The sequence below is a fragment of the Phyllobates terribilis genome, unplaced genomic scaffold (assembly GCF_046119375.1).
Source record: "Phyllobates terribilis strain yellow unplaced genomic scaffold, ASM4611937v1 Scaffold_9__5_contigs__length_417890890, whole genome shotgun sequence".
Lineage (NCBI taxonomy): Eukaryota > Metazoa > Chordata > Amphibia > Anura > Dendrobatidae > Phyllobates > Phyllobates terribilis.
In genome coordinates this window covers 255,517,337-255,661,515 of record NW_027362769.1, presented here as the reverse complement: position 1 = coordinate 255,661,515, position 144,179 = coordinate 255,517,337, and positions in this window count along the sequence as shown.

Sequence of the window (144,179 nt, the reverse complement as noted above, 5' to 3'; positions counted from 1 at the left end):
GGGGTCTTTATGACAGAAAATGCCCAAAAGTGACACCATTCTAAAAACTGCACCCCTCATGGTGCTCAAAACCACATTCAAGAAGTTTATTAACCCTCAGGTGCTTCACAGGAATTTTTGGAATGTGGAAGAAAAAGTGGAAACCCTCCACAAGTGACACCATTTTGGAAATTAGACCCCCCAGGGAACTTATCTAGATGTGTGGTGAGCTCCTTGAACCCCCAGGTGCTTCAAAGAAGTTTATAACATTGAGCTGTAAAAATAAAATTTTCACATTTTTCCAACAAAAATGTTTTTTAGCCCCCAATTTTGCATTTTCACAAGGGTAACAGGAGAAATTGCACCATGCAATTTGTTGTGCAATTTCTCCTGAGTAAGCCGATACCCCATATGTGGGGGAAAACCATTGTTTGGGTGCACGGCAGGGTTCGGAAGGGAAGGAATGCCATTTGACTTTTTGAATGTAAAATTTGCTTGAATAATTAGCGGATGCCATGTTGCATTTGGGGAGTCCCTGATGTGCCGAAATAGTGGAAACTACCCCCCTTCCCCCAGTGATTCCATTTTGGAAACTACAGTAGTAGTGAACATTTTGAACCCAGAATTTGATAATATTAGGCCATCATATTGAATAAGTTGTCATTAGTCTTGAGTGCAAGTGCTTGCTATTTGAGTTTGTATTGGGTGCTCGAGTATGCACCAAGTATCGTGAGTGCTCAAGTGACATGCTCGAGTCCCTGCCCCGCATGTTTCATGGTTATTAGACACCAAAAAAAAAAACATTCGGGGATCGCTCGTGCATGGCAGGCAATCCCCGTGAGGTTTTCTTGGCTGTATAACAGCTGCAAAACATTTGGGGCGGAGACTTGAGCATGTCACTGGAGCACTCGATGCAAACTAAAGTAGCGAGTGCTTGCACTCAACATTAGTCGCCATATAGTTGTCATTTTTTTTCTTTACATCTGAAAAAAATCCCAACCCCAACTCTAACCTTAGCCCAACCCTAACTCTAGACCAACGCTTGCCCAAATCTAACCAAAGCCTAACCCTAACCTAACCCTAAACTTAGCCTAACCCTAGCACAACCCTAACCCTAGCCCAACCCTAACCCTAGCCCAAACCTAACACTACCCTAACCCAAGCCCAACCCTAAACCTAGCCCAACCCTAAACCTAGCACAAACCTAACCCTAGCACAACCCTAACTCAAACTCTAGCACAACCCTAATCCTAACACAACTCTAACCCTAGCACAACCCAAACCCTAAAGTTTATTTTTTACGCCATTGCTCGTGTGCTATAAGTGATTAGACGTCTTTATTTTTCGGGTCGGTGCAATTACAGTGATGTCAGATTCATATCGGGTTTTTATGATTGACAGCTGTCACACACTAAAAGATGCATTTTTTTGCAAAGACTAGTTTTTGAATCGCCATATTTTGAGAGCTATAATTTCTCCATATTTCGGCCGACAGAGTCATGTCATGGCTTGTATTTTGCGGGACAAGTTGACATTTTTATTGGTACCATTTTTGGCCACATGACATTTTTTGATCGCTTTCTATTCTGATTTTTAGACGGCAGAATAAACAAAAAACAACAATTCAGGAATTGTTTTTTTTTTTATGGCGTTCTGCGTGTAATAAAATTGATAAGGCAGCTTTATTCTTCGGGTCAGTATGTTTTCAGTGGTACCACATTTATATTTTTTTTATATTTTGGCGCTTTTACACAATAAAAACTATTTTATAAAAAAAAAGAATTGTTTTTGCATCACTTTATTCTGAGAGCTATAACTTTTTTATTTTTCGGTCGTTGGAGCTGTATGGCAGCTTGTTTTTTGTGAGACAAGATCACGTTTTCAGCGGTACCATTTTTATTTACATTCGTCTTTTTGATCGCGTTTTTTCCAATTTTTGTTTGGCGGTATGATGATAAAATATTGTTTAATGTTTCGTTTTTGTTTTGTTTTTTTACCGTGTTCACTATAGGGGTTAACTAGCAGGACAGTTGTATAGGTCAGGTCATTCCGGATGTGGCGATACCAAATTTGTGTACTTTTATTGGTTTATTTTTTTTTCAAAAGATTATTTTTTTTGGGTACAATATATTTTTCTTTTATTATTTTTTTAAAAAATACTTTTTACAATTTTTTTTTTCTTTTTTTTTTCACTTTCTGATAGTTTTGTAACTTTTACACTTTGTCCTACTGTGGGACTTTCACTTTTTGCATCCTGATCGCCTGTACAGCACAGGAATGCAGAACCATCCCTGTGCTATTCAGCCTGTCAGCGCTGCACAGGGAGAAGTTACTATGGTCGTGCACTGCGCATGACCAAAGCAACTTACTGCCTCCTGGTGACCCAGATGTTATCATGATGACATCGGGTCACCATGGACACATCCGGGACCGGACTCAGAAGCCGCGGGACGCTGGCAGAGAAGGTAAGTATAGCGCTTACCTCCTCTTGCCACCGGAATGCTGCGATCGATTTCGATCACATCATTTCGGGGGTTAATGTGCAGGGAGCGATGCGGGACCACTTCCTGCACATAGCACCGGGTGTCAGCTGTAACAATCAGCTGACACCCGGCAGCACTGCTTGTGTGCGGGCGAAATCGCCAGTTGTGTACTTATACGTATCAGGCCCATAAGGCCCAGGGCACAGATACGTATTAGTATGCCCTGGGCAAGAAAGGGTTTAAATGACGTATAATATTTTAAGGCTGAGAAAACTTTGCAGTGTTTGTGCTGCAGCAAATTTAGCACACCTCAGATGGATTTTTTCACTGCTTGCACTATATAGCAATGCTATTCCAAACAACCAAGTCTGGCTGTATGCTTTTAACTTGTGCAGTATAAATGGCGTATAATATCTCATTTCACAACAATTTGCAGGATTAAGAGCAGAAAAAATATTAGTAGTCCTGAGAAGAGCTACTGATATGAGTTCCAGCAGCAGAAAGGACGTGCCATGAACCCTACCTACCCTGTCCTACACTCTGCCTCCGGCGCAATCTCTCCCTAACTGCTAACAGCAGTATTAATATTGATTATAATGAGTCCTAATAAAGGCTGTTGTTGCAGATGAAAGAAATAAAATTGGTGTTAAATTGTTACCTATTTGCAGCTAAAACTCTGTACCTCATTCTGCAGCACCTATCTCTACTCTAGCTGTTTCCAGGGGAAACTGTGATATGATTAGGGTCCCGGGTCTTATTTAGACACGATGACGCTATGCGACCAGCCAATCACAGTAATGCCACTACCAACATGGCGATGGCATTACAATGACTGGCAGGCAATCCCCGCATATTTATTGGCTGTCTAAAAAGCGCCAAAGGGGACTTCAGTTTGTGCACGAGCATTAAAAAAATACTTGCCGAGTAACGAGCATCTTGAGCACCATGATGCTCGAGCGAGTAAGGAGCGGTTATGAGCGAGCTCGCACATCTCTAGTCCTCATGGCTTGACTATTTAAGGATTGCATAAAAAAATAGGATGAAAAAAATTGCTCTCACCATTGTCCTCCTTAAATTCATTCACCCCTGCAACACAATGTTTTGCCACTGTTTTTTTCTGATCTCACCCAAAGTCTCTTGAAGGTCTGGTTTGTCTCAGCGTGTATTTCTGAGAAGTTAGCAACCGATAGTTCCAGCACACACACCCCACATGTATTTAACCCTAGAACGCATGACCATAAAAATCTACATTTTCACATACCTGGGGCCTTTTAGGCTCGTGTGCAAATAGCATGGAATAACTCAAACAAAAATGACAAACAACTATATACCTGAGGAATACCTAGAGTTTCAAAATTCTAACTAAAGTAATCTTGCAGAAAATAGAAAACAATTAACAGGGCGGGCCTGCGAGGCCCCAGGTATGCGTTCTAGGGTTAAGGTTGATTGACTGGCCAGGAATTGACATAATTGAGAGTAACAAACACCATTTCCACTAAGGTATTACTGGGAACAGATATGGGAACAATGGAATTTGTAATAATTAAAAAAGTGCACCTATTTGGAAGCATATGAAACGGAGCGACAAAGCAGCAAATTTGTGAAGCTTAATGTGCCAGCAGCATCTATATAACTCCTGTACATGAAATTATGAATGCTCAGGAATTGAATGCTTTTTCATATGTTGGGGAAAACCAAACAAGAGACTAATACTATGCCTTCACAATTTTGAATCTCAGAAGGCTTGGAATTAGAGTTGAAGTCTCTATCCCTTCTTAGTCCATTATTTGGAACAATCTGTCAGAATTTTCAAGAGGCACTAGAATTTGATGCCATAATGAAAACAAGGGAGACTCTAGCATAAAAACCCTTTAACTGATTCTGTATTTGAGTGGGTTTTAGGCAGGGCTGTGGAGTCGGAGTCGGTGTCCATTTTGGTGGAGTCGGTATAAAACGGACCGACTCCTAAAATATATAATCAATTGGGTACAGTAGTTCAGTGCAGTTTGTGGGGAATATTTTTTCATAAGAATTTGGGAAAGTTATGAAATGTCCTATAAATATCTGTCCTATTACTGATCTAAGGGTCTAGACTTTTAGCTGAGATGAATCTGTGCTACAGTAAATTTATCACTTAAACTTGAGCCATGTATGAGGAAGTCAGAGTCGTGGAGTTGGAGTCAGTGTCATGGAAATTGAGCAGTTGGAGTTGGAGGTTTGGCTTACTGACTCCACAGCCCTGGTTCTAGGGTACAATGGCACCTTTGGGTTGGTTACTTCTAAAATAACCTATCAAAGGATTGAGCTTGAGAAATCAGTTTCCTATGGCACAAAAGTAAAAGGGATGATTGGTAAACTGAGCTGTAGAAAGGTGTTGACCCCTTATAGTCACAGTAACACTATTGTATAATTACCCCAAAATAGTATATATGGAAAATAGAACTTGTCCTACAAAATACAAGGCCTTACTTTGTTGCACTGATGCAAAAATATTAAAGTTATCTTAACCAAATAAATGTCCTTTACCAAAAGCCTAACTAAAGGGGGTGCAGACGTTGCATGTGCCCTGGTTTCTAGGTGCCAGTGGGAACACCAAAGAGCCACTCTGTCTTGGCCACTGTATTTAGATACAAAGTGAGGGCAATGAACTGAACATTTGCCCTAGTTGAAGGAAAGCCTAAATATGGTTGTGATTTGAAAGTAATACTGACAATATACTATAAGGATATGTGCACACGATTAGTAATTGCTGTGTGCAATCCGCAGCCAGATATTACAGCATAGTGGAAGGGATTTCAAGAAATCCCATGCTCACTATGCGTCTCTGTGCACCTGCGGCTCACCCGCGGACACGGACATGCAGCGTGTCTTTACAGACCGCAGCATGTCAATTTCTCTTGCAGAGTCGCTCGTCTCCACAAGAGAAATTATATCAGGCAATGTATAGGATGCAGTGAATCTGCATGGTTCAATAAACACGTGCGGATTCACATACGGGCAGCGCTTTGGACGCAGCACAAGCATGCTGCGTTCAAAGCGCTGCCAATACCGACCGTGTGCACATACCCTGATAGCTACTTAGCTTATCCAAGATATTATCAATAAGGCAAGGAAAGTCTGACAAGTTTATTGCTACTTTCTTTTAGGAAACAGTAAACTGTCCGAGTTTCAGGCTTAGACGATTTAATAAGATGTAGTAGGTCAAGGTCATTTTTCGGCAAATCAAGTTTTATTAATTTAATTTATTTGAAACTTGTACACACATGTATCAATGTGTTGTTGGGTATGTGTTGTTAATTATTTGAGTGTAATTAAAATTAGTATTGACTTTTTTAATTTACTTTTGCATAACATTTTTAAATGCATGATGGACCTGCTCTAAGGTGTAACAGCAGCATGAAATGCAACAAAACTGTTGTAAATGTTCCTAGTTTTGCAATGTTGCCATTTTTCTAAAATAATGTCGGATAGCAGATTTTTGACAAGAGGCTCAAGGAAAGATTACTTTTCTTCTACTTTTACTTTGCCTCTCCCTTGCCTCTTTAGAGCTGAATCTAATTCAAAATGTTTACTTTTCTCTATCCTAGATTAATTTGTCACTTGCTATCTGTGTAAACTAACAGAAGAGCTGGGTTAGTATGACTTTTCAGCACAATAAAAATTGGATGTCACTGTAAATGGTCAGGCCTACTTATATTTATTATTACTGATACTGTGAAAGGTGACATTGTCCCCAAGCTCATGGGATAGCTTTTCTTTAGATTGTTATCATCTGACTGGGCCACATTTACTTTTACCATACAAGGTTCATATTGACATAGCATCATTCCAGAGGTCAAAAAATAAGGAGCATAGAAATAAGTAAAACACCAGACCAGCAGAAAAAGTCATGTCTACAATACATATATAAAAAGGTAATATAGAGGATCAAAGAGATTCTTAAGTGTAAGTATCCCAGATAAACTGCAAAGAATTGAAGCTCTGCTATTTATAACAGTATGAGGATTTTTTTTTTACATAAATATCCATGAAAAGCATATTATTGATCATGTAATGGTGAATCAGAAACTTTAACAGTGGTCAAATTTGTGGTATTATATTTAACTTACAAAATATATATATATATATATATATATATAAATATATATATATGTATATATATATTAGGTATGATGTTGTGCATTTGAATGAAAGTGATAACAAGAGGTTCATCTATATTGGTTGTTACTTTCAAATCATCTCATAAATTGATGATTAAAGTGAACCTGTCATGTCCTAGCTGCTATCTACACTGCCCCCATAACGTTGTTTAATTAATAAGCAATCAATGCAAAATATCTGCACCATATTAATTGGTATAAAAAAATCAAGTCACTATGCAAAAAAAAAGCCTTAACTCAGCTCCATCAACAAAAAGATAAAAAGTAGCACCTTAGTACCAAAAATTGCAAAACTTGCACCAAATTACTGATAATTATATATATATAATACTGATTATTAATTCACCAAGTGGGGACTGGAGTGAAGTTGCGCCAAATGTTGCGACTTTTTACAAAATTGTAATTGATAACTCAGGTGAAAACATCTGGAATTGCTAGATTTCGCCCACAAAGCTGGAAAAAAGCGAGTGAGCACATATAAAATTGATTTAAAAAAGGCGTAAATAGAATGAGTTTGATGCAGACAAAAAACTATGCAAAGAACACAAAACTAGACAAAAAGAGATTCACAGATAAAGCTGAATCAGTGCCATTCTTTTTTGTTTCACACGTGGTTTTTAATTTCATGTTGCCATATGTGTTCCGTTGTAGTTTTACTGCGATGAATCCTAACCTAAAATATACACATTCTAATATAAACAAGATAAACCATTGTATGAAGAGATGTGTCCAAACTTTTGACTGGTAGTATATATACAGTGCTTTGAAAAAGTATTCATACCTCTGAACTTTTCCACACTTTTTCATGTTACACAAACAAATTTAAATGTTTTTTAATTGGGATTTTATGTGATATACTAACACTAAGTAGCAAGTATTTGTGAAGTATAAAGGAAATGATACATTGTTATCTAAATGTTTGAAAAATGTAAATTTGAATATTCTGATGTGCATTTATATTCAGCACCCCTGAGTCAATACTTTGTAGGACCACATTTTACTGCAATTACTTTTTGTTAAATGTCTCTACTAACTTTGCACATCTAGAGGCTAAAATGTTTGCCCATTCTTCTTTTCAAATTAGCTCTTGCTCACTGAGATTGGGCGGTGAGCATCTGTGAAAATAAATGTTCAAGTCTTTCAACCGATTCTTAATGAGATTTAAATTTGGACTATGACTGGGCCATTCACACACATGAATATGCTTTAATCTAATCCATTCCTTTGTAGCACTGGCAATATGTTTAGGGTAACTGTCCTGCTGAAAGGTGAACCAACACCCCAGTCTCAAGTTTTTTGCTGCCTCCAACAGGGTTTCCTCCAAGATTTCCCTGTATTTATCTCCATCCATCTTCCCATCAGCTCTGACCAGATTGCCTGTCCCAGCTGAATAAAAGCATCCCCACTGCAAGATGTTGCCACCACCAGGTTTGTCGGTGGGGATGGTGTTTTCAGTATGACATGCAGTTTTCCGATTCACAGGGCATTTTGCATTTAGCCCAAAAAGTTCTACTTTAGTCTCATCTGAACAAAGCATCTTCTTCCACGTGCTAGCTGTGTCTCCATCATGGATTTTTGCAAACTGAAAACGCAACTTCCTATGATTTTCTTTCAAAAATGTCTTTCTTCTTGCCACTCGTTAATAAAGGCATGATTTGTGGAGCACGCAACTAATATTAGTCTCGTGGACAGATTCTCCCACAGGAGCGGTGTATGTCTGCAGTTCTTTCAGAGTGACCATGGGCTTCTTGGCTGCTTCTCTAATTATGGACAGCCATGTCTTAGTAGGCTTGCATATCTGCCATATTCCTTCCATTTTTGGATGATGGATTGAACAGTGGTCCGTGAAATATCCAGAGCTTGGGATATTTTTTCATAACCAAACCCTGCTTTAGTGCACAGAGATAATAAACTAATAGGATACAGAACATTAGTTGTAAGCCATAAAAATACCCTAATAAAATATGTAAATCTTTATTAGCATGCATTAAAATATCCCATATAAAACATATATATATATATATATATATATATATATATATATATACAGTGAAGGGAATAATTATTTAATCCCTTGCTGTTTTTGTAACTTTGCCCACTGACAAAGACATGAACAGTCTATAATTTTATAATTTTAATGGTAGGTTCATTTTAACATTATGAGATAGAATAGCGAAAAAATAATCAAGAAAATCACATTGTATAAATTAAATAAATGTTTTTGAATTTTGCAGTGAGAAATAAGTATTTGATTCCTCTGGCAAACAACACTTAATACTTGGTGGCAAAACCTTTGTTGGTAAGCACAGCAGTCAGACATTTTTTGGAGTTGATGATGAGGGATGTGCACATGTCAGGAGGAATTTTGGTCCACTCCTCTTTGCAGATCATCTCTAAATCATTCAGATTTTGAGGCTTTCGCTTGGTAACTCGGAGCTTCAATTCCCTCCATAAGTTTCCTATAGGATTAATGTCTGGAGACTGGCTAGGCCACTCCATAACCTTAATGTGCTTCTTTTTGAGCCACTCCTTTGTTGCCTTGGCTGTATGTTTTGGGTCATTGTCTTGCTGGAAGACCCAGCCACGACCCATTTCTAATGTCCTGGCGGAGGGAAGGAGGTTGACACTCAGGATTTTACGGTACATTGCTCCATCCATTCTCCCATTGATGCAGTGAAGTAGTCCTGTGTCCTTAGCAGAGAAACACCCCCAAAACATAATGTTTCCACCTCCATGCTTGACAGTGGGGACGTTGTTCTTTGGGTCATAGGCAGCATTTCTCTTCCTCCAAACACGGCGAGTTGAGTTAATGCAAAAGAGATCAATTTTTGTCTCATCTGACCACAGCACCTTCTCCCAATAACTCACAGAATCATCCAGGTGTTCATTGACAACCTTCAGAAGGGCCTGCACATGTGCCTTCTTGAGGAGGAGGACCTTGCGGACACTGCAGGATTTTAAACCTTTAAGGCGTAATGTGTTACCAATGGTTTTCTTGGTGACTGTGGTCCCAGCTGCCTTGAAATAATTAACAAGTTCCTCCCGTGTAGTTTTAGGCTGATCTCTCACCTTCCGCATGATCAAGTATACCCCACAAGGTGATATTTTGCATTGTGACCCAGATCGATGTCGATTTGTATTTCTTCCATTTTCTTACTATTGCACTCAGCGTCTTACTTATGGTTTTGTAGCCCTTTCCAGCTTTGTGCCGGTCTATGATATTGTCCCTGACATTCTTAGAAAGCTCTTTGGTCTTGCCCATGTTGATGAGGTTAGAGTCTGACTGATTAATTGAGTCTGTGGACAAGAGTCTTTTATACAGGTGGCTATCTAAAACAGCTGTCTTTAATGCAGGTAATGAGTTGATTAGGAGTGTATAACTTGTCTGTAGGAGCCAGAACTCATAATGGTTTGTAGGGGATCAAATACTTATTTCTCACTGCAAAATGCAAATAGATGTATCTAATTTATACAAAGTGATTTTCTTGATTTTTTCTGGGATAGTCTATCTCTCAAGGTTAAAATTAACCTACTCTTAAAATGATAGACTGTTCATGTCTTTGTCAGGGGGCAAACTTACAAAAATAGCAAGTGATCAAATAATTATTTCTTTCACTGTATATATTGTGGTAGATCCACTCACTCGGCTGCACATGGAGGTAAACGCGGAACACTGTCTCTTTAAATTTTCACTTGGTTTATTTTGCGGCATAAACTAATGCAAAGTTCGTGAAAATAAACATAGCCAATCTGGCATAACGGCAAAACAAAGCAAGAAAATGCCCAGCAAAAGTCCTTGCATTGGCTGGCATCCTGACACACTGGATTAGCAAAACACAGGGTTCAGATAAGCACAACCAAACATGAGATTCTCACTCTGGAGCTGATCTCCAGGAACTGAACACCTCCTGAGTCTAAAGGCTGGCTCTTTATAGCCCCCAAACCATGCCCTGGAGAGCAGATAGGGTGGACGACTCCCTCCCAGCACTTAGTCATCCACCTGTGAAGCATGCCCTTGTAACTCCTGGCTATTAACCCTCTCTGCACTTAATGTGCAGGAGAAAACTTCCATGTTTTCACATCGCTGACGCTAAAAGTCTCAGTGACACATATCTCCCCTCCAGTATTCTGCCAGTGACTCTGTCACATTTCTCCCCCCCTGACCAAAGCCGGGGGTTTTGGCTCCTTCACTTACTAAACATGGAAGTCTGGACAGGGCATCAACATTACCATGTAATTTCCTGGGCCTGTGCTCCACATGAAAACTATAGTCCTGCAGCGCTAGAAACCACCTAGTAACTCGGGCATTCTTTCCCATCCTTTTCCTCATCCATCTAAGGGGTGTATGGTCTGACACTAACCTGAACTTTTGGCCTAAAAAGTAGGTGTCAACTGCCCACTTAATGGCCAGGCACTCTTTTTCTATGATGGTGTAATTTTTCTCACAGGCAGAGAGTTTTCTGCTCAAATACAGGAAGGGATGTTCCTCCCCATTCACTTGGGACAACATGGCTCCTAACCTGACCTCTGAGGCGTCCGTCTGGACTACGAACTCCTTGTTGAAGTCAGGAACAATTAAGACCGGCTGTTTACACAGGGAGAGTTTAAATTCCTGAAACACTCCCTCCGCTTCCTCAGACCATTTGGCCATCGTTGACTTCCTCCCTTTATGCAGGTCGGTCAGGGGTGCGGCTATCATGGCGAAATTCGGGATAAATCGCCGATAGTATCCCACAATTCCTAGAATCGCCCGAACCTGTTTTTTGGAGGCCGGTTGCGGCCACCTTTGAATTGCTTCTACTTTCTTCACTTGCGGCTTTATTTCGCCCCTTCCGACGATGTAGCCCAAGTATTTTGCCTCTTCTTTTCCCATAGCGCACTTTTTCGGGTTTATGGTAAAGCCGGTCTTCCTCAGCGCATACAGTACTGCCTGGACCTTCTGTAGGTGACTTCCCCAATCCGGGATGAAGATCATGATGTTGTCCAGGTAAGCGGCGGTGTACTTCTTGTGCGAGGCTAGGATCCGGTCCATGGCCCTCTGAAAAGTAGCTGGGTCACCCTGCAAACCGAATGGCATCCTGGTGTGCTGAAAGCTCCCATCGGGAGTAAAGAAAACCGTCTTCTCCTTGGCACCGTGAGACAGGAGGATTTTCCAATACCCCTTTGTTAGGTCAAAGCTAATGATGTACCTGGCAGGCCCTAGCCTTTCAATAAGTTCATCGATCCGCGGCATTGGATAGGCATCAAACTTAGACACTTCATTCAGTTTTCTGTAATTGTTAAAGAAGCGCCATTCTCCATCCGGCTTCGGTACAAGAACAATGGGGCTGGACGAGCCGCTCTTAGACTCCTCGATGACTCCCAGGCTCAACATTCTTCGCACCTCCTTGGAGATCACCTCACGGCGGGCTTCAGGGATTCGATATGGTCTCTGGTTTACCCGTACATGCGGTTCCGACAAGATCTCATTCTCCACGACCTGCGTACATCCGGGCAACTCTAAGAACAGGTATCTGTTTCTCTGCAGCAGTTCCCAGCACTGTTGTTTTTGGGCCAGAGATAGTGTCTCTGCCACTGTGACATCCTTGATCCTGGCGTCAGGTTTGGACCCCAGACACGTAGCTTCCACCGGTTCCTTGTCCCACCATGGCTTAAACAAGTTTATGTGGTAGATCTGGTACGACTTTCTACTTCCTGGCTGGTGAATTTTATAGTTGACTTCATTCAACTTCTCGACCACCTCGTACGACCCTTGCCACTTGGCCAGAAACTTACTTTTGACTGTGGGTACTAATACTGGTACCTGATCTCCTAGGTTGAATTGTCTTAGCCTTTCAGCCCAATTGTAGACCCTCACCTGGGCTTCTTGTGCCTGTAGGAGGCTCTCCTTCACATTTGGCATCACCCTCGTGGTCCGGTCCTGCATTTGGGCCACATGCTCTATGACGCTCCAGTGGGGCATAACCTCTTCTTCCCAAGTCTCCTTCGCTATGTCCAGAAGTCCCCCAGGGTGCCATCCGTATTGCAGCTAAAAAGGTGAGAATCCCGTAGAGCTCTGGGGAACTTACCTAATGGAGAACAGCAGGTATGGTAACAGGCAATCCCAGTCTCGCCGATCCTTCTCCACGACCTTCTTCAGCATAGATTTTAAGGTCTTTTTGAATCTATCCACCAGGCCATCCATCTGCGGATGGTATACAGACGTCCGGAGTTGTGTAATCTGGAGAGCCTTACACAACTCCCTCATCACCTTAGACATAAAAGGAGTTCCCAGGTCCATCAAGATCTCCTTTGGCAGGCTCATCCAGAAGAAAATATGTGCAAGCTCTCCGGTGATACTCCCGGCGGAGGAGTTTCTCTTAGGTGCCTCCTCCGGATACCGAGTTGCATGGTCCATCACTACCAGGATGCATTGGTGCCCCCTGGTGGACTTGACCTGGGGTCTGACAAGGTTCATGGCAGTCCGATCAAATGGGACCACTATAATAGGCAATGGCACTAGAGGGCTTCGGAAGTGGGACACAGGAGCAGCTATCTGACAGGTGGGGCAGGACCGGCATTAATTAACAATCTCTCTGTGACATCCGGGCCAGCAGAACCTCTGCAGGACCCGGACTTGGGTTTTCTCTACTCCCAGATGTCCACCCAAGTTATGAGAATGGGCCATCTCTAACACCCTATGCCTATAGTGACTCGGCACCACCAACTGCTTTACGACGTCCCCTCTCGGTTTAATGACCTGAAAAAGTAGTTCCTCATTTAGGGTGAAATATGGGAACCTGGTGACAGCCCCCCACTCTTGAGCAACCCCATTCATCACAGACACATTTTCAAAAGCATTTTTCAATATGGGGTCCTGCATCTGAGCAGTTCCAAAACTGTCTCATCCTTGTCACCGGCAAGGACACACAGGGGGAGTTCATCCATCTCAGACGGCATTGAGGATTCAACATGGTGTGACTAGCTCCTTCCTGAGTCACATGGTATGTCTGCTTAATGCCATAATTCCCAGAACAGGCTAAAGTCTCGCCCTATTATCACGGGGTGTAACAGGTCCTTCACTACCCCTACCTCATGGGACTCAGTGCCGCAGTCAGTTTTTATAGTCACTCTGGCAACAGGGTAGTCTTTGGCGTCCCCGTGAATACAGCGGACGCCCATGTTTTTCCCGGGAATCAACTGGTGGGGGAGTGTGGACCTTATCAGAGTCACCAAACTTGCCGAGTCCAAGAGTCCCGTTAACAGTATCCCATTGATTGTTATGGGACATGCCTGTGGCCCATCACTGGCCTGACCTTCCAAACTATAGGCTGGATGGGCATAATACATACAGCGCCTCCCCATGCTGCAGTCCATCTGTTCAGAGGCCAGCGGGCAGCTACATGGCCAGGGCCGTAACACCTCCAACAAATAATCTCTCCCACAGGGACCTTGGGCACCACCTCCCACGCCCCTTTGGACCTTGGACGCTCCACCCCTTTCTGAGATTTGGGCTCCTTCTGGGTACCCCAGTATGGGGATGCAATAACTCCCGGCTTCCTCAGGGCCTTTTCAGCCACCTGGTACCTTTCTATTAGGCCCACTAGGTCATCTGCATTTCTGGGGTCCCCCTGGGCAACCCATGTCTTCACCGATTTGGGGAGTGGATAAACCTGTCCATTACGACCTGCTCTACCATCTGGGCTGGGGTTGAGGACTCCGGCTGCAACCACTTCTGTACCAAGTGTAGCAGATCAAACATTTGAGAGTGAGGGGGTTTATCACCGCAATATGCCAAGCGGTGGACCCTTTGAGCTCGGACCGACAAAGTCACCCCTGAGCGTGCAAGTATCTCAGTTTTTACTTTGGAATATTCCTGGGCATCCTGTAAGGCCAGGCCATAGTAAGCCTTCTGGGGCTCACCAGTCAAATAGGGGGCCAACACTTCCACCCCCTGCTCCTGTGGGAACTTTTCCCACTCAGCTACTCTTTCAAACAAGGTTAAGAAGGCTTCCACATCATCGTCCGAAGTCATTTTTTGCATCTCTCGTCTTACCGCTTTCCGGACGTATGAGTTGTCATCACCTGGATTTAAGGGAGGAGCAGCCGGCCTCCGACTAACTGCCTCTGTGAGCAATTCAATCTGTTGCTGCTGCTGTCAGTACTAGTCTTGTTGCTGCTGCTGCTGTATGTACTGCAGGTGCTGCAGTTGGATCTGTTGCATCAGCAGCTTACTTATCTCCTGATGTGCCAGTTGTTGCTGCTGTTGTGCCAGTTGTTGGGCCTTCACAAGGTGCTTAACAGGTCCTTCATGCAGTCTGACTCCACCTCTTGGCTTACTGCCGCATTCACCCAGGACATGCAGGTCTCCTGTAGCAATTACACGTGTTTGATGGGAATGCTGCCCGCATTCTCCACCACCTATGGTAGATCCACTCACTTGGCTGCACATGGAGGTAAATGTGGAACACTGGCTCTCTAAATTTTCACTTCGTTTATTATGCGGCATAAACTAATGCAAAGTTCATGAAAATAAACATAGTCAATCTGGCATAATGGCAAAGCAAAGTAAGAAAATATCCAGCAAAAGTCCTTGCACCGTCCGGCGGCCGGCCACTCTGGATTAGCAAAACACACGGTTCAGATAAGCACAACCAAACATGAGCTCCTCACTCTGGGGCTGATCTCCAGGTACTGAATACCTCCTGAGTCCAAAGGCTGGCTCTTTATAGCCCCGAAACCACGCCCTGGAGAGCAGAGAGGGTGGACGACGCCCTTCCAGTACTTAGTCATCCACCTGAAAAGCATGGCCTTGTAACTCCTGGCTATTAACCCTCTCTGCACTTAATGTGTAGGAGAAAACTTCCATGTTTTCACATCGCTGACGCTAAAAGTCTCAGTGACATATATCTCCCCTCCAGTATTCTACCAGTGACTCTGTCACAATATATATACATATCTACAGTGTCAAGTAAAAGTTTGGGCACCCCTGGTCAAAACTACTGTTATTGTGAACAGTTAAGCAAGTTGAAGATGAAATTTTATCTAAAAGGCCCAAAGTTAAAGAGGACACATTTCCTTTGCATTTTAAGCAAAAAAAAAAAGTAATTTTTTACATGTTAAAAAGTACAAAAAGTAAAATGGGTCAATGTAAAAGTTTGGACACTCTTGGAGATTTGTGTGCTCAGATAACTTTGACCAAGGTTTCAGACCTTATTTGGCCTGTTAGGGTTATTGCTTGTTCACTATCATTGTTTGGAAAGGCCTGGTGATGCAAATTTCTCAGCATTATAAAAACCTAGCCTCTTCCAATCTTGTGCCAAAAAACGTCAGCCATGGGTTCTTCTAAGCAGCTGTCTAGAGCTCTGAAAATTAAAATGGTGGATGCCCACAAAGCAGGAGAAGGCTATAAGAAGATAGCAAAGAGTTTTCAAGTTGCCCTTTCCTCAGTTCGAAATGTAATTAAGATAAGATAGTTAACAGGAACAGTGGTGGTCAAGATAAAGTCTGGAAGACCAAGCAAAATTTCAGTGAGAGCTGCTCATAGGATTGCTAGTGAAGCAAATCACAACCCCTGCTTGACTGCAAAAGACCTTCAGGAAGATTTAGCAGACTCTGAAGTTATGATACATTGCTCTACTGTTTAGAGACACCTGCAAAAATATGTCCTTCATGAAAGAGTCATCAGAAAAAAGTCTCTCCTGCGTCCTCATCATAAAATTCTGCATCAGAAGTATGAAAAAGAGCATATAACCAAGCCTGATGCATTTTGGAAACAAGTCCTGTAGATTGAAAAGGTTAAATCAGAACTTTTTGACCGCAATGATCAAAGATACGTGTGGAGAAAAAGGGGCGCAGAATTTCATGGAGGGAACATCTCGCCAACCATTAAGCGTGGTGGTGGATCAATTATGCTTCAGGGTTGTGTAGCAGCCAATGGCATGCGAGAGCAGGCGACTCCCACGGGTCAGGTGGCTGAGGCTGACAGGTACAGTGGCAGGTAGCTTGACGGGTGATCCGGGTAGGCAAGCAGACGGGTACGGCTGGTAGCCAGACAGGTGATCCGGGTAGACAAGCAGGCGGACACAGCAGGTAACCTGACAGGTGATCCGGGTAGGCAAGCCGGCGGGCATGACAGATAGACAGGCTGGCAGGCACGGCAGATAGACAGACTGGCAGGCACAGCTGATAGACAGGCTAGTGGGCTCGGCTGATAGACAGGCTGGCGGGCACGGCTGATAGACAGGCAGGCGGGCACGGCTAACAGAAAGACTGTCGGGCACTGGAACCTGAGGGCTGAGGAGAGTTTTAACACACAAGCAACAACCTTGCACAGGCATCTCCATTTTGGAGGAGGTGCTTTAAATAGGAGAGGTCCTCCGGCTATTGGCCTGGAACTCTTAAGGACCATGCGCGCGGCCCCTTTAAGAGGGAGCGCGCACGCGCCCTAAGCACAGTGCCTGGGAAAGTGCATGCAACAGCAACAGGGTAGCTAGAGGACGCCGAACCAGACCGCGACGGTGAGGGGAGCGGCGTCTCTGTCCTTCAGGAGGAAGAGACGCCGGCGCTACAGAGGATGGCTTCTACAAATGGATAATAATCCTAAACACATGTCAAAATCGACAATAAACTACCTCAAAAGGCACAAAATGAAAGTTTTACAATGGCCCTCACAGTCCCGTGATGTGAACATCATTGAAAATATGTGGGTAGACCTCAAAATAGTAGTGCAAGTAAGACAACCCAAGAATCTCACAGAACTGGAAGAGTTTTCATTGGAAGCATGGATGAAAACCCTTCAAACAAGAATCAATAGACTCTTGGCTAGCTACAAAAAATGATTACAACTGCGATATTTTCAAAAGGGGGTGCTACTAGGTACTAACCATTATACAACAAGAGAACATCCGAATAACAAGTCAAACGGAAACTAGATTAAATCAGCATAAAAAACCTTTATTATGAAGTAGAAGGGTTAGGTGGCACTACATGCACCAGCATGACCGTACCAAGATGCCAAGTAAACAATCATTAGTAATACACATAAATACAAAAATTCATTTGTTCCTCAAATGGGACCAGCAGCAGCAAGGGGAAACACATAATGGAGTAAAACGAACATAGTTCCATGAAGATTACATATGTAGCAAAAACCTCATCAAATGCTTAAGTGATGACAGATTATAGCCTATACAATTCTCATATAGAACATAAAGAGACAGGAGTAAATACTCACTCAAAGGGTGCACACCTCAAATTATGGACGCATATGTGTAATATTAAATAATTACCATAGAAATGTACACCTCCTATAAGAGTCTAAGTGATAGTCCCTAAGCGTTAATAACTAACACATAATCACAATCTGTCATAAATCCAAGAAAAGAGTGGCAAATATTATTTACCAGCATTACCGGTCAAAATACGCGGGAGGCACCATGTGGTACAGCATGGTTGGCCTCCATGCCACGCTACATTGATGCAGTAATTGATGCAAAAGGAGCCCCGACCAAGTATTGAGTGCATTTACTGAACATACATTTCAGTAGGCCAACATTTCGGATTTTAAAAACATTTTTCAAGCTGTTGTTATAAAGTATTCTAATTTACTAAGATAATGACTTTCATGTTTTCCTTGGTTGTAAGCCATAATCATCAACATTAACAGAAATAAACACTTGAAATAGATCACTCTGTTTGTAATGACTCTATATAATATATGAGTTTCACCTTTTGTATTGAAGAACTGAAATGAATTAATGTTTTGATGATATTCTAATTTAGTGAGACACACTTGTATATGTAAGAGGCGTCTAAATAAGATATACCCCTATTAAAATTCTATTAAAGATTTATTGACTACCTGGTCACGGATGTTGGCAGCCTAGTAAAGATGTGGCGCCCTCCACACGGCTGGCTCACTTTAAATACTTTCCCTATTAAAGGGAATCTGTCATCCCCTGGCACTTATCTGACCTACGTCAGGCCTGTGGATTTCTTTCAGTCCCCGGGCCTGCAAGAATCAGAAACTTGTATGAATAAAAAGACATTTCACAGCAACAAGACCTCTAATATAAGGCATTCAGGTATGAATAGATTTACATTTCTATCACCTGCATGGCCATATTAGTGGTCAGATAAGGGCCACGGGTGACAGATTTCCTTTAACAACACTTACCAATAGTGATGGGCTAACGCAAATGATAAAGGTTGAGGTCTGTGCACGGACTCCGAACACGGACTTCTCACAGAAGTCCGTGTTACTGTTCGAGTTCGGCAGCCCGAACAAAGCTTATTTAAAGCTACAGCGCAGCCAATCAACAAGCTTTTCCGGTGTGAGCACTTCTGGCCCCATCACAACCATGCCAAGTATTGGCATGGCTGTAATTGGCTGGTGCAACATATACAAAATAATAATAATAATAATAATAAAAAAAATACGTGGGGTCCCATTTTCTTTTTGATAACAAGTGCAGGTAAATCAGACAGGTGAGGACTCTGCTTTATCTTGGCTGGTTATCAACAATAGAGGGGCCTCCATGCCATTTTTTTAAATTATTTAACTAAATAATTTTAAAAAATGGCATGGGGTTCCCCTCATTTTTGATGACGGTAAAGCAGACAGCCGGGGCTGGTATTCTCAGGCTGGGAAGGTCCATGGATATTTGACCCTCCCTTGCCTAAAAATAGCAGCCCACAGTCGCCCCAGAAAAGGTGCATCCATTAGATGCGCCAATTTTGGTGCTTTGTCCGGCTCTTTCTACTTGCCCTGTTGTGTTGGAAAGTGGGGTAATATTTTGAGGATGATGTCAGCTGTTCAATATCTACTGATATAAAGCCTAGTAGTTAGTAATGGGGCGGGATCTATCATTACTAACCTGACTATTGAACAGTTCAAAAAATATAGACACACAGGGAAAAAATACTTTATTTGAATAAAGAGTCCCTCCACTCTGTCATTTACCCATTTATTAAACCCAGGAAGTTCCGATGGTAATCAATAGTGAAATGTCCCATGAATTCCATCAAATCCTATGGAGTCTTGTTCTGAAAAAATTCTCAGAACGAGACTTCATAGTTCACTGTTTAACGGCAGGCACGGAAATTCTTACGCTTTTGCCTGCTGCTGACCGTGAGTAACCCTATTGAGCTTCTCTCTGAGAATGTTCTGAGAACAAGACTCCGACTGGGGTGGCTGCAGGCTGCTATTTTTAGGCTGGGAGGGCTAAATATTCATGGACCTTCTTAGCTTGAGAATGCCAGCCCACAGCTGTCTGCTTTACCTTGGCTTTATCAAAAATAGGGGGGCCCCCACGCCGTTTTTCATTTATTTATTTCTAATAAATGAAAAATACTAATAAATAAATTTAAAAAACGGCGTTGAGTCCTCTTTATTTTTAATAACCAGCCAAGGGAAAGCAGACAGCTGTGAGTTTTTTATGCTGGGAAAAGGCCAATATCCATGAACCTTCCCAGCCTATTAATATCAGCCCCTAACTGTCTGCTTTGCCTTTGCTGTATATTAAAAATGGGGGACCCTAAAAAAATGACATGGGGTCTCCTCTATTTTTTAATAACCAGCTGAGGCAAAGCAGACAGCTAGTGGCTGATATTAGTAGGTTTGGAAGGTCCAAGGATATTGGCTCCTTCCCGACCTAATAAGACCAGTCCTCAGCCACCCCAGAAATGGCACCTCCATTAGATGCACCAATTCTGGTGATTAGCCAAAGCTCCTCCTAATTGCCCTGGTGCAGTGGCAATCAGGTTAATGGGAATGTGGGGTTTAATGTCCGCTTACATCAAGTCCATGAGTTAGTAATGGAGAGGCGTCTATCAGACACCTCCATTACTAACCCAGTAAGTAAAAAGAGAAGAAAACACACCGAAAAAAAATCTTTATTTTTTTTAAAAAAAGCAAAACAACAATTTCCCTCTTTCCCCCATTTAATAAAAAAATAATAATCCACAGGGTCTACCGTAATCCATAATATTGAGTTCACACAACAAACCCAGTCTTCTTCATTTAGTGTATGGAGCTCCGTTCAGGGAGCAGCAGCCACTGCCGGGTCTCATGCTGTGCTCCACGAGACCCGGACGCTATGAACTGAAGTGACGTCAGTAAGGTTATCTCAGTTGAAATCTCAACACAAAGACCAACACCGATATTACTGCTATGCGGTGACCATATATTAGTAGATACAAGTCCTGCAAAACATTTAACAGATTAAAGCACAGTTATAGATAGTGTCTTACAGCTGACATTCTTTTTGATGAAATCATTGACGTTTCACATCTCTTCTATCTTGCCCAGACAAACATGACAACTTCTTCCATTCACAACTCATTTGCAACAGACAAATTTGACTTCTCATATTTCCAGCACTGTCCCCATCTATTCCCAACATGTACAAAATCCTTATCCTGCTGATACCCAATACTGAGCTGCTGCCATATGTCTTCATATTACTGCACCTGCCGTTTGGCACAATAGTGCTCCTCTTACTATCCCACATAGTAATGCCCACCACAGTGCCCCTTACATAGAAATAATGCCATCTTTATGCCCTCCAGATGGTTAAACAAACCTCTAGAATATAATAATGCCCTGTGCAAGTGCCCTAGAAAAAAGTGCCCACATTTTTCCCCCTAGAAAGTAATAATGACTCCTTAGTGTCCATTGACAGTCACAATACCCTGAGTGCCCCTATAACAATAAATGCCTAATAAAAGTTTAATAATGTCCAGAGTCATCCCTCAGGGAACTTATCTAGATGTGTGGTGATTGCCTTGAATCCCCAGGTGCTTCATAGAAGTTTATAACATGGAGCCGTGAAAATAAAATTTTCACATTTTTCCCACAAAAATATTCTTATGCCCCCAGTTTTGCATTTTCATAAAGGTAACAGGAGACATTGCACCATGCAACTTGTTGTGCAATCTCTCCTGAGTAAGCCAATATCCCATATATGGGGGAAAACCACTGCTTGGGCGCACGGCAGGGTTCGGAAGGGAAGCAGCGCCATTTGACTTTTGAATGTAAAATTTGCTTGAATAATTAGTGGACGCCATGTTGCGTTTGGAGAGCCCCTGATGTGCCTAAACAGTGGAAACCCCCCACAAGTGACACCATTTTGGAAACTAGACCCCTGTACAGCTCCCCTATATACAATATGATGGTCCCAAAGCTTCCTTATACACAATATGCTGGGCCCACAGTTCCCCTTTACACAGTATGATTACCCACAGCTCTTCTATACACAGTATAATGGGCTCGCAGCTCCCCTATACAGAGTATGATACCCCCCCAAACTGTATAATGCTCCCACAGTAGTCACCACACTGTATAATGACCCCTTAGTAGCCCCCACACTGTATAATGGCCCCCACATTTTATAATGTCTCCCTTAGCAGCCCCCACACAGTATAATGGCCCTTTAGTAGCTCCCACACTGTTTGATTACCCCCACACTGTACGATGGCCCCCCTGTAGCTCCCACACTGTATAATTGCACCCGCATTGTATCATGCCCCCACGCAGTACGATGGCACCACATTAGTTCCCACACTGTATTATGACCCTCACAGTAGCGCCCACTTGTTTCATTGTCCCCACAGTAGCCTCCATACTGTATCATAGCCCATTTAGTAGCCCCCACATTGTTTAATGGCTCCCTCAGTAGCCCCCATACAATATCATTGCTACCTTAGTAGCCCCCATACTGTATCATAGCCCTTTAGTAGTTCCCATTCTGTATCATGGCTGCCTTAGTAGTCCTCACACTATGATGACCCTCTTCATAGCTCCCACTATGTATATTGGCCCCTAGTGGTGTGCATAGAAATCATGAGGTCCCATGCCAGAAGTTCTAATTGGCCCCTCCTCCCAAAAAAATCAGATCAGATCAGAAGAACATATCTCACAACTTTACAGGTCTTGCAAAGTAATTTTCCTCCTATTGAAGCCCCTAGATTGCCCTTTCATTGCTCCCATTAAGTATGATGCCAACAATAGTGTCCCCCTAAAACAGAGTTCCACAGTGTCCTGCAAACACACAATATGATGACCCTAATGTACCCCCCTCCCTCTCAACCCTCCCCGACAAAGTATGGTAACTCCAACACAGTATGATGCCCCATATAGTATAACGGCCCCCATCCAGCATTAAAAGATTAATCAAATCGTTTTAAAAGCCTAGCATTTTTTCTCTAGCCACCCAGGTTCCCAGATGTTGACATTTTGGCAGCTTCCTTTGAATATAGGGCATTTTCAAAAAGCCACAATAAGATTTTACGGATCAATAGTCGTCATGTAAGACACCTCTATGTAAAGGTATGTAATGAAGTGCAAGAGGTTAGAAGCCTCAATGTATTTTATTCATTACTGTGATAATTTTCGATGTCTCCAGACAAGTGACCCTAGCCGAAACTAATTTCCCAATTTACATTAAAATTTTAGAGTTCTATACACCCCAAGACTAAAATAGCTATTGACTTATCCTTTATCTTATTCAAGGGGAAATTTAAATTTTGTTAATATCTTCCAAGCAATAGGACCAGGTACAGCATGAAAATATATAAAATCTCTGAAAGCAATAGCGCCTATGCCAAATGATTTAATGTATATGAAGGAAATGACAAAATGATTAGCCTTCAATAATGCCTCCATGGTTCAAACTAGTGGTCGCAATAGTGCCCAAAAGAAAAAAAAACTGTGACCTGTGGCACAAGTGGGTGAAGCTAACAAGGCTAATTTAAAATTAAAGTCTGGCAAAAGCAGGGCACTTTGTAATGGTGCATTAATGGTGGTTAAATGCAAGAACAAAAAGATGTCCTCCATTTAGCATTCATTTATGCAGATGACAGCTGCCTTGTACCCATACGTGGGACAAAAGCCAACATATTAAAGCCACTCTGCATACAGGAGTAAAATAAAAATATTGAAGACTTTGACCTTGTTGTCCAGATGTTGGAATCCTTCAAGTCTTTAAAAAAGCAGGGTCAGACACTAAAAGCTAATTTAGTCCATATAGTGCTATATCTACTATATAATTGTCTTATCCCGTCTGTCTGTCTATCTGTCTGTCTGTCTTTCTGTCTGTCTGTCCTGGAAATCCCACGTCGCTCTTTGGTCTGGCAGCGGCCAATCAGCGCCGCGGGATTTCTGAAAAAAGATGGCGGCCGTTAGCGGCTCATCTGCGGGACGGAGCTCAGCGGTGCCGCGAGGCGCTCATCTCCCGGCCGGTACCAGCAGAAGGACCTCGACCGCTGGACCCATCTGCGGGACGGAGATGCAGCCGGGAGATGACCGGCGCGAGGCGCTCATCTCCCGGCCGGTAGCAGCGGAAGGACCCCGACCGCCGGCGTCGCTGACCTCCATGCGGAAGGAAGGACCGGGGAGCGGTGCTGCGGGTCAGGATACTTCTGCTGCGAGCGCCCGCTCATGTCCTGGGTTCTCGCTGCGGAAGTACCCGCACAGGTAGCGGCGCTCCCCGGTCCTCACCAAGACGATTCGATGATTGGTCGCGGTCTTCGGACCCGACCAATCACTGATCTTGCCGCAAAAGTTAAACACTACTGTGCTGATTGGTCGCGGACGCTGCCCACGACCAATCACCGATTTGGGTGCCAAATTTAAATATCGGCCGCGACCAATCACCGATCTTGGCTCGATATTTAAACACCGCTGTGCTGATTTGTCGCCGATGCTGGGCGCGACCAATCACCGATTTTGGCGCCACATTTAAATAGCGTCCGCGACCAATCAGCACAGCGGTGATTGAATGTGGAGCCAAGATCCGTGATTGGTCGCGGCCGATATTTAAATGTAGCGCCCAAATCGGTGATTGGTCGCGTGCAGCGGCAGCGACCAATCAGCACAGTAGTGTTTAACCTTTGCGGCAAGATAAGTGATTGGTCGCGGGCCAAGACCACGACCAATCACCGATTTGTGCGGCACATTTAAATAGCGGCCGCGACCAATTGGATGTCAGCGCCACTCCCCGGTTCTCCCTTCACACCCTAGCCGCATGGATGTCAGCGCCGCTGCCTGTGCGGATACTTCCGCTGCGAGAACCCGGGACATGAGCGGGCGCTCGCAGCAGAAGTATCCCGACCCGCAGCACCACTCCCCGGTCCTCCCTTCACACCCTAGCTGCTGATGTCCCCACAGTATCCGCATGGTGTTACAAAGGTCCGGACATTAGTGTTAAAAATCGCTGATTGGTCGCCGACGCTATTTAAATGTGGCGCCAAAATCGGTGATTGGTCGCACCCAGCATCGGCGACCAATCAGCGATTTTTAACACAAATGTCCGGACCTTTGTAACACCATGCGGATACTGTGGGGACATCAGCGGCTAGGGTGTGAAGGGAGGACCGGGAAGCGGCGCTGACATTCATGCGGCTAGGGTGTGAAGGGAGGACTGGGGAGCGGCGCTGCGGGTCGGGATTCTTCTGCTGCGAGCGCCCGCTCATGTCCCGGGTTCTCGCAGCGGAAGTATCCGCACAGGCAGCGCCGCTGACATCCATGCGGCTAGGGTGTGAAGGGAGGACCGGGGAGCGGCGCTGCGGGTCGGGATACTTCTGCTGCGAGCGCCCGCTCATGTCCCGGGTTCTCGCAGCGGAAGTATCCGCACAGGCAGCGCCGCTGACATCCATGTGGCTAGGGTGTGAAGGGAGGACCGGGGAGCGGCGCTCACATCCAATTGGTCGCGGCCGCTATTTAAATGTGCCGCACAAATCGGTGATTGGTCGCGGTCTTGGCCCGCGACCAATCACTCATCTTGCCGCAATTACGTTTATCACTTTTTCACATTAGAGGTGAAAAATGTTTGGTTGCTGTCATACAGTTGTCATCTATCCTAGGAAACGTTTAAAATAAAAAAAAATACTGTTACTTACTTTGGAATGACTGAATTTATACCTAAATATTACAATTTTGAGTTGCTCCTTGGCTAAAAGTACTCCTCACAAATGCTAAGAGGAGTATTTATGCCCTAATGTGAAAAATTAGGTGAGACCTCGGCCTAATGTTCCGCACATAGATGTGCATCCACAAGATTTATGATCAAAATCATCTGCTCTAGAGTGAAGTGCACTAAGATAATCAACTATGCTGTCTATATTAGTATACCATATGTTTCCAGTGTGTAAATGACATTTGTGGTGTGTGTTCAGTGTATGGGGTGACATGTGCGATTGTCCTATGTGTGAGTGTCATGTCTGCAATGTGGATGATGCCAATGTGAGTAATATGTACAGTATGTAGTAAAGATAAGCTGCTCTTTTGAAATTCAAATTTGCTGGCTTTGCCAAATTTTCCATATAAATTTGATTTGCATCGAATAAATTTGTGCAGATCTCATTACTAAAAAGCTTGTAATTGTTCAGAAAATACACGTGAGGGAGAAGAGAGAAAGAGAGAATCCCATGGAAAATAAGAGCGTACATTCTATAAGAGAGAGAGAGGAATCCATTGACCGTAAGAGCTTGCAAGATACAGAAGAGAGAGAGGATCCTACTGAGTTTACACTCTACAGGAGAGAGAGAGGACCCCACTGACCATGAGAACTTCCATTCTACAAAAGAGAGAGAGATAGGATCCTGCTAACTTTAATACTTTACACAATACAGAAGAGAGAAACTTACGCAGTGACTCTGGAGATGGAAAATTACTCTGCTGTACAAACTGTGCTCCACTGGGAACCGCTGATCTGTGATGACCCAGAAACTGACCACCACTGTAAAAAGTATGATAATCTGTAAATTGTCATAGCTACAGGGCATTATGGGGAGGTTCACATGCAAAAAAAACATTAGGAAACTCTCTGATGCTTAAGCAGTATGAGAAATGGTACGTTTTTTTATTTTTTTATGAACCGTGAATCGAGTCTTAAAGTGTTAAAATTCCTTGAAACTTTAGAATTTCAACTTGAACTCAAAGCCCAGTGGACTGATCCACTAATCTCTAGTATTTAGTATTGTTTCTCATGTATCATTTAAAAGCATATATATTTATTGTTTACATCAAATGACTAATATTTGTAGAGTAATTATAGTACTTTATTGGTGAGCCCCAACTTCTTGAGCTCCCCACCTCACAAGTGGTCCTGCTACATCTATTAACATGTTATACTTGTTCTAAACATAATTTAGTAATAAACTGACCACCGTGAAAGGTGATGGAGACTTTGTTTTTTTTCATCAGCTGTTATCCATTAGATTTATTCTGTAAATATTATCCAATGATACTTATCCTCATTGTTCCCCAGAGCTGAGTGGGAACCCAGAGTAAAAAAGGATAAGTATAAGCCTGAGCTATTGCGCATTTAAATGGGCCAATAATTAATTAACCTTCTTTCCTAGGAATACACATTCCCTACTATTGGGCCCTTTAAATAGGCTGAACAATTATGAAATTGCTCGTTCATTGGAAGCAACAATTTTTTAGCCAGCTTAAAAATTATTGTTACCTGCACATCATTCTGAGAAAATAGGACATGTGGTGCCAAGAATAATAAAATTCTATGCAAATTGAATGATCAAAATGACCATGATGGCATAAGATAATAAGTAAACAATGGTGCAGCAGTCTCAGGGAGCGCCAAAGGAATACTGGACAATTTAATAGATGTCAACCGACTTTTATTCTTCCACCAATACCACTGCCAACACGCTTAATCTTGATTGTGTAGACGTACACAACCATCACAGGTGAGTGTACTGGCACTTTTTAAATTATTTAAATAGCCCTGTGAGTCTACACATGCGCCCTTTCTTTTCTTTTGGCATAAGATAATATTCACACATGGGCACAGATTCTTGGCAGTTCAGTGCCAGGTGGTAGCAAGAGTCGACAAGAAGTCGTCTGACTCAGACAACATAGAGTACCCCTTTTTTCACATATGTGATACCCTTATTGCTCCATGCTGGCTGAGGGACCCTTACAAACCATGATGCTTGGAGCAGAATTCTACCTCTAGCCATGATAAATGAGAAGTCTCAACTAGAAACAACAGTGGGTTACACTGTCCCGGGCATTATAATACACAATCAATACAATACAATGTATGTCCCAGTTAATCATGCAGTGATATACCCTGCAAATAAAGATTATTGCACAAAAAAACTTAAAATGTGTAATAACTAGACAGACTGCGCAGCCTTTTTCCTTTCCTTGCACAAGCACACAGTTCACATTAGAATGTAAATCCTTATACAGCTATTGTAATGTGCTTTGCATTTAAATGCACCTGCTAAGTCAATAAATAGGACATTATTTCACAGGGCAGCGTTTAGTTTTAAAAAGGTTCATACATGTAACGTATCAGAGTAAATGACTGGATCTATTGCTTCTTACTTTATCTTTTCTGTAAACATTTTCAAATCAGTCAAAGTGTAAAATATATCGAAATGAAACCAATCTAAATAATAGCATTCAAATATATCCAACTGGCTTCCAAGCTTCTACTCTGACAGCCTGCTAAATGGTATCCTGGAGTGGAGAACATTACATAATTAATTACCTAACAGTCAATGTCTGAAACACAGCTTGGAAAAAAAGAAAGTGCTGACAGAATGAAATTCACATTCTACTGCCTCTCCCAATTTACAGGAGAAAGGGAAATCATGAACAATTGATACACTCGGTTAGCTTCCATCATGGAGAGTGAGTTCACATGTAGCCTTAGGGGTATCTTATACAGTTTAACACTGAAAATAAAAGGTAATGTTCTTGGCAAAGAGCTTGAGGGATTAAATTTGTGAGGCTGGCAGCAGCCCTGAATTGTAGTCAATAAAATGGAGCAAATCGTAATTTTACTGTGCAAGTTGTGCCCAATGAGTCAGGCACTTGTGAAGTAAACCATGTAAATAGAAAATATTGCTTAACTCTCTTCATGAGGAACACTTGCTTGTTTGATTCCCTGTGGCATTCTGCTGCCTTGTTTAGCTAAATGAAAGTCTAATGTCATCTAGGATGCAGCAAATCATAAAACAGCAAGCTAATATAAAGAGAGGAGGAGTACATGTAAATGAGCACTACAGACGCAATAAATGGTTCTGAATAATAAAGTGTTTCCCTATTTCCTTCCAAATCACTGTTGTAAAAGGAATGATTGTAGGAGAATATCCTGTTATGTTTATTTATAACATTCAATTGTTATGTACACTGTATTCTCAAGTATCAGGTTGGGCCTTTAGCGTCTTTTTATAGGTCAAGAAGCTAAATTGCATCCTATTATAGTCTATCTAGAATGCATTGTGTCACACGGATCTAAATCAGAAGCATAACTTGAAGCTCATGGCCCATATTGCAAAATCGAAAACATCTGTAACATCTATCCCCATCTACAATGTGTCATTTATTATACTGATGTCTTCATATGTAGCTGAGGGAATTTTGAACCACTTAGGCACAAAGCTCAAGGTGTGAGTGATAACTAAAAGCCTCCATACACATTAGATAGCTGTCGACAGAACGATTGTTTGGCTGGCAGCCATTTCTACTGACTCTAAAATAAATAGCAGTGCTCAGTTTCCCTGTGTTCTCTATGAGAGAGCCCCTGCCAAACGCCTTATCTCCAACTCCTTACCTAGGTGACCAATCTGTCGGCTGAACAAAATGATTCTTCCCCCCCAGTCCTGACATCAAATTTCAAAGAAGAATTAGAAGGTCTCCTTACACTATGGATGTATACAGACAGCAGAGGGCCTCTGTGCAAGAAATGCACATGGTCTACTTGTTTTCAACAAGCACTTGTTTAGAAAGTGCTAGAAGTTGCTTGACGCTTTTTGAAGTAGAAGTGGAACCCCTTACCTTTTGGGTCCCTGTGCAACTGCACAGGTAGCACGAATGGTGTGTCTGCCCCTGCCATGCACATTAAAGGATTTTGGATGAGCTTGCTGATATTGGCAGCCTTGACTAACTTTAGTCTAATGAGAATAGGGACCTTTACACTTTCTATAATCATACTGGTAATCTAGATATTACAATATGCAGGATAATCCAAGCCAATGGTGGTTTATCTATTGCTTTCATAGCCTTATATTTTCAAAATGCTTCTATCATTGAATATGTTTTTAACTGTATAGTAACAATTCTATTTAAAAGGGGTTTCCACTGGCCAATAATTTTAATTAAGTCTCTTTAAAACAAATCCTTTATAGAAGTCTATGAAAAGTTAAAGCGCATCTGTCAGTAGGATTGTGCCCAGTATACTACATACTGTCAGGTGGGCGACATTATACTGATTAAAATGATACCTCGGCTGATGAAATCCGTCCTGTGGTTCTTGTGTAATCTTTATTCTCACTTTGAAGATAATGATATGCTCGTGTTCCGAGGCAGCCCCTGGGGGGCGCTCTATCTGGTGCTCTTCTTACATATTCATCTGTATGCTCTTATAACAGCTCACTGTGCCTTCACTGACCTGCCTCCTATTTTACCCAACCCCGCACTACTAGATGCATTATGTAAAATAGGAGGCAGATCAGTGAAGGAACAGTGAACTGTCATAAGAGCATACAATGAATATGTTACCCACACCTCACAGTGTATGTAGTTTACAGAGCACAATCCTGCTGACAGGTGCGCTTTAAGCATAACACATTAACAGTCACTGCACATACTTAGTCACGCTAGTAAACTTTTATGGCCTCCCATGACTTCAGTGGAAGTCATTGGTGGGAAATGCAGATGGCTAATTGAGAGGTTTGATTGCCTGGACACGCATATGATGCCAAAAGACTTTATTGAGAGGTTTCCTAGCCCATGGTCATTTGGAAACGCTTTTTTAGTTCAGTGTCTGTGGTATAGAGCTGCATCTTAGCTTCTAGTCAGAGTGTTGAGTGAAATCAACACTTATATTTTGCCTCAAAATCAATAATGAAATCTACAAATCACACATATGTATTTAGATGTAAATTTTCAAGACAGTCTCACAAGATATTTTTTACTGTGTGTGTGTATATTCGCTTAGAATTGCTCTTGGGATAGAAGATCCACATAGGAATCCAGTCTCATCAACATACTGCAAATTTCATCCATTTGGAATACATCATCACAAGTGACCACTCCAGCAAATCACTTCATAGATATAGCCCTGATTAGTGATGGGCAAATCCGTGGATGTTCGAGTCCGGCAGGTTCAGCCAAACAATTAATAAAAGTTTGGTTCGGGTACCCAAACGGTACCCGAACTCGAACCCAGACCCCTTTCAAATGAATGGGGGCCGTGAACATCCAGTGTTTTCCACGTGGTCATCTGTGTGACAGCGCGAGGAACACTGACTCTGACTGGCAGTAGGTTTGGCACCACCAGTCAGAGCGCTGCGGTTCCCATGCTGTCATACAGATGACAGCATGTGAGCCAGCAGCTGTGACCGGCTGTAAAAAGGTTACCGCCAGTCTCAGACATAGGCTGATGAGAGTACTGCTCTCATCACCGTAGACCTGGTCTCGCTGATAGCAGCGAGAGCATGCGAGGCTGATGAGAGTATTCAATAGCCGATGCCTGTGCAATAACTAAAAAAAAATTATGTGCGATCCCCTCTATTTTTGCTAACTAGTGCAAGTAAAGCTGACAGCTTCAGCTCCAGCTGTCACCTTTATATTGGCTAGTTACCAAAAATAGAGGCATCGCATGCCGTTTTTCTTTAATAATTTAAATTAAATAATTTAAATAATTAAAGAAATGAAAGAAAGAATGGAGTCCCCCCCCCGTCTTTGACAACCATCCAAGCTAAAGCAGACAGCTAAGGCCTGGTATTCTCATACTGGGAAGGGGTCATGGATATTGGCCCTCCCCAGCCTAAAAGTAGCAGCCACTGCTTTTTTGAAAATTCAAAAATGCTATAGGATTTTTCAGGAAGAAAATGGTAAAGTGGTAAAAAATGATGGTCAAACCTCATCTGGAACACTGTGTCCAGTTCTGGACCCTACATTTTAAAGACATCATAAAACTGGAGCAAGTTCAGAGAAGAGCTACCAGGATGGTCTCCAAACAATGTCCTACGAGGAACAGTTAGAGGATTTGGGAATGTTTAGCTTGGAAAAATAAGACTGAGAGGAGACTTATCAGTTGTCTACATATATCTGAAGGGATGTCAAAGTGTAGAGAGATCAGCTTTATTCTCATTTGCACAAAGAAAGACTAGAAGAAATAGGATGAAACTGAATGGGAGAAGATAAAGATTAGATATTAGACAAAACTTTTTGACAGTGAGTGTGATCAATGAGTGGAACAGGCTGCCATGAGAGGTGGGAATGGAAGTCTTCAAACAGAGGCTGGACAGACATCTGCCTGAGATGGTTTAGTGAATCCTGCATTGAGCAGGGGGTTGGACACGATGACCCTGGAGGTCCCTTCCAACTTGAATACTTTATGACTCTATAACTCTGTCTGTCTGCTATTTCATCCTTCTTCTTTGCTAGATTGCTAAAACTTAACATGGACAAAATCCAGAATTCATCACTTCTCCCCCATCTAACTCAACCCCCCCCAACAGACCTATTCAGTAAAGTAAATTGCTGCTCACACAATCCCTAGCACAGCAATCTCGCTGCCTTGGGGAAACCTCTTGGACTCTGCGCTCTTCTTCAAACCACATATCCAAGGCCTTTCCACTTTTTGTTGACTCCAATTCAAAAATATTTCCTGGATCTGTACATTCCTTAATAAAGAATCTGCAGAAACCTTAGTGCATGCCCTTATCATCTCCCGCCTCGACTACTGCAACCTCCTGCCCTGTGGCCTCCCTTCGAACACTCTCGCACCCCTCCAATCTATCCTAAACTCTGCTGCCTGAATAATCCACCTGCCCCCTCACTATTTCATGGCCTCTCCTTTCTGTCAATACCTTCACTGGCTCCCCATTGCCCAGAGACTCCTGTTCAAAACTCTAACCATGGCATACAAAGCAATCCACAACCTGTCTCCTCTATACATCTGTGACCTAGTCTCCCTGTACTTATCTGCATGCAACCTACGATCCTCACAAGATCTCCTTCTCTACTCCCCTCTTATGTCCTCTTCCCACAATCGCATACAAGATTTCTCCCATGCATCCCCCCTTCTCTGCAACTCTCTATCCCAACCTATCAGACACTCGCCTACCATGGAAACCTTCAAAAGGAACCTGAAGACCTACCACTTCCAACAAGCCTATAACCTGCAGTAATTCTCATTCCACCATACCGCTGCATGACCAGCTCTACTTTATCCTCACCCAACCCTTTTAGACTGTGAGCCCTCACGGGGGCCTCTCTCCTCTTGTACCAGTCTGTGACTTGTATTGTTTAATACTATTGTACTTGTTTTTTATCATGTATACCCCTTTTCACATGTAAAGCGCCATGGAATAAATGGTGTTATAATAATAAAATAATAATAATAATACAGGGACATTGTGAGTGCGACGTGTAATGGACTGTGTGGTGCAACACTGTGCCGTGATCCGAAGAGAGCCTGGAGGGGCGTGACTAGATGCTTCACTAAGTCCGACCTAGGATGCATGATGGCTGATGATACCGCGATCCGTGAAGAAACGAGGTAGGCGGAACCAGGTGCTACACCAGGACTGACCTCGGGTGGATGGTAGCTGGCCGCCAAGGAACAGGATGCAGGAACAGCCAAGAATGGTAGACTTGGCAAGTACTGGCTGGCATGGCAGGTATTGGGACCAGCAAGACTGGTGCAGACGAAACCAGTTGATATACTGACTCACACGGCAAGTGCCAAAGGGTCCAAGTGATATGCAGATTGGCACGGTAGGTGCAGGCAGGTCCGGCAGATATACTGAGGGGCACCACAGGTCTGGATGGGACCGGCAGATATACAGGCAGGCGGGCATGGCTGACAAACAAGCAGGCAGTTGCTGGTGGGCACGGATGATATACAGGCAGGCAGGTGAGCTGAAAAATATAACTGAAACACAGGCAGGCACAGCAGGCGTGGATATACATGACAGGCATTGCAAAAGGTAGAGTCAGTTCAAAGGCGGGCAACTAGATTATACAAGGGATGGAAGGCCTCTCATATGATGAGAGGTTAATAAAAGTTGGGCTTGTTTAGCTTAGAAAAAAATGCCTCAGAGGAGATCTCATTTACATGTAGAAATATATGTGTGGTCAGTACAAAGTACTGGCACATGACTTATTCCTTCGAAAGACCATACTAAGGACCAGGGGCACTCATTACTATATCATCTGCATTGGCAGATATTTTGATGCAGGGGGTATTATAATTACACTACTATTTTTAAGGGCACAGTACAAGGATTCGCAACAGATTGCAAAAGAATAGAGAAGTCTGCAGAGACAAGTTGTGGATGTGAAAAGTCATCATATCATATGGAACAGATTAAAGAGAAAGGGACGAGGACTACTACAATTTGAAAAGATTTCTTCTATAAGATTCCTTTATGTAAATGCTTATTTGTGATAATCACTGCATCTAATCTGTATTATGGTTCCTGTATGGTCATAGTCTGTTTATGGTAGGTAAAAACAACTCCCAGTTTCTTTTTACCATTGTTAAGTACTTTCTTTGAGTTGTAGGTTCATACAATACAAATATACAGTAGATGGTGGGGGCTGACCTGACATTGCAATTGATGACTGTGCTAAGCGTAATAATATATTGTTGTAATTATGATTAGTGTTGAGCGAGCACTAAAATGCTCGGATGCTCGAAGCTCGGGCCGAGCTCACCGTGATACTCGGGTGCTCGACTCGAGCAACGAGCCCAATGTTAGTCTATGGGAGACCTGAGCATTTTTGCTGCGGCACCCCCGGCAGTATGTAGAAAGCCTAAAAAGTGCCCAAAACGATCGTGACAGTGTTCAAATGATGTGGGGACAGCATGGGGATCGCCCCAGTAAGCATTTCTGACCCCCAGGTCACTGCTGTCAACAACGTGGTCAGTGGTATTAAACCACTTTTACGGGCTAACAATAAAACGTTCAAAAATGAAACTGAAATGATTTTCCTGTGAAATATGTTAAGGAGCTTCCTTTTCAGGGTAAAGACTTGTGTATAAGGTAAAATAAATAACCAAAAACAAAAATACTCCTCCACACCTTGGGCTATGTTCACAAGTAGCATTTTTTATGCGTTTTTGCACTTTTGTATTGCTTTCAACCGTGACAAATGCATTCACCGGGAATTGTCATTTTAACATTTTACAATCTTATCTGGCCATGTGCTGTGTGACACATGCATACAGTGCTGAAAAGACATGGGAACAGCATGGGGAAGACCCCTGGTAGCACCTCTGATACCCAGGTCAATGCCTAAAAGTGTGCCCATCAAAAGTGATCCTTGCCGCATCAGAAGATGCAGACTTCCAACTATCCCTGTGCAAGTCCTTGTCCCAGGGCAGTGTTCAATTGTACCTCCCCCATTCCTTGCAATGCAAGCGCAAGTATGCAGCCTGCCACCCACCCACCTCCAGGCTGCAATACCATACTGCTATCTTGCTTGCACTTAAAATTGGGCCTTTTAGGCATGTGGAGGCAGACGCCGGCCACCATGTTATGGCTGCCGGGTGTCCATACTCGCTCTCCAGCTGCCCCGTGGCCGGGTGCCCACACACGGTCCCCAGCCACCTAGGGGAGGCCGGGTGTCCATAAACGGTTCCCAGCCGCCCCTATTTCTCCTGTAAACTTCCCCCACACTTTTCTTAGCCTCGCCTGCTTTAGGGCAGCATTGGACTAGCCCACCAGAGAACGAGACTCCTCCGGTGGGCCCTGGCTTCTCCATCAGGGGAGTTGAGAGTGCCAAGGCGAGGAGCATGATGATGATGATAGAAGTTAGCATCTGCTTTGATTTCTTGGAATGCAAGCGCAAGTGTGCAACCTGCCACCCAACCACGCACCCACCCCCAGGCTGCAATACCATACTGGTAGCTTGCTTGCACTTGAAATTGGGCCTTTTAGGCATGTGAAGGCAGACGCCGGCCACCATGTCATGCTGCGTCGGCGGCCTGGTATCCATACTCAGTCCCCAGCCGCCCGGCGGCCGGGTCTCCACGCTCGGTCTACAGCCGCCAGGGGGAGGCCGGGTGTCCATACTCGGTCCACAGCCGCCACGTGGCTGGGTGCCCACACACGGTCCCCAGCCGCCTAGGGGCAGCTGGGTGTCCATAAACGGTCCCCAGCCACCCCTATTTGAAGGACGGCCACCATGTTATGGCTGCTGGGTGTCCATACTCGGTCCCCAGCTGCCCCACGGCCGGGTGCCCACACATGGTCCCCAGCCGCCTAGGGGCGGCCGGGTGTCCATAAACGGTCCCCAGCCACCCCTATTTGAAGGACAGCCTAACCACAAACACGTGGACAAGTGAATGTGGCCAGGGATGGCCCATCTGACTGATGCCTTCATACTGGGTTAATATTGTGGAAGCCAGGAGACAGTTGGACACTGGGATGCAACACGTCCTCCAGACATAGAGGATTGCGGGTCCTGAGTCAATCAGGCTTCAACATAAAGTTCAGAAGGCAGACAGCAGCAGTGGTTGGCCTCCTACACAACGAGTAAATTATTCATGATCATGAGGTCATCCATCTCCTTAGCTTTCTGTTCCTTGGAATGCAAGCGCAATTTATGTAGTAGCAGCTAGGCCTGAGGTGGTCAGCGTTTTGGCGCATATCCTACCTCCTCTGAGGATTGCTGGATGTTTTCCAGCTACTATCCCAGTTCTATGACTCCCGTTAAAACAAAGCTTCAGGTGATGAATGATGGATGAGGTGGTGGCAAAGGAGAAAGAGGAGGAGGAACAGGGACCATTCACATCAATATCAGGCCAGTCAACCCCACATGTCTTGTAGGATATGTTTCTGTACCAAAAGGAGCGGTTCAGCTACACAGTTATAGGGCATACAGTGAGTGCAATGCCTACCAAAAATTTCGAGGCACTCAAATGCCCCTTGGAAGAGACGTGGAGGTCAGAGTAGCTTAACAAGATGGAATTTATGCCCCTTGGAAGAGTGATGGAGGTCACAGTAGCTTAACAAGACGGTTTTAATGCCCCTTAGAAGAGTGGTGGAGGTCGCAGTAGCTTAACAAGATGGTTTTAATGCCCCTTGGAAGAGACGTGGAGGTCGCAGTAGTTTAGCAAGACGGTTTTAATGCCCCTTGGAAAAGTGGTAGAGGTCACAGTAGCTTAACAAGACGGTTTAAATGCCCCTTGGAAGAGACGTGAAGGAAGCAGTAGCTTAACAAGACGATTTTAATTCCCCTTGGAAGAATGGTGGAGGTCGCAGTGGAATAAAAAGACAATATCAATGCCCCTTGGAAAAGTGGTGGAGGTCGCAGTAGCTTAACAAGATGGTTTTAATGCCCCTTGGAAGAATGGTGGAGGTCGCAGTGGAATAAAAAGACAATATCAATGCCCCTTGGAAAAGTGGTGGAGGTGGCAGTAGCTTAACAAGACGGTTTAAATGCCCCTTGGAGAAGTGGTGGAGGTCGCAGTAGCTTAACAAGATGGTTTTAATGCCCCTTGGAAGAGACATGGAGGTCGCAGTAGCTTAACAAGACGGTTTTAATGCCCCTTGGAAAAGTGGTGGAGGTCGCAGTAGCTTAACAAGATGGTTTTAATGCCCCTTGGAACAGACGTGGAGGTCGCAGTAGCTTAACAAGACGGTTTTAATGCCCCTTGGAAAAGTGGTGGAGATCGCAGTAGCTTAACAAGATGGTTTTAATGCCCCTTGGAAGAGACATGGAGGTTGCAGTAGCTTAACAAGATGGTTTTAATGCCCCTTGGAAAAGTGGTGGATGTCACAGTAGCTTAACAAGACGGTTTAAATGCCCCTTGGAAGAGACGTGAAGGAAGCAGTAGCTTAACAAGACGATTTTAATTCCCCTTGGAAGAATGGTGGAGGTCGCAGTGGAATAAAAAGACAATATCAATGCCCCTTGGAAAAGTGGTGGAGGTCGCAGTAGCTTAACAAGACGATTTTAATGCCCCTTACAAGAGCCATGCAGTACAGTATATTAAAAACATTATTTCCATATTGGGGAGTGGGTCTACCATAGTCTTTGCCTATGTCTTCCAAGCAAAAGCTGCCAAAAATTAGGACGGAGGAACTTGCAATGCTGGCAACACGGACCACAGTTACCCTGGTGGTATAATGGTGGTGGAAGCTGAGGATAAGGACAAGAGCAAGAAACAGCCAAAATGAGGAAGTGTATACCCATGTGTGGGTGTGAAGCAGTGCATGGGAATACACCTTCCGAAATAACACAGTGGATTATACTTTATGTTACTCTGTTGTCATCTGGTGGTGATGAGAAGTCTGGCCCAATCCAGCCCTTGTTCATTTTGATAAGGGTCAGCTTGTCAGCACTGTCAGTTGACAGGCGAGTGCGCTTATCAGTTATAATTCCCCCAGCGGCACTAAAAACACGCTCCGATAACACTCTAGCAGCAGGGCTGGCCAGGACCTCCAAAACGTATAGAGCGATTTCATTCCAAGTGTCCAGCTTTGACACCCAATAATTAAAAGGCACAGAGGAATCACGGACGATGCTGGTACGGTCGGCAAGGTACTCCCTCACCATCTTTTGAAACTTTCCACTCCTTGTGAGAGTGCCCAGTGCCTCAGGGCCAGTAAGCTGGGCGGGTCTCAGAAAACTGTCCCAGAATGTTGAAAGTGTTCCCCTGCCTCTGCTGGATTGAAGTTGCGTCTCACTCGCCTGTACGCCTTGGTTGATCAACAAACTACCGCTAGCGTGTTCAGATGGGAATTTTTTTAACAGGTCTGCAGCAAGGGCCTTCTGGTACTGCCACATTTTTGTAGACTTCTACACCTCAGGAGTAAGAGAGTGAAAGTTCTCCTTGTAGTGGGGGTCTAAAAGTGTCACCAACCAGTAATGACTGTCACCCAACATTTTGACAATGCGATGGTCACGGTTAAGGCAGCGTAACATAAAGTCAGCCATGCGTGCCAGAGTGGAAATGGGCAAGACTTCCGTGTCCTCACCAAGATGACAACTGACCATGCTCTCCTCCTCCTCCCCCCTGTCCTCAGGCCACCCACGCTGAACCGACTGTATAACAGTTGTACAGGTACTACCGTCAACAGCGCATGATACCAGCTCCTGTTCTTCCTCCTCCTCCTCCTCTCTCTCATTGTCCCCCAATGCACATTGGGATGAGATGAGGCTGGGCTATGTGCAATCGCTCATTACGGCTTCTTTATCCATCTCATCATACTCTGGCTGCAATGCCTCCTCTTTAATTCTCTGCAGAGAGCATTGGAAAAGACAGACAAGTGGGATGCTGACGCTAATGATGGCATCATCGCCACTCACCATCTTGGTGGACTTCTCAAAGTTTGTCAGGATGGCACATATGTCAGACATCCAGGTCCACTCCTGAGGTCTTATGTGTGGAGTCTGACCTGAATATCGACGGCCTTGTTGCAGCTGGTACTCCACAACTTCTCTCTTCTGCTCACAAATCCTTTGCAACATGTGGACGGTAGAGTTCCAACGTGTGGGGACATCACACACCAGTCGGTGTGCCGGAAGCTGCAAACGCTGCTGCAACATAGCAAGGGCGGCAGAAGCTGTAGCCGACTTCTGAAAATGAGCTGACAGGCGGCGTACTTTGACGAGCAGATCTGGCAACTCGGGGTATGATTTAAGAAACCTCTGAACCACGAGGTTAAGCACATGAGCCAGGCATGGTAAGTGTGTGATCTCGCCTCGCCTCTGATCCGCCACCAGGTTACGGTCATTGTCACACACGACCATGCCGGGATGTAGGTTCAGCGGTCTCAGCCACAGATCTGCCTGCTCTTTCACAGCTGTCCACAACTCACAAGCAGTGTGAGGTTTATCACCTAAGCTTATGAGTTTAAGCACAGCCTGTTGCCGCTTGGCTGAGGCAGTACTGCAGTGCTTCCAGCTTGTAACTGATGTGGTGATATCTGAGATGGAGGCTGAACATGTGGATGAGGAGGATGATGCGCAGGAGCTGTACACTCAGGGGGCAACTCTGACTGACATAGGGCCCGCAATCCTCGGTGTGGGGAGGATGTGTTCCGTCCCAAGGTCCGACTGGGTCCCGGCTTCCACTATGTTTACCCAGTGTGCCGTCAGGGAGATGTACCGTCCCTGGCCACAAGCACTTGTCCACGTGTCTGTTGTCAGGTGGACTTTCCCAGTAACTGCGTTGTTGAGGGCAAGGCAGTTGTTTTGGGACACGTGCTTGTGTAGTGCGGGGATGGCACCCCGGGCAAAATAGTGTCGGCGGGGGACCGAGCACCGAGGGACGGCCACCGCCATAAGGTTGCTGAAGGATTCCGTCTCCACCAACTTAAAAGGCAGCATTTCCAATGCAAACAGTCGAGAAATGTGCAAATTTAGAACTGTGGCCTGTGGGGCGTTGGCTGCGAATTTGCGCTTTCTTTCAAAGCTCTGGGATATGGACAATTGAACGCTGCGGTGGGACGTGGACGTGGAAGTTGATGCTGTCTCTTGAGAAACTGCCTTAACAAGGGAAGACTGAGAGGAGGGGGCATCTTTGCATGCAGTATGGACAGGGGATTGCCTTGCACACACAACAGTGGGTTCTATTACATGCACAACAGCGGAAGAAGCAGTGGTGACACCCGCTGACACAGGTCTTGGACCCTGGGGTTCGCCCCACAAAGTTGGGTGTTTTGCTGCCATGTGCCTGATCATGCTGGTGGTGGCCAGGCTGGTAGTTTTGTCACCCCTGCTGATGCTGGCATGGCAGGTGGTACAAATGGCCTTTTTGGGGTTATCAGCAGAGTCTTTAAAAAAATTCCAGACTCTGGAAGACCTACAGGATGTACTGGCAACGTCCCTTGTGTTGGTGTTTCGGGGAACTGTTGCCCGCCTTCTGTGTGCGGCCACCACACTGCTTCTTCCTGCCTGTTGGAGTACTCTGACTCCCTCCCCCTGTATGCTGCTGGCCTCGCTCTGCGTGTCCTCCTGCCACATTGGGTCAGTTACTAGATCATCCACCACCTCCTCCTCTTCCACTTGCGCACCACGATCCTCCTCCTCACTTCGTGGTAATTGTGTCTCGTCATCGTCCACCTCTTGTGACAAATTGCCAGCGTCGACTTCCTGTGGCCGTGGCTGTTCAAATATTTGAGCATCGCTACATGGGATCTCCTCTTCCACCACTTCAAGCGGAGCAGGCGAGGGGCACAAATATGGAAATGGACCAGTGAACAGCTCTTCAGAGTGTCCGAGTGTGGGATCAGTTGCTGTCTGACGACACTCAGCATGGTGGGAGGAAGGAGCATCAGGGTGAGGAGGAGTATGCAGTCGAGACTCACGGCTACTAAAACTTGACCATGTGGAAGACAAACCGGAGGTGGTGGTGCCCAGGTAACTGGAAGTGTTATCTGCTATCCAATTAATAACCTGTTCACACTGATCAGTTCGCAATACTGGTGTTGTAGTGTGCTTCCCTAGTAATTCGGTCAAGAAGTGGGAGCGAGAAGATGTGGCTGTTGGTTGTGGCACATTTTCACCTTGGCCACGGCCTCATCCTCTACACGCACCATAACCAGAAAGTCCAGTTCCACGTCCCATTCCACGCGCCTTGCCCATTGTAAATGAAGTAAAATAGCTTACACTTGCACTATCAATGGAAAAAGGGTAATAAAAAGGAGATTAGAATCGCGTAAGAGGAAAACCACAGTTCTATTTCTCTAGCCTACACCAGACTCTTTTAAACAGATATATTTGTGTCTGAACAGTCAGGGAGACACTATTACAGTTTTTTTTAACGGAAAAAATGCCAAAAGCAGGATAATACATAGATTTGACCCGTGGAACTGCAAAACCACAGTTCTATTTCTCTGGCTTAACCAGACTCTTTTAAACAGATATATTTGTGTCTGATCAGTCAGGGAGATACTATTTCTGTTATTTTTTACGGAAAAAAAGCCAAAAGCAGGATAATACAGAGATTTGAACCGTGGAACTGCAAAACCACATTTCTATTTCTCTGGTCTACACCAGACTCTTTTAAACAGATATATTTGTGTCTGACCAGTCAGGGAGACACTATTACAGTTTTTTTTTATGGAAAAAATACCAAAAGCAGGATAATACAGATATTTGACCCGTGGAACTGCAAAACCACAGTTCTATTTCTCTGGCCTACACCAGACTATTTTAAACAGATATATTTCTGTCTGAACAGTCAGGGAGACACTATTACTGTTTTTTTTTTACTGAAAAAATGCCAAAAACAGGATAATACAGAGATTTGAACCGTGGAACTGCAAAACCACTGTTCTAGTTATCTGGCCTATACCAGATTCTTTTAAACAGATATATTGGTGTCTGAACAGTCAGGGGGACACTATTAAAGGTTTTCTTTATGGCAAAAAATGCCAAAAGCAGGATAATACAGAGATTTGACCCGTGGAACTGCAAAACCACAGTTCTATTTCTCTGGCCTACACCAGACTCTTTTAAACAGATATATTTGTGTCTGAACAGTCAGGGAGACACTATTACTGTTTTTTTTACGGAAAAAATGCCAAAAGCAGGATAATACAGAGATTTGACCCGTGGAACTACAAAACGACAGTTCTATTTCTCTGGCCTACACCACACTCTTTTAAACAGATATATTGGAGTCTGAACAGTCACAGACACACTCAATTTTTTTTTTTTGGTGGGGGTGAATACCAAAAGGTTAATAAGACGCGTATTTGTACAGTCTGACTGAGGAAAAAAAATAATTCAGGATTTAGATGAAAAAAAAAGGATTTTTCCTGGCCCCTGAGACCGGGGGATAAGTCTAGCAATTTGACCAACAGGAGCACACAGGACTGTAATGCAGCGTTTGCTGGTATAACCACTGCGTCTCCTATACAGCCTGCCTGCCTGATATCTGGGATGGATATTAGTCCTGAGAAGGACTGTTTGTTTGATTTGGCAGGCTTTAGAGACCCTACACTACCTATTTCGCACTATATATCTCTCCCTAACTCAGCATCACTCTCACTACACTGTCTGATCCGGAGCGACTGTGTTCAAGATGGCGGCGCCCGGTTTTAAATACTCGAGGTGACGCTGTGCGGCCAGCCAATCACTGTAATGCCGACAAACAACATGGTTGCGGCATTACAGTGACTGGCTGGCAATCCCTGCATGTTCATTGGCTCTGTAAAGAGCGCCAAAGATGCAGGGCGGAGACCCGAGCTCCCGCCCGAGTAACCCGGAAATGCTCGGTGCTCGCCGAACATCCCGAGTAGTGAGATGCTCGGGCGAGTACCGAGCAGTGTCGAGCATGCTCGCTCAACACTACTTATGATGGCTTTGGTGCTGTACAGTATTCATGTACTGATGGTGGTTCTGGTGTTCTATTGATGATGGTTTTTTTTCTGTATTCATATACTCATGGTGATGATAGGACTGTTGCTGTATTCCTGTACTGATAAAAGTTATGGTGATGTATTTATTTATTGATGGTTGTTCTGGTACTGTATTCAAGTACTGGTGATGATTCTGGAGCTATGTTCATGTACTCATGAAGGTTATGGTGATGTATTCATGTACTAATAGTGGTTCTGATGTTGTATCCATGTACTCATTAGATTTCTGGTGCTGTATTGTTGTGTTTATGGTAGTTCTGGTGATGTATTGAGGTACTGATGGTGGTTCAAGTGATGTATTCATACAATGGTGTTGGTTTTGGTGCTGTATTCATATACTGATGATGATTTTGGTGCTGCACTCATGTACTAACAATGGTTAGGACTAACAGGGTAAATAGCTTAGCTTTATATGACTCCAGACAAATGTGCACACGACCTCAAGCACCAGAGAGGAAGCAGTACTGCTCCTGCCAAAGCCTTCAAAAGGAGTAAATGAATATCGCGAGCACCTCCCTCTGATACACAGCAGATATTTATACAGCCAGACGAGGGAGTTAATTAGCCAGAGGAAGGTAGCTGCTGGGTCCTAGAGACAGCCTCTAAGAAGATGTCTGCAATGCCAAATGTAGAGATCTCCTGCAACCAACTACAGGGTGACTGTCAGTCACTTCTGACACACCCGTGACAGCTTCCCCCGTTCAGTATGGCCCCAGGACTTCCACCTACTGCTCTAGCTGGAGTTTCTCTCTAACGGCAACTCTTTCAAAAATGGTTAAAAAGGTCTCTATATCATCACCCGGGGTCATTTTCTGCAAAGATCTTCTCAGAGCCTTCCGGACAAAGAAATCATCAGCTGATATGGAATTGGAGCCGCTGCCGTGCCGCATACCACCTCTGTGAGTAAATCAATCTGTTGTTGCTGTTGTCGACTCTGTTGCTGGTACTGTTGGAGGTGCTGCTGGTGCTGTTGCTGCTGCTGCTGTTGCATAAGCAGCTTACTTTTCTCCTTTTATGCCAGCTGTTGCTGCTGCTGCTCCTGATGCAGTTGTTGCTGTTGGAGCTGCTGCTGCTCCCGGTGGTGCTGGCTTTGGAACAGGTGCTTGATCAGCTCCTCCATTTTTTATGACTGCTGTTCCATCCTCACAGCCACCTTCACTCAGGATATGCAGTCTGTCCACAGAAGTCACAGTTGCTTCTTGGGGATCTTGCCCACATTCTCCACCAATTGTGGTAGATCGGCCTAACAGGAAAAACAAAGCAAAATGTATCGCACAGTCCTTGTTGCTACGGGTGACCGCTTGCTTCAGAAACAAACAACCCAACGTTTATATTTCCTTCACATGACAAAACAGCTCCAGAGCTTTCACCTCCAGGCCCACTCCACACCAAATGCGATAAAAGACTGGGAATTTATCCTCTGACCTCCTCCCTTTCTACAGGTGTTTAATTTCCTAGCACTAAAGATGGTTTATTAACCCCTCATTCCTTCGTGTGCTGGAACCTTTTTCCAATGTTTAATTACTGGAGCTAACAATCTTAGTGCTACATATCTCTCCTCCAGTACTTTGCCAGTGACTTTTTCACAGTAGTTATAGGTTATCATATGGGTGCTGCTCCATATATACCCTGTATATTATTATAACTTGTGTTTTGTAGTTCAGATATTGGTTTTATATATGCAAGACATGTTTGGAAGATGGGGTACAACATTTTTATCTGTAGCTATGTTTTTTTCTATTTGTTAATATTCCCATATTGTCCACAAAGTTATAGTTAACATAGCTACAAAGAGCTTACTAGTAACAAGGAAAAGATTACAAATCATTACTGCACAGAAGTTTTTTTTTCTTTCTTTTTAATCTGGAAGTATGCTATTAAAGTTAAGGTGATGCAGTGAGTAATTGTAAGTAGCAAAGGGAGTTTTGTAGCTTTCTAGCTGGATCAAGATTAATCAGTCAACTACAGTGCCAAATGATAAAGTCGAAATTTTGTTAAAACAGTGTCAGAACTGAAGTACAGTAAAAAATTAATACAGTACAAGAGGGTAAACATAATAAAATAAGTCAAATTTGCCAAGTTAAGAATACAAGGATGGTCTACAATCTACATGAAATGTGTAGCAAAAGGTCACAAAACAGTGAAAGCATAAAAAATTAGAAGAAACAAGGGATACGCAAGCAGATATTGCATGAGAAGGCAGGTAAGTTCTCTACATTACAATTAAAAAACAAAAGTTACTTACAATTTAAGCACCTACTTAGTAAGCAGGAATGGTGTAAGCCAAAGCCTTGACCCATACTATCTTGATTACAGGATATTCGTATTTTATTAGTAATATAATCTTTTTCTTTTTTTTAAGTTTATGTTCACATTTCTTTTTGGACCATTCATACATGTATCCATCTATTCATTTATTATGCTTGCTTAAATAACACTAATATAATCCACGGTGCTTTGCATATATTGTCATCACTCAATGTCTCCATTGGGACTCAATATAAATTCACTATCAGTATGGATCTTGTCGTTGCTGCAAGGTAGTACTGATAAATACTAAAGAAGCACTCCTTCCATCAAAATTTCTATTCTCTTAATATATTGCAATCATTTTATTATATAGCACTTTGCACTTACAATTGCTCATTTTGCTTTTCTACCCGGTTAATTCTTTTGTTTTCCATTAGATCTATCATCACATGATTAAAAACTGATTAGCTGAATCCTTCTAAGCTATATATAGAAACAGGAGGTCAATTTTCCTTGCATAAATCATAAGTCACTGCAAAAGTGACTCCCTCCTGGCAATGGTGAGGAGGGAGAAGCTGGGTCAGGAGTTGAAGAGGGGATGATAAATACAGGGGCAAGAGACTTCCTGTTTCTACATAGAGCAGAGAAAAGAGAAGAATTAGCTGGGTGGAAAGGCAAAATGAGCAATTGTAAGTACACAGTTCTATATAATATGATGACTGTAATATAATAAGAGGATAAAAACTTTGATGGGAGTGCTTCTTTAAGCCAACATATTATCCATGCATCTCAGTGGACTTTGAAGAAATTGATATACTTTCTGCTTAAATTACCCCATTCATAAGTATTACATTTTCAGCTGCAGAAATTTTGCAAGATAATAAATAGTAAAAAAAACTCTTAGTCTATTGATATTTGGAAAATTATTATGTTTTCCCTACCATACAGTGCTTACATTATAAAGAAGGGGATTGACCTTTTAAATATATTTTACTAAAAAAACAATATTGGAAACATGGTTGAAATAAAATATTCTTTGCATAATTTAAAAATGAAGACAAATTTCTTGATTGCTTAAGCGATGTCATTATGAATAATGCCAAATAAGATTTGGATTAAAAGAGATATATTTATATATCGATAGTTCTAATAATCAAGATGAACATACACATATATATCTCTGTGTATTTGGATTTTTAAAGCCATAGATATAATCTTTATATACACTGCTCAAAAAAATAAACGGAACACTTAACCAACAGAATATAACTCCAAGTAGATCAAGCTTCTGAGAAATCAAACTGTCCACTTTGGAAGCAAAACTGATTGACAATCAATTTCACATGCTGTTGTGCAAATGGAATAGACAATAGATGGAAATTATTGGCAATTATCAAGACACACTCATTAAAGGAGTGGTTCTGCAGGTGGGGACCACAGACCACATCTCAGTGCCAATGCTTTCTGGCTGATGTTTTGGTCACTTTTGAATGTTGGTTGTGCTTTCACCATCGTGGTAGCATGAGACGGACTCTAAAACCCACAGAAGTTGCTCAGGTAGAGCAGCTCATCCAGGATGTCACATCAATGCGAGCTGTGGATAGAAGGTTTGCTGTGTCTGTCAGCATAGTGTCCAGAGGCAGGAGGCGCTACCAGGAGACAGGCCAGTAGACCAGGAGACGTAGAGGGGGCCAGAAGAGGGCAACAACCCAACAGCAGGACCGCTACCTCTGCCTTTGTGCAAGGTGGAACAGTAGGAGCACTGCCAGAGCCCTGCAAAATGACTTGCAGCAGGCATCAAATGTCCATGTGTCTGCACAAATGGTTATAAAGCGACTACATGAGGGTGTTATGAGGGCCCGACGTCCACAGATGGGGGTTGTGCTCACAGCCCAGCACCGTGCAGGACACTTGGCATTTGCCACAGAACACCAGGATTGGCAAAGTCGCCACTGGCGCCCTGTGCTCTTCACAGATGAAAGCAGGTTCACACTGAGCACATGTGACAGACGTGACAGAGTCTGGAGACGCCGTGGAGAGCGATCTGCTGCCTGCAACATCTTTCAGCATGACCGGTTTGGCAGTGGGTCAGTAATGGTGTGGGGTAGCATTTCTTTGGAGGGCCGCACAGCCCTCCATGTGCTCGCCAGAGGTATCCTGACTGCCATTAGTTATCGAGATGAGATCCTCAGACCCCTTGTGGGACCCTAAGCTGGTGCGGTTGGCCCTGGGTTCCTCCTAATGCAGGACAATGCCAGACCTCATGTGCCTGGAGTGTGTCAGCAGTACCTGAAAGTTGAAGGTTTTGAAACTATGGACTGGGCCGTCCATTCCCCAAACCTGAATCCGATTGAGCACATCTGGGACATCATGTCTCACTCCATCCACCAATGTCACGTTGCACCACAGACTGTCCAGGAGCTGGCGGATGCTTTAGTCCAGGTCTGGTAGGAGATCCCACAAGAGACCATCCACAACCTCATCAGGAGCATGCCAAGGCATTGTAGGGAGGTCATACAGGCACGTGGAGGCCACACACAATACTGAGCTTCATTTTGACTTGTTTTAAGGACATTATATCAAAGTTGGATCAGCCTGTAGTGTGTTTTTCCACTGTAATTTTGGGGGGTGACTCCATCTCCAGGCCTCCATTGGTTAATAAATTTGATTTTCAGTGATGATTTTTGTGTGATTTTGTTGTCAGCACATTCAACTTTGTACAGAACAAAGTATTCAATGAGAATATTTAATTCATTCAGATCTAGGATATGTTATTTGAGTGTTCTCTTTATGTTTTTGAGCAGTGTATATATACAGTACAGACCAAAAGTTTGGAAACACCTTCTCATTTAAAGATTTTTCTGTATTTTCATGACTATGAAAATTGTACAATCACACTGAAGGCATCAAAACTATGAATTAACACATGTGGAATTATATACTTAACAAAAAAAGTGTGAAACAACTGAAAATATGTCTTATATTCTAGGTTCTTCAAAGTTGCTACTTTTGCTTTGATGACTGCTTTGCACACTCTTGGCATTCTCTTGATGAGCTTAAAGAGGTAGTCACCGGAAATGGTCTTACAACAATCTTGAAGGAGTTCCCAGAGATGCTTAGCACTTGTTGGCCCTTTTGCCTTCACTCTGCGGTCCAGCTCACCCCAAACCATCTCGATTGGGTTCAGGTCTGGTGACTGTGGAGGCCAGGTCATCTGGCATAGCACCCCATAACTCTCCTTCCTGGTCAAATAGCCCTTACACAGCCTGGAGGTGTGCTTGGGGTCATTGTCCTGTTGAAAAATAAATGATGGTCCAACTAAATGCAAACAGGATGGAATAGCATGCCGCTGCAAGATGCTGTGGTAGCCATGCTGCTTCAGTATGCCTTCAATTTTGAATAAATCCCCAACAGTGTCACCAGAAAAGCACCCCCACACCATCACACCTCCTCCATGCTTCACGGTGGGAACCAAGCATGTAGAGTCCATCTGTTCACCTTTTCTGCATCGCACAAAGACACGGTGGTTGGAAGCAAAGATCTCAAATTTGGACTCATCAGACCAAAGCACAGATTTCCACTGGTCTAATGTCCATTCCTTGTGTTCTTTAGCCCAAACAAGTCTCTTCTGCTTGTTGCCTGTCCTTAGCAGTGGTTTCCTAGCAGCTATTTTACCATGAAGGCCTGCTGCACAAAGTCTCCTCATAACAGTTGTTGAAGAGATGTGTCTGCTGATAGATCTCTGTATGGCTTTGACCTGGTCTATAATCTGATCAGCTGTTAACCTGCGATTTCTGAGGCTGGTGACTCGGATAAACATATCCTCAGAAGTAGAGGAGACTCTTGGTCTTCCTTTCCTGGGGCGGTCCTCATGTGAGCCAGTTTTTTTGTAGAGCTTGATGGCTTTTGCAACTGCACTTGGGGACACTTTAAAAGTTTTCCCAATTTTTCAGACTGACTGACCTTCATTTCTTAAAGTAATGATGGCCACTCGTTTTTCTTTACTTTTCTGCTTTTTTCTTGCCATAATACAAATTCTAACAGTCTATTCAGTAGGACTATCAGCTGTGTATCCACCAGACTTTTGCACAACACAACTGATGGTCCCAACCCCATTTATAAGGCAAGAAATCCCACTTATTAAACCTGACAGGGCACACCTGTGAAGTGAAAACCATTTCCGGTGACTACCTCTTGAAGCTCATCAAGAGAATGCCAAGAGTGTGCAAAGCAGTCATCAAAGCAAAAGATGGCTACTTTGAAGAACCTAGAATATAAGACATATTTTCAGTTGTTTCACACTTTTTTGTTAAGTATATAATTCCACATGTGTTAATTCATAGTTTTGATGCCTTCAGTGTGAATGTACAATTTTCATAGTTATGAAAATACAGAAAAATTTTTAAATGAGAAGGTGTGTCCAAACTTTTGGTCTGTACTGTATTTATATATATATATATATATATATATATATACACATATGGAGGTTTTAATCTCTCTCGCTCCATCTCATTCTCTCTAGATGTATACCATTTGTGTACAGCTTTTAATCTCAATCTCATTTAGTGTTACTCATAATGACGCCCACTAAGGCAATCAAGAAATCTGTCTTCATTTTAAAATTATGCAGAGAACATTTTAATTGCTCCATGTTTCCGTATGTACACCACCTAATCAAGAACATATGTCAAGTGTGGTATTATTTTTATCATCAATAATATGGACTGACATTAAGAGACTCCCTGTTTATTTTGTTAAAATCAATGCATATTTACATACATAGAACCTGAACATCAATCACTATTGAAAAAAATCACTGCTAATATGCCACTACTTGGCTTTTTATATTCCAGTGGGATGTTAGATTGGATTGAAAAGCTGCATGTTAGTATTTTTATTAAAAGGTAAATATATTGTCAGAAGTTAACACTTCACTATATAATTAGAGGATTAATTGGAGGAATAATTAAATACATGTTAGTGTAACAATTATTGATTCAATTATGAATTAACTGTAAAAATTTGTTATTGATATGTTTATAGTTAAATAGGAATTTACATGAGAAGATGATTTTCTCTTTTGGGTATTTTACCTTGTCAAATTAAATCCCTACTCTTCATCACTCATGAGGAGGAAGCATCCTCTACTCCTGTTGAGAAACCCCATGCTATAATTTAAGTCCTTGAATTCCCTGCAGCAAGGCATTTCGGTCATGCATGAGGAGCAATAATAGGACATATCTTGATTTATTATAGAAGTCTTCTTGACTTTGGGCAAACATAAAGAAAATATTTTGTGAATTATTTCATAGTCAGTACTGATCCAAGTATGTACAAGTAACATTTTTTAGCTCAGTGGCCCCTTTTACAAATGTATGAGGGAAGAGAACGTTACTCAAGGACAACATTTAAGAGATTGTACACAAAGACATGGTACACAAGATGAAAAAAGACCAACCAGCATCCTGACATGTCTAATTTAATAAATACCTTATTTTGTGGACTATAATGCTCACCGGACGATAAAACGCACCCCAAATTTTGCGGTGTAAAATAGGAAACAATATGTTTTAAATAAAATAGTGATGCGTCTTATAATCCATTTTAACGGTAGTTTACAGGGGAAGTGGTGCCGGTGGAGCGGGGTCACAGGAGGCAGGGTTACTGCTTCAGGAAACCGGCGGCGGCAAAAGTGGGGCAGTACTGTGGGCCCCGGGCTGGGAGGAGGAGGCATCCAGGCGATGGAAGGCTGTGGGCCTTGGGCTCTCATAAGATGTTGGCACCTGTAAGCAGAGTCCCTTTCCCATTGATTCCCCTTCGGTGGGCTTTGGCTTATGAGAGGCAAGGGCCCGCAGTATCGTCCCACTCCTGTCACCACCACCCGCTTCTGGAAGCAGCGCCCGTGCCTCCTGTGACCCAACTCAACTGCAGTCGCCCCCTCACCCCCCCATCCCCGTGAGCTACCTTGGGTTATAAGACACACCTCCATTTTCCTCCCGAGTTTGGGGCAAAAAAGTGTGTCTCATAATCCGAAAAATACATTACTTGTATTGTGTTTTAGTAAATACTTGTAGTATCTTGTAATTCTCTTTGTCATAGGATGCGTCCATAAAAAAATCTGCCTTTGATAACCATGATTGGATAGTGCCAGAATGTGGACAGTGCCTATTTAGCTGTTCCCAACAGTTAAGCTACCCATAATTTTATTTACAATGCCTACAATTATTGTATCACTCCTGTATTATGTTTTTTGACACAAAGAATCACAATGAATAAAAAATAGTTCTGCAAACAGTAATACTACTAAAAGAAAGTTTAAACATTTTAAATTTATCATTTTATAAGGGCAAAAGTAGCCATGTTGACACAATGTCTTAATTATTAATGACATATATCAGCACTCTAAATAAAATTGTTCAAATTTTATCAGTCTTATGTAATTACAGATGGACATTCACATTATATAGTCATTAAATAATGACATTTACACTTTTTTTCATGATCCAACATTACATAGTGGTGCTTACCAAACTCCTTTAATTCTTGCCGTGCTTATTTTTGTGTGATTGGGTTCAGCAGGAGATAATTTTAATGTGTTTTTCAATTTTGTTATGGACTACTAAGGTCCAGGTATTGTTCTGACTGGTGAGACACAAGTAGAAAAGCTTGACAAACTCTATACAGGATAAAGTCTGAGATTACAGTAGCCTTAGAAAAGCATCTTCCCAGGTCACAGAATCCAGAAATACCACATATGACATTGGTGCATTTCTAAAGGCAGAAGTAAAGCTTTAGAGGTGATCAGTTCTTTTGAAATTTAAACTTCAGCATAGACAAAAGATGTGTTACAAATCGTGGTTCTGTGCTCACACCTGGGAAAGGAGCAGATCTGGTGCTACGCTCCTCCTGTCACAAGTAAAGCCATTGTCCTGACCCTGAGACGATGGGACACGGTCTTCCCCGGTAACCTGGCAACACAGGATGCTGTTTTGTCTGGCACTAAGAAATGGTGGGATTTTGTCCAGTCTGCCATTAAAGCTAGCAGTGAGTGGCTGTCTGGGGATGATTGGAAGGTAATCAACACCTGATCATTAGGCAGCCTCCCTTCTCAGTCCTTTGCTGTTTATTGTTGTTTATTGTTGTTCCCAATGTGCTTGGTGGTGAGTGGTGCTAGCATTAGGTTTTGCTATCTTTTCAGGGGTATTCTCATTTTCTCTTCTGATTTCACATCCTTAGGTCCTTGCAGAGGTACTCATCTGGTCCTCAACTAGGCACCAGCCATGTCACCAGACATCAGCTGTCTGGTGACAGTGGGCTTGGGAAGGGCTATGACAAAGTTCCCCTTCTATTTACTGGGAGCTGGGTGAAGAGTAATCCTGGCCCTCAAGGGCTCGCCTAGCTGGGCAACTTGTGCCAAGTGCATCTGTGGCTGCGCCTTTTCTGGTTTGGTGCCAGTCTTGCTGAGTCCCTCTGCGAAGCGCATAACAGGATGACAATTGTGGTTTATGTTTGGTAGTACTACTGCCCGAATTGCTGATGCCAGTAGTTGTGCTTATGCTACTGCTAGTGTCTCCCATATTCTTAGCTGTGGTATGGATTTTTCTTCTTTAAAGTGGTTTTCCCATGAGCAAAAGTTCAATTAATCAATAGATTTTGGAATAATAATAAGTTCCACAATTGGATGTGTTTAAATAAAATGTGTCTGTGCTAAGACAATCTTATAAATATGCCCCTGTTATGTACTGTCTAATGGCTGTGTCTGACCAGTCATTAACTATAAAACTTTCACACCACTAATCTAATCCAATTAAGGATTCACTCTCTAAACTCAGTTTGTTTGTTTGTTTATTTAAATGTCTATTTATTATGTCATACCTGTGCTTTTTTTCTGTGTGCATATATGTGTTTCTTCAGATATTTTGTTAAACCATGCCTGAGGAAGGGACCTAAGAAGTCCCAAAAGCTTGCTTTGTAACATCACTTATTTTACTTTTGTTAGCCATTAACAGGTATCATAACTACAAGATTATCTTGTTTTTCCCACAGACAGCAATCTTTTTTCAACTGGCTAACATGGTACTAAACCCTTTTTTCTTTTCACATACACAAAGACACACAGACAGACACACATCTAATCATATCATTTGGGCTATCTGTGTCATACAGGATGGGTATTTCAGAGAGAGACGCTATTTGTAACCACTTGTACTCTGACTAAAAGATTAGGATTCTGAATACAGGACTCCTTATATTAATTAAGAATTACCTAACAATTGTTAATGACATAAAAACTGAAGAGCCAATAAGAAGAACATTTTCAAAGGATCATCTACTTAAATTAAGTTAAATTTGAATTATGAAGCACCATCTTGCTGTTCCAAAATTCCTTTGACAACATTTCCTGTCTTTTGTTAGTATGGGGTCAGTAGAGTGCTCACTAGTGCAAAAATGTTTAGCTTAATGCCTTGTAAGTTCTGCCTGCCTAATAATTGTCTACACATTCAGAAGTTAAGGAGGTACCCTAATCCTAATTACATTTTATAGATATAATTATTTTTTAGTTTGTAAGCAAATCCTTGTTTCGTCTCCAAATCACACCTCACCACTTGTGCACTCAACCTCATCCCATCACACCTCCTCCCCAACCTCACCCCTACACTCATCCTATCCCTAACCCATCTCTTCAGCCTATCACTAACTTCTGGTACCTTCCCCTCTCTCTTCAAACATGCCACAATCATGCCCATCCTCAAAAAGCCATTTCTCGACCCATATGCCTTGTCCAGCTACCGCCCCATATCGCTGCTCCCATTTGCCTCCAAACTCCTTGAGCAATACATTCGCCCTGAACTTTCCTCTCACTTCTCATCTAACTCTCTCTTCGACAATGGGCAATCTGGTTTTCGCCCCCACCATTCCACCGAAACTGCCCTTACCAAAATTACTAATGACTTACTTACATACAAAGCTAACAGACAATTGTTTATACTCCTCCTTCATGACCTGTCCGCTGTCTTCGACACAGTTGATCACTGCCTCCTACTACAGATCCTCGCTTCCTTCCTCTTCCTTTGGCATCCAAAACCGTGCTCTATCCTGGATCTCCTCATACCTTTCCAACCACACATTTTGCGTCTCCCACTCCCACACTACCTCCTCATCCCGCCTTCTTTCTGTTGGAGTCCCTGAAGGCTCTGTCCTAGGACCCCTACTCTTTTCAATCTATACCCTTGACCTGGGATAGCTCATAAAGTCCCATGGCTTCCAGTACCATCAGTACCATCTGTATGCTGATGACACCCAGACGTCACATTTCTGCTGTCCAGAATCCCAGCATGTCTATCAGCCATATCCTCCTTCTTCTTCTCTCACTTCCTCAAGCTCAATGTAGACAAAACTGAACTCATCATCTTTCCCCCATCTTGCATACCTTCCCCACCTGATCTTTCTATCACAATAAATGACATCACGCTTTTCCCTGTACCGACAATCCAATGCCTCGGAGTAACCCTTGACTCTGCCCTGTCAATCAAACCTCACATCCAAGCTCTCGCAGTCTCCTGTCGCCTCCAGCTCAAAAATATCTTCAGAATCTGTCCTTTCCTCAACCCTCAATCTACTAAACTCCTTGTGCATGCCCTCATTATCTCTACTGCAACATCGTCCTCTGTGGCCTACCTGCTAACACTCTCGCATCTCTCAAGTCCATCCTTAACTCTGCTGCACAACTAGTTCATCTCTCGCCTCGCTACTCCTCTGCTACCCCCCTTTGCAAATCCCTTCACTGGCTCCCAATTGCCCAGCGTATCCAGTTCAAACTACTAACACTAACCTATAAAGCCATCCATAACCTTTTTCCTTCATACATCTCTGACTAATCTCCCAATATATTGACTTACGTAATTTCTGGTCCTCCCAAGACCTCCTTCTCTCCTTCACACTTATTCGTTCCTCACCCAATCGCCTCCAAGACTTCTCCCAAATATCCCTCATCCTCTGGAATTATGTGCCTCAACACATCCGATTAGCCTCCACATTTGGATACTTGAGACAGAACCTGAAAACCCATTTCTTCAAACAAGCTTACAGCCTGCCATGACCTTGCTGCCACCTCAACAACATCAGAGCTACTGCAACCCCCCCAACCTACTGTCTCCTTCCCCACCATCCTGTAGAATGTAAGGGCAGGGTCCTCTTCCCTCTGTACCAGTCTATCATTGTTAGTTCGATTACTGTAAGTGATGTCTATATTTGGTATGTAACCCCTTCTCATGTACAGCACCATGGAATCAATGGCGCTATATAATTAATAATAATAATAATAATAATAATAATAATAAAAACCCATCATGAATATCCGAAGAATGAAGCCTGCAGGGAGCTCTTGTGCTGCTATTATATGGATTTTACAAGGATTTTAACCCCTTCACACCAGGGCGATTTTCCATTTCTTCGTTTTGTTTTTTCCTCCCCTTTTTCCAAGAGCCATAACTTTTTTATTTTTCTGTCCACATAGCAGTATGAAGGCTTGTTTTTTTGTAAGACAAGTTATAGTTTTGAATGACACAATTCAATCTACCACATAGTGTACTGGAAAATGGGGAAAAAAATTATAAGTGCATTAAAATTTAAAACAAAGTGCAATTCGACAACAGTTTTTTGAGTTTTTATTTACCATGTTCTCTATATGGTAAAAATGACCTGGCAATATTATTGTCCTGGTCAGTTTTAATTTTTCAGGATATGGAGCTGTGTGAGTTCTTATTTTTTGTGCCCTGAGCTGACATTTTTACTGATACCATTTTTGGGGGGCAGACATGATGTTTTGATCTCCTCTTAGTGCATTTTATTGCAACGATGAGGCCACCAAAAAAACGTAATTCTGTCATTTTGATTTTATTTCTCGTTACACCGTTTACCAATTGGATGAATGTACTTTATATTTTGATAGATCAGACTTTTACAAATACAGCAAGACCAATGTGTAATTTTTTAAATTATTTTAATGTTATTAACAGTGTAGCTCCTGCTCTAGAGGCTGTAGAGGCTTGGGGCCCTCAAGGATGGCAATTGCCCATATTTATTTCTCTAACCCCGATCCTGACTGTGAGCTCTGACACTCTATCACTATCGTAAAATCACCCGAAAATGGCTTCTGCATTCCCAGCCTAGACTTTTATACATGCTATAGTAGTCTCTCTTGATTGGAGCATGGTCAGGCGTGAGGTCATGTAAGCCTTCTATGACTGATGCAGTTTTCTGCAATGTGTTAAATGTGTAAAAAAAGTGGGCATTTTTTAGTGATTCACATAAATCGAATCACAGATTGTTCGAATTCACCGGGACCAGCAAAATTCATAAATTTCAACTTGAAATCGATTCATATTGAATCGTTTTGATTTTCTCTAAAATAAGTCAACAATTTTTATATATAAAGTGTACCTAATATTAAATGAGTAACAAAATTAACATTTTTCAAGAGCATGCAACATAATTTTCTTTTAAATTACTTGCTTTAACAATTTAACTTTCAGCAGAGGGCCAGTTTGGTCATGGTTCAAGCTGTCTCCTAAGGTTGCCTATTAATAAGGAAGGCAGAGCTTTACATTCTACTTGCATTGTATTCTACAACAATGGCTTCACTATCAGAGGCAATAATCTAAGAGACAGCATGGACCCTGGACAGTTCATGCATAAAGGGAAATGTATCAATTTCCCTATATTTTTATGGAATAGGATTGATTCATGGCTGGTGTAGATTTCCTTTCCTGAAACATGGAAGGTCACTGATGTGCATAGCTTATTAAGAAGCTTGCAACTGTTAACAGATAAGATGTTTCTTTCTCAATAGGGTGTTTTTTAAGAGTAGCATATAACATGTTGTTCTTTAAATGATTCTCCCATGATATCCCATTGTTTTAATATTTATGCCAACTAATTCCTAAAGTGTTCATAATATTTCCATAGAAATATTATTTTACTTATTAATAAAAATAATAGATTTTAAGAAATTTGTGATATGAAGTATTATTCATCACAAGTCTAAACAATCGAAATGAAAAAAGATAAAAAGATATATATAGATACGACTATTTCCTGAATATAAATTCATACAAAATACGTAAATTACTTTTTTATTTTTATTACTACAAACATTTGTGCTACAGCAACAATGGTTTCACAGAAACAATACTTAAATGTGGACCATCTTAGACCGCTTTTACATGAACATATTTTTTATCCATTTAATATCCATATTTATATTGCTATATTGCATAGTCAATGTTAATTTATGGGCTTAAAATTTTTTTTTTATATTTGAAATACACCGTATGTGCTGCTTTTAATATTTTGCAGATGCAAATCCCAGCGAAGTTTACTAAGGGAATTGAAAAATGGAAGCTTCCATATGTCTTCTGTAATTTCTATACAATAAGAAAAAAAACCCACTGTACACGTTATAAAAATAATTTACTTTATTTGTATACAAATACAATACAAGCATTAATGAAATAGACACATACACAGATAAAAATGGAATGTGCACACATTGCAATGAGAAAGATTACCACCACATATGATGTAATAGTTGTGGCCCGGGTATAATATACATACAAGTCAACCAATAGGCAATACAATGTGTTTCTAGAGGTCTTAAAAACTTATCATATATGCACTGCAATCTTGCAAAGGCGCCAACATGAAAAAAAAGATGGTAGTACTATAAACCAGGTGGCAAAAAAATTAACTGGAAAAACCTGAAAGTAACTTCCCTGGAAATTTAGGAAAGCAAAATATACCTGACCACACAATGATGATTACACCCCCTGAGGAGGCAATGGCGAAACACATCCTGGTGTAGGCAAGTACCATTCTGTGGTCAGCCATCTCTTTTCATGTTGACTCTCCCTTGGAGTTAATTTCAGACTTCTCCACTTACTTTTCTTTCTTATCAGGTGTCCCTTGAATTTAGATACTATTACCTGTATTTTTTTCACATATTTTTACATGTTCAGAGTTTTTGCAAGTCTTTAGTGCAAATGTGATTGGTCCTTTAGACTTCAAGACATAGATTGTTCTGTTTATTGTCTGACTTGTATACTTATTTTTACCTACACCACATAAATTTTTACATCATAAGCAGTGATAAACTTGCCCATATGAGTGTGTTCACGTGTCAGTTTAATCACTGCTTGTATGATATATATATATATATGAAAAAATAAATTATTTGTATAATGTATAGAGATGTGCAGTCTGGTTCCAGACAGAAGAACACATGAAGCAGTTACAGTTAAGAGGAGTGTGTATGGCACCGGAGATCGTGGTATGCGTAGGCACTGAACGCATACCGCGGTCTACGGCGCCATACTTACATACTTACCTGACCCGGAGGAGCATTGCGGCGGTGCCTCTCTTCTCGCCGGAGACAGGGGCAGGAGTGAAGGCCTCGGAATCGGCGCATGCGCATATCTCTATCCAGCGCCATTTTACTGAAGACACATTTGCAGTGTGTCTTCAGCAAAATGGCGCCGGACAGCATGGTAAGGGCACGCGCGTACTCCGGCACCACACTCCTCCCCCGGCCTCTGGCAGAACAGGACACAGCAGTGCTGAAGCACAGGGAAGAAAGGTGAGTATAAGTGACTTTTTTTGTATGTTTGCAGCTTGAAATGGATGAGGGGTGCCATACATACCAGGATTGGGGAGGTAAAGGGGCCACACATGCCAGGATTAGGGAATGAGGGGGCCACACATACCAGGATTGGGGAATGAGGGGTACCATGCATACCAGGATTGAGGGGTGAGGGGTACCATGCATACCAGGATTGGGGGTGAGGGAACCATGCATACCAGGATTGGGGGTGAGGGGTGCCATGCATACCAGGATTGAGGGGTGAGGGGTACCATGCATACCAGGATTGAGGGTGAGGGGACCATGCATACCAGGATTGGGGATGATGGGTGCCATGCATACCAGGATTAGGGGGTGGGAGGACCACGCATACCAGGATTGGGGGTGAAATGTGCATACATACCAGGATTAAGGATGCGGGGTGCCATACATATCAGGATTGGGAGGTGAGGGGACCATGCATGCCAGGATTAGGAGATGAGGGGTAAGATGCATACCAGGACTGGGGAGTGAGGGGACGATGCATACCAGGATTGGGGGTGAGAGGACCATGCATACCAGGATTGGAGATGAGGGGCACCATGCATACCAGGATTGGGGGATGAGAGGACCATGCATACCAGGATTGGGAGGTGGGTAGACCATGCATATCAGGATTAAGGGATGAGGGGTAGAATGCATACCAGGATTGGGGGGTGAGGGGACCATGCATAACAGGATTGGAGATGAGGGGTGCCATACATACCAGGATTGGGGGGTGAGGGGTGCCATGTATACCAGGATTGGGGATGAGGAGGGCCATGCATACCAGCATTGGGGATGAGGGGTACCATGCATACCAGGATAGGGATGAGGGATACCATGCATACCAGGATAGGGATGCGTGGTACCATGCATACCAGGATGATGGAGTGCCATGCATACCAGGATGAGGGAGGTACCATGCATACCAGAATAGGAATGCGGGGTGCCATGCATACCAGGAGTGGGGTGTGAGGGGACCATGCATATCAGGATTGGGGGTGAGGGGTGCACTACATACCCGGATTTGGGGGTGAGTTGTGGCATGCATACTAGCATAGTGGATGAGGGGTGCCATGCATACCAGCATTGGGGATGAGGGGTACCATGCATACCAGCTTAGGGATGAGGGGTACCATTCATACCAGAATAAGAATGAGAGGTATACCAGGATAAGGGACGGGATGCCATGCACACCAGAATAAGGGATGGGGTGCCATGCATACCAGGATAAGGGATGGGGTGCCATGCATACCGGGATTGGGGGATGAGGAGTGCCATGCACACTAGAATAGGGATGAGAGGGCCATGCATACCATGATGAGGGATTGGGTGCCATGTATATCAGGATTGGGGGATGAGAAGGCCATACATACCAGAATAGGGATGAGGGGTGCCATGTATACCAGGATGAAAGGTACCATACATACCAGAATAGGGATGCGAAGTACCATGCATACCAGGATGAGGGATGGGGTGCCATGCATACCAGGATGAGGGGTTTCATACATACTAGGATTGGGGGATGTAGGGTGCCATACATACCAGGATGAGAGGTGGGGTGCCATACATACCAGATTTGGAATGAGGTGTGCCATGCATACGAGGATTGGGGATGAGTGGTGCCATGAATACCAGGATTGGGGATGAGGAGTGCCATGCATACCAGGATTGCGGATGAGGAGTGCCATGCATACCTGGATTGGGGATGAGGTGAGCCATGCATACCAGGATTGGGGATGAGGGGTGCCATGCACACCAGGATTGGGGATGAGGAGTACCATGCATACCAGGATTGGGGATAAGGAGTGCCATGCATACCAGGATTTGGGATGAGGAGTGCCATACATACCAGGATTGAGGATGAGGTGTGCCATGCATACCAGGATTGGGTATGAGGGGTGCCATGCATATCAGGATTGGGTATGAGGGGTGCCATGCATACCAGAATTGGGGATGATGGGTGCCATGCCTGCCAGGATTGGGGATGAGGGTTAGCTTGCATACTAGGATTAAGGGTGAGGGGTGCCATGCATAAAAGGATTGGGGATGAGGGGTGTCATGCATACCATTATTGAGGATGAGGGGTGTCATGCATACCAGGATTTGGGATGAGGGGTGTCATGCATACCAGGATTGGGGATGAGGGGTGCCATGCATACCAGAATTGGGGATGAGGGGTATCATGCATACCAGGATTGGGGATGAGGAGTGCCATGCATACCAGGATTGGGGATGAGGGGTGCCATGCATACCAGGATTGGGGATGAGGGGTGCCATGCATACCAGGAATGGGGTTGACGGGTGTCATGCATACCAATATTGGGGTTGAGGGGTGCCATTCATACCAGGAATGGGGATGAGGTATGCCATGCATACCAGGATTCGAGATGAGGGGTGCCATACATAGCAGGATTGGGGATGAGTGGTGCCATGCATACCAGGATTGCGGATGAGGGGTGACATGCATACCAGGATTGGGGATGAGGGGTGCCATGCATACAAAGATGGGGAATGAGGGCTGCCATGCATAACAAGAATGGGGATGAGGTGTGCCATGCATACCAGGATTGGGGATGAGGCGTGCTATGCATACCAGGATTGGGGATGAGGAGTAACATGTATAACAGGATTGGGGATGAGGGGTGTTATGCATGCCAGTATTGGAATGAGGCTTGCCATGCATAACAGGATAGGGGGTGAGGGGTGCCATGCATACCATGCATACCAGGATAGGGGTGAGGGGTGCCATGCATACTAGGATTGGAGGTGAGGGGTGCCATGCATACCAAGATTGTGGATGAGGGGTGCCATGCATATCAGGATAGGTGATGTGGGTTGCCATGCATACCAGGATGGGGGATGAGGTGTGTCATGCATACCAGGATTGGGGATGAGGGGTGCCATGCATACCAGGATAAGGGGTGAGGGGTGCCATGCATACCAGGATTGGGGATGAGGGGTGCCATACATACTAAGATTGGGCATGAAGGGTGCCAAACATACCTAGATTGGGGATGAGGGGTGCAATGCATACAAGGATTGGGGATGAGGGGTGCCATGCATACCAGTATTAGGGGTGAGGGGTGCCATGCATACCAGGATTGGGGATGAGTGGTACCATACATACCAAGATTGAGGATGAGGGGTGCCATGCATACCAAGATTGGGGATTAGGGGTGCCATGCATACCAGGATTGGGGATGAGGGGTGTCATGCATACCAAGATTGGGGGTGAGGGGTGTCATGCATACCAAGATTGGGGATGATGGGAGCCATGAATACCAACATTGGGGATGAGGGGTGCCATGCATATGAGGATTGGGGATGAGGAGTGCCAACATAATAGGATTGGGGATGAGGAATTCCATGCATACCAGGATTGGGGATGAGAGGAGCTATGCATACCAGGATTGGGGTGGGGGGTGCAATGCATACCAGGATTGGGGATGAGGGGTGCCATGCATACCAGGATTGGGGGGTGAGGGGACCATGCATACCAGGATTGGGGATGATGGGTGCCATGCATACCAGGATTAGGGGGTGAGAGGACAATGCATACCAGGATTGGAGGTGATGGGTGCCATGCATACCAGGATTAGGGGGTGAGAGGACAATGCATACCAGGATTGGGGGTGAGGTGTGCCATGCATACCAGGATTAAGGATGAGGGGTGCCATGCATACCAGAATTGGGGATGATGGGTGCCATGCCTGCCAGGATTGGGGATGAGGGATACCTTGCATACTAGGATTAAGGGTGAGGGGTGCCATGCATAAAAGGATTGGGGATGAGGGGTGTCATGCATACCATTATTGAGGATGAGGGGTGTCATGCATACCAGGATTTGGGATGAGGGGTGTCATGCATACCAGGATTGGGGATGAGGGGTGCCATGCATACCAGAATTGGGGATGAGGGGTATCATGCATACCAGAATTGGGGATGAGGAGTGCCATGCATACCAGGATTGGGGATGAGGGGTGCCATGCATACCAGGATTGGGGATGAGGGGTGCCATGCATACCAGGAATGGGGTTGACGGGTGTCATGCATACCAATATTGGGGTTGAGGGGTGCCATTCATACCAGGAATGGGGATGAGGTATGCCATGCATACCAGGATTCGAGATGAGGGGTGCCATACATAGCAGGATTGGGGATGAGTGGTGCCATGCATACCAGGATTGGGGATGAGGGGTGACATGCATACCAGGATTGGGGATGAGGGGTGCCATGCATACAAAGATGGGGAATGAGGGCTGCCATGCATAACAAGAATGGGGATGAGGTGTGCCATGCATACCAGGATTGGGGATGAGGCGTGCTATGCATACCAGGATTGGGGATGAGGAGTAACATGTATAACAGGATTGGGGATGAGGGGTGTTATGCATGCCATTATTGGAATGAGGCTTGCCATGCATACCAGGATAGGGGGTGAGGGGTGCCATGCATACCATGCATACCAGGATAGGGGTGAGGGGTGCCATGCATACTAGGATTGGAGGTGAGGGGTGCCATGCATACCAAGATTGTGGATGAGGGGTGCCATGCATATCAGGATAGGTGATGTGGGTTGCCATGCATACCAGGATGGGGGATGAGGTGTGTCGTGCATACCAGGATTGAGGATGAGGGGTGCCATGCATACCAGGATAAGGGGTGAGGGGTGCCATGCATACCAGGATTGGGGATGAGGGGTGCCATACATACTAAGATTGGGCATGAAGGGTGCCAAACATACCTAGATTGGGGATGAGGGGTGCCATGCATACAAGGATTGGGGATGAGGGGTGCCATGCATACCTGTATTAGGGTTGAGGGGTGCCATGCATACCAGGATTGGGGATGAGTGGTACCATACATATCAAGATTGAGGATGAGGGGTGCCATGCATACCAGGATTGGGGATGAGGGGTGTCATGCATACCAAGATTGGGGGTGAGGGGTATCATGCATACCAAGATTGGGGATGATGGGAGCCATGAATACCAACATTGGGGATGAGGGGTGCCATGCATATGAGGATTGGGGATGAGGAGTGCCAACATAATAGGATTGGGGATGAGGAATTCCATGCATACCAGGATTGGGGATGAGAGGAGCTATGCATACCAGGATTGGGGTGGGGGGTGCAATGCATACCAGGATTGGGGATGAGGGGTGCCATGCATACCAGGATTCGGGGGTGAGGGGTACCATGCATACCAGGATTGGGGGTGAGGGGACCATGCATACCAGGATTGGGGGTGAGGGGACCATGCATACCAGGATTGGGGATGATGGGTGCCATGCATACCAGGATTAGGGGGTGAGAGGACAATGCATACCAGGATTGGGGGTGATGGGTGCCATGCATACCAGGATTAGGGGGTGAGAGGACAATGCATACCAGGATTGGGGGTGAGGTGTGCCATGCATACCAGGATTAAGGATGAGGGGTGCCATGCATACCAGGATTGGGAGGTGAGGGGACCATGCATACCAGGATTAGGAGATGAGGGGTAAGATGCATACTAGGACTTTGGAGATGAGGGGCACCATGCATACCAGGATTGGGGGATGAGAGGACAATGCATACCAGGATTGGGAGGTGAGTGGACCATGCATACCAGGATTAGGGGATGAGGGGTAGCATGCATACCAGGATTGGGGGGTGAGGGGACCATGCATACCAGGATTGGGGATGAGGGGTGCCATACATACCAGGATTGGGGGTGAGGGGTGCCATGTATACCAGGATTAGGGATGAGGAGGGCCATGCATTCCAGCATTGGGGATGAGGGGTACCATGCATACCAGGATAGTGATGAGGTGTACCATGCATACCAGGATAGGGATCCGGGGTACCATGCATACCAGGATGAAAGGGTGCCATGCATACCAGGATGAGGGGGTACCATGCATACCAGAATAGGAATGCGGGGTGCCATGTATACCAGGAGTGGGGTGTGAGTTGGCCATGCATACCAGGATTGGGGATGAGGGGTGCCATGCATACCAGGATTGGGGATGAGGGATGACATGCATACCAGGATAAGGGATGAGGGGTGCCATGCATGCAAGGATTGGGGATGAGGGGAACCATACATACCAAGATTGAGGATCAGGGGTGCCATGCATACCAATATTGGGGATTAGGGGTGCCATGCATACCTGGATTGAGGATGAGGGGTGTCATGCATACCAAGATTGGTGGTGAGGGGTGTCATGCATACCAAGATTGGGGATGATGGGAGCCATGAATACCAACATTTTGGACGAGGGTTGCCATGCATTTAAGGATTCTGGATGAGGAGTGCCATGCATGCCAGGATTGGGGATGAGGAGTACCATGTATACCAGGATTGAGGATGAGAGGAGCCATGCATACCAGGATTGGTGATGGGTGGTGCCATGCATACCAGGATTGGGGATGAGGGGGGGTGCCATGCATACCAGGATTGGGGATGAGAGGTGTCATGCATACCAGGATTGGGGATGAGGGGGGCCACACATACCAGGATTAGGGGTGAGGGGTGCAATGCATACCAGGATTGGGGATGAGGGGTGCCATGTATAAAAGGATTAGGGATGAGGGATGTCATGCATACCAGGATTGGTGATGAGGGGTGTCATGCATACGAAGATTGGGGATGAGGGGTGCCATGCATACCAAGATTGATGATGAGAGGTGCTATGCATTCCAAGATTGGGGATGAGGGGTGCCATGCATACCAGGATTGGGGATGAGGGGTGCCATGCATACCATGATTGGGGATGAGGGTTGCCATGCATAACAAGATTGGGGATGAGGGGCGCCATGCATACCAGGATTGGGGATGAGGTGTGCCATGCATACCAGGATTGGGGATGAGGAGTACCATGTATACCAGGAATTCAGATGAGGGATGTAATGCATGCCAGGATTGGAATGAGGCTTGACATGCATACCAGGATAGGGGGTGAGGGGTGCCATGCATACCAGGATTGGGGGTGAGGGTTGCCAAGCATACCAAGATTGGGGATGAGGGGTGCCATGCTTACGAGGATTAGGGGTGAGGGGTGCCATGCATACCAGGATTGGGATGAGGGGTGCCATACGTACCAAGATTGGGTATGTGGGGTGCCATGCATACCAGGATTGGGGATGAAGGGAGTCATGCATACCAAGATTGGGGATGAGCAGTTTCATGCATACCAAGATTGGGGAAGATGGGTGCCATGCATACCAACATTGGGGATGAGGGGTGCCATGCATATGAGGTTTGGGAATGAGGAGTGCCATGCAAATCAGGATTGGGGATGAGGAGAACCATTCATACCAGAATTGGGGATGAAGGGTGCCATGCATACCATGATTGGGGATGAGGGGTGCCATGCATTCCAGGATTGGGGATGAGAGGTGCCATGCATACCAGGATTGGGTGTGAGGGGTGCCATTAATACTATGATAGGGGGTGAGGTGGCCATGCAAACCACGATTGGGCATGAGGTAGCCATGCATACCATGATGAGGGTCGCCATGCATGCAAGGATTGGAATGAGGCTTGCCATGCATACCAGGATATGGGGTGATGGGTGCCATGCTTACCAGGATAGGGGTGAGGGATGCCATGCATTCCAGGATTGTGGGTGGGGGTGCCATGCATAACGAGATTGGGGATGAGGGGTGCCATGCATGCCAGGATTGGGGATGTGGGGTGCCATGCATATCAGGATTGGGGATGAGGGGAGTCATGCATACCAGGATTGAGGACAAGATGTGCCATGCATACCCGGATTAGGGGTGTGGGGTGCCCTGCATACCAGGATTGGAGATGAGGGGTGCCATACATACAGTACCAAGATTGGGGATGAGTGATGCCATGCATACCAAGATTGGGGATGAGGGATGCCATGCATACCAAAATTGGGCATGAGGGGTGCCATGCATACCAGGATTGGGGGTGAGGGGTGCCATGCATACCAAGACTGGGGATGATAGATGCTATGTATACTAGGATTGGGGACGAGGGGTGCCATGCATTCCAAGAATGGGGGTGAGGGGTGCCATGCATACCAAGACTGGTGATGATGGATGCCATGTATACTAGGATTGGGGACGAGGGGTGCCATGCATACCAAGATTGGGGACGAGGGGTGCCATGCATACCAAGATTGGGGATGAGGAGTGCCTTCCATATATAACAGGATTGGGGATGAGGGGTGTCATGCATGCCAGGATTGGAATGAGAGTTGCCATGCATACCAGGAAAGGGTGTGATGGGTGCCATGCATACCATGCAAACTAGGATAGGGGGTGAGGGGTGCCATGCATACCAGGATTGGGGGTGAGGGTTGCCATGCATACCAACATTGGGGATGAGGGGTGCCATGCATACCAGGATTGGGGATGAGGGTTGTCATGCATACCAAGACTGAGGATGTGGGGTGCCATGCATACGAGAATTAGGGGTGAGGGGTGCCATGCATACCAGGATTGGGGATGAGGGGTGCCATACATACCAAGATTGGGTATGTTGGGTGCCATGCATACCAGGATTGGGGATGAGGGGTGTCATGCATACCAAGATTGGGGAGGAGCTTTTTCATGCATACCAATATTGGGGAAGAGGGGTGCCATGCATACCAACATTGGGGATGAGGGTTGCCATGCATATGAGGTTTGGGGATGAGGAGTGTCATGCAAGCCAGGATTGGGAATGAGGAGAATCATTCATACCAGGATTGGGGATGAGGGGTGCCATGCATGCCATGATTGGGGATGAGGGGTGCCATGCATACCAGGATTGGGGATGAGAGGTGCCATGCATGCCAGGATTGGGGGTGAGGAGTGCCATGAATACTATGATAGGGGGTGAGGAGGCCATGCAAACCATGATTGGGCATGAGGTAGCCATGCATACCACGATGAGGGTCACCATGCATGCAAGTATTGGAATGAGGCATGCCATGCATACCAGGATATAGGGTTATGGGTGCCATGCTTACCAGGATAGGGGGTGAGGGGTGCCATGCATACCAGAATTGGGGGTGGGGTTGCCATGCATACCAAGATTGGGGATGAGGGGTGCCATGCATACCAGGATTGGAGATGAGGGCTGCCATACATACAGTACCAAGATTGGGAATGAGGGATGCCATACATACCAAGATTGGGGATGAGAGATGCCATGCATACCAAGATTAGGGATAGGGGTGCCATGCATACAGGATTGGGGATGAGCGGTGTCATGCATACCAAGATTGGCGTTGAGGGGTGCCATGCATACCAACATTGGGGATGAGGGGTGCCATGCATACCATGATTGGGGATGAGGAGTGCCATGTATACCAGGATTGAGGATGAGGAGTACCATGCATACCAGGATTGGGGCTTTGAGGAGCCATGCATACCAGGATTGGGGATGAGGGGCGCCATGCATACCAAGATTGGTGATTAGGGGTGCCATGCATACCAGGATTGGGGGTGAGGGGTGCCATGCATACCAAGACTGGGGATGATGGATGCCCTATATACTAGGATTGGGGATGAGGGGTGCCATGCATACCAAGATTGGGGATGAGGGGTGCCATACATACCAGGATTAGGGGTGAGTGGTGCCATGCATACCAGGATTGAGGATGAGGGGTGCCATGCATACCAGGATTAGGGGTGAGGGGTGCCATACATACAAAAATTGGGGTTGAGGGGTGCCATGAATACCAGGATTAGGGGTGAGGGGTGCCATGCATACCAGGATTGGGGATGAGGGGTGCCCTGCATACCAGGATTGGGGATGAGGGGTGACATGCATACCAGGATTGGGGATGAGGGGTGCCATGCATACCAAGAATGGGGATGAGGGGTGCAATTTATAACAAGATTGTGAATGAGGGATGCCATGCATACCAGGATTGGGGATGTGGCGTGCCATGCATACCAGGATTGGGGATGAGGAGTTCCATGTATAACAGGTTTGGGGATGAGGGGTGTCATGCATGCCAGGATTGGAATGAGAGTTGCCATGCATACCAGGAAAGGGGGTGAGGGGTGCCATGCATACCATGCAAACTAGGATAGAGGTTGAGGGGTGCCATGCATACCAGGATTGGGGGTGAGGGTTGCCATGCATACCAACATTGGAGATGAGGCGTGCCATGCATACCAGGATTGGAGATGAGTGGTGCCATGCATACCAGGTTTGGGGGTGAGGGGTGCCATGCATACGAGGATTAGGAGTGAAGGGTTCCATGCATACCAGGATTGGGGATGAGGGGTGTCATGCATACCAAGATTGGGGATGAGCTAGTTCATGCATACCAAGATTGGGGAAGAGAGGTGCGATGCACACCAACATTGGGGATGAGGGGTGCTATGCATATGAGGTTTGGGGATGAGGAGTGCCATGCAAACCAGGATTGGGGATGAGGAGAACCATTCATACCAGGATTGGGGATGAGGGGTGCCATGCATACCATGATTGGGGATGAGGGGTGCCATGCATAGCAGGATTGGGGAAAAGAGGTGCCATGCATACCAGGATTGGGGATGAAAGTTGCCATGCATACCAGGATTGGGTGTGAGGGGTGCCATGAATACTATGATAGGGGTTGAGGAGGCCATGCAAACCACAATTGAGCATGAGGTAGCCATGCATACCATGATGAGGGTCGCCATTAAAGATGAGCGGTGTTCGACTCGAACTGTTCGCCAATCTCAAATTCGAGCTGTTTTGGGCAGTGTTCGAGACGTTCGGCGAATACGAACGATTTGAAAAAAGTTCGGCTGTTCGAGGTTATGTTCGATAACTGTTCGTGCACCAAAATCATAACTGGATTTTTTCTCATTAATGCTGAAAATTAATGTTAATACACAGTTTGAGTGTACAGCGGGGTGGGGGGAGGGGCAGGGGATGGATCTCTGCAGGAATAATGAAGATCTCCATTTTTTTTCTCTTTCCCGCATTTACAGTGGGGAGGTGCAGTCTGTCAGCCTATCAGCAGCGCACACACAGAGCGAACTGCTTTTTTTCACACAAGCAAGGGCATGTGTCATTGGCAGTGTATGTCACATGTCCTTGCCCTATAAGACCCAGCCATTTTCCCCGTCACCACCATTTTCTCAAATCTGCAGCTGCGTGTTAGATGGCACCGCTGTTGCTGTGTGCGCTATACTTTGTTAATTTCAAGCCAATTTTCGCACAAATCTACAGATAGCTTGGGAGTAGGGAAGAGTTGTGATTCCAGTCCTTTTAAGGACTAGGTTACATCATTTCCTATGACTTTCATCAGGCAGATCTGTGCTCTTAAATAGATAGGTTGTGGGAGTAAAGATTAATTGTTATTGCAGTCATTTTCAGGGCTAGGTTACATCAGTTCCTATCACTTTTTGCCAGGCAGGTCTGTACCAGTGCTGTGCAAGTATTTTTCACAGCATTTGGCTAAACTTCTTCCTTTTTGGCCTATTTCAGAGTGTGTTAGTCAGTGGAGTAGCCTATCTGTGTTGCAAGCTACATCACGTGTGTATAGAATACTATTTTTTTTACTGCACCTAGTGAAGTAAAACCTTTTGGGCATAGCATCATTCTATTAGTCCATCTATGCTAACCTTCACCAGGTTGCAAATTCACCTGGCTCAACACTAGCCATAACCCCAACATTAGGTGGATTGAGGTGGGAGGCACCGAATACAAGTGCTCTGCATTTGCTGATGATGTCCTAGTATATATCACTCAATCACATATATCCATCCCTGCTGTTATGGCTGAAATAGATCACTTTGTTACATGGTTAAATTTTAAAATCAATGCAGCGAAGTCTGAGGCCCTCGATGTCTCCCTCCCCAAATCCATACAGGATTCCATCCAGTCCAACTTTCCCTTTGCCTGGCCCTCACAGGGTATCAAATACTTAGGAATTCCTATTCATAGAGACCTCTCCCGTCTATGTTATCTTAATTTTGGGCCCTTTTTTGAACAACTCCATACACACCACGGTTGGCAAGTTAGAACTGTAAGATTCACTACGTGAACCACTGGTGTTTTGTGGAAAAGCACATGTGCACTGTGTTCCAAATTATTATGCAAAAAGTGTTTAGGAGTGATAAGGGAAGAATTTGTTTGTCAGTTAAACTCATTGATGGTGATGTGTGTCAGGGCTCTTTATATCACTGTAAGCAATTGCAGACACCTGTGCTAATTAGTTTGGCAGGTGTGTCCAATGAAAGACAAGACTACTTAAGAAGGCTGTCCCACATTATTAAGCAGCCTACATTTTCTGCCAAAATGGGAAAGAAAAAGGATGTGCCGGCTGCTGAGAAGCAACAAATTGTGGGGTGTTTAGGTCAAGGCATGACTACAATCAACATTGTGCGATGATCAGGATGAAGTGTCTTGGCAATCAAGAAGTATGTAGCTGATTCACAATACACACGTGTGCGTGCTTAAGAGGGCAAATTGAGGACTCTTTCCTACAGGCAATTACGTCAGGTTAAAAGAGCAGCGGCAAAAAAGCCTTGTCATAGCACCTGACAAGTTTTTGATGCTGCTGGTGCCTCCAACGTCCCCCGAACAACAAGATGCAGGGTCCTTCAGAGGTTTGCAGCTGTGCGTAAGCCATCCTGTCGACCTCCTCTATCCACTGCACACAAGCAGTAACTGCTCCAGTGGGCCAAACAATTCATGAAGACTGACTTCAAAACTGTTTTGTTCACCGATGAGTGCCGTGCAACACTCGATGGTCCAGATGGATGGAGTGGAGGATGGCTGGTTGATGGACACCCCATGCAAACACGGCTACAGCGCCAACAAGGAGGAGGTGGAGTAATGTTTTGGGCTGGAATCATGGGGAGAGAGATTGTTGGCCCCTTTAGGATCCCTGAAGGGGTAAAGATGAACTCCATAATGTATGTGGAGTTTCTCAAACAGCACTTCCTGGCATGTTTCAAGAAGAAGAACCGTGTATTCCACAGCAAGATCATTTTCATGCATGATAATGCACCGTCTCATGCTGCACATAACACATCTGCATCTCTGGCTGATATGGGCATAAAAGGGGACAAACATATGGTGTGACCCCATGCCCCCTGACCTCAACCCCATTCAGAACCTCTGGAGCATCATCAAAAAGAGTGTCTATGATGGCGGGAGGCAGTTCACAGCTAAGCAACAGCTCTGGGAGGGTATTCTGTCCTCATGCAAAACAATTGAAGCAGAAACCATCCAAAACCTGACAAATTCAATGGACGAGAGAGTTCAGAAGCTGCTTTCGAACAAGGGGTCCTATGTGCAAATGTAACATGACCTAGAATAACGTTTTGAGATGAATACTGTTTGATTTCAGTTTCTAATAACCTGCTAATGCTTATAATTTCAAAAATGACCATTTTTTTGCTGTTTATTAAAATGAAAAGGTTGATCGAAGATTATGGGGGATCTAAGAGTGTGGCAACCCAGTAGTCAGGATGACTTCGAATTCTTACAATCTGAGGGTCATGTTGCAGGTAGTGCAGCAAGAAGGCACTCATGTGTCTTGCGCATCTAGGAGCCCCAAAATTATTTTCCGGGCTAGATGCAGCTAAAAATTATTATTAATTTTAAATCTGGTGGAGCTTAGTATAGATGGCCTAATAGAATCATTACTGCACACTGCTACAAAGCCCAAATTATTTTCCAGCCAAGATACAGATAAACATGATTAGTAATTTTAAATCTGGTTGAGCTTAGTATAGATGGCCTAATAGAATCATTACTGCACACTGCTACAAAGTCCAAATAATTTTCCAGCCAAGATACAGATAAACATGATTAGTAATTTTAAATCTGGTGGAGCTTAGTATAGATGGCCTAATAGAATCATTACTGCACACTGCTACAAAGCCCAAATTATTTTCCAGCCAAGATACAGATAAACATGATTAGTAATTTTAAATCTGGTTGAGCTTAGTATAGATGGCCTAATAGAATCATTACTGCACACTGCTACAAAGCCCAAATTATTTTCCAGCCAAGATACAGATAAACATGATTAGTAATTTTAAATCTGGTGGAGCTTAGTATAGATGGCCTAATAGAATCAGTACTCTACACTGCTACAAAGCCCAAATAATTTTCCAGCCAAGATACAGATAAACATGATTAGTAATTTGAAAGCTTAAAATGGTTGGTGAGGTGATTTTAACCAATCATCAAGCTTTTACTCTCCCCAGGATGACACAGGGGTAGAAAAGTCGTTTCAGATCCAGGATTTGTTCATCTTTATGAACGTGAGTCTGTCTACATTATCAGTGGAGAACCGCTTGCGCTTATCTGTCAGCACACCACCAGCAGCGCTGAACACACTTTCAGACAGAACGCTGGCTGCGGGGCATGACAAGATCTCCAAGGAGTAAGTGGCGAGCTCCGGCAATTTATCCAGATGGGAAGCCCAAAAAAAGCAAGGGTCCAGTGACACAGTCATGGCTTCAATGTTTACTTGGAGATACTCCTGTACCATCTTCTCTAGGCGTTGACTATGTGTCAGACTTCTTGTCTCCTGTGGCCTTGCAAAGGATGGGCTAAAAAAGTGGTGAAATGATTCCGCAAAATTGATGTTACCAGCAGATACTGTGTTTCTGTTACGGTTTGAGTGCTGAACACTCGACGGTCCCACGGTTGGCAAGTTGGAACTGTGAGATTCACTATGTGCACCACTGGTGTTTTGTGGAAAAGCACATGTAAGATTCTGCAACAGTCTCTGCTGATACTCCTGCATGCGTGCATCCCTTTCTATGGCAGGAATGATTTCTGCAAATTTACTTTTGTACCGGGGATCTAACAGTGTGGCAACCCAGTAGTCAGGATTATTTCTAATTCTCACAATTCGAGGGTCATGTTGCAGGTAGTGCAGCAAGAAGGCACTCATGTGTCTTGCGCATCCAGGAGCACCAAGTCCCTGTTGTGTTGGTGGCGAGGTAACAATCGTGCATCCTTCCTCTGTCCTCTCCCCCCAACCTCGCACAACAGAAATGTGATCAAGGTCTCCCTCATCTGATGAGTCTTCCATCAGTTCGTCCTCCACTTCTTCCTGGGCTCCTGCACCTTCCTCACTAGTTTGGCTGCTACAATGCGCCCTGGTAAAACCATCTCCCCCACCCTCACATGCCTGCCTCCTTGGTGCTGCCGACCGTCTGGGCCTTGCAGATGTTAGCCCTTCCGCATACAAATCCTCCTCCTCGACTTCCTCCACCTCCTCTTGTGCCACCACCTGACTCCGAATTCTGTTTAGCATGTGCTCCAGCATGTAAATCACCGGAATAGTCATGCTGATAATGGTATCGTCAGCACTAAACATCTTCGTCGCCATTTCAAAACTGTGCAGAAGGGTGCATAGGTCCCTGATCTGAGACCACTCCTCCAGCGTGATTTGCCCCACCTCTGGATCTCGTTGGCCCAGGCTATACGTCAGAATGTATTGCATCAGGGCTTGTCGGTGCTGCCACAGTCGCTGCAACATGTGCAGAATTGAATTCCACCGGGTAGGCACATCACATTTTAGCCGGTGAAGTGGCAGGCCCAACGACTTCTGTAGAGATGTAAGTCGCTGAGCTGCGGGATGCGAACGGCGGAAGTGAGCACACAGCGACCGTGCCCTCTGCAGAAGGCCATCTAGTCCGGGAGAGTGGGCTAAAAATTGCTGGACAACCAGGTTCAACACGTGAGCCATACAAGGCACGTGTGTGACATTGCCCCGGCGAAGGGCCGCACCCAGGTTTGCAGCATTGTCGCACACGGCCTTCCCTGGTTTCAGGTCCAGTGGAGACAACCATTCATGAAATTGGTTCTCCAGAGCTGACCACAACTCCTCAGCTGTGTGAATCACATTTCCCAGACATTTCAAAGTAAAAACCGCCTGATGACGTTGAGCCCTACTGCCAGGTGTGCAGGATCCCTTCTGCGCAGTTAGAAAGCTTGTGGCATGACCAGACCGGCTTTGGGTGCAGGTGGAGGCCTGAGAGGAGGTTGAGGAGGCAGAAGCAGTGGAGGAACTTTGAGATAAAGAGGATTGACGCACAACTCGTGGGGACGGCAAGACTTGGACAGCAGCCGCTTGTCCTGCTGTCACCATAGTTACCCAGTGTCCAGTCAGTGACATGTAACGCCCCTGTCCATGCCTCCTCGTCCAAGTGTCTGTGGTGAAATGCACCCTGTCACACACAGAGTTTCTCAAAGAAGCAGTGATGTTGTGTGCGACATGCTGGTGGAGCACAGGCACACCTTTCTTTGAGAAGTAGCGCCGACTGGGCGGAAAGGCAGCATTTCTGTAGCCAGGAGCTTGCAGATGGTGAAATTCAACCTCTTAGTTTTCTCATGGCTAGGAGGAAATGGACTTTTACTTGTCCACATCGGAGGGACCGAGGGCTGGCTGTTGTGCTTAGACGGGGCTGATAAGGGTGTCCCCAGCAAACTGCCGGTCTGTGAGGAAGATGCAGGCGGACATGTTAGGTTGCCTTGATCCAATGGTGGTGCTATCGATGTCGGACAGCGCTCAACACCAGCTGGTGTTACCACCTCCAAAGAAAATGATGACCTGCCAATCACGCTGGCTGTTGCGGGTAAAGAGGTGGCAGGTCTGCATCCCAAAACAGGTGTGACTGCTGTCCCCCCAGTCACTGAGGATGAAGAGGCTGCGGATGCACAAGATGTGGCAGACAGTGGTTGGCCCGGCCGACTAGGCCGCATTGTAGCACAGTGAGCTTCCCACTGCAACTTATGCTTCATGTCCATGTGCCGGTTCATGCATGAAGTACTCAAACTATGTATTTTTTGGCCTCTACTTAGCTTTTGCTGACAAATGTTACAGATAACACGAGTTGGGTCATCTTTATCGATCTGAAAAAATGCCCAGGCTATGCGAGGCTTAGAGCCCATGCGACCTGAAGAGCCACCACGACTTGTGATCAGAGGAAGAGTTGTGTTTGAGGATGTAGTTGTTGACGTGCTTCCAGTACTACGTCTCTGTCCAGGAAGGCGCAACCTGACCTCTTCGTCACTAGCATCCTCCTCCACCTCCTCTGCTGACCTCATCTCTTGGCTGACTGTGGGTTGACAGTAAGTGGGATCTCCATCCTCATCATCATCACCCTGTGTGTTATCACACCCGTCGTCCTCAGAGCCAACCTGTTCCTGCCCTGACAAAAAAACTAAAGTTGTCGCTCCAATCAGGTATTTGAGTCTCATCATCGTCTTCCTCATTGTCTCCACCAACAGGAGTTACAGTTTGGGAATGAGAGTCTACATTATGGTCAGAACCTTCTGTGTCTGGTCCTGGATCCGACTCATAAAGATTCTGGGCATCAGTGCAGATCATTTCCTCATCTGGATTCACAGAAGCTCTGGAGCCGACCTCTGATTCCCAGGCTATAGTATGAGTAAACAGCTCTGCAGACTCCACCATCTGTTCTACCCCATACTCAGATGGGCAGCTAGAGATTTGGGAGCTGTGAGGAAGCAAGTGCGATTGGGGTGACACCTCTGAGGACTGGAGTATTTGTGATGTTGAAGTTGAGGTGGAGGAGAGCCCACTTAAAGGAGCACTTGATATCCGTTGAAGCACCTGCTGTTTTTGTGCCTCATCTGGAATTTGTAGCGATTGGCGTGGCCGTAAGAAAGGGATCTTATCGCATTGTCCGCTAAAAGAAGTAGACATTTTAGCTTGGCTGGAAGATGGTCTTTCTTCTGCAGATGTTACTGTTGTTTTAACACCCACCCCACGGACACAACCTTTTTTCCCCTTCCCAACACACCTATTCCCCTTTCCAACAGCAGCAGGCCTTTTTCCACTCATTTTGGTGGTTAACTAATTCACAACTCTGGAGTTGTTTGCACAAAAAAACAATGGATGGGAACCAAGCAGAGCTGAGTGGCCAAACTGTCGTATTAGGCCAAAACTATTGGCTGGGTTAGATGCAGAAAAAAATTATATTCAATTTGCAACCTAATGGAGGTCAGTATAGATGGACTAATAGAACAAGTCCCACACACTGCTAGAAGCCCAAATATTTTTTCAGAACTAGATGCAGAAAAAAATTATTTTTAATTTGCAACCTGATGGAGGTCAGTATAGATGGAATAATAGACCAAGTCCCACACACTGCTAGAAGCCCAAATTTTTTTTCAGAGCTAGATGCAGAAAAAAAATATATTCAATTTGCAACCTGATGGAGGTCAGTATAGATGGACTAATAGACCAAGTCCCACACACTGCTAGAAGCCCAAATTTTTTTTCAGAGCTAGATGCAGAAAAAAAATATTTTTAATTTGCAACCTGATGGAGGTCAGTATAGATGGACTAATAGACCAAGTCCCACACACTGCTAGAAGCCCAAATATTTTTTCAGAGCTAGATGCAGAAAAAAAATATTTTTAATTTGCAACCTGATGGAGGTCAGTATAGATGGACTAATAGACCAAGTCCCACACACTGCTAGAAGCCCAAATTTTTTTTCAGAGCTAGATGCAGAAAAAAATTATATTCACTTTGCAACCTGATGGAGGTCAGTATAGATGGACTAATAGAATGATGCTATGCCGAAAAGGTTTTACTTCACTAGGTGCAGTAAAAAAAATTGGTATTCTATACATAGGTGGTGTAGCTTGCAACACAGATAGGCTACTCCACTGACTAACACACTCTGCAATAGGCCAAAAAGGATTAGCTTTGCTAGATTTAGCCTAATGCTGTGAAAAAAACTTGCACAGCACTGGCACAGACCTGTCTGGCAAAAACTGATAGGAACTGATCTAACTTAGTCCTGAAAAGGACTGCAATTACAATTAGTCTTTACTCCCAACCTATCTATTTAAGAGCACAGACCTGCCTGATAAAAGTCATAGGAAATGCTGTAACCTAGTCCTTAAAAGGACTGCAATCACAACTCTTCCCTACTCCCAAGCTATCTGTAGATTTGTGCGAAAATTGGCTTGAAATTAACAAGGTATAGCGCACACAGCAACAGCGGTGCCGTCTAACACGCAGCTGCAGCAGTGAGAAAATGGTGGCGACGGGGAAAATGGCTGGGTCTTATAGGTCAAGGACATGTGACATACACTGCCAATGACACATGCCCTTGCTTGTGTGAAAAAAAGCACTTCGCTCCGTGTGTGCGCTGCTGACAGGCTGACAGATTGCACCTCCCCACTGTAAATGCGGGAAAGAGAAAAAAAAATGGAGATCTTCATTATTCCTGCACAGATCCATCCCCTGCCCCTCCCCCCCGCCCCGCTGTACACTCAAACTGCATATTAACATTAATTTTCAGCATTACTGAGAAAAAATCCAGTTATGATTTTGGGGCACGAACAGTTATCGAACATAACCTGGAACAGACAAATTTTTTAAATCGTTCGTGTTCGCCGAACGGCTTGAACACCGCCCAAAACAGCTCGAATTTGAGATTGGCAAACAGTACGAGTCGAACACTGCTCATCTCTAGTTATGGCGAATTGATGATAGCAGGTGCTCCGTCACTAGGATGTATAAGAGAGGGGACAGAGGACATCCCTGCCTTGTCCCATTGGTGATTGTGAAAGGTGATGAAAATGTTCTGACGCGCCCCCTGGGCCTTGGGACACCCGGAGCCGGACCCTTTTTGGTGGATGCTGGTGGTTGTAGTCTCCTTGGCGGCGACCCGGTTCCGTGGCTCAGGGCGGTCAAACCAGTGGCGGAACTATTTATGTGGTTTTGATGTTTAAATGTCCGACTACGCCACCCGTGGATTGCGGTCAGAGTGAACCGCCGCTGCAGTGCAGACCACTGAGGCTGGTGTTGTGGGTGCAGCAGAGCGTAGTATAACTCCCCACGGGAGGAGTATAGCCTCAGGGCAGTGTATGCGGAGGATGGGGGTGATGGTGCAGGGCAGCAGAAGTAACGACATGGAGTCAGTGATGCAGTCCAGGGCCTTTACTCACAGTTCTTATTATCCAGACCACTTCTGCAGGTAACGGCTGCCCATCTCGTACTATGCTCACCAGGTGAGGGGCTCAGACAACTCCCAGATAACTTTGGAGCGCTTCACAGGACCCCCTTTGTGTGTCCTTTGTCTGGCCTTTCTTACCAACGCTTCTGTCCAGCTGCCTCGGGCCTCCTCTTGGTAAACTTGGCCCAGTTTCACTGACCCTATGTGGTGCCTTTCTAGCGGGTGTAGCGAGGGGCTGCGCCACATAAAATGTCACAGCCTTCGGTTTGTAGCTGAGGGTCGTTTCCCGCCTCCACTAGCTTCGGGGACCGGTTTCCCCCTTTGGCCAGACCCCTCCACGCAGGTGGAATCGGGCGTGCGGTGGCGACTCGCCCGTCCTCATCAATGGGATCCCTTCGTTCCTCGTTCCTGGAGCCTTCTCCGCTCCTCTTCCTTCCTTCTCCCTCTTCCCAGCCTGGGCCTCTGTTACTAGGCCCGCCTCCGGAGCAGAGCTCATGCAGAGCCCCTGCTCCCTGTCACTTCTGCTCAGACTTCTCTGCACTGAACTAAGATGGTGCCCATCTTTTATACTCCCTTCTCAATGCACCCAGGAACTGCTTCCTCCCTGCTCCTGCACTACAGGGTTCCCCTTCCTCGGTGTTCCCTCCCCCCACTCCAGCCAGGGACAGGGACTGTCGTGCCCATCTCAGGGGCATATTGGTCGCCCTGCCCCACGGCAATGTGGTGTAATGCATGCAGGTGTGGGGTCCTGAGCCACACTCCATCCTTACCTGAGAGTGAGATATCACACCTCTGGGTGAGGTGCAATACCTCTGTAGCAACCGAGCCCTCGGGGTGCTACAGTTCCATTTATCTTCAGCCTAGGTGACGTATTGCGATACAGGGCTGTGATTTTGGCTATAAAAGGGTCCTCTAGACCCCTACCCCAAGCTTTTTAAGAGAATCATATATGGCGTGCCAGGAGACTCTATGGAATGCTTTCTCAGCATCCAACAAGAGTATCTAATTACAAATTTTTAACTGCATCTAGCCCAGGAAATACTTTGTGCCTAGTAGCAGTGTCTGCTAGTCAGCGGGTTATCCCGGCTGTTAAGCAAGCTACACCACCTGTAGTTTAGACACTTAATTTTTTCAAAGGAAATGCTTCGGGACCCCGGATACTCAGTGAAGAGCATCAGGAGGCACCCCAAGGCATAGGGGCTGGGACTGGCGGTAGGACGCCTTGCGGTGGACCACTGAGCTCAATCCTCATAAAAGCTTTTTAACTGCAGCAGCTTTAGTGGACGCTACTGGAGCTGTAATTACGCAGCTGCTGGCATGAGACTTGCCCTCCAATAGATCCTTGTAAAATGATTTAAAGTGTATTCATTCAAATTAGAGAGACAATTTAAAATAAAAAGCTTAGACCTGCCTCCACCACAGGGGGGGCCCGCTCGACCCACCAGCAGACAGGCACCAGTATTGGGAAAGGGGGGCTGGCCGTCAGGGTCCACCGCAGCTCTGGCACAAAGCTGGCGACACGGAGGTCGCACGGGCAGGAACGGACAGGCCGTGTCGACTTCGCACTTTTTTGGTTTTAGAAGGGCATGACATGCCTATATCTGTGTCTCCCCCTCCTTTTACTCCTCCACCTCTTTTCTTTTTGCATGACTATATGTACTTGTCACATTTCCATGTGTTAGTTGTGTCTTCTGAGCAGTTTGTCAGCTTTTGGACACCTTTGAAGGTGTTTTCTATGTGTTTCTATGTGTTTTTGTTTGCCTGCCATTGGTTTTAACGGTGTTCGAATGTGTTCGACGAACAGTTCGACGAACAGTTCGGCGAACATACGGGTGTTCAACGAACCAAACCGAACTCGAAAACTATGGGGGTGGCTCAACACTAGTCGCCATGCATGCAAGGATTGGAATGAGGCTTGCCATGCATACCAGGATATGGGGTGATGGGTGCCATGCTTACCAGGATAGGGGGTGAGGGGTGCCATGCATACCAGGATTGGGGGTGGGGGTGCCATGCATGCCAAGATTGGGGATGAGGGGTGCCATGTATACCAGGATTGGGGATGAGGGGTGCCATGCATACCAGGATTAGGGGTGTGGGGTGCCCTGCATACCAGGATTGGAGATGAGGGGTGCCATACATACAGTACTAAGATTAGGGATAGGGGTGCCACGCATACCAGGATTGGGGGTGGGGGTGCCATGCATGCCAAGATTGGGGATGAGGGGTGCCATGTATACCAGGATTGGGGATGAGGGGTGCCATGTATATCAGGATTGGGGATGAGGGGTGTCATGCATTCCAGGATTGAGGATGAGAGGTGCCATGCATACCAGGATTAGGGGTGTGGGGTGCCCTGCATACCAGGATTGGAGATGAGGGGTGCCATACATACAGTACTAAGATTAGGGATAGGGGTGCCATGCATACCAGGATTGGGGATGAGGGGTGTCATGCATACCAGAATTGGGGATGAGGTGTGCCATGCATACCAAGATTGGGGTTGAGGGGTGCCATGCATACCAGGATTGGGGGTGAGGGGTGCCATGCATACCAAGATTGTGGATGAGGGATGCCATGTATACTAGGATTGGGGACGAGGGGTGCCATGCCTACCAAGATTGGGGATGAGGGGTGCCATACATACCAGGATTAGGGGTGAGGGGTGCCATGCATACCAGGGTTGAGGATGAGGGGTGCCATGCATGCCAGGATTAGGGGTGAGGGGTGCCATGCATACCAGGATTGAGAAGGAGGGGTGCCATACATACAAAAATTGGGGTTGAGGGGTGTCATGAATACCAGGATTATGGGTGAGGGGTGCCATGCATATCAGGATTGGGAATGAGGGTTGCCATGCATACCAGGATTGGGGATGAGGGGTGTCATGCATACCAAGTTTGGGAATGAGGGGTTTCATGCATACCAAGTTTGGCTATGATGGGTGCCATGCATATCAACTTTGGAGATGAGGGGTGCCATGCATACCTGGATTGGGGATGAGGAGTGCCTTGCATATCAGGATTGGGGATGAGGAGTACCATTCATACCAGGATTGGGGATGAGGGGTGCCATGCATAAAAGGATAGGGGATGAATGGTGCCATGAATACCCGGATTGGGGATGAGAGGTGCCATGCATACCAGGATTGGGGATGAGAGGTGCCATGCATACCAGGATTGGGGGTGAGGGGTGCAATGAATACCATGATAGGGGGTGAGGAGGCCATGCATACAAGGATTGGGTATGAGGGAGCCATGCATACCTCCTATCCATGACCTACCACAAACTGTCGCAACCCTTCTAACCTCATACCCATCCAACTAATCCCCACTTCCTTAGTTGCTCTAACAGGAGCTCTATGGAACGCTTGCTCCGTCTGCAAAGAACTTTCCTACATTCACGACCTTTTCATTACTAACAAACTTTCCTTCTTCGCCATTACCGAAACCTGGCTCACCCCCTCTGACACAGCCTCCCCAGCTTCACTTTCATATAGCGGATTCCACCCTTCCCACACCCACCGCCCCAATGGCAAACATGGCGGAGGCGTAGGTTTTCTCCTGTCAAATACCTGCGCTTTCACCCAAATTGTTATGTTCTGCTACCAAAGCTAAGGAAAGAGAGGAGATCTGTCCCTACTATAAGACTCAGCTGAATCCCTACGATGTAACAGGGAACCTGATCCTGCGATCAGACCTGCTAAAGTCCTAATCTAGTCTGTACGGAGACCTATAGATGTGAGGAGGGAATCCCTACAAGTACTAAGGACTGGGAGGAATATGGGACACCTCCTAACAGAAATAGTAGCAGACAGACGAACAAACAAAATAGATAGAACATAGAGGTCCGTAGACCAAGCAAACTAACAGAGTTAGATACAGAGCACAGGCTAGCTAGAAAGTAGATATACAATGAAGTCCAGCAAAGCCAGAAGGGCGGAGCAGGATTAAATAGGCCAACAAGGTCATGTGACCAGCAAAGGAAAAAAAACCTAACAGCAAGGTTCTAACAGTACCCCCCCCCTTCTAAGAGGATCCTCCGGATCCCCTAGGACCAGGCTTATCAGGAAATCTCCTGTGAAACGCTCTGATAAGTCTGGACGCGGAAACATCCTCTGACCTCACCCAAGAGTTATCCTCGGGTCCGAAACCTTTCCAGGCCACAAGATACTGCAAACTACCTCTATACCGTCTAGAGTCAAGGATGCGAGAAATTTCATATTCCCCGTCCTCCACCACCGGAGGAACAGAGGCAGAGGCGTCACCATCCGACACAACAGCTTTTTTTAACAGAGAGACATGAAAGACCGGATTAATTCTCCAGGAGGTAGGAACCTCCAACCTAACAGCAGATTGGTTGACAACCTGAAGCACCTTAAATGGCCCTACAAACTTGGGACCCAATTCCTTAGAAGGAATCCTCAACCGCAGATTCCTAGAGGACAACCAAACCATGTCACCAACAGCGAACAAAACCTCCTGTCGTTTCCTATCAAAGTAGTCTTTAGATTTTCTGTTGGCCTCCTGAAGATTGCCACGCACATCCGTCCAAACTCTTTCCAAATCACCGGAAAAATTCTCCTCCTCAGGCACGGCAGATCCCAACTTGGAGAACGACCCAAACGACGGATGTCTCCCAGAACAACAAAAAAAAGGCGAACAACCAGCAGAAGAAGATGCATGATTGTTCAGAGCAAATTCGGCAAGTGGCAGAAACTCAGACCACCCCTCTTGATTGTCTGCCACAAAACAACGCAAGAACTGCTCAACATCCTGGTTTTTCCTTTCTGTCTGGCCATTAGATTCAGGATGATATCCGGACGAAAACGACAAATGAATTCCCAACCTGTCACAAAAGGCACGCCAAAAACGAGCCACGAACTGAGGACCCCTATCAGAAACAATGTCAGTAGGAACGCCATGAAGTCTGACAATTTCCTTGACAAAGGCCTTAGCGAGAGTTTTAGCGCAGGGCAGTTTGACGAAGGGAACCAAGTGACACATCTTGCTAAAACGGTCCACGACCACCCAGATGACAGTAAAACCCTCAGAGGAGGGAAGGTCAGTTATAAAGTCCATAGCCAAATGTGTCCAAGGAGCACTGGGGACCTCCAAAGGACAAAGCAACCCTGCAGCAGGAGTATGTGAGGACTTAGATCTAGCACATATAGTACATTGGCGCACCCACTTAATGACTTCCTTCTGCCATCCAGGCCACCAAAAACTGCGACCCACCAGTCTCTTGGTCTCAGAGGTTCCGGGATGACCTGCCAACCGAGATTCGTGACACTCAACAAACAAATCTCTCCTAAAGGTCCCAGGCACAAACAACCTCCCATGAGGAGTGTTAGATGGGGCATTCTCCTGAGCTTTAAGAATCTCATCTTCCAAAACGGAGTCTAAAGCAGCTATCACAACACCTTCTTGTAAAATGTTTTCCTCTTTCTCAGCACCGACTATGGGAGAAAAACTGCGAGACAAGGCATCCGCCTTAACATTCTTAGTACCAGGGATGTAAGTAACGGAGAAATTAAACCGCGAGAAAAACAGTGCCCACCTAGCCTGACGGGCATTCAGGCGCTTGGCAGCGTCAAGATATATCAGATTTTTATGATCCGTAAGAACCTGAACGGGAAATTCCGCACCTTCCAAGAAGTGGCGCCAGTGTTCAAATGCGAGTTTAATAGCCAATAATTCCCGATTACCAATATCGTAATTCAGTTCAGTCTCCGAAAATTTTTTTGAAAAAAAGGCACAGGGATGTAATCCATCCCCGTTATCCTGAGACAATACTGCGCCAACCCCCACAGAGGAAGCATCAACCTCAACCAAAAACGGCCTAGTAACATCAGGCTGCATAAGGATGGGAGCAGAGGTGAACCTCTCCTTGAGATACACAAAAGCTTCAATGGCCTCAGAAGACCACTGAACCGCATCAGCACCTTTCCTGGTGAGATCAGTCAGAGGTTTGACAATACTAGAAAAATTTTTTATGAATTTTCTGTAGTAATTGGCGAAACCCAAAAACCTCTGTATCGATTTCAAACCAATAGGCCTAGGCCATTCCTGCACAGCCTGAACCTTAACCGGATCCATCTCAAAACCTTTGCTGGAGATAATGTAGCCCAAAAAACTAATTCTCTGTACAGCGAACTCACATTTCTCCAGCTTAGCAAAAAGCGAATTGTCCATTAATAACTGTAATACCTCACGCACGCTCCGCCAATGAGACTCCAGATCTGGCGAATAAATCAAAATGTCATCCAAATACACAACCACATTTTTACCGATCAAAGGTCTAAGGATGTCATTAATCAGATTCTGAAAAAATGCAGGAGCATTAGTAAGACCAAAAGGCATAACCAGATTCTCAAAATGACCCACAGGAGTGTTAAAAGCAGTCTTCCATTCATCACCCTCCTTCATGCGCAACAGATTGTATGCCCACTTAAGGTCAATTTTAGAGAACCACTTGGCCCCCAATAACTGGTTAAACAGATCAGGAATCAATGGCAGTGGGTAAGGATTGCGTACCGTAATTTTGTTAATCTCACGAAAATCCAGACAAGGACGTAAACCGCCGTCCTTTTTTTTTACAAAAAAAAATCCAACCGCCACAGGAGACTTAGAGGGCCTAATGTGACCGGCGGCCAAACTTGTCTGTATGTATTCCTCCAAAACCTTCCTCTCAGGAATGGTAAGGTTAAATAAACGACTTTTAGGAAGAGTCGCTCCAGGGACAAATTCAATAGAACAATCATAGTCTCTATGGGGAGGCAAAACCTGCGATTCCTTCTCAGAAAAAACTCTCCAAAAATCCTGAATAGGAACAGGCAATTCTCCCCTATCCAAAGCTGCAATACGCCCGTTACAACACTTGTCATAACATTTATGGCTCCAGGATTTAATTTCACTGGTAGACCAATCCAGTACAGGATTGTGAAATTTTAACCAGGGCAAACCCAATATTACTGGAGAAGGCAAGTTATTCAACACTACCAAATCCAATTTCTCATGGTGAACACCATTAATAGTGAGAGGAAATTCACTGACCTTGAGAGTAATATTCTTCAAAGGGGAGCCATCCACAGAAACCACAGCAATGGGGGATGATAAAGGTTCAGGTTTTAAATTGAGTTTTTCCACGAATCCCCCATCAATTACATTCAGTGTAGACCCGCAATCAACAAACACCCGAAATTCCATTAATTTTTCCTGAGCAATCGTGGAAGCAGCTAAAAATATACCCTTGGAATTTAAACAGGCAATACGGGCGTGACTGACCATTTTTTTTTCTTTCTTCATACGAAGCTCACAGCCTTTAATCAAATGACCAGATTTTCCGCAATAGAAACACAAGCCTTCTGAAAAACGACGGTCTTTTTCTTGAGAGCGAGGTGCCACCGATCCAATCTCCATCGGTTCACCACTGTTAGTACACACATTATCATAACCAGAAACTGACATAGCAGAGGATTTGCTCTCATTAACCCTAGCACGCAGTCTTCTATCCACCCGTATAGCTAATTGCATAGCCTGTTGCAAATCCTCAGGTGTAGGATAAGCAATTAGCAGGTCTTTAACCCTTTCACTGAGCCCAGCAAGAAATAGACTTTTCAGAGCAGAATCGTTCCACCCTGTTTGAGTGGACCAACGACGAAAATGAGTACAATATTTTTCGACATTACCTGATCCTTGTTTTAAACGTCTCAACTCAGTCTCAGCTGATGCCACACGGTCAGGATCATCATATAATAGTCCTAAAGCAGAAAAAAAACTATCCACTGATCTGAAGCATGTATCACTAGGTTGCAAAGAAAAGGCCCACTCCTGAGGCTCTTTGCGCAAAAGTGACATTATGAACCCTACGCGCTGGGATTCATCCCCAGAGGACTTGGGTCTCAAACGAAAATACAATAAGCAAGCATTTTTAAATGAAAAAAATTCTCGATGTTCACCAAAAAATAAATCCGGCAAACATACCTTAGGCTCCAAGAAATATGCTCCAGGACATTTACTCACGTGCTGACGGAGCTCGGCCACTTCCAGAGAGAGTCCCTGCAGGTGTTTAGCCAAATCCTGAACCGACACCATGATGGAACAAAAAAAAAAAAAAAAAAAAAATCTTTCCTTAGAGAATTTGCAGGCTGGACTTACTGTTATGTTCTGCTACCAAAGCTAAGGAAAGAGAGGAGATCTGTCCCTACTATAAGACTCAGCTGAATCCCTACGATGTAACAGGGAACCTGATCCTGCGATCAGACCTGCTAAAGTCCTAATCTAGTCTGTACGGAGACCTATAGATGTGAGGAGGGAATCCCTACAAGTACTAAGGACTGGGAGGAATATGGGACACCTCCTAACAGAAATAGTAGCAGACAGACGAACAAACAAAATAGATAGAACATAGAGGTCCGTAGACCAAGCAAACTAACAGAGTTAGATACAGAGCACAGGCTAGCTAGAAAGTAGATATACAATGAAGTCCAGCAAAGCCAGAAGGGCGGAGCAGGATTAAATAGGCCAACAAGGTCATGTGACCAGCAAAGGAAAAAAAACCTAACAGCAAGGTTCTAACACAAATATCACTGCCACCCTCTGTTACACTCCTCTCTTTTGAGGTGCACTGTGTGCGCATCTTTTCCCCCTCTGACCTTCAACTGGCCGTCATTTAACGACCCCCAGGGCTAGCCATCACTTTCTTTGACCACTTCACCACCTGGCTGCTTCACTTCCTTTCCACTTACATCCACACTATCATAATGGGTGACTTCAACATCCCCATTGAAACTTCCCACTCGTCTGTCTCTAAGCTCCTATCCCTCACTTCCTCCTTCAGCCTTGCTCAATGGTCTTCGGCAGCTACTCATAAAGATGGCCACACACTGGACCTCATCTTCACCCGCCTCTGTTCCCTATCTAACCTCTCTAACTCACCCCTCCTTCTTTCTGACCATAACCTCCTCACACTCTCTACCCTCTCCTCTCCAAGTGCACAATCCCCACTCCACAAACTTACACACGCTCGCAGAAACCTTACCTTGACCTACACTATCTCTCTGAATCCCTTCTCCCGCTTACAGACATAAATTCCTTACACAATGCAGATGCTGCTGCCGCTTCATATAACACCACAATAGCTGCAGCTCTCGACCCGATCGCCCCTCTCACACATACCAAATCTCGCACGATCAACAGGCAACCCTGGCACACCAAACTTACTAAAGAACTGCGACTTGCCTCCAGGGTTGCGGAGAGGAGATGGAAAATGTCTCACTCCATCGAGCACTTCATCGCATTCAAACAATCCCTCACTATCTTCAAGTCCGCACTCACTACAGCAAAACAAGCCTACTTCTCATCTCTCATATCCACCCTGTCTCACAACCTTAAACAGCAATTTAACACTTTCAATTCTCTCCTTCGTCCCCCAGCAACTCCTCCCTCTTCTCTCATCTCAGCCGAAGACTTTGCCTCATACTTCAAGCAGAAGATTGACACCATCAGACAAAGCTTTTGCCTAAAGCCCGCACAACCCCTCCTCATATCTACTCAACCTTCCTCCTCCAAACCCCACTTCTCCACCATTACAGAAAGTCAAGTCTCCTCTTTACTCTCCAAATCACACCTCACCACCAGCGAACTTGATCCAATCCCATCCCACCTCATCTCTAAACTTACCACAGTCTTCATCCCAACCCTAACCCACCTCTTCAACCTGTCACTAACAACCGGTGTCTTCCCCTCATGTTTCAAACATGCCGCAATCACACCCATCCTCAAAAAGCCCTCCCTTGACCCATCCTCTCTGACTAGCTACCGCCCCATATCACTTCTCCCCTTTGCCTCAAAACTACTAGAACAACATGTCCACCTTGAACTGTCCTCCCACCTCTCCTCCTGTTCCCTCTTCGACCTCCTGCAATCTGGCTTCCGACCACATCACTCGACTGAAACTGCCCTGACCAAAGTCACCAACGACCTACTAACTGCCAAATCCAAGCGACACTACTCCATCCTCCTCCTTCTGGACCTGTCATATGCCTTCGACACAGTGGACCATTCCCTCTTACTACAGATTCTCTCATCTCTTGGCATCACGGACTTGGCCCTATCTTGGATCTCCTCATACTTAACAGACAGGACATTCAGCGTCTCCCACTCACGCACCACCTCCTCATCTCGCCCCCTATCTGTCGGTGTCCCCCAAGGTCCAGTTCTAGGACCTCTGCTCTTCTCCATCTACACCTTTGCCTGGGACAGCTCATAGAGTCTCACGGCTTTCAGTATCACCTCTACGCTGATGACACACAGATCTACCTCTCTGAACCTGATATCTCCTCCCTACTAACCAAAATCCCACAATGTCTGTCCGCCATCTCATCCTTCTTCTCTGCCAGATTTCTAAAACTCAACATGGATAAAACAGAGTTCATCATCTTTCCACACTCTCATTCATATCCCCCATCTGACCTATACATCAGCATCAATGGCTTTTTACTCTCCCCAGTCCCACAAGCTCGCTGCCTTGAGGTAACCCTGGACTCTGATCTCTCCTTCAAACCACATATCCAAGCCCTTTCCACTTCCTGCCGACTCCAACTCAAAAATATCTCCCGGATCCGTGCATTCCTCAGCAAAGACTCTGCAAAAACACTAGTGCATGCCCTCATCATCTCCCGCCTCGACTACTGCAACCTCCTGCTCTGTGTCCTCCCTTCCAACACTCTTGCGCCCCTCCAATCTATCCTAAACTCTGCTGCTCGACTAATCCACCTGTCCCCCCGATATTCCCCGGCCTCCCCCCTCTGTCAATCCCTTCACTGGCTCCCCATTGTCCAGAGAATCCAGTTCAAAACCCTAACCATGACATAGAAAGCCATTCACAACCTATCTCCTCCATATATCTCTGACCTAGTCTCCCATTACATACCTGCACGCAACCTCCGATCCTCACAAGATCTCCTTCTCTACTCCCCTCTTATCTCCTCTTCCCACAATCGCATACAAAAGAAACCTGAAGACCTACCTCTTCCAACAAGCCTACAACCTGCAGTAACCACTGCTCCAGCACATTACTGCATGACCTCCTCTACCTTCACCTACTGTATCCTCACTCATCCCTTGTAGACTGTGAGCCCTCGCGGGCAGGGTCCTCGCTCCTCCTGTACCAGTGGCTGACTTGTTTTGTTAAGAATATGTAAATGTTTTTGCTATGTATATCCCTATCACAAGTAAAGCGCCATGGAATAAATGGCGCTATAATAATAAATAATAAATAATAATAATACCAGGATGAGGGGCGCCATGCATGCCGGGATTGGAATGAGGCTTGCCATGCATACCAGGATAGGGGGTGATGGGTGCCATGCATACCAGGATGGGGGGTGAGGGGTGTCATGCATACCAAGATTGGGGGTGAGGGGTGCCATGCATACCAAGATTGGGGATGAGGGGTGCCATGCATCCCAGTATTGGGGATGAGGGGTGACATACATACCGAGATTGGGGATGAGGGATGCCATACATACCAAGATTGGGGATGAAGGGTGCCATGCATACCACGATTAGGGATTAGGGGTGCCATGCATACCAGATTGAGGAAGATGGGTGCCATGCATAAAAGGATTGGGGATGAGTTGTGCCATGCATGCCAGGATTGGGGATGAGGGGTGTCATGCATACCAAGACTGGGGATGAGGGTTGCCATGCATACCAGGATTGGGGATGAGGGGTGCCATACATACCAGGATTGGGGATGAGGGGTGCCATGCATACCAGGATTGGGGATGAGGGGTGCCATGCATACCAAGATTGGGGATGAGGCGTGCCATGCTTAACAGAATTGGAGATGAGGAATACCATGTATACCAGGATTGGGGATGAGGGGTGTCATTCATGCCAGGATTGGAATGAGGGTTGCCATGCATACCAGGATAGGGGGTGAGGGGTGCCATGCATACCATGCATACCAGGATAGGGGGTGAGCGGTGCCATGCATACCAGGATTGGAGGTGAGGGTTGTCATGCATACCAATATTGGGGAGGTGGGGTGCCATGCATACCAGGATTGGGGATGAGGGGTGCCATGAATACCAGGATTGGGGTTGAGGGTTGTCATGCATACCAGGATTGGGAATGTGGGGTGCCTTGCATACCAGGATTAGGAGTGAGTGGTGCCATGCATACCAGGATTGGGATGAGGGGTGTCATGCATACCAATATTGGGGATGTGGGGTTTCATGCATACCAAGATTGGGGATGAGGGGTGCCATGAATACCAACATTGGGGATGAGGGGTGCAATGCATACCAGGTTTGGGGATGAGGAGTGCCATGCATACCAGGATTGGGGATGAGAACCATTCATACCAGGATTGGGGATGAGGGGTACCATGCATACCAGGATTGGGGATGAGAGGTGCCATGCATACCAGGATTGGGGTGAGGGGTGCCATGAATACCATGATAGGGAGTGAGGAGGCCATGCAAACCATGATTGGGCATGAGAGAGCCATGCATACCAGGATGAGGGGTGCCATGCATGCCAGGATTGGAATGAGGCTTGCCATGCATACGAGGATAGGGGGTGATGGGTGCCATGCATACCAGGATAGGGGGTGAGGGGTGCCATGCATACCAGGATTGGGGATGAGGGGTGCCATGCATATCAGGATTGGGGATGAGGGGTGTTATGCATACCAGGATTGAGGTTGATGGGTGCCATGCATACCAGGATTAGGGGTGAGGGGTGCCCTGCATACCAGGATTGGGGATGAGGGGTACCATGCATACCAAGATTGGGGATGAGGGATGCAATGCACACCAAGATTGGGGATGAAAGATGCCATGCATACCAAGATTAGAGATTAGGGGTGCCATGCATACCAGGATTGGGGATGAGGGGTGTCATGCATACCAAGATTGGGGATGAGGGGTGCCATGCATACCAGGATTGGGGATGAGGGGTGCCATACATACCAAATTGGGGATGAGGGATGCCATACATACCAAGATTGGGGATGAGGGGTGCCATGCATACCAAGATTTGGGAATAGGGGTGTCATGCATACCAAGATTGGGGATGAGGGGTGTCATGCATACCAAGATTGGGGATGAGGGGTGCCATGCATACCAACAATGGGGAAGTGGGGTGCCATGCATACCAGGATTGGGGATGAGGAGTGCCATGCATACCAGGATTGGGGATGAGGAGTACAATGCATACCAGGATTTGGGATTTGAGGAGCCATGCATTCCATGATTGGGGGTGAGGGGTGCCATGCATACCAAGTTTGGGGATGAGGGCTGCCATGCATACCAGGATTGGAGATGAGGGGTGCCATGCATACCAGGATTGGGGATGAGGAGTGTCATGCATACCAGGTTTGAGGATGAGGGGTGCCATGCATACCAGGATTTGGGGTGAGGGGTGCCATGCATACTAGGATTGAGGATGAGGTTTGCCATGCATACCAGGATTAGGGGTGAGGGGTGCCATGCATACCTGGATTGGGGATGAGGGGTGCCATACATACAAAGATTGGGGATGAGGGGTGCCATGCATTCCAGGATTAGGGGTGAGGGGTTCCATGCATTCCAGGATTGGGGATAAGGGGTGCCATACATACCAAGATTGGGGATGAGAGGTGCCATACAAACCAAGTTTGGGGATGAGGAGTGCCATGCATTCCAAGATTGTGGATTATGGGTGCCATGCATACCAGGATTGGGGATGAGGGGTTTCATGCATACCAAGATTGGGGATGAGGGGTGCCATACATACCAACATTGGGGATGAGGGGTGCCATGCATACCAGGATTGGGGATGAGGAGTACCATTCCTACCAGGATTGGGGATGAGGGTTGCCATACATACCAGGATTAGGGGTGAGGGGTGCCATGCATACCTGGATTGGGGATGAGGGGTGCCATGCATACCAAGTTTGGGGATGAGGGCTGCCATGCATACCAGGATTGGAGATGAGGGGTGCCATGCATACCAGGATTGGGGATGAGGAGTGTCATGCATACCAGGTTTGAGGATGAGGGGTGCCATGCATACCAGGATTAGGGGTGAGGGGTGCCATGCATACTAGGATTGAGGATGAGGTTTGCCATGCATACCAGGATTAGGGGTGAGGGGTGCCATGCATACCTGGATTGGGGATGAGGGGTGCCATACATACCAAGATTGGGGATGAGGGGTGCCATGCATTCCAGGATTAGGGGTGAGGGGTTCCATGCATTCCAGGATTGGGGATAAGGGGTGCCATACATACCAAGATTGGGGATGAAAGGTGCCATACAAACCAAGTTTGGGGATGAGGAGTGCCATGCATACCAAGATTGTGGATTATGGGTGCCATGCATACCAGGATTGGGGATGAGGGGTTTCATGCATACCAAGATTGGGGATGAGGGGTGCCATACATACCAACATTGGGGATGAGGGGTGCCATGCATACCAGGATTGGGGATGAGGAGTACCATTCCTACCAGGATTGGGGATGAGGGTTGCCATGCATAAAGAATTGGGGATGAGGGGTGCCATGAATACCTGGATTGGGGATGAGAGGTGCCATGCATACCAGGATTGGGGGTGAGGGGTGCAATGAGTACCATGATTGGGGGTGAGGAGGCCATGCATACAAGGATTGGGTATAAGGGAGCCATGCGTACCAGGATGAGGGGCGCCATGCATGCCAGGATTGGAATGAGGCCTGTTTAAATATGCAGCCAGAATTATATACTGAAGTTTGTTCTGGTAAAATATGTATGTATTATTTTTAATTAGTAGGCTTAGTTTTGGAACTCATGTATGAGTAGAGTTTTGTTATTGCATTTTATTTGTTAACTCAAAGGGAATCTGACAACAGGATTCTACCCCCAAACATTTAAAATGCTCATGTAGCTCTTTAAAAGACAAGTCCAGCAATTAAATAACATGGCTAGTTTGTTCCTGTTACTGAGAAAACATTATTTAAATTGATAGATAAATGAGTCTGAAGGACTATGGTAGATCTGAAGCCTCTGTCACTCCAGCTCTACTCTATTCTCCTACTGCTTCACTGACAGCTCCTTTGCCTAAAATCACAATAGAGTCTGTCAGTCAAGCAGGAGGAGTCAACGTTGTCCAGGGAATAGAGCCTGAGAGACAGAGGTTTTCATATCTACCATAGTCATTTGCATATCAATTCAAACACTGATTTCTCAGTAAGGGAGGAATGGACAGGCCATGTAAAAGTATTGCTGGACTTGTCTTTGAAAGAGCTACATGTGCATATAAATAATTGAGGGTGAAATCCTCCTGACATATTCCCTTTTATTTTATTTCTGACACTGTATTTATTTAACTATGCTTGAAACTGATACCGTATTTGTTAATTGAGCTTAGTTCTAGTATGATTTATAATGTGTTTGATACTGATATTTTTTTTACTCAATTTAAATAATTTTTCATTTTTATGATCTTAGTTTTGATATATTATTTATGTATATAAAACCCTTCATTTGGCAATGGTATTTTTGTACTGAGCGTGTTTTTGATACTGTAGTTACTGTGCTTCCTCCAGTAAACACTTTAATAAACTGTGGCACTAACTAAGCATACACTACTGTTCAAAAGTTTGGGGTCATTTAGAAATTTCATTATTTTAGAAAGAAAAGCACATTTTTTTTCAATGAAGCTAACATTAAATAAATCAGAAATACACTCTATACATTGTTAATGTGGTAAATGACTATTCTAGCTGCAAACGTCTTGTTTTTATTGCAATATCTACATAAGGTGTAGAGAGTAGTGTTGAGCCACCCCCGTAGTGTTCGAGTTCGGTTCGGTTCGTCGAACACCCGTGTGTTCGCCGAACTGTTCGTCGAACTGTTCGTCGAACACCTTCGAACACCGTTAAAACCAATGGCAGGCAAACAAAAACACATAGAAACACATAGAAAACACCTTCAAAGGTGTCCAAAAGCTGACAAACTGCTCAGAAGACATAACTAACACATGGAAAAGTGACAAGTACATATAGTCATGCGAAAATAAAAGAGGTGGAGGAGTAAAAGGAGGGGGAGACACAGATATAGGCATGTCATGCCCTTCTAAAATCCAAAAAGTGAGAAGCCGACACGGCCAGTCCGCTCCTGCCCGTGCCACCTCCGTGTCGCCGGGTTTGTGCCAGAGCCGCGGTGAACCCTGACGGCCAGCCCCCCTCTTCCAATACTGGTGCCTGTCCGCTGGTGGGTCGAGCGAGCCCCCCTGTGGTGGAGGCAGCTCTAAGCTTTTTAATTTAAATTGTCTCTCTAATTTGAATGAATACACTTTAAATCCATTTACAAGGATCTATTGGAGGGCAAGTCTCATGCCAGCAGCCGCGGTAATTCCAGCTCCAGTAGCGTCCACTAAAGCTGCTGCAGTTAAAAAGCTTTTATAAGGATCGAGCTCGGCTGTCCACCGCAAGGCATCCTACTGCCAGTCCCAGCCCCTATGCCTTGGGGTGCCTCCTGATGCTCTTCACTAAGTATCCCATGGTCCCGAAGCATTTCCTTTGAAAAAATTAAGTGTCTAAACTACAGGTGGTGCAGCTTGCTTAACAGCCGGGATAATCCGCTCACTAGCAGACACTGCTACTAGGCACAAAGTATTTCCTGGGCTAGATGCAGTTAAAAATTTGTAATTAGATACTCTCGTTGGATGCTGAGAAAGCATTCCATAGAGTCTCCTGGCACGCCATATATGATTCTCTTAAAAAGCTTGGGGTAGGGGTCTAGGGGACCCTTTTATAGCCAAAATCACGGCCCTGTATCGCAATACGTCACCTAGGCTGAAGATAAATGGAACTGTAGCACCCTGAGGGCTCGGTTGCTACAGACGTATTGCACCTCACCCAGAGGTGTGATATCTCACTCTCAGGTAAGGATGGAGTGTGGATCAGGACCCGACACCTGCATGCATTACACCACATTGCCGTGGGGCAGGGCGACCAACATGCCCCTGAGATGGGCACGACAGTCCCTGTCCCTGGCTGGAGTGGGGGGAGGGAACACTGAGGAAGGGGAACCCTGTAGTGCAGGAGCAGGGAGGAAGCAGTTCCTGGGTGCATTGAGAAGGGAGTATAAAAGGTGGGCACCATCTTAGTTCAGTGCAGAGAAGTCTGAGCAGAAGTGGCAGGGAGCAGGGGCTCTGCATGAGCTCTGCTCCGGAGGCAGGCCTAGTAACAGAGGCCCAGGCCTGGAAGAGGGAGAAGGAAGGAAGAGGAGCGGAGAAGGCTCCAGGAACGAGGAATGAAGGGATCCCAGGGGTGCGGACGGGCGAGTCGCCACCGCACGCCCGAATCCACCTGCGTGGAGGGGTGAGGCCAAAGGGGGAGACCGGTCCCCGAACTAGTGGAGGCAGGGAACGACCCTCAGCTAGAAACCGGAGGCTCTGACATTTTATGTGGCGCAGCCCCTCGCTACACCCGCTAGGAAGGCACCACATAGGGTCAGGGAAACTGGCGCCAAGTTTACCTAGAGGAGGCCCGAGGCAGCCGGACAGAAGTGTTGGTAAGAAAGGCCAGACAAAGGACATGCAAAGGGGGTCCTGTGAAGTGCTCCATAGTTATCTGGGAGTTGTCTGAGCCCCTCACCTGGTGAGCACAGTACGACGTGGGCAGCCGTTACCTGCAGACGTGGTCTGGATAATAAGAACTGTGAGTAAAGGCCCTGAACTGCATCACTGACTCCGTGTCGTTACTGCTGCTGCCCTGCACCATCACCCCCATCCTCCGCATACACTGCCCTGAGGCTATACTCCTCCCGTGGGGAGTTATGCTACGCTCTGCTGCACCCACATCACCAGCCTCAGTGGTCTGCCCTGTAGCGGCGGTTCACTCTGACCGCAATCCACGGGTGGCGTAGTCGGACATTTAAACATGAAAACCACATAAATAGTTCCGCCACTGGTTTGACCGCCCTGAGCCACGGAACTGGGTCGCCGCCACGAAGACTACAACCACCAGCATCCACCAAAAAGGGTCCGGCTCCGGGTGTCCCAAGGCCCAGGGGGTGCGTCAGAACATTTTCATCACCTTTCACAATCAACAATGGGACAAGGCAGTGATGTCCTCTGTCCCCTCTCTTATACATCCTAGTGACGGAGCACCTGCTCTCATCAATTCGCCATAACCCCAATATTAGGTGGATTGAGGTGGGAGGCACCGAGTACAAGTGCTCTCTATTTGCTGATGATGTCCTAGTATATATCACTCAATCACATATATCCATCCATGCTGTTATGGCTGAAATAGATCACTTTGTTACATGGTAAAATTTTAAAATCAATGCAGCGAAGTCTGAGGCCCTCGATGTCTCCCTCCCCAAATCCATATAGGATTCCATCCAGTCCAACTTTCCCTTTGCCTGGCCCTCATAGGGTATCAAATACTTAGGAATTCCTATTCATAGAGACCTCTCCCATCTATGTTATCTTAATTTTGGGCCCTTTATTGAACAACTCCATACAGACCACGGTTGGCAAGTTAGAACTGTAAGATTCACTACGTGAACCACTGGTGTTTTGTGGAAAAGCACATGTACACTGCGTTCCAAATTATTATACAAAAAGTGTTTAGGAGTGATAAGGGAAGAATTTGTTTGTTTGTCAGTTAAACTCATTGATGGTGATGTGTGTCAGGGCTCTTTATATCACTGTAAGCAATTGCAGACACCTGTGCTAATTAGTTTGGCAGGTGTGTCCAATGAAAGGCAAGACTACTTAAGAAGGCTCTCTCACATTATTAAGCAGCCTACATTTTCTGCCAAAATGGGAAAGAAAAAGGATGTGTCGGCTGCTGAGAAGCAACAAATTGTGGAGTGTTTAGGTCAAGGCATGACTACAATCAACATTGTGCGATGATCAGGATGAAGTGTCTTGGCAATGAAGAAGTATGTAGCTGATTCACAGTACACACGTGTGCGTGCTGATAAGGGCAAATTGAGGACTCTTTCCTACAGGCAATTACGTCAGGTTGAAAGAGCAGCGGCAAAAAAGCCTTGTCATAGCAGCAGACAAGTTTTTGAAGCTGCTTGTGCCTCCAACGTCCCCCGAACAACAAGATGCAGGGTCCTTCAGAGGTTTGCAGCTGTGCATGCGCCATCCTGTCAACCTCCTCTATCCACTTCACACAAGCAGAAACGGCTCCAGTGGGCCAAACATTACATGAAGACTGATTTCAAAACTGTTTTGTTCACGGATGAGTGCCGTGCAGCGCTCGATGGTCCAGATGGATGGAGTGGAGGATGGCTGGTTGATGGACACCCCACGCAAACACGGCTACAGCGCCAACAAGGAGGAGGTGGAGTAATGTTTTGGGCTGGAATCATGGGGAGAGAGATTGTCGGCCCCTTTAGGATCCCTGAAGGCGCTAAAGATGAACTCCATAATGTATGTGGATTTTCTCAAACAGCACTTCCTGCCATGGTTCAAGAAGAAGAACCGTGTATTTCACAGCAAGATCATTTTTCTGCATGATAATGCACCATCTCATGCTGCACATAAAACATCTGCATCTCTGGCTGATATGGGCATAAAAGGGGACAAACTTATGGTGTGACCCCCATGCTCCCCTGACCTCTACCCCATTCAGAACCTTTGGAGCATCATTAAAAGGAGTGTCTATGATGGCGGGAGACAGTTCACATCTAAGCAACAGCTCTGGGAGGGTATTCTGTCCTCATGCAAAACAATTGAAGCAGAAACCATCCAAAACCTGACAAATTCAATGGACGAGAGAGTTCAGAAGCTCCTTTCGAACAAGGGGTCCTATGTGAAAATGTAACATCACCTAGAATAAAGTTTTGAGTTGAAAACTGTTTGATTTCAGTTTCTAACAACCTGCTAATGCTTATAATTTCAAAAATGACCATTTTTTTGGTCTTTATTAAAATGAAAAGGTTGAGCGAAAAGTTTGGGGGATCTAAGAGTGTGGCAACCCAGTAGTCATGATTACTTCGAATTCTGACAATATGAGGGTCATGCTGCAGGTAGTGCAGCAAGAAGGCACTTATGTGCCTTGCGCATCTCGGAGCCCCAAAATTATTTTCCGGGCTAGATGCAGCTAAAAATTATTTTTAATTTTAAATCTGGTGAAGCTTTAGTATAGATGGCCTAATAGGATCAGTGCTGCACACTGCTACAAAGCCCAAATTATTTTCCAGTCAAGATACAGATAAACATGATTAGTAATTTGAAAGCTTAAAACGGTTGGTAGGGTGATTTTAACCAATCATCAAGCTTTTACTCTCCCCAGGATGACACAGGGGTAGAAAAGTCGTTTCGGATCCATGATTTGTTCATCTTTATGAACGTGAGTCTGTCTACATTATCAGTGGAGAGCCGCGTGCGCTTATCTGTCAGCACACCACCAGCAGCGCTGAACACACGTTCAGACAGAACGCTGGCTGCGGGGCATGACAAGATCTCCAAGGCGTAAGTGGCTAGCTCCGGCCATTTATCCAGATTGGAAGCCCAAAAAGATCAAGGGTCCAGTGACACAGTCGTGGCTTCAATGTTTACTTGGAGATACTCCTGTACCATCGTCTCTAGGCGTTGACTATGTGTCAGACTTCTTGTCTCCTGTGGCCTTGCAAAGGATGGGCTAAAAAAGTGGTGAAATGATTCCGCAAAATTGATGTTACCAGCAGATACTGTGGTTCTGTTACGGTTTGAGTGCTGAACACTTGACGGTCCCACGGTTGGCAAGTTGGAACTGTGAGATTCACTACGTGCACCACTGGTATTTTGTGGAAAAGCACATGTAAGATTCTGCAACAGTCTCTGCTGATACTCCTGCATGCGTGCATCCCTTTCTATGGCAGGAATAATTTCTGCAAATTTACTTTTGTACCGGGGATCTAACAGTGTGGCAACCCAGTAGTCAGGATTATTTCTAATTCTCACAATTCGAGGGTCATGTTGCAGGTAGTGCAGCAAGAAGGCACTCATGTGTGTTTCGCATCCAGGAGCACCAAGTCCCTGTTGTGTTGGTGGCGAGGTAACAATCATGCTTCCTTCCTCTGTCCTCTCCCCCCAACCTCGCACAACAGAAATGTGATCAAGGTCTCCCTCATCTGATGAGTCTTCCATCAGTTCGTCCTCCACTTCTTCCTGGGCTCCTGCACCTTCCTCACTAGTTCGGCTGCTACCATGCGCCCTGGTAAAACCATCTCCCCCACCCTCACATGCCTGCCGCCTTGGTGCTGCCGACCGTCTGGACCTTGCAGATGTTAGCCCTTCCGCATACAACTCCTCCTCCTCTACTTCCTCCACCTCCTCTTGTGCCACCACCTGACTCCGAATTCTGTTTAACATGTGCTTCAGCATGTAAATCACCGGAATAGTCATGCTGATAATGGCATCGTCAGCACTAAACATCTTCGTCGCCATTTCAAAACTGTGCAGAAGGGTGCATAGGTCCCTGATCTGAGACCACTCCTCCAGCGTGATTTGCCCCACCTCTGAATCTCGTTGGCCCAGGCTATACGTCAGAACGTATTGCACCAGGGCTTGTCGGTGCTGCCACAGTCGCTGCAACATGTGCAGAGTTGAATTCCACCGGGTAGGCACATCGCATTTTAGCCGGTGAAGTGGCAGGCCCAACGACTTCTGTAGAGATGTAAGTCGCTGAGCTGCGGGATGCGAACGGCGGAAGTGAGCACACAGCGACCGTGCCCTCTGCAGAAGGCCATCTAGTCTGGGATAGTGGGCTAAAAATTGCTGGACAACCAGGTTCAACACGTGAGCCATACAAGGCACGTGTGTGACATTGCCCCGGCGAAGGGCCGCACCCAGGTTTGCAGCATTGTTGCACACGGCTTTCCCTGGTTTCAGGTCCAGTGGAGACAACCATTCATGAAATTGGTTCTCCAGAGCTGACCACAACTCCTCAGCTGTGTGACTCACATTTCCCAGACATTTCAATGTAAAAACCGCCTGATGACGTTGAGCCCTACTGCCAGCATAGTAAGGAGGTGTGCAGGATCCCTTCTGCGCAGTTAGAAAGCTTGTGGCATGACCAGACATGCTTTGGGTGCAGGTGGAAGACCGAGAGGAGGTTGAGGAGGCAGAAGCAGTGGAGGAACTTTGACATAAAGAGGATTGAGGCACAACTCGTGGGGACGGCAAGACTTGGACAGCAGCCCCTTGTCCTGCTGTCACCATAGCTACCCAGTGCCCAGTCAGCGACATGTAACGCCCCTGTCCATGCCTACTCGTCCAAGTGTCTGTGGTGAAATGTCACACACAGAGTTTCTCAAAGAAGCGGTGATGTTGTGTGCAACATGCTGGTGGAGCGCAGGCACACCTTTCTTTGAGAAGTAGTGCCGACTGGGCATCTGGTACTGGGGCACTGCGACGGACATAAGGTCTTCAAAATCCTCTGTGTCCACCAGGCGGAAAGGCAGCATTTCTGTAGCCAAGAGCTTGCAGATGGTGAAATTCAACCTCTTAGCTTTCTCATGGCTAGGAGGAAATGGTCTTTTACTTGTCCACATCTGAGGGACCGAGGGCTGGCTATTGTGCTTAGACGGGGTTGATAAGGGTGTCCCCGGCAAACTGCCGGTCTGTGAGGAAGATGCAGGCGGACATGTTAGGTTGCCTTGATCCAAAGGTGGTGCTATCGATGTCGGACAGCGCTCAACACCAGCTGGTGTTACCAACTCCAAAGAAAATGATGACCTGCCAATCACGCTGGCTGTTGCGGGTAAAGAGGTGGCAGGTCTGCGCCCCAAAACAGGTGTGACTGCTGTCCCCCCAGTCACAGATGATGAAGAGGCCGCGGATGCACAAGATATGGCAGACGGTGATTGGCCCGGCCGGCTAGGCCGCATTGTAGCACACTGAGCTTCCCACTGCAACTTATGCTTCATGTCCATGTGCCGGTTCATGCATGAAGTACTCAAACTATGTATTTTTTGGCCTCTACTTAGCTTTTGCTGACAAATGTTACAGATAACACGAGTTGGGTCATCTTTATCGATCTGAAAAAATGCCCAGGCTATGCAAGGCTTAGCACCCATGCGACCTGAAGAGCCACCACGACTTGTGGTGAGAGGCAGAGTTGTGTTTGAGGATGCAGTTGTTGACGTGCTTCCAGTACTACGTATCTGTCCAGGAAGGCGCAACCTGACCTCTTCGTCACTAGCATCTTCCTCCACCTCCTCTGCTGACCTCATCTCTTGGCTGACTGTGGGTTGACAGTAAGTGGGATCTCCGACCTCATCATCATCACCCTGTGCGTTATCACACCCGTCGTCCTCAGAGCCAACCTGTTCCTGCCCTGACAAAAAACAAAAGTTGTCGCTCCAATCAGGTATTTGAGTCTTGTCATCGTCTTCCTCATTGTCTCCACCAACAGGAGTTACAGTTTGGGAATGAGGGTCTACATTATGGTCAGAACCTTCTGCGTCTGGTCCTGGATCCGACTCATAAAGATTCTGGGCATCAGTGCAGATCATTTCCTCGTCTGGATTCACAGAAGCGCTGGAGTCGACCTCTGATTCCCAGGCTATAGTATGAGTAAACAGCTCTGCAGACTCAACCATCTGTTCTACCTCATACTCAGACGGGCAGCTGGAGATTTGGGAGCTGTGAGGAAGCAAGTGCGATTGGGGTGACACCTTTGAGGACTGGAGTATTTGTGATGTTGAAGTTGATGTGGAGGAGAGCCCACTTAAAGGAGCACTTGATATCCGTTGAAGCACCTGCTGTTTTTGTGCCTCATCTGGAATTTGTAGCGATTGGCGTGGCCGTAAGAAAGGGATCTTATCACATTGTCCGCTAAAAGAAGTAGACATTTTAGTTTGGCTGGAAGATGGTCTTTCTTCTGCAGATGTTACTGTTGCTTTAACACCTACCCCACGGACACAACCTTTTTTCCCCTTCCCAACACGCCTATTCCCCTTTCCACCAGCAGCAGGCCTTTTTCCACTCATTTTGGTGGTTAACTAATTCACAACTCTGGAGTTGTTTGCACAAAAAAACAATGGATGGTAACCGAGCAGAGCTGAGTGGCCAAAGTGTGGTATTAGGCCAAAACTATTGGCTGGGTTAGATGCAGAAAAAAATTATTTTGAATTTTTAACCTGATGGAGGTCAGTATAGATGGACTAATACAAATAGTCCCACACACTGCTAGAAGCCCAAATATTTTTTCAGAGGTACTGTAGATGCAGATAAAAATTATTTTTAATTTGCAACCTGATGGAGGTCAGTATAGATGGACTAATAGACCAAGTCCCACACACTGCTAGAAGCCCAAATATTTTTTCAGAGCTAGATGCAGAAAAAAATTATTTTTAATTTGCAACCTGATGGAGGTCAGTATAGATGGACTAATAGACCAAGTCCCACACACCGCTAGAAGCCCAACTATTTTTTCAGAGCTAGATGCAGAAAAAAATTATATTCAATTTGCAACCTGCTGGAGGTCAGTATAGATGGACTAATAGAATGATGCTATGCCCAAAAGATTTTACTTCACTAGGTGCAGTAAAAAAATTGGTATTCTATACACAGGTGGTATATCTTGCAACACAGATAGGCTACTCCACTGACTAACACACTCTGCAATAGGCCAAAAAGGATTAGCTTTGCTAGATTCAGCCAAATGCTGTGAAAAAAACTTGCACAGCACTGGCACAGACCTGCCTGGCAAAAACTGATAGGAACTCATGTAACCTAGTCCTGAAAAGGACTCCAATTACAATTAGTCTTTACTCCCACAACCTATCTATTTAACAGCACAGACCTCCCTGATAAAAGTCGTAGGAAATGCTGTAACCTAGTCCTTAAAAGGACTGCAATCACAACTATTCCCTACTCCCAAGCTATCTGTATATTTGTGCGAAAATTGGCTTGAAATTAACAAGGTATAGTGCACACAGCAACAGCGGTGCCATCTAACACGCAGCTTCAGCAGTGAGAAAATGGTGGCGACGGGGAAAATGGCTTGGTCTTATAGGGCAAGGACATGTGACATACACTGCCAATGACACATGCCCTTGCTTGTGTGAAAAAAAGCACTTCGCTCCGTGTGTGCGCTGCTGATAGGCTGACAGATTGCACCTCCCCACTGCAAATGCGGGAAAGAGAAAAAAAAATGGAGATCTTCATTGTTCCTGCAGAGATCCATCCCCTGCCCCTCCCCCCACCCCGCTGTACACTCAAACTGCGTATTAACATTAATTTTCATCATTACTGAGAAAAAATCCAGTTATGATTTTGGTGCACGAACAGTTATCGAACATAACCTCGAACAGCCGAATTTTTCTCAAATTGTTCGTGTTCGCCGAACGGCTCGAACACCGCCCAAAACAGCTCGAATTTGAGATTGGCGAACAGTTCGAGTAGAACCACGCTCATCTCTAGTAGAGAGGCCCATTTCCAACAACCACCACTCCAGTGTTTTAATGGTACATTGTCTTTGCTAACTGTGTAAGAAGTCTAATGGATGTTTAGAAAACCCTAGAAAACCCTTGCACACATATGTTAGCCCAGCTAAAAACGGTTTGGCTGATTTGAGAAGCTATAAAATTGACCTTCCTTTGAGCTAGTTGAGAATCTGGAGAATTACATTTGTTTGTTCTATGAAACTCTCAAACTGGCCAGAAAAAGAGAACTTTCATGTGAAACTCGACAGTCTATTCTTGTTCTTAGAAATGAAGGCTATTCCATGCGAGAAATTGCCAAGAAGCTGAAGATTTCCTACCATGGTGTGTACTATTCCCTTCAGAGGAGAGCACAAACAGGCTCTAACTAGAGTAGAAAGAGAAGTGGGAGGCCCCGCTGCACAACTGAGCAACAAGACAAGTACATTAGAGTCTCTAGTTTGAGAAATCGACGCCTCACAGCTCCTCAATTGGCAGCTTCATTAAATAGTACACACAAAATGCCTGTGTCAACGTCTGCAGTGAAGAGGCCACTCCGGGATGCTTGCCTTCATGGCAAAGTGGCAAAGAAAAAGCCATATCTGAGATTGGCTAATAAAAGGAAAAGATTAATATGGGCAAAAGAACACAGACATTGGAAGATTGGAAAAAAGTTTTAAGGATAGACGAATCAAATTTTGAGGTGTTTGGATCACACAGAAGAACATTTATGAGATGCAGAACAACTGAAAAGATGCAGGAAGAGTGGCTGACGCCATCTGTTAAGCATGGTGGAGGTAATGTGATCGTCTGGGGTTGCTTTGGTGCTGGTAAAGTGTGAGATTTGTACAAGGTAAATGGGATTTTGAATAAGGAAGGCTATCACTCCATTTTGCAACGCCATGCCATACCCTGTGCACAGCGCTTGATTAGAGCCAATTTCATCCTACAACAGGACAATGACCCAAAGCACACCTCCAAGTTATGCATGAACTATTTAGGGAAGAAGCAGGCAGCTGGTATTCTATCTGTAATGGAGTGACCAGCGCAGTCACCAGATCTCAACTCCATTGAGCTGTTGTGGGAGCAGCTTGACCGTATGGTACGCAAAAAGTGCCCATCAAGCCAATCCAACTTGTGGGAGGGGCTTCAGGAAGCATGGGGGAAAATTTCTCAAGATTACCTCAGAAAATTAACAGCTAGAATGCCAATGCTGTAATTGCTGCAAAGGGAGCATTCTTTGACGAAAGCAAAGTTTGAAGGAGAAAATTATTCTTTCTATTAAAAATCATTATTTCTAACCTTGTCAATGTCTGGACTATATTTTCTATTCATTTTGCAACTTATTTGATAAATAAAAGTATGAGTTTTCATGGAAAGCACAAAATTGTCTGGGTGACCCCAAACTTTTGAACGGTAGTGTATATTTTTATTTATTTTCCTCTCTTACACAATGCCATTAATTTCAGCAACACTTTGCAAACATCATATGCACTATCCCCAATGGGGCTCAAAATCTACATGCCTTATCAATATGTCTCTGGAGTGTGAAAAGAACCCAGAGAACCGAGAGAAAAGCCTTGCAAAAACAGGAACATGTCAACTTCTTTCTTCTTTGATGGGATTTGAACTTAGAACTGCAAGGTTACAGTGTTAACCACTGAGCCACCATGCTGCCCCTTTATATGTAAGTCTATAATGAAGGAGATTAATATAGTGAACACAGGTAGGTATGTCATGGATCTTCATGTCAGAAATACAATGCAGACTTTAAACAACATGTAATTAAGAATTGCATAAATCCTATATACTTGCCGCAAAGAAGCTAGGTGCATCACTACCTATGTCTATTCTGTTCTTCCATAAGACTCATTAGGGATATATAACGGATGACATACAGAAGCTATATAATTCATACATATGAATTTTGTTACAGCTCCTTATTCTGAACAGGAAGGCACATGGTTATGTAAGTCCAGCGGTATACTGACTTTGCTGAAAATATTAAACTATGTTTTCATGTGTCCACATAAAGTACCATTTTAGATTCATTCGGAATGTCTTCAGGTTATACACTGTGTTTCCGTGGACCCTTTGTCGTTTAGTTTAATGACTCGATGCTTCCTGACTTTGTCCAATATAACATCTTTGTAAAATACCCTTTTTCACACTTATTGGTAAATCATAATCTCATTTTATATCATAATATATCATATTTAACTACATTTACAAGTCTCCTGCATAGCATCAGCCTAAAATGCTTTCATAAAATTAAGCAATGAAAATAATAAATGGTTTGAAGAAGATATACTGATTAACGAGGGCTACTTGCAAGAAATCTCATTTCAAGGAACGATGCAGCAATTTCAAGTAATAAAACAAGTTTCAGCTACTCGTTTTCTATGTATCCTTGCCATATAGAGCATTATTACCACAGAACTGGAAGAAATGAATGTACTTCCAGTTTTTGGACTTAGTCCAAAGTTCCCAATATAAACTTTATAAAATTTCTTTCTTGATGGAACAAACATTAATCGTGTAGAAAAACAAATACTCCGCTGAGTTCATTGAAGAAACATTTAAATGCCTACTCAGTCACTGTTTAACACTGCACTCTGGATAAGTAATATTTGCTTATATAAAAGTTAGAAATTAAGTAATTAACCCCTTAAGCCCCGCGGGTGGTTTGCACGTTAATGACCGGGCCAATTTTTACAATTCTGACCACTGTCACTTTATGAGGTAATTACTCTGGAACGCTTCAACGGATCCCACTGATTCTGAGATTGTTTTTCGTGACATATTGTACTTCATGATTGTGGAAAAATTTCTTCGATATCACTTGCGTTTATTTGTGAAAAAAATGGAAATTTGGCGAAAATTTTGAAAATTTTGCAATTTTCAAAATTTGAATTTTTAAGCCATGAAATCAGAGCGATATGTCACACAAAAGAGTTAATAAATAACATTTCCCACATGTCTACTTTACATCAGCACAATTTTGGAACCAAAATTTTTTTTTGTTAGGGAGCTATAAGGGTTAAAAGTTGACCAGCGATTTCTCATTTTTCCAACAAAATTTACAAAACCATTTTTTTAGGGACCACATCACATTTGAAGTCACTTTGAGAGGTCTTTATGACAGAAAATACCCAAAAGTGACACCATTCTAAAAACTGCACCCCTCAAGGTGCTCAAAACCACATTCAAGAACTTTATTAACCCTTCAGGTGCTTCATAGGAATTTTTTGAATGTGGAAGAAAAAAATGAACATTTAACTTTTTTCACAAAAATGTTACTTTAGACCCAATTTTTTTTATTTTCACAGGGGTAACAAGAAAAAATGGACCGCAAAATTTGTTGTGCAATTTCCCCTGGGCACGCAGATACCCAATATTTGGGGATAAAACACTGTTTGGGCGCACTGTAGGGCTCGGAAGGGAAGGAGCGCCATTTGACTTTTTGATTGTAAAATTTGCTTGAATAATTAGCGGACACCATGTTGCGTTTAGAGAGCCCCTGTGTGCCCAAACATTGGAGCTCCCCCACAAGTGACCCCATTTTGGAAACTAGACCCCCCAAGGCAGCCAACTAGATGCATAGTGAGCAGTTGCAACCCCCAGGTGCTTCACAAATTGATTCGTAAAAATGAAAAAGTGGAAAAAAAAACACTTTTTCATTGTTACGAATCAATTTGTGAAGCACCTGGGGGTTCCAACTGCTCACTATGCATCTAGATAGGTGCCTTGGGGGGTTTAGTTTCCAAAATGGGGTCACTTGTGGGGGAGCTCCAATGTTTGGGCACACAGGGACTCTCTAAATGCAACATGGTATCCTCTAACAAATTGAATGGAAAGTCGGCTCAAATTGTTAGCGGACACCACATTGCGTTTGGAGAGCCCCTCTGTGCCCAAGCTTTGGAGCTCCCCCACAAGTGACCCATTTTGGAAACTAGACCCCCCAAGGCACCTTTCTGGATGCATAGTGAGCACTTGGAACCCCCAGGTGCTTCACAAATTGATTCATAATAATGAAAAAGTGAAAAAAAAAACACTTTTTCATTTTTACGAATCAATTTGTGAAGCACCTAGGGGCTCCAAGTGCTCACTATGCATCTAGATAGGTGCCTTGGGGTGTCTAGTTTCCAAAATAGGGTCACTTGTGGGGGAGCTCCAATGTTTGGGCACACAGGGACTCTCTAAATGCAACATGGTATCCGCTAACAAATTGAATGGAAAATCGGCTCAAATTGTTAGCGGACACCACATTGCGTTTGGAGAGCCCCTTTGTGCCCAAACTTTGGAGCTCCCCCACAAGTGACCCCATTTTGGAAACTAGACCCCCCAAGGCACCTTTCTAGATGCATAGTGAGCACTTGTAACCCCCAGGTGCTTCACAAATTGATTCGTAATAATGAAAAAGTGAAAAAAAAAACACTTTTTCATTTTTATGAATCAATTTGTGAAGCACCTGGGGTTCCAAGTGCTCACTATGAATCTAGATAGGTGCCTTGGGGGGTCTAGTTTCCAAAATGGGGTCACTTGTGGGGGAGCTCCAATGTTTGGGCACACAGGGACTCTCCAAATGCAACATGATATCCGCTAACAATTTGAGCCGACAATTAATTAGCGGATATCATGTTGCATTTGGAAAGTCCCTGTGTGCCCAAACATTGGAGCTCCCCCACAAGTGACCCCATTTTGGAAACTAGACCCCCCAAGGCACCTATCTAGATTCATAGTGAGCACTTGGAACCCCAGGTGCTTCACAAATTGATTCATAAAAATGAAAAAGTGTTTTTTTTTTCACTTTTTCATTATTACGAATCAATTTGTGAAGCACCTGGGGGTTCCAAGTGCTCACTATGCATCTAGAAAGGTGCCTTGGGGGGTCTAGTTTCCAAAATGGGATCACTTGTGGGGGAGCTCCAATGTTTGGGCACAGAGGGGCTCTCCAAACGCAATGTGGTGTCCGCTAACAATTTGAGCCGATTTTCCATTCAATTTGTTAGCGGATACCATGTTGCATTTAGAGAGTCCCTGCGTGCCCAAACATTGGAGCTGCTCCACAAGTGACCCCATTTTGGAAACTATACCCCCCAAGGCACCTATCTAGATTCATAGTGAGCACTTGGAACCCCAGGTGCTTCACAAATTGATTCATAAAAATAAAAAAGTGTTTTTTTTTTCACTTTTTCATTTTTACGAATCAATTTGTGAAGCACCTGGGGATTCCAAGTGCTCACTATGCATCTAGATAGGTGCCTTGGGGGGTCTAGTTTCAAAAATGGGGTCACTTGTGGGGGAGCTCCAATGTTTGGGCACACAGGGGCTCTCCAAACGCAGCATGGTGTCCGCTAACAATTTGAGCCGATTTTCCATTCAATTTGTTAGCGGACACCATGTCGCGTTTGGAGAGCCCGTGATGTGCCTAAACAGTGGAGCTCCCCCACAAGTGTCCCCATTTTGGAAACTATACCCCTCAAGTGTTTTATTAAGGTGTATAGTGAACATTTTGAACCCAGAGGTACGGCACAGAATTTGTTTACATTAGGTCATCATATTGAATAAGTTGTCATTATTCTTGAGCGCAAGTGCTCGCTACTTGAGTTTGCATCGGGTACTCAGGTATGCACCATGTACAGCGTGTGCTCGAGTGACATGCTCGAGTCCCTGCTCCACATGTTTCACGGTTATTAGACACCCAAAAAAAAACATGCGGGGATCGCTCGTGCATGGCAGGCAATCCCCGTAAAGTTTTTTGGCCGCGAAGCATATGGGGCAGAGACTCGAGCATGTCACTCAAATACCCACGATACTCAATGCATACCAGAGCACCCGATGCAAACTCAAGTAGCGAGCACTTGCTCTCAACACTAGTCGCCATATCGTCATCTTTTTTTCTTACTTTTGAAAAAAATCCCAACCCCAGCCCTAGCCCTAGCACAACCCTAGCCCTAGCACAACCCTAACCCTAGCACAACCCTAGCCCCAGCACAACCCTAGCCCCAGCACAACCCTAGCCCCAGCACAACCCTAGCCCCAAACCCAGCCCTAACCCTAGCCGAATCCTAACCCAAGAGTTTATTTTTGACGCCGTTCCTTGTGCGGTATAAGTGATTAGACGACTTTATTCTTCGGGTCGGTGTGATTACAGCAATGCCAGAATCATATGAGGTTTTTATGACTTACAGCTGTCACACACTAAAAGACACATTTTTTGTAAAATCTAGTTTTTGCATTGCCATATTTTGAGAGCTATAATTTTTCCAGATTTTGGCAGACAGTCATGTGACGGCTCGTTTTTTGCGGGATGACTTGACGTTGTTATTGGTGCCATTTTCAGGCACGTGACATTTTTTGATCGCTTTCTATTCCGATTTTTGGGAGGCAGAATAAACAAAAACCAACAATTCAGGAATTGTTTTTTTTTTTTTTTATTCTGTTCCGCGTGTGGTAAAATTGATGAGGTAGCTTTATTCTTTGGGTCAGTACGTTTACAGCGGTACCATATTTGTATAATTTTTCTATGTTTTGGCGCTTATACACAATAAAAGCTATTTTATAGAAAAAAATATTTTTTAGTATCGCTTTATTCTGAGAGCTATAACTTTTTTATTTTTCGGCTGATGGAGCTATATGGCGGCTTGTTTTTTGCAGGACGAGATGACGTTTTCAGTAGTATCATTTTTATTTATATGCGTTTTTTTGATCGCGTGTTATTCCACTTTTTGTTTGGCGGTATGGTGATAAAGCATTGTTTTTTGGTTCGTTTTTTTTTTTTTTTTTTTTACCGTGTTCACTGAAGGGGTTAACTAGTGGGACAGTTTTATAGGTCAGGTTGTTCCGGATGCGGCGATACCAAATATGTGTACTTTTATTGTTTTTTTTATAATTTTTTTTATAATAATATTTATTGATGGGTACATTATATTTTTATTTTGGGTGTATTATTTTTTTTATTTTTTTATAATATTTTTGCATATTTTTTTTTTTTTTCCACTTTCACACAGTTTATACACTTTATTACTTTGTCCCACTCTGGGACTTTCACTTTTTTTTTTCTGATCGCCTGCATGGCACAGGAATGGAGCACCATCCCTATGCCATGAAGGCTGTCAGAAGTGCACAGTGTGAAGATTGCTTGGAGATGCACTGCGCATGTCCAAGCAATCTTCCTGCTCTCTGGTGACCCGGATGTTGTCATGACGACATCGGGTCGTCATGGAAACACCCGGGAAGCCTTTGCAGACTGCGCTGGAAGCCGGAAGAGGAGGTGAGTATCGCCGATCACCTCCCCTTGCCCCCGCAATGCCGCGATCGACTTCGATCGCAGCATCGCGGAGGTTAATGTGCTGGGAGCGGTGCAGGACTGCTCCCTGCACATAGTACCGGGTGTCAGCTGTGACAATCAGCTGACACCCGGCGGCGATCGCGCCCGCACAGCCTGTGTGCGCGCGCGATCGCGATGACGTACTAATACGGGTCCGGCTCTTAAGTCCCAGGGCACAGACGCGTATTAGTACGTCAGATGTTATTAAGGGGTTAAATATTATGGCTTTTCAGTTTCATGCTTTTGATTTGGAAAAAGATGTAGTGCTTCAAGGAGAAAATGTTTTGGACAAAATCTACAAACAATTTCAAAATTGAAAGGATTATTATAGAGATGACATGATCATTGGAAACTCCTAATTCAACTGATTTATACTTTGCCAGATTTTCAATTTTAGTATTTGCCCCTTTGACAACAATTGGCAGCCTTAACAGAGTTTTTGACTACTTTGATATTGATGTACTATTCTTAGGTCCAACACTTTGACACTCCCACCATTCTGAAATGAAAACCACGTTCACACGTTCAGTATTTGGTCAGTATTTTACATAAATATTTGTAAGACAAAATCTGGAGTGAAACAATCAGAGGAAAAGTATAATAGTAACCCCTCACCACTTCTGTATTTATCACCCACTCCTGGTTTTGGCTTACTAATACTGATGTAGAATACTGACCGAATACTGAACGTGGCCTAATGCTGAGCTGAGCTCCCTCTGAATCGATCCCCTTTCTTGTAGTCAGTAGAGGTCCCAGTGGTTGACCACCAGAAATCAGTAAGCTAGCATCCAATAATCGGATATGTCTCCTCTCGGTCCACGAAGGATCACGGACATGTAAATGGCCCCATAGACTATCACAGGTACGTGTGCTATACGTGAAAACCATGAATAGCACTAGTAAGTAAAAATATGTCAGAATTGCTGGTAGATATGAGACCCAATGATTACTAGCTAGGCTGTATTGTAAGTTTAGGACCAAAAGGAGCAGATACTTACAGCACATATGTAAGTATTAAAAGAAATTATATCCAATCCGAACTGTATGAATGGAACTTATACAAAAAGGTTTAGTACAACAAAGAACGCTATGCTATAAGAAAGAATTGTACACAAAGAACCATGATGGAGGATAAAATGTACATGTCTATTATAAACTATAAAATGGTAACATTGGTTAAAAAGTGGAAAAGCAGCAGGTGGCACCACAAAACACACTAAGTGTGTAGCAGAAGGTAAGTATAGGTATCAAATATATTTTGTAAAGGAATTAGACTACTTCAATCAAAATCAATGTAAGGATTTTTTTTTGTATTTCGTCTCTGTTATGGAGATAGTAACAATCAAAGTATTTGACACCTAATGAGTTAAAATTATATACAGCAATTCCAAGTGGTTGTTATTAGATTCTTTTCACTGGGGGCATGTGCTTCTACCTCCTGTATGAGTTGCTATCTGATAACACCCACTTGGACTTAACAAAGTCAACTCATGTTCCAATACTTTGACTGCTAATATTTTGGCAACAAAAAGGTGAAAAAAAAAGTTTATTCCGCTGTACAGCTATTACATCGTGTCTCTAGCTCAACATGAAAAATTTGGTAATAAGACCTGTTTAACTTTCTTAATACTCTGCTCATGATTTTTGTTTTTGATTAAGCTATGACATCTACAGTATGCAAGATTCCTTTTCTTTTCAATGTTATTTTTGTTTGATTTTTTTTAACACAATTTATAAACGTAGTAAAAAGAAATTGGAATTCTTTTAAATACAACCTCCAGTTAAAAAAGCTAGTTTATAAGATTGCTCATGTACAGTGGCATGGATATGCCAAATTTTCAACTAAAATCTAAAAATACAAGGATCATTCCCATGCAAATCATTCTAGAGGTAGAAAGGATTTGTGATTAATAAGGCAGTTCTTAAACAAGAATCAGAAAGTAATGCTTCAGGTAAATGTATTCTTTTCATAATACGGTAAGTTTTAATGCATCATCAGATAAATGTAGAAAGTTGTGTATTTAAAATAAAACTTTTTAAACCTAAATGATGTGAACATTGTTATGAGGATTGGGGAAGCAAGATAAGTCTCACCAAAAAGAAGGGAAATGGGGAGACGCTGTGCTCTGATGAGTGCTGTTAGTCTAAGAGTGCTAATATGATTAAGAATTGAGGAGTGACGGTATTTTTAAGTTTCTGAGATTGAATCAGATGCTACAGAGAAAAGCAAGTTTTGATATTGATTGATTTCCTGTCATAGCTTCATATTTTTAAGAAATATTGGAGTTTATGGAGTGTTAGTGACGTGCCCCCTGGGCCTGTGTTGTGCAGGGGAACCCGGAACCGGGCCTGTTGTAGAATGCTGGGGGTTGTAGTCTCCGTGTGGCGGTGACCCGGTCCGTGCCCAGGGTGGTCAAACCAGTGGCAGTCTTAATGTATAGCAAATGTCCGACTACGCCACCCGTGGATTGCGGTCAGTGGGGACCGCCGCTGCACTGCCGACCGCTGAGGCTGATGTTGTTTGCGCAGCCGAGTATGGGATAACTCCCCACGGGAGAAGTATTGCCTCAGGGCAGCTAATGTGAGAGATGATGGGAGTGATGGTGTGAGGGTCCCAGTGCTAATGGTGCTGGTGCGGCAAGGAATCACAGAGACGTGAGGTGCAGTTCAGGGTCTTTACTGATGGTACAAGGCAGACCCTCCCGGGAGTACTGGCTAGTATAAGGGGCCTGGTCAGTCTGCGAGCAAGCAGGAGTTCCCCTGGCCAGGTGGAGTTGTAGGCCTCCCCGTTTATCTGCACTCTTCCTGGCTACCTTGCTGTCAGCGGTTACAAGTAGCCCACGTCCCTGAGTATACCGTGTGGTGCTCACCCGTATGGCTGGTGACTTGGGGCCTTCTGTTAGCCTCCGCTCCTGGATGGCGGCGCTGGTCCCTTCTTTGTGACTGAGCCTCCGGGCTTCTATGGCCAGAGGACCTGGAATCCCCTGCCGGCTGGTTTCTGCTGCTGGGTATATATCAGTCCCCACAGCCTCGGACTCCTGTGTCCGGTTTTAGTAACTTCAGCCAGGGCGAGCTATATCTCTGCTCACAGCCCCTGGCCTTCAGCCTCTGCTCCTACAGAGCTCCTAGTTCTTCCTTTCCCTGTGTCTGGAACTTCACTCACTAATCCCGCCCCAGACCCAGTTTATAAGGGCAGATTCCTCCCCTCCCAGGTCTGGGTGTGCCGTGTTAGTTGCTTAGGGCTCCTGACCAGAGAAACCTCCCACTTGCTCTCAGACATTTTATCTCTATTACTGTGGCAACCAGACCCCTGGGGTGTCACATTCCCCCCATGTAAATTTTAGTACTCCGGGACTAAACACATTTTTAAAACTTAAATACAGGGTATATCAATAATACAATAACATATTTACAAGAAGCTTTAGTTCTTTAAAGGTCACGGCGTGTCCGCAACCGGGTGTCCATATCACCCAAGGTGAAGTTTTAAGGGAAGTAGGGGACCTGTCCAAAGCAAACCCCTTGCGTTGTCCTTGGGCGTGGCTGCAAGGCTGGAGCTAGCTACTTTGGGCCGCAAGTAGGCCACGCCAGACAGGTTTTCTCTTCCGCGGCCGTCTTCGCAAGAGGCACCAAGGTGCAACTATCTACAAAACTGTTCCGGTTATCCAGCGTCCATAACCTGTTAGTCCAAATAAATCTGCAGGGTAACTGAGAAACATAATTAATAACAGGCAACAAACATAAACCATAAACAGTTAACAGATAAATTCACAGTGCATTAGTTTAGATTCTCCAGCGAGCGGGCATCTGACCTCTAGTGACTCTAGTGGACCTACGGAGCTCACTAACTGGTCCTGCACTACAGGGTGTAGTGGATGTTATAGGTAAGCTGGGCAGCTGTCTGCGCACTCTTTGGCTCACTAGGGGCACGGCAGGCTCACTACTAGCAGAGGGTTGATCCTCCTGTACTGCTGGTGTGGACTCTTCTGCCTCTTGGGCCGGCTGCTCTTCCAGCTCTACCGGTTCCTCTGTAGGCACTTGCGGGGCTGGCTGGAGAAAGGTGAGGACGGGTACCACGACAGCGCCGTTTACTTGTGTCCAAGACCGGGGGAAGTCTCCGAGTACGGTACTGATCATTTCTTCCCTTTCCTCTGCGGGTTGAGGGTTTCCTTGATCTTCTTCAGGGCTTTGCAGCTGCTCGGGACACTTCTTCAGGTGGTCTCTGGAGACAATGGCTGTGGTTTCTCCTCCATCCTTACTGATTACGCAGATTTTTGGGTTCTCATGGCTTGATGGCAGTACGGTGTACGGGTCCTTCTCCCACTGGTCATCCAACTTGTGGAGCCGCCTCTTCCTCTTCAAGACCTGCTCTCCAGGTACCAGGGGAACAGCAGGAGCATACTGGTTATAAGCCTTCTCTTGCCTTTCTCTAGCTTGAGACAGACTTCGCTCGACGCTCTCCTGTACTTTCCGATACTGCTGCTGCCGTTCTGTATCCCAGTCTGCCTCTGGCGAGGTGTCCTCAGGCGTCAGGACTCCCATATCCAGGTCAATAGGCAGCTTACCAGGTCTTGCTCTCATTAGGTAAGCCGGGGTACAGTTGGTGGAACCTACAGGGATGTGGTTATACAGGTCCACCAGATCGGGCAGTTTCTCAGGCCACAGACTACGTTCTTCCAGGGGCAACGTTTTTAGCAGATCTATCACCACCTGGTTCATCTTCTCGCAGAGTCCATTGGTTTGAGGGTGATAGGGCGTTGTTCTTATCTTCTTGCAGCCATACAGGTTGCAGAACTCCTGGAAGACCTCCGCTTCGAAGGCTGGTCCTTGGTCTGTCAACACTTGGTCCGGGTACCCGTGTGGACGGCAGAAGTGCTGCTGGAAGGCTCTAGCTGCTGTTTGAGCCGCTAAGTCCTTGACCGGGACCACCACCAGGAACCGGGAGTAATGATCTACGATTGTGAGGGCGTAGACATACCCAGATCTGCTTGGAGCCAGTTTCACATGGTCCAGGGCTACCAGTTCCAGTGGCTGTCTGGTGATGATGGGCTGCAGGGGAGTCTTCTGGCTGCCTCGGTCTTTTCTTCTCAGGTGGCACGGGCCACAGTCTCTGCACCACCTCTCGATGGCTCCTCTCATGCCTACCCAGTAGAACCGTTCACGCAACAAGAACTCCAGCTTCTTCCATCCGAAATGCCCTGCTCCGTTGTGGTATGCCTCCAGAACCATAGCCGCGTCTCGTCTTGGGACCACTACCTGCCAGGTGAACTCATGTGTTCGAGAGATAACCATTCTCCGGCACAGCTTCTCCCTGTAGAGGAACAGCTTACTTTTCTCCTTCCACAGTTGCTTGGTCTCCTCCGGAGCATCTGGGTCAAGACGGGCATCGGCCTGGGTCAGCATTTCCTTCACCAAATGGACTGCGGGATCACTGTCTTGCGTCTCCGCCCAGTTGTAGTGGGGCAAGGGATTGAATGTCACGAGCGCCTGTCCTTCACACGGTGGGAATACAGGGTAATCCCATTACGGTGGAACGCAGGGAGCTCAACTTCTTCCAGATCTTCTGGATCTTCCCCTACGTCCGGTAAGTTCGGCATTCTAGACAGGGCATCCGCGTTGGCATTTGAGCGTCCTGCCCGGTATTTGATGGTGAATTCAAAGTTGGACAGGCGGGCCATCCATCTCTGTTCCAGGGCACCGAGCCTTGCAGTGTCCAGGTGTGTCAACGGGTTGTTATCCGTGTACACGGTGAATTTGGAGGAGGCAAGGTAATGCTTGAAACATTCGGTCACTGCCCACACTACTGCCAGGAACTCCAGCTTGAATGAGCTATAATTCTCAGGGTTCCTCTCCGTGGGCCGTAGCTTTCGGCTGGCGTAAGCGATTACCCGTTCTTTCCCTTGCTGGATCTGGGACAGTACAGCTCCTAGCCCGATGTTGCTTGCGTCCGTGTGGAGGATAAAGGGCTGGCTGTAGTCTGGATATGCCAGGATTTCATCCCCCGTGAGGGCCATCTTCAGCTGGCAGAAGGACTCCTCTTCCAGCTTTTCCCACCTAAAGGGCGGATTCTGGTTTTTGGCTTTCCGAGATTGACCTATCAGGAGGTCCTGCATAGGGGCTGCCATTTTGGTGAAACCGGGAATGAATCTTCGGTAGTAGCCTAACAACCCGAGGAACTGCCGCACTTCCTTTATGCTGGAGGGTCTTGGCCAGTCCTTAATCACGGTGATCTTATCAGGGTCAGGAGCCACTCCGTCAGCACCCACCACGTGTCCCAGGTATTGCACCTTTGGTTTTAGGAGGTGACACTTGGAGGGTTTCACCTTCAGGCCGTAGTTTGCCAGAGCTTCGAACACTTCTGCCAGGTGTTTCAGGTGGTTCTCGTAGGTCTTGGAATAGACGATGACATCGTCCAGGTATAACAGGACCGTCTCGACGTTCCGGTGTCCCAGACAGCATTCCATCAACCGTTGGAAGGTTCCTGGTGCGTTGCAGAGCCCGAACGGCATACAGTTAAATTCACTGAGACCCATCGGGGTGGTGAATGCGGTCTTCTCCCGGTCCGCCTCTGCTACAGGAACCTGCCAGTACCCGCTAGTGAGATCCAAAGTAGAGAAGAAGTTAGCAGATTTTAATGCAGCTAAGGACTCTTCTATCCTTGGTAACGGGTACGCATCTTTGTGTGTGATACGGTTGACCTTCCTGTAGTCTACACACATTCTCATGGTGTTGTCTTTCTTTTTCACTAAGACTAGTGGAGCTGCCCAGGGGCTACAGCTGTCCCTGATTACCCCAGCCTCTTTCATGTCTCTAAGAATCCCCTTGGCGTGTTGGTAGTGTGCCGGGGGTACGGGTCGGTATCTCTCCTTTATGGGAGGATGGTCTCCCGTGGGGATGTGGTGTTCCACCCCCTTTACTCGCCCGAAGTCTAGTGGGTGTTTACTAAACACTCTCTCGTACTCTCGAACCACCCGATAGACTCCCTGTTTCTGGTGTGAGGGAGTGGAGTCAGTACCCAAATGCAGTTGCTGACACCAGTCCTCCATTGGTTTCTTAGAGCCGTTACCTTCCTCTGGTTGAGATGGAGGCAAGGGTTCCATGGCCTGTACAGAGTTCTGGTTGATGGTGAACAATTTGGCTAGCGTGGCATACCGGAGCAGGTGTACTTCTCTCTCCTTGATATTTATGATGCGAACGGGCACCCTCCCATGGCGTACATCGACCACCCCTCGTGCCGTCAAAATGGTGGGCCTACTGTCTGAGTAGACGGGTTCTACCATTGCTTGGTAGTCTCTACCTCTTAGACCAATAGCTGCCCGGCACCAAATCATCATCTCACTTTTTGGGGGCATGGCAATAGGGAACGGGTCACACATTCTCACGCTACCTATCTCACCACCAGATAGTTCCACCTGTTGCCGCTTCATCAGTGCCCGGATCTCTTTTTGGAGCACACGCTGCTGGCCGGAACTGGCGTTCTTGGCAACCTGCTGTAAAATGAGAATCACCTCTGCAAGACAATTTTCAATCACATTAGTTCCCAAGGTTATCCTAGGGTGACTCTCATGACGGTCTATGTCCACTATAATCAGTCCTTGTGCCACCAGTTCGACTTTACCGATCTTAATGGTCACCTCTTTGAATCCCAATTGCGGCACGGGCTGACCATTGCTGGCGATGATACTCAGGTCGTCATCTGGATAGCGGGTTATGTCCGAGTCATTCCAGTACTGTTTAAAGAGCACGTACGGGATGGTGGTCACCTGTGATCCAGTGTCTAGTAGGGCACTCATAGGAATGCCATCCAGTACCACAGGCAAGATTGGACGTCCCCCTACCTATTTATCACGCCAGTTTGATGGGCCTGATGGTCTTATGCCTGGGGGTTGGCCCTCTACCCCAGGTTGTGCCCGTTTAAATGACAGTACCTTGCCACATGTCCGGGTTGATTGCAGCGGCGGTAGATGGGTCGTCCGTCCTCGTTGTATCTGTCACTGGGTCTTCCTCTGGCCGGTGGGGTCCTCCTCAGTCGGCGCCACGGGACGTCCTCTGGTCCGGATGCCAGCTGGATCTTTCCTGGAGAAGAGACCTGTAAAGACTGCACAGTTCTGGTTAGCGAGGCAACGCTCTTAGTCAGCTCTTGGACCTGATGGTGCAGGTCTGTAGCCGGGTTACTGTTTAAAGCCTGCGCATCAGCTCCCACAGGCCCTGCAGACAAGGGCGCTGTCTCCTGGTGGTAAGTGATAGCAGGGGGCCTGTGGGTCACCGCGCCACCTGGTGCCGGTTCTCGGAGCACCCGGATGGCTCTGTCCTTGAACTGTGCAAAGTCCAGGTCAGGGTCCTGTAAGGCCATTGCCCTCAACTGGGTTCGGTGGGGATTGCACAGTAGACCCTCAATAAATTGTTCAGTCAACAGCTTATCTTCATTTCCCACGCTGTCAGGGTCTGCCTGCTTAATGGCTCTCAGGGCCTCTTGTAGGTTTAGAGCATAGTCTCTTATACTCTCATGTGCCCGCTGTTTACACCCGTAAAATCTGAGCTTTATTTCAGCTGAGGTGCGGGTATCAAATGTGTCTTTCAGCCGGGCTAGTATTTCTCTGACAGTCCTCTTCCTCCCAGGTGGCCAGGACTTTACCTCCCTTTGGGCTTCCCCGATTAATTGGGCCACCAGGATGCTCACTTTTTGCTCTTCTGTGAGGGGGTACACCTGGAAGAGGCTATCCAGTCTTTCTCTAAAGTCATTTAGAGTATGTGACTCCCCTGAGTACTGGGGTAGCTAGGTTGCCCCCGGGATATAGGGCATGGTGAATGGCATGGCTGCTGCAGCGGTTGCGCTGGCGGTGGCTGTGGCAGTGGAGCTCCCCTCGGTATCCGGCATCCTCCTCCCCCCTAGTGGACCGTGGCCTACCTTGCGATGCTCTTCTTCCGTAGGCCGCGGCTCCGCAGTCGATCGTCGGGGTTGAGGACCTGGCGTCGCGCTCCGATGACGTCAGCGTCGCTCTTCCTCCCTTCCAGGACCTTGCGCAGCGTCAGAGCATGGGGCGGAGCGTGGGGCGGAGCTTCGGATCTCGCGCGCTTTCGGCGTCCACGCCCCTCTTCTTCCTGTGCGGCGTCCCGAAGATGGCGTCCGAAGGCGGGAAGCAGCTGCGGATGGCGGGAAGAAGGCAGAAGACGGCGGGAAACGGTCCAAGATGGCGTCTGATGGCGGGAATCGGCTCCGGACGGCGGGAAACTTCACCACAGGTAAGTATAAAAGTCTCTTTTTCAGGCACGCAGTACCCGGTGGTTGCGGGCACGAAATCCTGCCGACTACGCCAAAGTTGACGCGCCCCCTGGGCCTGTGTTGTGCAGGGGAACCCGGAACTGGGCCTGTTGTAGAATACTGGGGGTTGTAGTCTCCATGTGGCGGTGACCCGGTCCGTGCCCAGGGTGGTCAAACCAGTGGCAGTCTTAATGTATAGCAAATGTCCGACTACGCCACCCATGGATTGCGGTCAGTGGGGACTGCCGCTGCGCTGCCGACCGCTGAGGCTGATGTTGTTTGCGCAGCCGAGTATGGGATAACTCCCCACGGGAGAAGTATTGCCTCAGGGCAGCTAATGTGAGAGATGATGGGAGTGATGGTGTGAGGGTCACAGTGCTAATGGTGCTGGTGCGGCAAGGAATCACAGAGACGTGAGGTGCAGTTCAGGGTCTTTACTGATGGTACAAGGCAGACCCTCCCGGGAGTACTGGCTAGTATAAGGGGCCTGGTCAGTCTGCGAGCAAGCAGGAGTTCCCCTGGCCAGGTGGAGTTGTAGGCCTCCCCGTTTATCTGCACTCTTCCTGGCTACCTTGCTGTCAACGGTTACAAGTAGCCCACGTCCCTGAGTATACCGTGTGGTGCTCACCTGTATGGCTGGTGACTTGGGGCCTTCTGTTAGCCTCCGCTCCTGGATGGCGGCGCTGGTCCCTTCTTTGTGACTGAGCCTCCGGGCTTCTATGGCCAGAGGACCTGGAATCCCCTGCCGGCTGGTTTCTGCTGCTGGGTATATATCAGTCCCCACAGCCTCGGACTCCTGTGTCCGGTTTTAGTAACTTCAGCCAGGGCGAGCTATATCTCTGCTCACAGCCCCTGGCCTTCAGCCTCTGCTCCTACAGAGCTCCTAGTTCTTCCTTTCCCTGTGTCTGGAACTTCACTCACTAATCCCGCCCCAGACCCAGTTTATAAGGGCAGATTCCTCCCCTCCCAGGTCTGGGTGGGCCGTGTTGCATGCTTAGGGCTCCTGACCAGAGAAACCTCCCACTTGCTCTCAGACATAATATCTCTATTACTGTGGCAACCAGACCCCTGGGGTGTCACATTAGAGCTGATGATTCTTAAAGCTGATATAACTGGTCTACTTTGTTTAGCCAGTGTGCTATGAAGAAGGAAGCAGATCTCCAACACATTGGGTTAAAGGGAATCTGTCAGTAGGTTTCTGCTATGTAATCTGAAGACAGCATGAGATAGAGGCTGAAATACAGAGTTCAGGGATGTGTCACTTCTCAAAATGAGTGCTGCTGTTTACTATCTGTGAAGGATTTCTTACTAAGAGATTAAAGAGGTTGTCCACTACTATACATAATGCCCCCATCGATTTAAAGAGTGGAAAGAAGTGTTTTTGTAATTACCTTGTGTTGCCATTCTTGCATGTGAGCGGCACTATCGCTGACCGATCACTAGGCATCATGTGACCCCGGCTGCAGCCTGCTGTGACATCTGCTGATGTCACATCGAGATCGGGCTTCAGCCAGTTGTGACCCAGTGACGCACTCCCCCCTGATTGAAGGGGCTGTGGGCGGCATTTCATTGCACGTCATAGCCGCAGGGCGAGCTCTTTCCATGCCAGTTTGACTAAAGTAAATGTCAGAGTTTTGCGTCAGAGGTGAAGAAGTAGGTCAGAGTGTGCAAGATTATTTTCTCATAAGATACTGGAAATCCAATTGATTGCAATGTTATTACATGGTAAGTTGCATTGTTGTCTGGAATAACGCTGCAAACAGAACACTTCTTTTAATCAAAAATACTTAAAAGCCTAATAATAACCCCATTAACAGAAATGTGAACAAAACCTTAAAACTATGGCCCCAATCTATCATTTACTTTTTTTTAGATCACTTTCATTTTTTTGTCTTGTAGTATTGGTTGCCGTTTTTTCAGCCCAGTTCATCAAAATGGTGAACGTAATAGTTTGGTGCAAATTAAAAAAGCCAATTTTTCTGACTTGAACTGCTTTTGTGACTTTTGGTGGCAAAAATTACAATTTGGCATCAAAATTTGCAAAAAATGCACTAAATTGAGGGGATTCTCCAAAATATACCGGGGCGGCCTGGAGTGAAAGTGTGCCAAATTTTGAGCTATTTTTAGAAAGTTGCAGTTGATGAATCAGGCTAAAACTTCAGGAATCTCTAAACTCTTCCCACAAAGCAGGAAGAAAATAAAATAAACAGGCAACCATATATAAAACAGACTTAAAAGAGGTGCAAATAAAATAATGAATTGGGAGCAAACAATAAAGATGCAAAACTACCCAAAAATGAGGGGCAAAGGTAATAATAAATCGGGCCTATGACAGCACAGTAGCTTTAGTCTTTGAATCTTGCAGTAAAAAGATCATATTCTTGCAGTGCCATATCATAGGAAAAAATAAATGTAAATTTGGTACTTTTGTAACCTGAAGGTTTATTTGACACATGAGTTGTCAGTGTTAAATTTCATTAGGATTGAGCTTTTTTAGTCATGGCAACTTTTGGTGTGCAAGACAACCATTGCAATAACTCATTCAAAGTTACCATGTAGCCACAGCCTAAAGTTTACCCCTGATAGTGCACAATAATCATTTCAAAAATTACACAGCATAGTAGAATTTGGTCCTAAACTGCAACACAGTCTGCCCGAATGCTGCTTCTATTTGTTTACTAGGATAAAGAGTGTCTTGCTCTATCTCCTAGTACATAGATCTGAGCAGACCGGAGTTATTCTAGAGCAGGGATGGCAAACCTAAGGCCTGCGGGCCATTTTTGGCCCTCAATGACCTCTTCTCCAGCCCTGGGCAGATTTCCGGGATGGCAGTGCTTGGGCTGTCATCTGTGTATTGACGGCTGCAGACCCTTTAATTCCTTCTTGCTCTGTTAGCACATACAAGCAACGTTCACTACTGAACGCTGAGGTACGTGCAGTGACAGATTATGTTCAGTGCCAGCATCAGGATGTACTTTATGGGTGGAGTTAGCGCTCGATTTGTACGACCCCCGAAGGATGGTATAAATATCCAAATGGCCCTTGGCAGAAAAAAGGCTCCCCACCCCTGTTCTAGAGCAATGTTTCCCACACTTCAATCCCCACGGCCCTCAACAGATCATGTTTTCAGGATTTCATTAGTATTGCACAAGGGGATGGAATTATTATTATATGTTCTCTCCCCTGTGCAATACTAATGAAATCCTGAAAACATGATCTGTTTGAGGCCATGACGACTGAAGTTTTGGAAACACTGCTCTGGAGCTAAGGTGACCGATTGCACTTTTTAACCTTTATATAACAGCCGAGAGCACTCCATCCTTAGGCACTGCTTCTGGAGCACTTGCGGAAGAAGCTAGCACCACAATCAAACTTCATTTTCCTATTAATGCTGCTGCCTAAACAGTATAGTAAAGTCTGTTTAAACACTTCTATATCTCTACTATCTTGTGATGTCAGTGACGCGCCCCCTGGGACATATTCCTTTCTGAGGGGAATACCCGGCACCGGATCAGATGGGGGGTTGTAGTCTCCGAGCGGCTGTGACCCGGTCCCGTACCCAGGGCGTCAAGCTCAGTGTTATGTGGCAGTCTTTACTGATGTTATTAAAGTTCGTTGTGTCGACTACGCCACCCGTTGTGATGCGGTCACTGTGGCCGCCGCTGCAGCAGGGTCCGCTGAGGCTGATGGTGGATGCGCAGCTTGGTGGGATAACCCCCAACGGGAGGGGTATAGCCTCAGAGGGGACAGGCGCAGAGGATGGGGGTTGTGGTGGTGCGGTGCAGCCGGTAATGATGACAGACTCGGGTTGTGCAGTTAAGGGTCTTTACTTACTGCAGATGTTCCTGGTCACTCTAGCTCCAAGTGACCTCCCGAGCCGTGCTGCGTCCACCAGGTCCTGGATCCGGTCAACCCCCAAACAAGTCCGGAGCGTGGCCCTGAGCTCTCCCTCTGTCCTTACTTCAGCCGTCCCCACCAGTGATTCACCTAAGTCCAGCTCCCTCGGGCCTTCTGTTGGGCAACCTTTGGCCTAAGGTTCCCTGACCCTTCCTGTGGTGTGCTTTCAGGGTGAATGTAGTGGGTGACCGTGACAGACACTGCCCACGGTCTCCGGTCTCTGGCTGGGGAATGTCTTTGCCCCCACCAGCTTGGGTTCCGGTACCCTCTTGCTGACTCCTCACCCGGTGTTCTTATTTGGGTTCTTGGGTCCCTTCTTTGTCCCCCTCTGGGTCTTTCTTCACTCCACTCTCTCTCTCTCCAGGGCTGCTGTTTCCTGCTCTCTGCATCTGACTTGTCCTCTGCAGCTGACTGACCCTGATTCTAAGTTGGTGCCCTCCTTATATATCCCTCTATGTGTGAGCTCAGGTGACCAGCACCCAATGAGCTCCTATCACTACCCAGACTGCTCCCCCTATCTGCCCCTACACTACATGGGATGTTCCTCCCCCCTCCCACTCCAGCCAGGAACAGGCTCGGTCGCACCTGCACATTTCTAAGTGGGAGTGCCGTCGGCCTGCTCCTCTGGAATGGGATGTATGTAGTGCATGCAGTCTATCTGAGCTCAGTTCCACACTCCTTCCTTACCCGGGAGTGGAATATCACACCTCTGGGTTGAGGTGCAATACTCCTGTAGCAGCCGAATCCTCAGGGTGCTACATCAGCATTTTTGCAGGGTCAACTGCTGACAGACTCCCTTTAAAAAAGGATTTTTATTATTCCTTTCAAAGGTGAAAGCAGGGTTCTCTAATAGGAATTAACTGTTATTCGAACTGCTGAATCCATGAACAGCTCTTTATGTATGTCCAATGTTAACCACCTAATTAGGTTATAAAGAAATCTATATAAAACTGTTTACATGGAATGGTTTGGGGGATTGGATCAGAATAGCATCATATGCAGTAATGTTGAAGTAAGCAAGTATAGATCTGTTGTTGGAATGATAATGGACATGCCATACAATTAGTTCAGACACCATATCTTACAATCAAGATACTTCAGGCTTATGGCATAGAAACATTCTGACAAATGTCTTTCTTGTCTGTTCCTTAACCCGACCCTTCCATCCATATTAAAGAATGCGATTTGTAATCAGACAAACTAGCAGACAGCAGAATAGGTAACAGTATGCTACATTCCAGGGAGTTTATTAAGTCTGTCAATGTTTCAGTAGCAAAGTGTTTGATAAGTGCAACATCAGCCTTTCTGCCTTGACAGAGTCAATGGGGTTAATGGAGTTGCATAATATAATCACTTTGTGACAGAGATAGATTGTTTTATTTAAAAAAAAATATATGAGCCCTCCGTGTAGCCTGCGCTCTGCCATTATCTTTCACAGTGGAATTGTTACCTACTGTGGAATGAAACAGATTTACAGCATGTTTGCTCATCTACATTTTCATAACATGATTATTTACTCAATATTCAGAGATAATATCAAGTACAATTTTACCAGCTGAACTAAACAGGCCTAGCATATTCCAATAGCTTGATGGTGGTGCGATGAACCCATATAAGTGTTGATTTTTCGCTTAACCCTCCGTCAGGAACACCTCTGGTACTCCAGAGTTCAGGCGCAGTGCGCTTGACAGACACAGGTCATAAAACCACCTATAACATCAAATTATTTCAATTTCAGGATTCTAGAAGTAATCAGTGACCTTCATAGGGATGTATTAAAAGAGAGTACACAAAATCAGATGCCCAAAAAAACATTTAATAACCATAAACATATTAGAACAAAAAGTACCAAATGTCTGAACAAGCGCCAAATAGCCTCCAGATTTCATGACAGAACTATTACTAAACATTGTGCCTTAGAGGACATCCTCTTTTTTCTAAGAAAACCCTACTTATTTCCACAAACTTTGCATTATTCATTCATAAAACAAGCTAAATAAAGAGTGTGATGAATAAAAAGAGGAAATTGTACTCTTAAAATGTGAGACGAGTTCAGGCGCAGCGAGCCTGAGAAGCCACAAAGGACAGATCTGCTCTCCAGAAGGTCTGCTGTAACACTGTGAGATCAGAGAATGTAAAGATAGGAAATAACTGGGAGGGGGAAGATATTCTGATAATTTGGAGAGGGAAGCAAAACTAATTGAGCTGTTCCTGTCAGATCAGCTGTACCTGGCTGAGGGTTAAGGTAATAGTTTCTTTTCATGCAGCATGTCCACTCTATAGATTCCAAGGAACAACTGAGAGAATTTTAACTATCCACATAAGAGCATTCTGTGGAAGTAGAGCTGACTTAGATGCTATTTTTTTTCTTTCATTTTGCTTTTTTATTCATGAACAGAAGTGGGCTTTTGAGCTGTATATATTAGAAAGATGCCTGCACAGAACTAACTGCCATTATATGTCGACTAGCTATTGAACCCGTTCTACGCCAGGATGGTGAGCATTTTTATTGGTATATAGTCCCGTATCCTGGTCCGTGCTCCTTCATCCACGTCCATTCTCCCTCATCCTGGTCCCCAATCCTGTTATGTGCTCATGTGATCCCCCATACTGGTCCATACTCCCCCATCATGGTCCCCCATCCTGTTATGTGTATCCTTATCCTGCTCCCCCATCCTGGTATGTGCTCCCCCATCCTGTTATGTTCTCCCCCATGCTGGTCCGTGCTCCCCCATCCTGTTATGTGCTCCCCCATCCTGTTATGTGCACCTCCATCCTGCTCCCCCATCCTGCTCTGTGGTCCCCATCCTGTTATGTGCTCCCCCATCCTGTTATGTGCTCGCCCATCCTGTTTTGAGCTCCCCCATTCTGTTTTGTGCGTCCCCATCCTGTCTTTTGCTGCCCCCATCCTGTCTTGTGCTGGCCCCATCCTGTTTTGTGCATCCCCATCCTGTCTTGTGCTGCCCCATCCTGTTTTGTGCTGCCCCATCCTGTTTTGTGCTACCCCTATCATGTTTTGTGTGCCCTCATCCTGTTATGTGCTGCCCCCATCCTGTTATGTGCTGCCCCCATCCTGTTATGTGCTCCCCCATCCTGTTTTGTGTCCCCCCATTCTGTTATGTGCTGCCCCCATCCTGTCTTGTGCTGGCCCCATCCTGTTTTGTGCATCCCCATCCTGTCTTGTGCTGCCCCATCCTGTTTTGTGCTGCCCCATCCTGTTTTGTGCTACCCCTATCATGTTTTGTGTGCCCTCATCCTGTTATGTGCTGCCCCCATCCTGTTTTGTGCTACCCCTATCATGTTTTGTGTGCCCTCATCCTGTTATGTGCTGCCCCCATCCTGTTATGTGCTGCCCCCATCCTGTTATGTGCTCCCCCATCCTGTTATGTGTCCCCCCATTCTGTTATGTGCTGCCCCCATCCTGCGACCCCATCCTGTTATGTGCTGCCCTCATCCTCCATCAATTAAATAAAAAAAACTCCTACTTACCTTTCCATTGCTCCCTTGCAGCGCGTCACCTGTGTTATTTTACTAAAATGGTGCCGGAATCAGCGCCTACATAGCATAATATTTGGCACCATTTTAGTGAAGACACATTTGCAGAGATTATTCACTAAAATGGCGCCGGATAGCACTCTATGCGCATGCACCGATTCTGACGCCACACTCCTCCCCCGGCCTGAACAGAGGTGCCACGGCAACACTCCTCCCGGTTAGGTATGTGCTTATGTTGCCTACGCATACCGCGATATCTGGCACCACACTCCTCTTACCTGTCACCTGTAATGGCTGGATGGGTCCTTCTGTCATGCATGTGCAGTCTATGGAGGCTTCAGACAGACGGATACATCCACCGTTATATTATAGATATTGTGGTGGTTCTGAAGCACACACATGGCCTCCCCTAAATAGTTTGAAACTAGCAGTCCTTTCAACAGAAGTTTATTTCAAACATACATTTGTACTGAAATTACTGGAGGCTGCTCCCGTCTGGATGAAAAAGGCAGGGAAAACAAAAGTGTTATAAAAAGAAAAGCTTTTTATTAACAAGCACTACATTTTTCAGCCACATACACCTGAGGAAGGCTAGATGCTGTTGAAACGCACAGTATTTGTCAAAAAAAAGTTTTTATTTTTATAACACTTTTGTTTTATCTACACTTATCAGATCTGTCTGCCTTTTTCATCCAGATGGGAGCACCCTCCATCTGTTTTTTTTTTTCATTTCGTCTACATTCTGGTAGAACTTCCTATGGAGGATATTTCCACATTATACCAGGTTGAATTTGGAGTTGTGCCTTTAGCTATAGCACAACTTTGAAAGGTGAGAAGATTTCCTACAATTGGTTACACATTTTTAACTTACTACACTCCCTCCTTTCGGTCCCTTTTCCAAAAAAAAAATATTGGTTCATTTTAAATATACAATAATTATTATGTTATTTTTATTATTATAATTATATTATTATTATTATTATGTTTAAAAAAGGGATTTGCATCTGGTAAAAATAAATCTCTCAAATGCTTCAACTGCCTAATGCAATATCATGTACATATATGTGATTGCAGGGGAGATATCATGTGGAGAGGGTTCAGGGACAGAGCTCTCTCAACACGTGGCAGACTCTGGCTATATTAAATAACCTGCATCTGATCTCTGCCACTTCTGTTAACCATATTAACGCTGCTGTCAATCTATGGCTGCTGCATTTAAATACATTGCTCTGGCACTTGCACCCGCCGGCTCCGTGTAATGCACATCACAAGACAGCCAAAGGCTAGCTGAAGGCCCCTCTTGCCACCTACCTACTCGTTTAATCCTAGGAGTGTGATTCCTCGCATTCAGGGCTGGTGCTGCCCACTCAACTTGAATTCTGCTCCCGGCTTGTGCTGTATGTCATGGCCAGCAAAGCTTGTAGAGCTGGATGCCGCGCATTCGCTGTGATGAGTGGCTCCCCGCGTGTGCGCAGTGAAGCTGTGTAGTTCCCAGTAGAGATCAGTAGAGGGAAATGCCTAAATACTTGATGTAGGATTTAGGCCACAAAAAGGTTCAATTGTTTTCCAAACTATGGGTTATATTTGGAGAGAGAGTAATGTTCCGAATTTCAGATTTCCCGTACTTCACTTGAAAAATATTTTAGATATGTAGGTGGGCCTGTTATTGGTTTGTGACCAGGAAAAGTAAGTAATCTGAAAATTCTGTAGCAACATGTGTGTGTTTCTATATTCAGCCCTCATATTGCTGAGTTTTGTCTCAATTTTTGTAATATTTTTTCCATAAATAGTACAGAAAGTGGAAAAGGGAAGGCAATAATGGACAGTTGTGTACTGTTTTGTATGAAAAATTGTGGCTATATTATTCTATTGACTTTAATTCTTGCAGTGGGGAAAAAGTACAATGAAAATATTGTTGAGACAATTTGAGAGTGAAAGCCAGATATAATGAGAGTATGATGTATAAAATCCCACATCACTCTCAACCAAATGCCTTCTAAGTATTTGTTCCAAAAACAATTAATTAGATCTTGTTATCCTGTTCACACTAGATTGCCTGCATTAGGCGGTGAGCATCATGTTTGTCCTTTCTGCCACAAACAAAGCCCATTTGTGGAGAATGAATACATTTAAGGTCAGGTTTGTGGATTTTTATGGTTAAGAATTTGGCCCAAATTTTAAGGTCAGATTTTAGCAGTTAAATAGGTCTATAACTCAGACATAAAGATGAGTCGGCATCAACCTTGTGCAAACTATGTATTTGGGCTTACAATGTTTCATAGGCAATGTCTTACCTTTTAGTAGAGCATTACAAACTCAAGTGAAGTAGGGATTTAAAATCTCCTATATTGAGCCATCTGGAGTTCTGTAACATCATTATTGTTTCAAGATTGGACTTCAATGGAATACCGAAATTGTTCTTCTATGCTATTTTTAAATGTAGTATATCTGCATTGGGGTTGGGATTTTGCAATTTCTAAAGTGATGACTAGAAATCTTTAAATTTCCTACCTATATAAGATGTAGTTGTCAACAGATAGCCTTAATTATTTCTAATGGAGTGAATAAACCACTTCTCCCTTTATTTTCCAATGAGCGTTGGCATTAATTTTCCCCACTTTTCCCCATAAGCAGAAAGTTTCTATTTGTATTAAAGGCAGTTTTTGTAGCTAGTTTCATGTTTAGGGTATCCTTTAATTGGTTTCTAAGCACTAGAAAATATTGTTGAATCTTTTGAGAAGGGTTCACTTTATGTATTCTTTATGGTGTTTCTGGTGTAGCTATCTGTGTCAAGTCTTTCTTGACTTTGGAACCAATAGCTAAAAGAAGGTCCCTTATCATTGTCTTGTGAGTCTCCCATAGAGAAGTTTTGCATATGCCTGCTTTGTAGTTCCTTTCAAAATACCTCCAAGCCGTTTTGGAGGAACTCCCAACATAGGCTTCTCAAACTACATCTAAATGCCACTTGTGCAATCCAATTAGGGTGACTGGACAATATCAGAGCTTGCAATGAAAATCCATAAGCAGTTATGCAACATTAGCTCCAAATAATGTGTTCAATTGCTAACTGACATTCTTAAGCTGGTACACAAAGTATTGGTTCTCGCATTGAATCAGCCAAATTTACTTAAAGGAGTTGTCAACTACAGAACATCCTCTTCTAAATAGCTCCAGAGTGCAGCAAACATTAAAAATAAAAACTTGATACTTATCTTCCAAAAGTCTAAATATACTTTGAATCAAACTCCTTTGTAACATCAGCCACCTCCTGGATTCTTGACGCAGTGGGAGTATGATTTGGGCACTTCTCTTTCACCCGATCAAAAGGTTAAGGTATTGTCCTTGGCTCATAAATCTTTAATAAGCTTATGTCTGCAAAAGTCGAATTATAAAATCTTGTCTAGATGTTATAAGGTTCTAACTAAATTAAATAAAATGTTTCCCTCCATTGATCCTAAGTGTTGGAGATGTAGATATCATGAGGGCAATTTTCTCCATAACTTTTCCTCCTGCCCAGTTCTACAACCCTTCTGGACTGATGCGAAAAGTTAGGCTAGTCACTGGTCATACAACAGAGATGAGTCCTGAACTTTTTCTCCTTCAGCTCTGCTAGACTCCTGCTTCCTTCTAAAAACACTCACTATTAACTCCTTCACGACCTTCGATGTATCCATATGTCCAGGTTGGTAATGCTTACCGACTTGGACGTGTGGATACGTCCTGGCGATTTTCCGCTCACAGGGGACGTGTATGCACAATTGCCGCCGGGTGTTCATCTAACATGCCTACACTGTTCCCGGGAGTTTAACCCACAAAAGAAGGCAGGCACAGGGATGGAGCTCCCTCTGCCCTCCAATCGGCACACCAGCAACATCATCGTGAGGGGTCGATCGTTGCCATAGTCACCTGATATCGTCATGGTGACATCAGGGTTACCAGAGCTAGCAAGTTTGTTATACCATGCTCAGCGTATGATGTAAAAAACTTGTATGTCAGTGCAACACAAACAGTTTATGAAGCATAATAATGCACATGCATTGCTATGCTTTATAAGTGATCAGAGTAAAAAAAAGTGAAAGTCCCATAAAGAGACTAAGCAAATAAGTAAAAAAAGCAAAAAAAAAATGTAAAAATATAAAAAAAAAAAAAAAATCACACAATAATGTAAAAAAAGAAAAATATATTGTACCCATGTATTGTAAATAAATATTTTCATGGAAAAAAAAGTACACATATTTGGTATCGCCATGCCTGGAATGACCTGACCTATAAAACTGTATCACTAATTAATCTCTTCAGTGAACATCGTAAAAAAAAAACTAGGCAAAACACAATGCTTTTTCATCATACCGCCAAACAAAAGGTGGAATAAAATGCGATCAAAAAGACGATTGTAAAAATGGTATTGTTGAAAACATCATCTTGTCCAGCAAAAAACAAGCCACCATACAGTACTATCAGTGGAAAAATAAAAGTTATAGCTCTCAGAATAAAGCGATGCAAAATAATTGTTTTTTCTATAAAATAGTTTTTATTAAGTAAAAGCACAAAAAAAACATATAAATGTGGTATTGCTATAATCGTACTGAACCGAAGAATAAAGCTGCCTTATCAATTTCACCACACTCGGGACGGCATAAAAAAAGACCCAGAGTTGCTGTTTTTTGTTCATTCTGCATTCCAAAAATCAGAATAGACAGCAATCAAAAAATGTCATGATCAAAAATGGTACCAATTAAAACGTCAACTCGTCCCGCAAAAAACAAGCTGTCACATGACTCTGTCGGCCTAAATATAGAGAAATTCTAGCTATCAAAATATTGCGATGCTATAACTTGCTTTTGCATTAAGAAGCATCTTTTAGTGTGTGACAGCAGCCAAACATAAAAAAATATATAAATCTGGTATGGCAATAATAGCACCGACCAGGAGAATAAAGTCATCTCCTGTATTTTTCAGACTATAAGACGCACCAGACCATAAAATGCACCTAGGTTTTAGAGGATGAAAAAGGGGGTCTGCTGCTGACACAATTATAGGGGTAATGTCTAGTGTTGAGCCACCCCCGTAGTGTTCGAGTTCGGTTCGGTTCGTCGAACACCCGTATGTTCGCCGAACTGTTCGTCGAACTGTTCATCGAACACCGTCGAACACCGTTAAAACCAATGGCAGGCAAACAAAAACACATAGAAACACATAGAAAACACATAGAAAACACTTCAAAGGTATCCAAAAGCTGACAAACTGCTCAGAAGACACAACTAACACATGGAAAAGTGACAAGTACATATAGTCATGCGAAAAGAAAAGAGGTGGAGGAGACAATGGAGGGGGAGACACAGATATAGGCATGTCATGCCCTTCTAAAACCAAAAAAGTGCGAAGCCGACACGGCCAGTCCATTCCTGCCCATGCGACCTCCGTGTCGCCGGGATTGTGCCAGAGCCGCGGTGGACTCTGACGGCCAGCCCCCTCTCCCAATACTGGTGCCTGTCTGCTGGTGGGTCGAGCCCCCCCCACGGTGGGGGGGGGATATCTGCAGAAGAAAGACCATCTTCCAGCCAAACTAAGATGTCTACTTCTTTTCGTGGACAATGTGATACGATCCCTTTCTTACGGACACGCCCATCGCTACAAATTCCAGATGAGGCACAAAAACAGCAGGTGCTTCAACGGATATCAAGTGCTCCTTCAAGTGGGCTCTCCTCCACCTCAACTTCAACATCACAAATACTCCAGTCCTCAGAGGTGTCACCCCAATCGCACTTGCTTCCTCACATATCCCAAGTCTCCAGCTGCCCGTCTGAGTATGGGGTAACACAGATGGTTGAGTCTGCACAGCTGTTTACTCATACTATAGCCTGGGAAACGGAGGTCTGCTCCAGAGCTTCTGTTAATCCAGACGAGGAAATGATCTGCACTGATGCCCAGAATCTTTATGAGTCGGATCCAGGACCAGATGAAGAAGGTTCTGAGCATAATGTAGACACTCGTTCCCAAACTGTAACTCCTGTTGGTGGAGACAATGAGGAAGACGATGATGAGACTCAAATACCTGATTGGAGCGACAACTTGACTTTTCGGTCAGGGCAGGAGGAGGTTGGCTCTGAGGACGACGGGTGTGAGAACACACAGGGTGATGATGACGAGGTTGGAGATCCCACTTACTGTCAACCCACAGTCAGTAAGTCGATGTGGTCAGCAGAGTAGGTGGAGGAGGATGTGACTAGCCCAGGGGATGGGGTTGACTCAGTACCAGGGCCTTTGCCTGGCCTTTTGGATGTCGCGGTGGTCGGCTCCCGGGCCCGTACCCTGGGGTCACTCTTTAAAAGGGTCGATAATTGTTAATTTTATAAGAGTTCGTGATGCCACCTGTGGTATCTGGTGAGAAGCACCAGCGCTGCAGCAGTCCACTGAGGCCGGTGATAAGGCAGCTCGATGGTATAGCTCCCCACAGGTGGAGCTAGGCCTCAGAAAAGCGTATGCAGGGGGAATGCAGGACAGGCGAGACCCAGCTGGGTCAGAGCAAGAACGGGAACGGACACGGTAGTCACTTCAGTACCTTTTACTGGTGGAAATTCAGTCACATCCCGGAGCACTGTAGGATGAAGGGTGCATATCAGGATCATCCCCAATGAGCGGGTGTAGGGCCTCCTGTTTCTTGCCTCTGCCTAGTAAGTTTCTGACCTGCCTGGAGCTAGGCCTAACTTTGTCTCTGTCCTGCGCTGGCTGACCTTGTGGTATGGCCTTGTCTTGGAGTTCACACTCCCAGTATGCGGGGCCTAAGCATCTCCTGGCTCTGTTACGTATCAGCACCTTAGTGATCCTGGGACTTGTAGTTGTCCAGGGATTCCGGTTATGCCTTACTGGGTCATAGAGATCCCGGTAAGCTCGGATCCGGTGTCCGGTAAATGCTTCGGGGTGAGCTGGTTAAGCTCCTCTGCCCCCTATGTACTAACTCTCTACTCGCCTTTGGCCTACTCGGGCCCTCACAAGGCTATACACACTAACGGCAGCTTGCCGCGCTTCACAGATCTTATGGCACTGGCACACCTTAAGCTCTATCTGGGCTCCCTGAATCTAGCTAACAGGAGCCTCGTGCTCCACTGCTGAACTATTAACTGAGTTCTCTAGACTAGACTGAGCTCCACTGCAGACTGACCTCTCTTGGACTTCTCTACTGTAGGAACTCTTCAGAGGAACTGAACTGCCTAGCTTCACCTTCCCTATTTATATCCCTAACGGGCTCCCTCTGCTGGTCTGAGGTGGAAGGTGGAGATGTGTGAATGTTTATGGGGGCCTCTTGTGGAGGATTCCATCAATCCACTCTTCTAGGAGCTGTGATACCAAGCGCAGCTGGGCGTCACAGATGCTATTGACGACGACGTTAGGTTGCGTCTTCCTGGACAGAGACTGCATCCTCAATCACAACTCTGCCTCTGACCACAAGTCGTAGTGGCTCTTCAGGTCGCATGGGCTCTAAGCCATGCATAGCCTGGGCATTTTTTCAGATCGATAAGGATGACGCAACTCGTGTTATCAGTAATATTTGTCACCAAAGCTAAGTAGAGGCCAAAAAATCCATAGTTTGAGTACGTCATGCATGAACCGTCACATGGATATGAAGCATAAGTTGCAGTGGGAAGCTCACTGTGCTACAATGCGGCCTAGAGGGCCGGGCCAACCACCGTCTGCCCCATCTTGTGCATCCGCGGCCTCTTCATCCTCTGTGACTGGGGGGACAGCAGTCACACATGTTTTTGGACGCAGACCTGCCACCTCTTTACCCGCAACAGCCAGTGTGATTGGCAGGTCATCATTTCATTTGGAAGTGGAAACACCAGCTGGTGTTGAGCGCTCTCCGACATCGAGAGCACCACCTTTGGATCAAGGCAACCTAACTTTTCTGCCTGCATCTTCCTCACAGACCAGCAAGTTTGCCGGGGACACCCTACTCAACCCTGTCTAAGCACAAAAGCCAGCCCTCGGTCCCTCAGATGGGGACAAGTAAAAGACCATTTCCTCCTAGCCATGAGAAAGCTAAGAGGTTGAATTTCACCATCTGCAAGCTGTTGGCTACAGAAAGGCTGCCTTTCCGCCTGGTGGAAAAAGAGGATTTTCGAGACCTTATGTCCGTCGCAGTGACCCAGTACCAGATGCCCAGTTGGCACTACTTCTCAAAGAAAGATGTGCCTGCACTCCACCAGCATGTCACACACAACATCACCGCTTCTTTGAGAAACTCTGTGTGTGACAGGGTGCATTTCACCACAGACACTTGGGTGAGTAGGCATGGACAGGGGCGTTACATGTCGCTGACTGGGGACTGGCTAGCTATGGTGACAGCAGGACAAGGGGCTGCTGTCCAAGTCTTGCCGTCCCCACGAGTTGTACGTCAATCCTCTTCATCTAGAAGTTCCTCCACTGCTTCTGCCTCCTCAACCTCCTCTCGGTCCTCCATCTGCACCCAAAGCCTGTCTGGTAATGCCACCCACTTTCTAACTGCGCAGAAGGAATCCTGCACACCTCCTTACTATGCTGGCAGCAGGGCTCAATAGCATCAGGTGGTGTTTACTTTGAAATGTCTGGGACATGTGAGTCACACAGCTGAGAAGTTGTGGTCAGCTCTGGAGACCCAGTTTCAAGAATGGTTGTCTCCACTGGACCTGCAACCAGGGATGGCCGTGTGCGACAATTCTGCAAACCTGGGTGCGGCCTTTAGCCGGGGCAATGTCACACACGTGCCTTGTATGGCTCACGTGTTGAACCTGGTTATCCAACAATTTTTAGCCCACTATCCAGGACTAGATGGCCTTCTGCAGAGGGCACGGTCGCTGTGTGCTCACTTCCGCCTTTCGCATCCCGCAGCTCAACGACTAACATCTCTACAGAAGTCGTTGGGCCTGCCAGTTCACTGGCTGAAATGCGACGTGCCGACACGGTGGAATTCAACTCTGTACATGTTGCAGCGACTGTGGCAGCACCGACAAGCCCTGGTGCATTACGTTCAGACGTATAGCCTGGGCCAACGAGATCCAGAGGTGGGGCATATCATGCTGCAGGAGTGGTCTCAGATCAGGGACCTATGAAGTTGACGCGCCCCCTGGGCCGTGGGGTACCCGGAGCCGGGCAGGTAGATGCTGGGGGTTGTAGTCACTGTGGCGGCGACCCGGTCCGTGACCCAGGGCGGTCAATCGAAGGATAATTTGTATATATGGGTTTTATAATGTCCGACTACGCCACCTGTGGAGTGCGGCCAAAGGGGCCGCCACTGCGGAACATTCCTCTGAAGCTGGTGGTTTTGCAGCAATGGTATTATTACTCCCCACAGGAAGAATGTAGCTTCAGGGCAGTGTGGGTGGATGATGGTGGTTGTAGTGCAGGGAGTCAGTAATGAACACAGAGTCCATGTGATGCAGTCCCAAGATCTTTACTCACAGTTGTTGCAGTCCAGATTACAGGTACCAGAGCAATCTCCCCCGTCGTGCTGTGCGTACTCAGTGTGGGGCTCAGTCCACCCCCAGATAGCTCTGGAGTACTTAGCAGGACCCCCTTCTGTGTGTCCTTTCTCTGGCCTTCTCCCTGCACCTCACACCCAAGGACACTTCTATTCGGTATCCTACGGCCTTGGCGGGCGACGTGTGTTCCGTCCCCTGGGTCCTATGTGGCTACCTTCTTAGTGAGACTGGTGTGGACTTTGGCCTGCAGTACATGAAATGCTGCAGCCTCCGGTTTCTAGTTGAGTCTTGCTGTTTCTCCGCTAGTTGAGGGACGGGTTCCCCTTATCTGGCCTGACCCCTCTACCTCCTGGTAGCAGCGGGCGTATGGGTGGCCTTCTGCACGGCCCGTACACCTAGGGTCCCTTCGGTTCCTGGAGCCTTCCTGCTCCCACTCCTCTCTTCTCTCCTTCAGTCCTGGGCCTCCCAGGCTAGGCCCGCCTCCGGAGCAGAGCTCATGCAGAGCCTCTGCTCCTGTCACTTCTCCTCTGACTGGCTTGCTCTTTCTAAGATGGCTTCCTATTTATACTCTCCCTGTCATGTGCTCCCCTAAGCTGCTTTCTCCACCCACACCCACTACATAGGACCCTCCCACCAGCTAGGGACCTGGGACTGTGCTCTCCCTTAGGAGCAATCTCGCCCTACCCCCACGGCAGGTATGTGTTGGATGCAGGTGTTAGGGTCCCGAGCCATACTCCTTCCTTACCTGTGGGTGAGATACCACACCTCTGGGTGAGATGTAGTACCTCTGTGGCGACTGAACCCTCAGGGGTGCCACACACCCTTCTGCACAGTTTTGAAATGGCGACGAAGATGTTTAGTGCTGACAACGATGCCATTATCAGCATGACTATTCTGGTGATTTACATGCTGGAGCACACGTTAAACAAAATTCAGAGTCAGGTGGTGGGACAAGACGAGGTGGAGGAAGTAGAGGAGGAGTCATATGTGGAAGGGATAACATCTCCAAGGTCCTGGTGGTCGGCAGCACCAAGGGGGCAGGCATGGGAGGGTGGGGGAGAGGGATTAACCAGGGCACATGGTAGCAGCCAAACTGTTGAGGAAGGTGCAGGAGCCGAGGAAGAAATGGAGGACGAACTGGCGATGGGCATGTAAGACTCATCAGATGAGGGAGACCTTGATCACATTTCTGTTGTGCGAGGTTGGGGGGAGAGGGTAGAGGAAGGAAGCATGATTCTTACCTCGCTACCAACACAACAAGGACTTGGTCCTCCTGGATGCGCAAGACACATGAGTGCCTTCTTGCTGCACTACCTGCAACATGACCCTTGGATTGTCAGAATTCGAAGTAATCCCGACTACTGGGTTGCCACACTCTTAGATCCCCGGTACAAAAGTAAATTTGCCAAAATAATTCATGCCATAGAAAGGGATTCACGCATGCAGGAGTATCAGCAGAGGCTGTTGCAGAATCTTACATTTGCTTTTCCACAAAACACTAGTGGTGCACGTAGTGAATCTCACAGTTCTAACGTGCAAAACGTGTGACTGTCGAGTCTTCATCACTCAAACCGTAACAGTAACACAGTATCTGCTGGTAACAGCAATTTTGTGGAATCGTTTCACCACTTTTTTAGACCATCCTTTGCAAGGCCACAGGAGACAAGAAGTCTGACACATAGTCAACGCCTAGAGAGATTGGTACAGGAGTATCTCCAAGTGAACATCGAAGCTATGACTGTGTCACTGGACCCTTGCTCATTTTGGGCTTCCAATCTGGAAAAATGGCGGGAGCTCTCCACTCACACCTTTGAGATCTTGTCATGCCCTGCAGCCAGCGGTCTCTCTGAATGTGTGTTCAGCGCTGCTGGTGGTGTGCTGACAGATAAGTGCACGCGGCTGTCCACTGAGAATGTAGACAGACTCACGTTCATAAAGATGAACAAATCATGGATCCGCAAGGACTTTTCTACCCCTGTGTCATCCTGGGGAGACTAAAAGCTTGAGGATTTGGAAAAATCACCTCACCAACCGTTTTAAGCAACTCTGGGGCAATTGATGCCACTTAAGTGGTGTCTGTGCTACAATTTTTGGAAAAAGGGAGACTCTTTTTGGAGTCCCCTTGCTGTGTTTTACATGACATTGGCATCGTCAATTCCAGGTGGGTGGGGACGCCCCCCCCTTTTAACTGTAAGAAACTACAAACACTATGGCTTGGGGTAACACAGATGGTTGAGTCTGAAGAGCTGTTTATTTAGAGGTCTGCTCCAAAGCTTCAGTGTCTGCTAGTCAGCATAGAATTTTTAACTGCATCTAGCCTAGGCAATACTTTGGGCGTAGTAGCCCAGCTGCGAAGCAAGCTGCACCGCCTGTGTATCTAATAAAAATTTTTAAATGCATCTAGCCTAGGCAGACTGTGGGGACCCCCAACGAAACCCAGACGCTTAGCCCCCCTACCGCCCCCCTTTTCTTGACAATACAGTAATGTAACTCTTACAACTGGATGGGTGAGGATCGGTCACAGCTCTATTAACTCTTTATACTCATTCCATTAGAAAGGCATTTTATTTCTAAAATAATTCAGCTTGTTGCAGCATGCCCTGGGTCTCCACACCGGCAAGTTGACCAACAAGTGTAACTCTCCAACATGTCCTTTCTATTTCCAGGCCACGGAGGATCCTGCGTACTCGTATGCAGGACTCTGACCCTCATCCGTCACTCTTAACGCTTGTTCCTCTCCGTCCTGGAGTCCTGACAGGAATATGTCCAGTCCAATATCCATTAAGTGAACACCGTTGGGCCGTATGAGGCCTGCTTTACCTCCTTCCAGTTGTCGGTGTTGTATCACTACTCCGCCTCTGTCTCTCCTAAATTTTGCCATCCGAATATTTATTACCCGCCTTGTCCGTTCGATGGCCGTGATGTCTCGAGCACCTTGCCATACCGCTATCGGCACAATCTCTGACCATACTATAGATTTTTTTGTGAAAAATTCTCTGAAGCGCTCAGTGTCTAGTTTCATTATTGCCATTAGTTATGCGCTCTTGTGATGACCTAGGTCGTTTCCTCCGGCCTGTATAACTAAGATGACCGGACCTCTTGCCTCTCTCCCTACCTTGATTACCTCCATTAGTACCAGTGGCCATAGCAGGCCTCTAATACCTCTCCAGTTGAAATATGTGTTATGAAACTCTAATTTCCTCCCGCCTGGGCGGACTTTCACCCTTTTTTCTGCCCAATATATATATGAGTGGCCTATCACCCACACTGTTCGCTTAGCGTCACCTGTAAAAGAAACAAACCACGTTAGGATAACAAGTCCGGTCTTATGTATCTCGCCAAACACGTGGATCGCCATCTCCCTATCCTTTGAACTTCCGTTTCTGACAGTCCAGCTCTTGCTGCTTCCGTGGCCGCGCCTATGCGGAATGAGTGTGTCCCGTATTCCTTGGGGTGGTTTCCTGCCGATGTTATGCATTTATTAAATATAGCTTGGAACTGGTATCTTCATAATGGCGTTCCATCATTGTGTGATAGGAAGAAATTACTTTGTGATCTGATGGTTATATATGTTTTTACTATTGTTACCTGACTCAGTGAACCGTTTGTGGGTTGTAGAAGTACCCAAGTGCCCCTGCCCGCTGGAACCGTTTTCAATTGGCGCATGCGTAGACGTATTTTATTATTGGCTATGACTACGTCCTGGTGTAATAAGCCTCCACTGGTGGTAATTTTGGATTGATGGACTAATTTGCTTATGCATAGCGCCCCGAAGAAGGCGATTGCAAATGCAGTAGACAGTAGTGTTGCTTCAAATTGTGAGTGTCATGTTAATGGTGTTAGGGATATGATGTGAGAAATCAGCTTTAGTGACACGGGACGGGACGTCTACACTCCTGACTTGGCTGACCCCTTTTCCACCCTTTTATGGATTGTCTAATGATGAATCTCTTTGTCACATCTCCCCAATTCAGTAGTTGGAAGTGAAATGCTACTCCGGTCAGACACCGCTGCGCTCACACCCCTGATATGCCCCTCATGATTAGCTTGTGGAGAAATTCTCTGGTGACTTGTAATGTGGCTTGTTCACATTGGTCAACTCATCTGCCTGCTACTAGTCATGTCCACTCTTCCCATGCCTTACCGTATGCTTGCCACGTCGACGGGGCAACTGACGCTCTGATTAATGGCATCAACTATTCGCCACTAGATCCCATAGGGAGGGTGAGCAACTGTTGCCCGATGGGTGGGCGTTGGGGAGGAGCTCTGTGAAAATCTGCCAATAGAATTGTGATAAAGCATTAGCAGCAGTTTTAGACCCCTCAGCATCGTGGCTAGCGCAGACCCATGTATTGTGTTTTAGGCACAGGAATGCTAGCCGGCGTACACAGGAGAGACGATGATGCCATCTTATTAATGCAATGCGCTAGGCTGGTGTTTTTTGTTATGAAGCGTATATTTTTGTTAGCCAGGAGCGAGCCCCATATTTCTATTGCTACCACTATTGGGAAGAAATTTTTTTTTCCGGGCTAGATGCAGCTAAAAATTATTCTTAATTTCAAAGCTGGTGGAGCTTGGTATAGATGGCCTAATACAATGAGTACCACACACTGCTACTATGCCCAAAATTATTTTCCAGGCAAGATGCAGCTAAAAATTATTATTAATTTGAAAGCTGGTGGAGCTTAGTATAGATGGCCTAATAGAATGAGTACCACACACTACTAATATGCCCAATATTAGTTTTCAGGCAAGATGCAGCTAAAAATTATTATTAATTTCAAAGCTGGTGGAGCTTGGTATAGATGGCCTAATACAATGAGTACCACACACTGCTACTAAGCCCAAAATTATTTTCCTGGCTAGATGAAGCTAAAAATTATTTTGAATTTGCAACCTGGTGGAGGTTAGTATAGATGGACTAATAGAACAAGTCCCACACACTGCTACAAGCCGAAGCCCAAATATTTTTACAGACCTAGATGCAGATAAAAATTATATTGAATTTGCAACCTGGTGGAGGTTAGTATAGATGGACTAATAGAACATGTCCCACACACTGCTACAAACCGAAGCCCAAATATTGTTTCAGAGCTAGATGCAGATAAAAATTATATTGAATTTGCAACCTGGTGGAGGTTAGTATAGATGGACTAATAGAACAAATACCACACACTGCTACAAGCCGAAGCCCAAATGTTTTTTCAGAGCTAGATGCAGATAAAAATTATATTGAATTAGCAACCTGGTGGAGGTTAGTATAGATGGACTAATAGAACAAATACCACACACTGCTAAAAGCCGAAGCCCAAATATTTTTTCAGAGCTAGATGCAGATAAAAATTATATTGAATTTGCATCCTGGTGGAGGTTAGTATAGATGGACTAATAGAACAAGTACCACACACTGCTACAAGCCGAAGCCCAAATGTTTTTTCAGAGCTAGATGCAGATAAAAATTACATTGAATTTGCAACCTGGTGGAGGTTTGTATAGATGGACTAATAGAACAAGTCCCACACACTGCTAGAAGCCGAAGCCCAAATATTTTTTCAGAGCTAGATGCAGATAAAAATTTTATTGAATTTGCAACCTGGTGGAGGTTAGTATAGATGGACTAATAGAACAAGTCCCACACAATGCTACAACCCGAAATATTTTTTCAGAGCTAGATGCAGAAAAAAATTAGATTGAATTTGCAACCAGGTGGAGGTAAGTATAGATGGACTAATAGAATGATGCTATGCCCAAAAGGTTTTACTTTACTAGGTGCAGTAAAAAAATTTGTATTCTATACACAGGTGGTGTAGCTTGCAACACAGATAGGCTACTCCACTGACTAACACACACTGCAATAAGCCAAAAAGGATTTGCTTTTCTAGATTTAGCCAAATGCTTTGAAAAAAAACTTGCACAGCACTGGCACAGACCTACCTGGCAAAAACTGATAGGAACTGATGTAACTTAGTCCTGAAAAGGACTGCAATTACAATTAGTCTTTACTCCCAACATATCTATTTAAGAGCACAGACCTGCCTGATAAAAGTCATAGGAAATGATGTAACCTAGTCCTTAAAAGGACTGCAATCACAACTATTCCCTACTCCCAAGCTATCTGTAGATTTGTGTGAAAATTGGCTTGAAATTAAGAAAGTATAGCGCACACAGCAACAGCGGTGCTGTCTAACACGCAGCTGCAGCAGTGAGAAAATGGTGGCTACGTGGAAAATGGCTTGGTCTCATAGGGCAAGGACATGTGACATACACTGCCAATGACACATGCCCTTGCTTGTGTGAAAAAAAGTTGTTTGCTCCGTGTGTGCGCTGCTGATAGGCTGACAGATTGCACCTTCCCACTGTACATGCGGGAAAGAGAAAAAAAAATAGAGATCTTCATTATTTATGCAGAGATCCATCCCCTGCCCCTCCCCCCTCCCCGCTGTACACTCAAACTGCGTATTAACATTAATTTTCAGCATTACTGAGAAAAAATCCAGTTATGATTTTGGTGCACGAACAGTTATCGAA